Genomic DNA, 138,934 nt, shown 5'->3' on the forward strand with positions numbered 1-138,934 from the left:
TCTTCTTTACTGCTCTGCAACGAAATGCATGGGTTGTGCAGATATGCTGCATAGCCACGCCCATCACTAGGTCTTATTTTCAGGGTTGGACTTACATTGGGCAAATGCTTAGAAATCCTGCTAGAGCTTATTTTATGGGTAGGTCTTATTTTCGGGGAAACACGGTATGTTGTGTAGGCTGGCCTTAAACTCCTGGGCTCAAGCAATCCTGTGTAGCTGGAATTATAGGCATGCGTCATGGTGCCTGGCCATTTTGTTCTGAGTCATGAAAATGCACTTCACAGAGGAAATCCTAATGGCTAATAAACAAATAAAATGTTTCCAGAGTCAACTCTTTGCCCTCTGCTGAATTGTTTCTCAAGGAGGACCCACAGTGTCAGGTGTGCTCAGCACATTTTTGCTCACAGCATGTGATTATACTCTTGCAAACTGAGAACTGCGACCCCACCACTTGGGGCTATGCAGATGGTCCAGCCACAGTGACCAAAGTCCTTGTCTAAAGGTCTTAATTGGGGGTGGAAAGTGGGGAGATGCACAGGCCCGAGGAATAGGGACACTTTTCAAAGTTGCATGAATTTCTCCTGATTCCTCAATGGCTCCATTTATAAATGTCCACTGCCCTGGGTCAGTGTGGGCATCAAGGGAGGAGGCTAAGGGTGGTGCTGAGGATTGGGGGTGAAGAGGGCTTTGCCTGTTTCTAAGCTTCTGACAGGACCCTAAAGCACCAAGACAAACTTCTCTTTCACAATGATTATCTGAGGAGTGGTGCCAAGAAAGAAGTCCCCAAGGCTCAAGGGAGCTCTCATTCCACTTCTTTATTCTACCAACAATGCTCTCCTTGTCTTTCTTCTTCCCACCAGACAAGACCAGCCTCCTCCCACGGCCATATGTTGATGACATGTGCCAAGGCCTGGGCAACAGGGCACCCAGGGTGCACGGATCACTCAAGGGTAGGGAGTAGAGAGAAGTGTGGAAACCTAGCATCTATGTACCCCAAGAATGATGGCAGCAGGGATATTTCTTCTCCCTCCCTCCCTCTTTTCCACGGCTGGATTTATCTACCAGGTTTTGGGGAGAGTGAGAGACACAAGGAACAAAGGTTGAAGAGGACTTAGCAGAAGGAAAATGCCAGAACTAAAATGAAAACCTCTCCCCACGGAGTTGGATGAAATTGCACTGGGCCTGGAATACAATGTGACCTGGAGAAAAGGGGGCTAAACTAGTGCTGGGCCCATCAACAAACAGAAATCTCGAGGAAAACAGAACTATAAACTGATGATTTCTTAAGTCTGCAGAGGTTTCAAATAAGTACCATTTACAAATAGTCAGCAAATACATGTCTTTCTTATTAATACAGCAAAGATTCAAGCACAAACAACTGGTGATATGGAGGCAGCACCCTGGTTTTATTCCATACTGATCCCTTCTGGTTAATTGCCTGAATTTTCTAATAAATTCTCCTTCCTGCACTTTCTGCCATATAAAGACAAGTCCTTCTGCCCGTGTGAGCATGCAATGCCAGGAGACTGAGGAAAGAAAGGTTGGGCAGAAGGAGGGTGTAGGCATCTCTTGACCCCAAGAACCAGGTCCTCCTTCTTGACCCTGGCTGCCCCACAGGGGGACTCCACAGTTGACCTCATACCTCCAAGTCCTCTCTACTTCCACAGGTCCTTACTCTCTTTCTCTACATCAGACTGTCCAGACCCAGTGAACTCCTCTCTAGGTCTCAGGCCTCACCTCCCCAATGACCAGGCCTTCTTCCACCATGATTTTAATGACAGGAAGACAGATTCCCCAGGACCCTAGAGCCAGGTGGTGGGGATGGAGGAAGACCAGGGAGTAAATCTCAGTGGCAACCTTGAAAGACATCATGGACTATTCCAAGGACAGAGAAATCCAATGGACTGAGGGTTGCGGTTGGCAGGTGGGCTCATGCTATTTTCACAAACTCATGGGGCAGCCCCAAGAGGGTGTGAAAAGAGGGTTAGCAGGAAGAAGATATCAGCACCCCAAAGGAGAAACAAAGGGCACAAGTAGAAATGCACAGACATGTCCTCATCCCCAACCCTTCTTCTTTCCTCATCACTCCCCCCATCCTCACTGCAGTCCTCAGCTCACCCAGGGAGTGACGTCAGAGTCACTTCTCATCCAGGCACCTCTGACCTCTCTCCTCCACACCCCCATCCACCTGAGGGTCTCCCTCTTTAAAAGGTGTCGGACTTAGCTTCACGTGGTGGCTCTGCCAGTCACTAGCTATTTGACAGTGAGCAGGTGACTTAATTATATGGGCTGCATTGCACAAGTGAGTAGTTGTGCAAATTCAAGGTAACAAAAGCAGCCTGTAGGAGCTTCATGTGGGCAGGGAAGGTTTGTGTCTTTTTTTATTATTATTATTTTAGCATATTATGGGGGTACAAGTGTTAAGGTTACATATATAGCCCATGCCCCCCCCCAAGGTTTGTGTCTTGATCTACCCAATAACCCATTGCCCAGAACAATGCTCAGCATTTAGAACTTGCTCTGTAAATACAGTCCAGAGTTTGCAGTCCACACTGGGTGCTCATAAAACATTGTTTTCCTTTCCATAGACTGTGACATCTGCATGGAGCCCTAAGTAGTCAGTGTGCAACTGAGGAAAAAGACTAGGAATACAGAACACATGCAGGCCACACAGACTGCCAGATGTGGTGCAAGACTAAAGGCCAATTCCTCAGACCAGATAAACCATTGCTATAAGGCATGGAATAAGGAGTTATGGGTGGGGTTAGTGAACAAAATGTCCAAAGTGCAGACAGTCTGGCTCCAAGAGAAGAAATCAGACCAGCAGCCTGAACTATCTCCTAAGTAGGAGGGATGAAGGCACAGAGGACAGGGAAGGACACTGGCTGGAACAGAAAAGTCATGGACGGAGTCATGGGATGATCAGCACTAGGGATTTATAATAAATGGGATTTACCAAGTACAAGTTATCCCATTTAATTCTCACCCCCCCAAAAAAATCCTCTGTGATAAAGCTATGACTATATTATCCATTTTAATGATGAAGAAATTGAAGCACAGAGGAATTAAGTAACTTGCCCAACGTCACAAATTTAGCAGGTAGTTGTGGAGCTGGGATTCAAACCTGTTTATAAAAACTGGGTCATCAACCATAATGCTTACTCTATTGGGTAAGCACTAAGTAAAGGTTGCACTGAAGCCCCAGAAAGTGGGGCTTCAGGGAGGGGGAAAACAATGGAGAATTATTGAGACTCGGTGGAGGAGAAGGGAACATCAAGAATTTGGGATGGGAATGATATAAGCAGGGTAAACGATTAGAAGTAATCATTCTACAATCACTAGACAGTGCAGATGGATTCTTAGATCACAAGTCGCAAAAAAGTCTAAGTAAGGTTAAAAACAATTTTCATTTGGATTTGGAATACTTGTGAATGTTATCATGCCTGGTTCTTTTAGCATTTATCTCTTAGTAAAATATGCAAAGAAATAAACTCTGCTATCAGACTTCAAGAGGTTGTAAATCTGATTTTTCTCTCCCAGCCCGCTGATGGGCTCCCTCTTGTGGCAAAACGTGATATTACTCCTAAGACTCAGGAAACACCAACAAGCTTAAGAGTAAATGTCTGGTTCCGCCCTTACTAAGTGAAGACATTAAGAGTTTTGTTTTCAAAAACCTTTTTTCCTACTGGGTTGCAAATTTCATTGGGTACGAACAACTAGAGATGGGGAAGGTTGTGCTAGAAAAGAGGAGAGATTAGGAAGCGCTTCTGGCCCCCCACTTAGTTCAAAAGCCAGTTCCTTGGAGGTTAAAGGTTAAGCTTTAAAGAACCATTCCCCAGACAGAGCTGTTTCCCGGACCCAGGGAGGGGCGAGGTTCAGGGTTAAGGAGACACTGCTTCCCCCGCGTCCCTGCGAGCCGAGCGCTGCTCTCACGCCCTGGGCCCTGGCAGGGTTGGGACCCCCAGACGGCCACCGGAGGGACTCACTGTGGACACACAGGCTGTAACAAGAAGGATCTAGATCTTAAGAGGACCAACTCGGCGTGGGCACGTGGTGGGCACAGAGGGGAACTTTGGGCTTGAAGAGGTTCCACAATTTACCCAAGGTCACTCTGTGTGTAGCAAACAAAAGCCCTCTGCACTCACCCCTGCCCCACAGAGGCTCTGGGGGTCCCCCAGAGCGGGTCCCGCTGCTCTCCGACCTCCCCAGCAGAGAAAAGCTGTTGGAGAGAGCGGGGTCGAGGCCAAACGGCCAGCCAAACCTTGGTGAGCCCGCCCAGGCCTTGGACATCAAATCCGCCCCATCCCTGCCCCCCCACCCTCCCCCAGCAACCCCCACTCCACCCTACCATGGGTAATCGGGCACTGCCTAGCAATACTTTTTATGTCGTTTCTCCGGTGCTCCAGCCCAATCACCATGGGATTGAACTTGGCCCCAGTGTGCCCAGCAGACTAGCTACCGCTGGGTGGTCCCAGCCATTGGCCCTGCAATGGTGGACCCAGTTTGCCAAAATTATGTGCACTTACATACTGACACAGATACGAGAGGGGCAGTCTACGTTCAACCAACCCTGACCCTAACCCCCGTCACAGGTAGGTTGGTTGGCTCAGTGCACAAAGTCCCTTCCGCCAGCAGGAACGACGACACAGGCAGGGGAAGGTGTGGGACCGCCCCCTGAGGCAGGTGCTTGCCAGGTTCTGAAACTAAAACCTACTTGCAAGCCAATAAATTAGCCTTTTGCTGTTTCATGGATGCTGGCAGAAGAAAGAAGAGCTCTGGCTCCGGGATCTAAGCTGTAGGGGACTGACATATATTTTCCTAGTTTAAAAATTAAATTTAGTGATGTACGTGCTCTGCCCAGAGCATTTAAAAGTAATATGTTCCGGACAAGGTCCCTGTTGTCTTGAGGCATAACAAAAACAAGGTGTTGCCTAGAGGCATAACAAAGGACCTGAGTTAAAAGTAAGCAAGAGCTACCTCACCCCACAGCATTGGTGGTCTGGAGGCCACACGATTAAAACATTGTTCCTGTGATTGCTGCATACACCCCATAAGATGGCTGGTTAGTCAATGACGGGTAAGACCCCTCAAGGGAGGGGCGACCTAAGCCAGGCACAGCTGCCAGGGTTCAGCCAAAGATCTTAGGGGGTCACTCTAAGAGCAGCTGGGGATGAGAAATGCCCCCTGTGACTCGCCTTGCCCATCCTTGCTGATCTTGGTCTGTGATCTATGCCTGGCGCCTAGAGCAACCACCTAGAGATTTTGAGTCAGGGGACATCTGCTTCCCTAAGGCTATTCCGGAATTTATGGCCATTGCTGCAATGCCTGGGTGGTTACGTACAAGGGACTAACTTTAATTTTTTAGAGTCTAAAAATAAAACTGACCCGGTGTAATATTACTCGAGGCAACCGTTTGTACGTGTGTCTGCGTTTTTCTTTGTGTTCTGCGTTTGTGTTTTATGTTCTGTGTTCATCCTCCATCCTGCAAACAGGCCACGACACTAAGCACTATTGATCATGGCACAGACAGCAGCATAAGCATCCTGTTGTCGAGAGTTTCCCAGGGCTGCTAAGTCCCAGATGGGGACTCCGAGCGGCCCAGGTGGGTGGCTTGCCTCGCAGTCAAGGAACACTGAATTCAGGGAACTCATGTATTTATAGTGAGTTGTCCGCAAGCCTGCTCTCCTTCTGAAGGGGGTCAGGACCTCATCCCCTGAGGTTGCTCACTGCGAACACTACCCTGAGGAATGAATCTCAAGGCCCATGGTGGATTGCCCCTCCCAACAGCATCCTACCCTGTCCCTCCCACCACTTTGCGCAAGGTCAACCAGTTGTCCAAAAAGGTGGGGGTGGGGATTTGTAAGCTGATTATTCTCACTGGTTGGAAGAGGACCGTGTCAAAACTGCACTAATACATTGATCTTCAGTGACTCTTGTGGACATGGACACAGGATGACATAAGTTCAGGATTGCAGACTACCAATGGGCCACCACCCCACCACTCTGTGCATGCTTGGGGCTGGGGTTGGACCTGTGAGTGTTGCCTGGGATCAACAGCACTCTAGGGTGGTGGGATGGTCACTGCTGATGCCCACCCACCCTGGCCCCAGGCTCCATGGCTTATGTCAGGTGTGGCTAGAGGGGAAGCAGTGCACCTAAGTCCCCAGCTGGGCTTTCCAGACAAAAGCAACCACAGAAGGGGTCATCTCGGGGCTATGTCCTCACTGGCCAAGATCAGCCTGGTGACTTGGTTCCCTCCTGGTCCAGCATAAGTGTGAGCATCAAGGCATGGAGCGACTGCCTTTCTAGCTGGCCCTGGAAAGCTCCAGGTGGCCCATCAAGTGCCAGAGTTGAATGATGGGTTGTTCCCTCTGCCACAGCTGGGGGTGGGGGTAGGGAGTGGGCATGGGTGCTGTATTTCTGTTGGAGGACTGAGGGGACAGAAAGACATGTAAAAGCAAAAGCACATGGTCCTTGGCAGCTCATGTGATGAATCAAACTAGCAACGCCCTCCTGCAATAAACTGGCATATAGGCGCACCAGTGAATACTAACATATTTTCTAAAGGCAATGCTTGCAAGGGCGAAAACAGCAGCCAGGTAGCATCTGTCAGGGTGGCAGAGACAGCCCATCCAGTCCTTGGCTCCAGCCCAAGTATAGACGGGGGGCTCCTGAGGGATAACTGAGGCACACAAAGTCCAAGTCCTCCCTGCTGGTGATCTAGCATGCAGAAGTCAACAGCGATTTCCTCAAATGAAAAAAGAAAAAAGACTTCCCATCTTTTGATTCGTATGGAGCCCTTAGTTCCTGCTCCTTTGCTCCACTGGAGTGGAGAAGAAGTTACTGATGGGCTCTGGGCACAGCCCAAAGCCTCAGCCAGACACCTCCCCAGTGTGAGCCACCTTGCAGGCCCAAGCAGAGAAGTCTGTGTCTAGAAATGGTGCTAGTTACTTTTCCACAGCCCTTGATGAAATAGATTACTGGAGGGACTTTTTCTTGATGTGATTACACAAACAAATACAGTTTGTGTAATTCCATTTTCGAGTGGATCAACAAAAATCCCACACACAAGAGGAACTGAAACACGGTGCTGCTGTCATCAATAGTGACTGACGCTCCTCTCATTCTGCCTGCTAACTCCAGGCCACCAGGGTGGCAGCGGCCTCTCTCAGGCCTAGTAGATCATGAATACAGAGGTGTAGTATTTGTTCATATAAGGTCTGAACGGAAAAATTCAGGCCATTCCACAGTCTGCAAGACAAACTACCTTAAGCTAAGGAATATCTCAATTGATTGTTTTAATAAAATGTATTTCACCCAAAGAATTGAAATAATCTCAGGTGCTTGAGTCAGGTATCACAAACAACAAATGGAAATAAAATCTATTTATTATAATTAAAACATTTTGAATTTTTAAGTGGAAAATGCCTAGAGATTTCCAATAAAGATGGCACATTGAACACATGCCTCTGCTTTCAATCCATCCCACTGAAACAGAAGAAAGTGGGTTTTACTTTTAAAGACATAAACCCAAAATATCAGATGGGGCCTGAAGGATAACAGCAACATGAAAACATCTAGAAAGCAGATGGAAACGGCAACAGACTTAGCAGAACTGAGAGATCTAACTTCCATAGCATAAGCAGGGACGCTTAGCACCAAACTGATGTGTACCTTGTATACCTTAAAATCCCCCAAAAGCTCAGGAAATGACAGCACAAGGTAATTCTGGAAGTGCAGTAAAAGGAAGGGATAAATAAGGAAGACTGGTTGAAAGTCTAAAAGGCCATTAGCTGCCCCCATGGCAAACATGTAAACACCCCTGTTTCAAAACATTTCCTCCCTTAGCTCCCAGAAGGCTAAAAACCAGGCCATCTGGCAGACTCTCCTCCAGGCAGGAAGGTGGAAAAGGTTGCTCTGAAGAATATTATCAACCCTGAAGGAGAAGCCCTAAAGATAAAAACATTGAAAGTGCCCTAACCAAATGACCAGCCAGCTCAACCTAGAGTAACTCTTGCAACCAACAAGCTCCTGCACATGCTCAGAGCTTCAAAGCAGCTTCTCAGTCTCTCTAGTGAACACGATCAGACACCCAAGGATTAACAGACGTCAGAATTGAGCCTCTAACAAGGGAAGTATAGACCTAGGCAAACAAACAGTAAAAAAGCAACTCTCAGGAAACAGAGCTCAGTCAGGAACAAGGCAATTTTTTAAAAACTAACTAAAATTCATCTATTAATACCTGGAGACAGTAGGTATTTCAACCAGAAAACATGATGAGGATGCTTTTTCTAAAAAGGGGAATATTTGCAAAATGCTCTTAGAAATTAAATAATTTAAAGCAGAATTTTAAAAACTCAGTAGAAGGGTTGTAATATACTGTTGCAGAAATCTAACATGGGGACAAATTGCTCATGAATGGTTTGGTGCTGTTCTTGAGAGATGGCTGATTAGTTCTCTCAGTAATAGATTCATCCTTTGGAAAGAGCGGGTTGTTATTAATATGAAGCCAGGAAGCCCCTCAGGTTTTCCCCTCTCTTTGCACATGTCTGTTTCCCCTTTGACCTTCTATACCATGTTGCCACACAACAGGAAAGCCTTTGCCAGAGGCCAGGGCCATATCCTTGAACTTCCCAGCCTGTAGAACCATGGGCTAAATCCCCAGTCTCAGGTATTCTTTTTGAGCAACACAAAATAGACTAATACAGTAAGTAACATTCCGGAGGCACGCCTGTGACAGAAAGGACTTCATCAAATTGAACCCGCAAATCCCAGCCTGAGTCCCCTTGGACCCAGAAGCCTTGGGCCCCAAGCAAAAGTGGGAAGCAGAGAGCATCCACATGAAGCAGGCTAAGGCCTGCCCGGAGGAGGAGTGCCCCAAGATGCTGCCGAGGAATCGCCTGCCACCTGGACTAAGTGTTCGTGCTGCTTGTATTCTACTTACCAACATGGAGGAAGACAAGGACCAAGGAACCCCGAAGAGCAGGCACAAAGAGGGTAGATGACCCAATAGAAGGGAAGGAAAAGGGCTTAGAGGTTCAGAATGATGTTCCTCATAATCCTACTTAACCCACTAAAAAATACATCATCAATCCCTCTTAAAACCCAGGGAAGAGGACCCAAGTCGTGATTCCGTCCTAATTCCAAGCTCATCCAGGGAGAAATTGGCCTGGATAAGCCCCATGATCCTTAGCTCTCTCTCATATTAGTATTTTTCCTCACACAATACTGAGTGAGCAATATATCAAAATGCTGTCTTTGACAGGTTTATTCAATTTACTCAGGGAAGTAAAACCAAATAACTGAGAAGGAAAGAAACTGGCCAGTGAATATGTCAAAGCAACTTCTTATACTTTGAATAAATAAAGAGTAGCACATGACAGGATAAACATTTCAGATCAAAAAAAAAAAAAAAAAGTCAACATGAGAAGGCCAGGGCTGGGAAGATTAGAAAGTAAGATCCAGCCTGATCCATGACAGGAGAGATGGGGGAGGGTGCCCGAAGGGGAGGAAACCTCAAAGACCCAAGTCCTGGCCAGGTGTAGGGGAAGGGGGACAGGGAGCCAGCGCCACTCACACCTCTGCAACCTCTTTAATACAAATCCAAGCCTCTCCTGTGCCTCAGTTTCCCCAGAACTCCCTCACTCCTGGTGAGACACTGCCCTCCAGTCCAGCTGCTCAACATTCCCTACAGCATGTTGAGCTTGGCCCACACACAGTCAGTCCTTATTTGAGAACCTTCAGCCCTCCAGGGCACAACTCAAGGAAGAAGAAACTGGCAGTGAGGTTTTAGACTCCCTCCAAATCCCCTTTGGTGTGGTTGTTCAAGTGAGTCACCAACAGCCATACAAAGGTTTCAACCCCAAAAGACAGAGCAGAGCTCTCACACCTGACTTCTTTATTAAGTCTCACCTGCCTTTACCTGTGTTTTTCTCTCTTGAGGGGCAAGAACTTCCTGCACCTCCTATCCTCAGCCTCCCATCCTGGATTCCTCCAAAATCAGTCCTCCTAGCTCAGTTCCTGACAGAAACCATTCCCTGCCTTCAAAATTCTGAGTCAACTGTCTTATCTTTCCTGAAAGCCTAAATTTGAAGGCTATGCCTTTTTTTTTATGCTTTTGCTCCAATTTGAAAATCAAAGCTGAGAAATTATTTCTTTAATCTACATGAAATTCATATTTATCTCTTCTGGCACAAAATATCCTATCTGAATAGTAGAGGGTCCCAGGGAAGAAAAGACAATCAAGAGGGAAAAATATTGCAATTAATATTTCAACATATAATGACAGCTTCAACAAATAAAACATTTCAGGTCCATTAGGAAACCAAAGGTCCCCATGAGCAGACCAGGACTGAGGAAGACTGGAGTGTGAGATCTGACCTCACCTACAACAGGAGACATGGGTGAGGCTGGACAAGGGGCAGGAAACCTCAGAAGACTCAAGTCATGGGCAGGTATGGGAGGAGGACAGGGGCCCTGAGCCACTCAAATTCCCAGAGAAAACTTCCTGGAAGAAGTCAGATATCAGAGATGGGAAGGTATAAGAAAAATTGCCAAGAATAGGTCAAAAGATTCTGAAAGGGGAAGGTCAAAAGGGCCTTACAAGGGAGGTGACCTGGCAGGGGATGGGGCCTGAGTCTCCAGTGGACACACCAGGGACAATTAAGGGGTCCAGAGAGGCCCACGTGAGTTCTTCCAGGGTCAACTCCTGCTCACAAACACACTGTCCTACAGGCAGGGCCAACTCAAAGTGTAATTTGAGGACGCCCCAACCTGGAGAGGCTCTTTATCACAAATTATCTCCCTCTTTAATAATTCCTGAGTCCCTTTAGAATAGCATGTCACTCTGTGCTTGGGGAACCCTCTGAAAACAGCCCACCGCCCTCCAAAGGTTCATGGAAAGACCTCCTAGAAAACTGGCTACGTCTGTATCCTATAAGTTAGGCATTAAAAATTATCTTGAGAATAATTGGCAAAGGTGTGCTTGGCACAAAAAGGTTGAGAGCAACTGACCTGTAGGAATGGGGCAGCCTGAGACCAGTCATGAGGGAAGGGACACAACTGCGGACTGTTCCCCGTTCATCACATGACAATGGACATGGACACTGACCAGAGCTCTCCACAATCTGATGCCAACCTCCCTTCTGCATTCATCACCCCACAACCCCACCCCTCAATCATCTTCATCAACTCTGTTTCCACCCAGCTGGCCTCAACAACACTCACATGTGTCCGTTCTCTCTCTTTTTGTCCTAGCTCATTCATTTTTGTTAGTGCTTATCAGCTGTCTTCTTTCTGCCAAGCATGGGGGACAGAGAAAGGAACAGGACAGACCTCCTCCCTGTCCTTATGAAATTTTTCATAGAGACAAGGTCTCGCTCTGTTGCCCAGGTTGTTCTCAAAGTCCTGGCCTCAAGCAGTCCTCCCACCTGTGACTCCCAAGCACTGGGATTACAAGTGTGAGCCATTGCACTTGGCATAGATTTTAATCACTAGACATTATTGAGGGGGGGGTTGTCTGTTTCATCCTGGTAACTGAAAAATAAGAGATTCTTTCTATATCATTGTAGAAATTTTCAGATTGTGCTGTGAGTCAATAATTTCTGCATTTGAATTTATTCTCTTTCTCTTTAAGGTTTCTACCACTTTTGGACTCAAACTCCCGAGCCCTTGAACCTTGGTTTGCTTGTGTTTACTCTGCCCTATAGTAGCAGCCACTGGGGACTTAAATTTTTGCCTTCAGTGAAAATTTTATTCTAGTTGATCACAAGACAACACTCAGCCAGCTGTTTTACCCACCACTGCACACAGACCTGCAATAAATCCCCAAGACCTCTGTGTTCTCACTGCCGTCAGCCACACTCTGGCCCTGTAACAAATGTCAGGTTCCAACCACTCCACTTCCCTGAGCACCTGTTGCCCAAAAACAATCTTTGTACCAACATCTGTATCACTCAGGATCATTCATCACCAGAAACACAATATAAATCTGACGTTAAGCAGAAAAAATATTTTTCTATTGTTTAGCTCTCAAAGTCCATGCACAGAACACAGAGCCCAGACTCAGAATTAGGCAGGAAAAACGAAGTCAATGGCAGCCCACAACTAGCCCTGTAAACACACTGCAGTCGCCAGCAGGGGGCACCAGAAGCCACAGCAAGGACCAATGTGAAACCGCATGGACTGGACACTGGACAACCCCATGGCTACTGCTGCCCCCCGGCCCCCAGGAGCTGGCAGTTCTGGCCACTGCCAAGACCAACAGAAGAAACTGTCCACGGTGCCTTTTTCTGTATCTCTAACCCTGACTCAGTGTTAGAGCAAAAGTTCCTGCCTGCTGAACCCACGCCATGTGGATACCTGGTCCTTCTATGAAAAGGGAGGCTGCAAAAGGGTGAGTCTAGCTACTTCCTCTTCTATGATGGAAGATAGGGATTCCCCAAGCATAGAAATGCAAGGAGGGAGAAACGTGAATTTCCTTCACACAGCCAGGGCAGAGTAGGGTAGGAGACAGTGATGGTCACACCCCTGCTGGGATCTACTCATGTCCCGGTTTGGGACCTGTTGAGAGCGTTTCCAGAGAGGAAGGATAAAGTCTAGTATGACAACATCCAAATCCACCTACTCCCCCCATGGGAGTGTCATCATAGACATGGAGGGTGACACACATCCCAACCATCTGTCCCCTGCCATTCCAGCCCACTGACATCCTGTCATCTGACGATGCCCCAGTCCTGAGACCAGCCATCTCAGCTCTCAGTCTGCAGACCCTGTCTGTATACCCACTGACCACAACCTCTGCCCAGCCTGCTTCCTGTGTCCTCTTTCCTCACGGTCAGGGGAGAAAGCCCATCCTGGCACTCCCACTGGCCTGTAGGTTCTCCTCCCCTGAGCAGGGCCCCACAACCCAGAGAAAGATCTGTGTTTCCTGACCAGAACCTCAGAATCTTCCAGTCAGGAACAATGGTAACAATGGCGCCTGTCCTGCTGTCTCTGCTGCTCCTTCTGGGTCCTGCAGTCCCCCAGGAGGCCCAAGCTGGTGAGTGGGGAGCAAGGATAGGGACTGGAGAGGCCTGGAAGGAAGGTGAAGAACAGGACTGATGGGCTGGGAGGAGTCCCTGATGCAGCTGGGATTCCTAGTGTATGACAGTGATGGGTGTCACGGATATCATCCAACTCACCTCACACACAGCCAGGAGTATTCGGTATTTGAACCAAGAATCTGCCATATTAAATCCAAAATTTGTAACAGCCAGGTCAGTTATATCACAAATTAATTATGGAACTAATTATGGAAATATCTCCCTCTCCCAGCCCTTCTCTTATACCAAAATGCAAAGTACAGCTGTGGGAATTCTTGTTTTTTTTGTTTTGTTTTGTTTTGTTTTTGCATTTACAGAAACTCTGGCAATTCTAACATCAATCTTAGGCTTATCTCAGGCTGACCCATTCGGGGTTATTTCTTCATTTTTCTAGTAAATTCTCCTCTTGCACATTCTAACTATATGTCTTGGTCAGGTTTGCATAACACTGTTTATTTCTCACTCAGGGCCAGTTCAATGCAGATTGAGCAATTTCCTCTCCTCCACAGGGTGACTGAGGGATGCAGGCTTCCCATCTTATGACTGTTCTGTTTTGTCCTGTGGCCTCCAGGGCCACCATTAAAGGGAAGTGAGATAGAGGGGCCAAATCAGCTCCTAGAGCCTTGGACCAGGACAAAGACATCCCTTCCACTCACGTTCCCTTCAGCCAAATCTCAGTCACGGAGTCCCAACATGTATACACACAGGCAAAGAAATATCATCCTCTTATGTGCCACGCAGAGGAAACAACATAGTGAAGACACAGGATGGTCCCTGAAATGCCATCCCCAGAATGAAACAGCCTGTCTCTTGAGTGAGGCTCCAGTGGTGGGAGGCTGACTGAGGGCAGAGAAATGGGGAGAGGGAGGCCCAGTGGCCACCTGGCCCTCTGAAGCCCCAGACTGGGACTCCCCTGTAATGACACCACCCCTCAGAGTCTTCTCCTGTTTTCCAGATCATTACTCTCTGACCTATCTCTACACTAGGCTGTCCAAGCCCAGGGAAGGCTACCCCAAGTTTTGGGCCGTCGGCTTCCTCAATGACCAAGAATTCCTCCACTACGACAGTGAAAGCAGGAAGGCTGAGCCTGTGGGACCATGGAGGCACGTGGAAGGAATGGAGGATTGGGATAAGGAGAGCAACCTTCAGCAGGCCAGGGAGAACTTCTTCCTGGACAAGCTGCAAGACATCATGGACTATTACTATGACAGAAATGGTCAGTGCACAACACACGGCTGGGTGGAGGGTCTTAGCTCAGAGGCAGTGGCAAGGGATCAGAGGGATGGAAATGGTCCCTGTAAAATGAGGAACAGGAGGCACAAGGAGAGATGTATGAACACATGCCCATCCCCCACCGCACAGCACCTGCTTCCTCCCACCCTGGTGCTCCTCATGCTCACCCCAGGCCTCAGCGCACACCAGGAGAGATGCCAGAGTCATGCCTTCTCCTGGCACCTCTGACCTCTCTCCTCCACACCCAACCTGTCTCAGGCTGATCCCACAAGAGAAGGTCTAAGACTCATGCATCAAGGGTGTTGCGTCCACAGCAAGGCAAACTTGGCATCAGTCACACCTGGGTTCACAGGGTTGAGCCTCTACTTGCTGTTGACAGTACCCAGGATCTATATTTACCTGGTCTAAATCTGTAAAAATTGAAACACTGGGAACTACCTCCAAGAGATGCTGTAAAATTTGTCTGCTCCATGCAGGACAAAACAGTCTGTCTCAATCTCCCTTGTATTCCATCACCTCGAACAAGGTGCAGCCAACATTTGCTCAACTGAAATATTTTGAATGAATACAGAAAGAAAACCTACCACACACCATAGCCCACACTGGGAGCTCAGTAAGTGCTGGATTTTCAACCACAGACTGCTAAGAGTTACATGGAGCCATAATGATGTCCCTGTCCACATTCAACAGACCCGAAAAGGGTCATGCACATGCAGTGTGGAGACAAGGGGTAGAGCCAGCATAGAGACCTATCCCTGTGTCCCAGCCTGGTACTCTTTCTCCCAAACACACTGCCTGTCGCCCTAGGCAGCCAGTCTCAGGCCTGGTGGACTTTGAATTGTAAATTATTATAGGTTTGGGGTTAAAATGTGGGCTTCTGAGTACAAAATACCAAGAAGCAAAATGGAATGTAATGGTTTGCATCCGGACACGAAAGGTCTGCAGAAATAGGAAGGATGTGCAATAGGAAGTCTTGGTAAGGAAAGTGGCCGGGACCATGTGTCCAAAATAGGAGAGGGGAGGGCACAGGTGCCCAAGAAGGACACTGGGGGGCAGTTCATTGAAGGAAATACAGGGTCAAAGTGAATACTTATGAGAAAAGAGGAGGAAGAAATAAACATGGGGCATTAGAAATTAATAGGAGCTAACATATATTCAACACTTGCTATGTGCCAAGCTCAGGTACTCACATGATAAATCTCACAATAGCCCTGCACATTATTACTTTGCCACTGCCTTTTCACAGAGGAGCAAGAGAGGCACAGAGAGGCTACTGGCTCAAGGTCATCACACAACCCAGGTGGGCGTGGGGAGAGATCTGGGATTTCAGCCCAGGTGGCTTGACAGCTCTCAGCCTGTGCCAACAGCGCTGACCAGTATTAGATAAACACCTGCTCTTACAATCACAGTGAAGAAGTGGTGACACTCTGCCCGAAGGAGGTCAGTGTCTGAGAGTTGTTGCTAACAGGCAACAGGGGCTTTAGAGGGTTGGGGCTTTAGAGGTTCGGAATAAAGACATCAACCACTGGAAAGGAGGGAAAAGTGATCAAATTAGGTTTCATCAAGTGATGTTATGAATTCCACCTAGGGAAAAGGACAGAAGCCCATAATCTCTAAGAAACCATTAGTAATTTCTATAGAATTTTGAAATGCACTTTCAAGTGGTTGTGACAGGATCCTCAGCACTCACATAAATCTAACACAGACCTTCACTAGCAGTAAGCTCGAGAAGGGCTAGAAATCCGCCCATCTTCTGTATCTCTCTCAAGTTTCCTGCTTCGGAAGAACACGTCTCATCTCAGACTGCCTGAAATTCCAAACCGAGGTTTCCCCCTCTGCCTGCTGCTTGTCCAGGTAGTAAACTATTTGCCAGGATAAAGGGACTGCATGCTTAGATTTCAGAAAACATCCTCTTATTGAGTTGAAGGTGCATAGGAGGAAGAGTCATTCAGTTTGCTTGGCACCAGGCTGACTGGCTTCCTCTGGGTTTGGGGGAGGCTTCAGGGTCTCACACCTTTCAGGGAATGTTCAGTTGTGAACTCCAGAATAACAAAAGCAGTGGAGAATTCTGGAAGTCTGCCTATGATGGAGAGGACTTCATTGAATTGAACAAAGAAATCCCGACCTAGGTCCCCTTGGACCCCGCAGCCTGAAACACCAAGAAGTGGGAATCCTACGTGCAGAATGCCAAGGAGTATCTGGAGGAGGAGTGTCCTGGGATCCTGCAGAGGTACCTGAACTACAGCAAGCATATCCTGGACTGGCAAGGTACTCACCGCTTCCTGCTCCCCAGCACTGAGCTGAGACGGACCAGGTGGCCTCAGTGTAGGCACTCAGGAAACATCTCAGGCTGGTAACCTCCAAAGCTAGATGTCCCTCACACCTCCAGGAGGTGAAAGGATGTCCCACTCAGCTCCTGGCATTCATTCCTTCCCTGGAAGGGCATATGTGGGAGCCAACAAAAAAAAAAACCCTTCATCAAAATTTCAAAAATGATGGGTGAGAAAAAGACATCAGCTCAATGGCAGTTTCCGTAAATTTCCCCCTTTTGAGGGATGGGGCTAACCATGGGAAGCTGAGGTTACATTAACACTGTCCTTAAGCGGCAGATTTAGGGCACAAAGTCCATATTTCAGATTCCAAATCCCATTGGTGCTTCTCTCTACAAACATGCCGCCTGTATTGCTGTCGTGGGGTGGAGTGAAGGCACATGTGTAAAATGTCTGCCCTGGAAGGAGCAGAATGACCCAGTGTGACCACAGTTTATGGCCACAAGCTGAGACATTGATCTGAGAGGTGGTGAGAAGCAGGACTGTGCAATGGCACAGGGAGGAGATTGTGGAACGCAGGCAGCTCTAAGGAGACCTTAGACCGAGGGAGAGAGGAGCTGTGAGCCACTGAGATATGGGAGAACACGAGGAGGATCGTGGGCATCCCAGGTGGGTGCCTTCTCTTGTAAGTACATACTGGGACTGGGGGCAAGGAGGAAAGGAGCCAGGGACATTCCATGATCCAGCAGGGAAGGCCCCAATGAAGCCTCAGCCCTCCCCCACCTCTGTGAAGCTTTCCTGGAGGTGAGGTGTTTGGGACTGGTACAGACTTAGAGCTCTGCTGATCCCTGACATCCAGGGAAGGACAGTGGGAACAGACATGGGCCAGGAGAAGTGGTCGTCGTCCCTCAGTGTCCACCCTCTATCTGCCCACAGATCCTCCCTCTGTGGCAGTCACCATCCGCATCACCCCAGGAGAAAACATTATCCTCAAATGTCAGGTCTATGGCTTCTACCCACAAGGAATTGGTCTGCACTGGACTCGGGACGGTGAGATACAGGAGTCTGAGTCAGAGGGTGACGTCCTTCCCAGCAGAGTGGGCACTTACCTGTCTTCCGTGCTATTAGAAGTGCCCCCTCAGGACAGACACGCTTATTCCTGTCACGTGGAGCACAGTGCCCTGGCCCAGCCCTCTCAGTGCCCTGGGACGGTAGGCAGGACGCAGGTGCTGGGGACACTAGGGGGACTCAGTCCCAGTAGCCAACCTCTCTGCCTGTCATGAGAGCTGAACTTCACAAGTCACCGTGAGTGGCATCGCCAAGGCCCGGGAGCAGTGCACAGGTAGACAGGCTAGGGATTTGCAGAAGGGGTGGGAATGCCGGGCACTGAGCTGACTCTCATGGCCACGGGACCTCACCTGGCTAATCACAATCCCCATGTCCAATCTGTAGAACCTAATAAACAATAAATTTGCCCACACAACATAAACAGGTGTTTTTCTTTTGGGAATACTTTCAAAGTGAGAGCCAGCTTCACCATTCTTCCTACTCCTCAGCATTCAACTCTTCCCATATTCTTGGTCTTTAATCAAAGCCATGTTTCCTGGGTACGTTGACTTGGGACATCCCAAGTGTGACTTACACCACCTGGTCCCTTTGGTTGTCGAGGCTTCCACTGCTGACATCCACAGATGTGGCCATGGCCACTCTCCCTATGACGACCCTGAATTCTGCAAGCTCTGCATCCTCTGCAAAACAAAATAAAGACTCTTCTGTGCATCAGTTTCCCCAGAATTCCCTCCACAGCCCCTCCACACAATCTGCTCCACAGCTTGCATCAGTTTCCCCAGAATTCCCTCCACATCCCCCTCCACACCATCTGCTCCACAGCTTGTTAGCCTTGACCCACACACAGCAGAGCTTGGTTGAGAACCCTCACACCCCCAGGACACAACTCAAGGAAGCAGGAACTGGCCCTGAGATTCTTAGACTCCAGCCAAATCCCTGTGATTGTGTTTATTCAGCTAAGTCACCAACTACCACACACAGGTTTCAACCCCCAACATATAGCAGAGCTCTTACACCTTACCTTTTCATTAAATGTCACTTGCCTAGGACTGTGGTTTTCTTACTTAAGGGACAAGAACTTCCTGCCCCTCCCAGCCCAGATTATTCCTAAATCAGTCCTCGAGCTGAGATCTTGAAAGAAACCATTCCGAGCCATCAGAATTCTGACTCAACCATTTTATCTTTCCTGAAAGCCTAACTTTGAAGGCTATGACTTTTGTTTTGTTTTGTTTTGTTTTGTTTTGCTTTGCTTTACTGCTTCTGCTCCAAGTTGAAAAACAAATCTAAGAAATTACTCCTTTAGTCTGCATAAAATCCACATTCCCCTCTTCTGGCACAAAAAGTCCTATCTGGACAGTAGAGGAACCCCAGGAAAAAAAGACAAAAATTGTCAAGAGGAAAAAATATATTCTAACATATGACGACACCTTCTACAAATAAAAAGGAAAGGATAAACATTACAGATCAATGAGGAAATCAAAGTCCATGTGAACCATCCAGGGCTGAGGAAGACTGGAGTGAGATCTGGTCTCGCCTACAGCAGGGGAGATGGGTAGAGAAGAATGAGGGGAAAGAAACCTCGGAAGACCCAAGGATGGCCAGCTGTGGCGAGGAGGACAGGGGCCCAGTGCCACTCAAACATCAGAGAAAACTTCCTGGAGGGACTCAGACTTCAGAGGAGACAGGAAGGCCTAAGGTAGCTACCCAAGAAGAGGTCAGAAGTTTCCTCACGAGGTAGGTGTGAGGCAGCTGAGAGGGGAGGGTACAGGGGCCTGACAAGGGACGTCACTGGGAGTAGGGCTGGGACACAGGCATCCACTCAGCATCAACAGGGAAAATTAAGGGGTCCACAGAAGCCCATGTGGGCTTTTCCAGGGTCACCTCCTGCTCACAAACACATTGTCCCCCAGGCAGGGCCAACTCCAGGTGTAATTTGAGGACACCCCAACCTGGAGAGGCTCTTTATCATAAATTATCTCCCTCCTTAATTATACCTGAGCCACTTTAGAATAGCATGTCACTCTGTACTTGGGGAACACTCTGAAAACAGCCCACCGTCCCCCAAACCTGCATGGAAAGCCTGGCTTCCAGAAAACTGGCTGCGTCTATATCCTATGAGTTTTTGTGCATTAAAAATTATCTTGAGAATAATTGGCAAAGGAGCACTAGTCACAAAATCGTTGAGAACCGCAGACCTAGATTAATGGAGCAGCCAGAGACCAGTGGTGAAGGAAAGGACACAATTGCGGACTGTTCCCCGTTCATCACATGACAAGGGACATGGCCACTGACCAGAGCTCTCCCCAGTCTGATGCCAACCTTTGGTCTAAATTCAGCACCCCCACAACCCCACCTCAATCATCTTCATCAACTCTGTTTCCACCCAGTTTCCCTCAACAACCTTCACATGTGTCCAGTCTCTCTCTTTTTGTCCTTGCTCATTCATTTTCGTTAGTGCTTATCAACTGTCTTCTTTCTGCCAAGCATGGGGGACAGAGAAAGGAACAGCAGAGACACCCTCCACATCCCTGTGAAATTGGGCCCCATCTGCCAACAGCAATTCTGCTCACCCCCCTCCCATGATGCCTTTCCTGATGGCTTCCCAAACTGGAGATCTTTCTCCATGAAGCTCTTGTTGGTTAACATCTACCATCAGTACCAATCCTACAAGATGGACAACACTGTCTGCATCAGTGTGTTATTAGATGGATTAGGTTTTGGTAGTTTTTCCATGTTCATATTCTCTTTATTGATTTATTTCTTTTATTTCAAAGTAATTAAGGGTCACAAATGTTTTGGTTAAGGATCATTTTTGTAATGCTGGAGTCAGGGTAATAAGTATACCCATCACCCAGATAAGGTTCATTGTACCCCTTAGGTAGGTTTTTGCCAATCACCTACTCCCCACTGCATAACTCTAATTTTATATTACTGCGGTTTTTGGTTTGTTTGTTTGACTTTAACATATTTATAATTTTTTATATTTTTTGTAGACAAGGGTGTCACTAGTTATCCCAGGCTGGGCTTGAACTCAAGACTCTCCCACCTCAGCCTACTCAGTAGGTGGGACCACAGGTGTATCCTACAAGTACCTGACCCACCCCCAGCTATTTAGGTCTTCATAGTAGGGCTTTATTGGCGGCTTTTATCTCTTTCATCCCAGCAACTATGAAAGATAAAAGATTCTTTCTGCGCTACTACAGAAATTTCTCAATATTCAGACTGCACTGTAAGTGATTAATCTGTGCACTTGAGTTTATTCTCTTTTTCTTTACATTTTCTACCACTTCTGGACTCATTTTCCCAGCCTTTGGACCTTGGTTTCCTCATGTGCTTCACTGTTTCTTATAGTATCAGCCACTGTGGACCTACACCATTCCTTCTGAGAACATTTTACCCTAGTCCACCACTAGACAGTATTCAGCCAGCTGTGTCACCTGTCATTGGGCACCAGGCCTGCCAGAAATCCCCCAGGACATCAGCACAGTCAATGCGTTCAGCACAATACAGCCCTGTAACCAGTGTCAGGTTGCCGTCCCTCCATTTCCCTGAGCAACTACTGCCTGAAAACAGACCTTGTGCCCATTTCTTATCAGTCACGATCATTCATCATCACAAACATAATTGAAATCTGACTTTAAGCAGAAAACTGATTTTTCTATTGATTAGTTCTCAGAGTCCACAGACAGGACAAAGAGCCCAGACTCAGAATTAGGCAGAAGCACAAAGTCACACCCCACAACTAGTCCTGGAAACACACTGCAGCTGCCTGAAGGGAGCACCAGATGCCATGGCAAGGACCAATATGCCATCACCAAGGACTGGATACTGGACATCCCCATGGCTACTGTTGCCCTGCTGCCCCAGGAGCTGGCAGTTCTGGCCACTGCCAAGACCAACAGAAGGGATTGTCCATGGTACCTGCTTCTCTGTTTCTCTGACCGTGACTCAGTGTCCACGGCAAAAGCTCCTGCCTGATGAACCCAAGCCATGTGCACACTTGGTTCTTCTATGGCAAGGGAGGCTGCAAAAGAGGGAGTCTAGCTACTTCCTTTTCCATGGTGGAAGATAAGGATTCCCCAAGAATAGAAATACAAGCAGGGAGAAATGTGAATGTCCTCCACACAGAGCTAGGGCAGGGTGTGGTGGGAAACAGTGATGGTCACACCCCTGCTGGGATCTACTCATGTCCAGGTTTTGGACCTGTTGAGAGCTTTTCCAGAGAGGAAAGATGAAGTCTAGTCTGACAAAACCCTAATTCTCATACTCCTCCCATGAGGATGTCATCATACACTTGGAGGCTGACACACATCCCAGCCATCTGTCCCTTGCCACACACAGCTCCAGCCCACTGACATCCTTCCACCTGAGACAGACACCATGCCCCAGTCCCGAGACCAGCTGTCTCATCTCTCAATCTGCTGATTCTGTCTGTTGAACAACTGACCACAACCACTCCCCAGCCTTCTTCCTGTGTCCTCTTTCCTCACCTTTAGGGGAGGAGCCCATCGTGGCACTCCTATTGGCCTGTAGATTCTCCTCCCATGGGCAGGGCCCCACAACTCAGATAAAAACCTGGGTTTCTTGCCCAGAACTTCAGAATGTTACAGACAGGAACATTGGTAACAATGGTGCCTGTCCTGCTGTTTCTGCTGCTCCTACTGGGTCCTGCAGTCTCCCAGGACGCCCAAGATGGTGAGTGGGGAGCAAGGATAGGGACTGGAGAGGCCTGGAAAGAAGTGAAGAACAGGACTCATGGGTTTGGGAGGAGCCCCTGATACAGCTGGGATTCCTGAGTGTACAACAGTGATGGGTGTCCAGGGACATCACCCAACTCAGCTGACAGACAGCCAGGAGTATTCAGTACTTGAACTAAGAATCTGCCATATTAAATCCAAAATTTGTAACACCCAGGTCAGTTATATCACAAATTAATTATAGAACCTATTATGGATATATCTCCCTCTACAATCCTTGTCTTGTACCAAAATACAAGATACAGCTTGAGAATTCTTTTTTCTTTTTTCTTTTTCTTTTTTCATTTATAGAAACCCTGGGAATTCTAAGATCATTCTTAGTCTTAATGCAGGCTGATCCATTCTAGGTCATTTCTTCAGTTCTAGTACTCTCCTCCTAAGTCTTCTAACTATATGTATTTGTCAGACTTGAATAACACTGTTTATTTTTCACTCAGGGCAAGTTCAATTTAGATCGAGCCCTTTCCTCTCCTCCACGGAGTGACTAAGAGATGCAGGCTTTGGATCTTATGACTGTTCTGTTTTATTCTGGGGTCTTCACAGCCACCACTTAAAGGGAAGTGAGATAGAGTGGCCAAGTCAGCTCCTAGAGCCTTGGACCAGGAGAAAGACATTCCTTCCACTCACATACCCTTCAGTCAAAATTCAGTCACAGAGTCTGAATATGTATACACACAGGCAAAGAAATATCCATCCTCTTATGTGCCAAGTAGACGATACAACATAGTGAAGACACAGGATGGTCCCTCAAATGCCATCCCGGAAGGAAAAAGCCTGTTCCCTTAAGTAAGGCCCCAGTGGTGGGAGGCTGAGGGCAGAGAGATGGGGAGGGGAGGCCCAGTGGCCAGGTTTTCCCACCTGTCCCTCTGCAGCACCAGAGTGGGACTCCCTGGTGAGAACACCATCACTCAAAGTCTTCTCTTATGTTGCAGATCATTACTCTCTGACCTATTTCTACACTGGGCTGTCCAAGCCCAGTGAAGACTACCCCAAGTTTTGGGCCGTCGGCTTCCTCAATGACCAGGAATTCTTCCACTACGACAGTGAAAGCAGGAAGGCTGAGCCTGTGGGACCATGGAGGCACGTGGAAGGAATGGAGGATTGGGATAAGGAGAGCAAACTTCAGCAGGCCAGGGAGGACTTCTTCCTGGACACGCTGCAAGACATCATGGACTATTACGATGACAGCAATGGTCAGTGCACAACACACGGCTGGGTGGAGTCTTAGCTCAAAGGCAGTGGCAAGGGGTAAGAGGGATGGAAATGGTCCCTGTTCAAATGAGGAACAGGAGGCACAAGGAGAGATGCATGAACACATGCCCATCCCCCACCGCACAGCACCTGCTTCCTCCCGCCCTGGTGCTCCCCATCCTCACCCCAGGCCTCAGTGCACACCAGGAGAGACGCCAGAGTCACACCTTCCCCAGGCACCTCTGACCTCTCTCCTCCACATCCAACCTGTCTCAGGCTGACCCCACAGGAGAAGTTCTCGGACTCACCCCTGTCCATGGGTGTTGGGTCCACTGTAAGGCAACCTTGGGATAAGTCACACTGGGGTTCACATTGTCCAACCTCCACTAGCTGACAGTGCCCAAGTTCCTTAACTACCTGGTCTAAATCTGCAAAAACTGAAAAACTGGGACCTACCTCCACAAGATGCTGTAAAATTTGTTTGATCCTAGGAGGACAAAATAGTCTGTCTCACTATCCCTTGTATCCCATCACTTTGGACAAGGTGAAGCTAACATTTTCTCAATAGAAATATTTTGAAAGAATAGAGAAAGAAAATGTACCACACACAATAGCCCACACTGGGAGCTCAGTAAGTACTGGATTTACAACCACAGACTGCTAGAGTACATGGAGACATAAAGATGTCCCTGTCCATATGGAACAGATATAGAAAGGGTCATGCATGTGTGGTGTGCAGAGCTGGGGCAGAGCCAGCACAGAGACCTGTCCCTGTGTCCCAGCATTGTGCTCTTTCTCCCAAACACACTGCCTGCCTCCATAGGCAGCCAGTCTCAGGGGTAGTGGACTTTGAATTGTAAATTATTATAGGGTGGGGGTCAAAATGTGGGCTTCTGAGTACAAAATACCAACAAGGTAAATGGAATATAAAAGTTTGCAAAGGGACACGAAAGCTCTGCAGAAATAAGGAGGATGTGGAATGGGAAGTCTTGGTAAAGAAAGTGGCCTGGGCTGTGTGTCAGATATAGGAGAAGGGAGGCACAGGTGCCCAAGAAGGACACTCGGAGGTCATTCATTGACTGGAATACAAATGTCAAAGTGAATAGTTATTAGAAAAGAGGATGAAGAAATAAACCCGGGACATTAGAAATTAATCAGAGCTAACATTTATTCAACACTTGCTACGTGCCAGGCTCAGGTACTCACATGATAAATGCTCACAATAGCCCCGCACATTACTACTTTGCCACTGCCTTTTCACGAGGAGCAAAAAGAGGCACAGAGAGGCTACTGGCTCAAGACCATGAAACAAGCCAGGTGGGCGTGGGGAGAGATCTGGGATTTGAGCCCATGTAGCTTAACAGCTCTCAGCCTGTGCCAACTGCACTGACCAGTATTAGATAAACACCTGCTCTTACAATCACGGTGAAGAACCGATGTCACTCTGCCCGAAGGAGGCCAGTGTCTGAGAGCTGTTGTTAACAGGCAAAGGGGTTGGGGCTTTAGAGGTTCGGAATAAAGATATCAACCGCTGGAAAGGAGGGAAAAGTGATCAAATTAGGTTTCATCAAGTGATGTTATGAATTCCACCTAGGGAAAAGGAGAGATGCCCATAATCTCTAAGAAACCATTAGTAATTTCTATTGAATATTGAAATGCACTTTCGGGTGGTTGTGACAGGATCCTCGGCACTCACATAAATCTAACAAAGACCTTAACTAGAAGGTAAGCTGTAGAAGGGCAAGAAATCTGCCCATATTCTGTATCTCTCAAGTTCCCTGCTTGGGAAGAACACATCTCATCTCAGACTGCCTGAAATTCCAAACCGAGGTTTCCCCCTCTGCCAGCTGTATGTCCAGGTAGTAAACTATTTGCCAGGATAAAGGGACTGCATGCTTAGATTTCAGAAAACATTCCTCTTATTGAGTTGAAAGTGCATAAGAGGAAGAGTCATTCAGTGTGCTTGGCACCAAGCTGACTGGCTTCCTCTGGGTTTGGGGGAGGCTTCAGGGTCTCACACCTTTCAGGGAAAGTTCGGTTGTGAGCTGCAGAATAACAGAAGCAGTGGAGCATTCTGGAAGTATACCTACGATGGAAAGAACTTCATTGAATTCAACAAAGGAACCCCGACCTGGGTTCCCTTAGACCCAGCAGCCTGGAACACCAAGAAGAAGTGGGAACCCTATGTGCAGAATGCCAAGGAGTACCTGGAGGAGGAGTGTCCTAGGATCCTGCAGAGGTACCTGAACTACAGCAAGCCTATCCTGAACAGACAAGGTACTCACAACTTCCTGCTCCCCAGCACTGAGCTGAGACAGACCAGGGTGGCCTCAGACTAGGAGCTAAGGGAACATCTTAGGCTGGTAACCTCCAAAGCTGGATGTCTCTCACAACCCCAGGAGGTGAAAGGAACATCCTTCCCTGAAGGATATGACATGGGATCAAAAAAAATATCTTCATCCAAATTTCAGAAAGGATGGGTGAGAAAAAGACATCAGTTCAATGGCAGCTTCCCTTAATTTCCCCCAATTGATGGATGGTGCTAACCACAGGAAGCTGAGGTTACATTAACACTGTCCATAGGAGTCAGACCTGGGCACAAAGTCCATATTTCAGATTCCAAATCCCATTGGTGCTTCTCTCTACAAAGATGCCGCCTGTCTTGGGGTTGGAGACAAAGCAGGTGTGTCAAATGCCTGCCCTGGAAGGAGCAGAACCAGCCAGTGTGACCACAATTTGTGACCACCAGCTGAGACTTGATCTGAGAGGTAGTGAGAAGCAGGACTGTGCGATGGAGCAGGGAGGAGATTACTCAGGTAGCTCAAAGGAGCTGGGCTCACACTGAGGGAGGGGGTTAGCTTCGAGCCACTGAGATAGGGGAGAACACGGGGAGGAGCATGGGTATCGCAGGTGGGCGCCTTTGCAAGTCAGTGCACGCTGGGACTGGGGGCAGGGAGGAAAGGAGCCAGGGACATTCCATGATCTAGCAGGGAAGGCCTGAATGAGGCCTCACCCCTCTCCCACCTCTGTGAAGCTTTCAAGGGAGTGGGGGTTGGGGGCAGGTACAGACTTAGAGCTCTGCTGATCCCTGACATCCAGGGAGGGGCAGTGGGAACAGACAAGGGCCAGGAGAATTCGCCCTCGTTCGTCAGTGTCCACCCTCTATTCCTCCACAGATCCTCCCTCTGTGGCAGGAACCAGCCGCAAGACCAGAGAGGACGTTATCCACATATGCCAGTCCAATGACCTCGACCCACAAGGAATTGGTCTGCTATGGACTCTGGGGTGTGAGGTGCAGGATTCTGAGCCAGGGGGTGACCTCATTCCCAGCAGAGGGTGCATTTACCTGTCCTCCGTGCTCTTAGGGGTGATCGCTCAGGAAGGAGACCTTCATTACTGCGACACGGAGAATGGTGCCCTGACCCAGCCCTTCTTGGTGCCCTCGTATGGCAGGCAGGACACAGGGGCCGGGGGCAGTGGGGGAACTAAGTCCCAGTAGCCATCCTTTTTGCCAGTCGTGAGAGAGCCGAACTTCACGAGATATCCTCAGTGGCATCGGCAGGGCCAGGAGCAGTGCACAGGACAGAGAGGAGACGGATTCAAGAGAGGAGTAAAACGCCGGGAACTGAGCTGACTCTCATGGCCACGTCGCCTCACCTTGCTAATCACGGCCCCCGAGTCCAACCTGTAGAATGTAATAAACAATAAACTTGCCTAGCACAACACACACGAGTGTTTTTCATTTTGGAATACTTTTAAAGTGAGAGCGAACTTCACCATTCTTCCTACTCCTCAGCATTCAAATCTTCCCATATTCTTAGTCTTTACCCAAAGCCATGTTTCCTGGGTATCTTAACCTGGGCTATCCCAAGTGTGACTTAGACCACCTGGTCCGTTGGGTATGGTCCAGGCCTCCACTGCTGACATCCATAGATGTGGCCATGGCCCCTCTCCCTGTGATGACTCAGAATTACGCAACCTCTGCATCCTCTGCAAAACAAATCAAGACTCTTCTATGCCTCAGTTTCCACAGAATTCCCTGTAAGACATCTCCTTCCTCTCCTGCTGCTCCACAGCATGTTGGCCTTGACCCACACACAGCAGAGCTTGGTTGAGAACCCTCAGCCCCCCAGGGCACAACTCAAGGAAGCAGGAACCAGCCCTGAGATTCTTAGAGTCCCGCCAAATCCCTGCGATTCTGTTTGTTAAGCTAAGTCACCATGGCCATTCACAGGTTTCAACCACAAAGATAGAGCAGAGCTCTCACACCTTACCTCTTCTCTAAGTGTCACTTGCCTAGGACTGTGGTTTTCTTACTTGAGGGACAAGAACTTCCTGCCCCTCCCAGCCCAGATTACTCCAAATCAGTCCTCCTAGCTGAGATCCTGAAAGAAACCATTCCCACCAATCAGAATTCTGACTCAACCATCTTATGTTTCCTGAAAGCCTGACTTTGAAGGCTATGACTTTTTTTTTTTTTTTTTTTTACTGCTTCTGCTCCAAGTTGAAAAACAAATCTAAGAAATTATTCCATTAGTCTACCTAAAATCTACATTCCCCTCTTCTGGCACAAAAAGTCCTATCTGGACAGTAGAGGAACCCCAGGAAAAAAAGACAAAAATTGTTAAGAGGAAAAAATATATTCTAACATATGATGACACCTTCTACAAATAAAAAGGAAAGGATAAACATTTCAGATCAATGAGGAAATCAAAGTCCATGTGAACCACCCAGGGCTGAGGAAGACTGGAGTGAGATCTGATCTCGCCTACAGCAGGGGAGATGGGTAGAGAAGAATGAGGGGAAAGAAACCTCGGAAGACCCAAGGATGGCCAGCTGTGGCGAGGAGGACAGGGGCCCAGCACCACTCAGACATCAGAGAAAACTTCCTGGAGGGACTCAGACTTCAGAGGAGACAGGAAGGCCTAAGGTAGCTACCCAAGAAGAGGTCAGAAGTCTCCTCACGAGGTAGGTGTGAGGCAGCTGAGAGGGGAGGGTACAGGGGCCTGACAAGGGACGTCACTGGGAGTAGGGCTGGGACACAGGCATCCACTCAGCATCAACAATGAAAATTAAGGGGTCCACAGAAGCCCTTGGTTGCCTAACCCTAACCCTATGTTGCAGATCATTACTGTCTGACCTATCTCTACACCAGGCTGTCCAAGCCCAGTGAAGGTTACCCCAAGTTTTGGGCCGTCGGCTTCCTCAATGACCAGGAATCCTTCCACTACGACAGTGAAAGCAGGAAGGCTGAGCCTGTGGGACCATGGAGGCACGTGGAAGGAATGGAGGATTGGGATGAGGAGAGCAACCTTCAGCAGGCAAGGGAGGACATCTTCCTGGACACGCTGCAAGACATCATGGACTATTACTATGACAGAAATGGTCAGTGCACAACAAACAGCTAGGTGGAGGGTCTTAGCACAGAGGCAGTGGCAAGGGGTAAGAGGGATGGAAATGGTCCCTGTCCAGATGAGGAACAGGAGGCACAAGAAGAGATCATGAACACATGCCCATCCCCCACCACACAGCACCTGCTTCCTCCGGCTCTGGTGCTCCCCCTCCTCACCCCAGGCCTCAGTGCACACCAGGAGAGATGCCAGAGTCATGCCTTCTCCTGGCACCTCTGACCTCTCTCCTCCACACCCAACCTGTCTCAGGCTGACCCCTCTGGAGAAGGTCCCACACTCACCCCCTGTTAAGGGGTGTTGGATGCAAAGTGAAGCAATCTTGGCATCAGTCACACCTGGGTTCACAGGGTCGAAACTCCACTAGCTGTAGACAGTATTCAGGTTCCTTAAATACCTGATCTAAATCTGCAAAAACGGAAACACTGGGACCTACATCCCAGAGATGCTGTAAAATGTGTCTGTCTGTTCCACGAAGGACAAAATAGTCTGTCTCACTCTCCCTTGTATCCTATCTCCTAGGACTGGGTGCAGCCAACATTTGCGCATTATTAATATTTTGAATGAATAGAGAAAGGAAACCTACCACATGCCAAAACTCACACTGGGAGCTCAGTAAGTGCTGGATTTACAACCACAGAATGCTAGAGTTACATGGAGCCATAAAGATGTCCCTGTCCTTATAGAACAGATATAGGAAGGGTCTTGCAAGTGTGCTGTGTGGAGCTGGAGCAGAGACAGCACAGAGATTTGTCCATGTCTACTCAGCCTCATACTCTTTCTCCCAAACACACAGCCTGCCTCCCTAGGCAGGCAGTCTTACACCTGGTGGACTATGGATGTCAAATTACTATAGGGTGGGAGTTAAAATGTGGGATTCTGAGCACAAAATACCAAGAAGCTAGATATAATGTAATGGTTTGCAAAGGGACACAAAAAGTCTGCGAAATAAGGATGATATGGAATGGGAAGGCTTGGTAAGGAAAGTGGCCTGGGCCGTGAGTCAGAAATAGGACAGAGGAGGTACAGGTGCCTAGGAAGGACACAGGGGGTCGTTCGTTAACTGGAATACAAATGTCCAAGTGAATAGTTATTAGGAAAGAGGATGAAGAAATAAACACGGGGCATTAGAAACTAATAAAGGCTAACATTTATTCAACACTTGCTACGTGCCAGGCTCAGGTACTCACATGATAAATGCTCACAATCACCCCCACATTACTACTTTGCCACTGCCTCTTCACAAAGGAGCAAAGAGAGGCACAGAGAGGTACTGGCTCAACGTCATGAAACAAGCCAGGTGGGCAGAGAGAGAGATCTGGGATCAGCCCACAAGGCAAGACAGCTCTCAGCCTGTGCCAACACCACTGACCAGTATTAGATAAACACCTGCTCTTACAAACATGGTGAAGAAGTTGTGACACTCTGCCCAAAGGAGGTCAGTGTCTGAGAGTTGTTGCTAACAGGCAAAGAGGTTGGGGCTTTAGAGGTTTGGAATAAAGATACCAACCACTGGAAAGGAGGGAAAAGTGATCAAATTAGGTTTCATCAGGTGATGTTATGAATCCCGCCTAGGGAAAAGGACAGATGCCCATAATCTCTAAGAAACCATTAGTAATTTCTATTGAATTTTGAAATGCACTTTTTGGTGGTTGTGACATGATCATCTGCACTCACATAAATCAAAGACCTTCACTAGAAGGTAAGCTGGAGAGGGCTAGAAATCTGCCCATATTCTGTATCACTCTTAAGTTCCCTGCTTGGGAAGAACATGTCTCATCTCAGACTGTCTGAAATTCCAAACCAAGGTTTCCCCCTCTGCCCACTATGTCCAGGTAGTAAAACTATTCGCCATGGTAAAGGGACTTCATGCTTAGATTGCAGAAACCATTCATCTTATTGAGTTGAAAGTGAATAGGAGGAAGAGTCATTCAGTGTTTGGCACCAGGCTGACTGGCTCCCTCTGGGTTTGGGGGAGGCTTCAGGGTCTCACATCTTTCAGGGAAGGTTCGGTTGTGAGCTCAAAAATAACAGAAGCAGTGGAGCATTCTGGAAGTATGCCTATGACAGAAAGGACTTCATTGAATTCAACAAAAAAATCCCAACCTGGGTACCACTGAACCTGGCAACCTCGAACACCAAGAAGAAGTGGGAACCCTATTTGCAGAATGCCAAGGAGTACCTGGAGGAGGAGTGTCCTGGGATCCTGCAGAGGTACCTGAACTACAGCAGGCATATCGTGGACTGGCAAGGTACTCACTGATCCCTGCTCCCCAGTACTGAGCTGAGACAGACAAATGTGGCCTCAGGCTAGGAGCTCAGGGAACATCTTAGGCTGGTAACCTCCATCCCTGATGTCCCTCACACCTCCAGGAGGTGAAAGGAACACCCTTCCCTCAAAAGACATGACATGGGAGCCAAAAAAAACCTTCATCAAAATTTCAGAAAGGATGGGTGAGAAAAAGACATCAGTTCAATGGCAGCTTCCCTAAATTTCCCCCAATTGACGGATGGGGCTACCATAGGAAGCTGAGGTTACATTAACACTGTCCTTAAGAGGCTGCGGTTGGGCACAAAGTCGATATTTCAGATTCCAAATCCCATTGGTGCTTCTCTCTATAAAGTTGCCACCTGTCTGGGGTTGGAGAGAAGGCAGGTATGTCAAATGTCTGCCCTGGAAGGACCAGAATGAGCAACTGTGACTACAATATGTGGCCACAAGCTGAGAATTTGCTCTGAGAGGTAGTCAGAAGCAGGACTATGCGATGGAGCAGGGAGGAGATTGTGGGACTCAGGCAGCTCTAAGGAGCTGGGCTCAGACTGAGGGAGGGGGGAGCTGTGAGTCACTGAGATAGGGGAGAACACAGGGAGGAGTGTGGGCATCGCAGGTGGGTGCCTTTGCAAGTCAGTGTAAGCTGGCAGTGGGGGCGAGGAGGACAGGAGCCAGGGACATTCCATGATCAAGCAGGGAATACCGAAGGGAAACCTCCGCCCTCCCCCATCTCTGTGAAGCTTTCCTGGGGGTGGGGGTTTGGGGCAGGTGCAGACTTAGAGCTCTGCTGATCCCTAACATCCAGGCAGGGGCAGTGGAAAGAGAAAAGGGCCAGAGGAAGTTGCCCTCATCCCTCAGTGTCCAGCCTCCACCCCCCCCACAGATCCTCCCTCTGTGGTGGCACCAGCCACAAGATCCGAGAGGCCATCATCCACATATGCAACACATATGGCATCCACCCACAATGAACTGGTCTGCTATGGATCTGGAGTGTGAGGTGCAGGAGTCTAAGTCAAGGGGTGACATCATTCCCGGCGAAGGGTGCATTTACGTGTCCTCTCTGCAGGTAGGGGTGCCCCCAAGGAAGAATACTTTTATAACTGTGAAACGGAGCACAGTGCCCTGTCGCAGCCCACTCAGTGCCCTCCAAGGGCAGCCAGGACACAAGGGTTGAGGGCAGTAGGGGAACTCAGTCCCAGTAAACGCCCTTTCTGCCTGTGGTGAGAGAGCTGAACTTCACAAGTCACCCTCAGCGGCATTGGTAAGGCCCGAGAGCAGTGCGCCAGACAGACAGGTGGGGGATTCACAGAGAGGAGTGGGAACGCCGGGCACTGAGCTGACTCTCATGGGCACGTCGCCTCACCTTGCTAATCACCATAATTAGGTGAGGCTGATCACCTGATGTCCAACCTGTAAAACCTAATAAATAATAACCTTGTCCAACCTGTAGAACCTAATAAATAATAACCTTGCCCAGCACAACACACACGGGTGTTTTTCATTTGGGGATACTTTCAAAGTGAGAGCCAGTTTCACCATTACTCCTGCTCGTAAGTATTCAACTCTTCCCAAATTCTTGCTCTTTACTAAAAGCCATGTTTCCTGGGTACTTTGACCTCGGCCATCCCAAGTGTGACTTAGACCACCTGATCCCTTGGGTTTTGTCCAGGCTCCCACTGCTGACATCCACAGATGTAGCCACGGCCACTCTCCCTGTGGTGACCCACATTTCTGCAACCACTGCATCTTCTGCAAAACAAAATCAAGACTCTTCTGTGCCTCAGTTTCCCCAGAATACCCTGTAAGACATCCCCCTCCATTCCAGCTGCTCCACAGCATGTTGGCCTTGACCCAAACACAGCAGAGCTTAGTTGAGAACCCTCAGCCCCCCAGGGCACAACTCAAGAAAACTGGAACTGGCCCTGAGATTTTTAGACTCCCGCCGAATCCCTATGATTCTGTTTGTTAAGCTAAGTCACCAATTGCAATACACAGGTTTCAACCGCAAAGATAGAGCATAGCTCTCACACCGTACCTCTTCTCTAAGTGTCTAAAACTTTCCTAGGACTGTGTTTTTCTTTTTTCAGGGACAAGAACTTCCTGCACCTCCCACCCTGATCACTCCAAAATCAGTCCTCCTAGCTGAGATCCTGAAAGAAATCATTCCCAGCCATCAGAATTCTGACTCAACCATCTTATCTTTCCTGAAAGCCTAACTTTGAAGGCTATGACTTTTTTATTTTACTGCTTCTGCTCTCAAGTTGAAAATCAAAGCTAGGAAATTACTCCTTTAGTCAACATAAAATCCACATTCCCCTCTTCTGACACAAAAAGTCCTATCTGGACAGAAGAGGGGCCCCCAGGGAAAAAAAGACAAAAATAGTCAATGGGAAAAAATATCACAATTGATATTTTAACATATGATAACACCTTCTACAAATAAAATAGAAAGGATAAACATTTCAGATCAACAGGAAAATGAAACTCTACATGAACCATCCGGGGCTGAGGAAGGCTGGAGTGTGAGATCTGGTCTCGCCTACAGCAGGGGAGATGGGTGGAGGGGGATGAAGGGCAGTAAAGCAAGGTGTGGCCAGGTATGGGGAGGTAAAGCAAGGTGTGGCCAGGTATGCGTAGCCAGGGGGCCAGAGCCACTCAGGCATCAGAGAAAATTTCCTGGAGGGACTCAGACTTCAGAGGAGACAGAAAGGCTTAAGACAGCTGGCCAAGAAGAGATTAGAAGAAGTTTCCTCACCAGGTGGGTGTGAGGCAGCTGACAGGCGAGGGTCACAGGGGCCTGACAAGGGACATAACCTGGGAGTAGGGCTGGGACACAGGCAACCACTCAGCATCACCAACCACAATAAAGGGGTCCAGAAAAGCCCACATGGGTTCTTCCGGGGTCCCCACCTGCTCACAAACACACTGTCCCGCAGGCAGGGCCAACTCCAAGTGCAATTAGAGGACGCCCAACCTGGAGAGGCTCTTTCTCACAAATTATCTCCCTTTTTAATAATTCCTCAGTCACTTTAGAATAGCATGTCACTCTGTACTTGGGAGCAACCCTCTGAACACCGCCCACCATCCTCCAAAGATGCATGGAAAGACCTGGCTTCCAGAAACTGGCTATGTCTGTATCTATGAGTTTTTGTGCATTAAAAATTATCTTGAGAATAATTGGCAAAGGAGCACTAGTCACAAAAACGTTGAGAACTGCTATCCTAGAGGCACGGGGCAGCAAGAGACCAGTCGTGAAGGAAAGGACACAATTGCAGACTGTTACCTGTTCATCACATGACAATGGACACGGCAACAGACCAGAGCTCTCCACAATCTGATGCCAAACTCCCTTCTGCATTCAGCACCCCAACAATCCCACCCCTCAATCATCTTCATCAACTCTGTTTCCACCCAGCTGTCCTCAACAACCTTCACAGGTGTCTGGTCACTCTTTTTGTCCTTGCTCATTCATTTTCGTTAGTGCTTATCAACTGTCTTCTTTCTGCCAATCAAGGAGATAGAGAAAGGAACAGGACAGACACCCTCCCCATCCCTATGAAATTGGGCCCCATCTGCCAACAGCAATTCTGCTCACCCCCCTTCCCATGATGCCTTTCCTGATGGCTTCCCAGACTGGAGATCTTTCTCCATGATGCTCTTGTTAGTTAACATTGACCATCAGTACCAATCCTACAAGATGGACAAGAATGTCTGAATCACAGTATGTTATTAGATGGATTAGGTTTGGTAGTTTTTCCATGTTCATATTCTGCTTATGAATTTAGTTTTTTATTTCAAAGTAATACAGGGTCACAAATGTTTTGGTTACAAGGATCACTTTTGTAATGCTGGAGTCAGGGATATAAGTGTACCTATCACACACATTATCTTCACTGTACCCCTTAGGTAGATTTTAGCCAATCACCAGCTCCCCATTCCCCACTGCATAACTCTAATTTTATATTATTGACGTTTTTGGTTTCTTTGTTTTGCTTTAACATATACATAATTTTGTTTTTTATTATTTTTTTGTAGACAAGAGTATCACTAGTTATCCCAGGCTGGGCTTGAACTCAAGACCCTCCCACTTCAGCCTTCTCAGTAGGTGAGACCACAGGTGCATCCTACAAGTACCTGACCCACCCCCAGCTATTGAGGTCTTCATAATAGGGCTTAATTGGTGGCTTTTACATCTTTCATTCCAGCAACCATGAAAGATAAAAGATTCTTTCTGCACTACTACAGAAATTGATCAATATTCAGACTGCACTGTGAGTCACTGATGTGTACATTTGAGTTTATTCTCTTTTTCTTTACATTTTCTGCCACTTCTGGACTCAAACGTCCCAGCCCTTGGACCTTAGTTACCTCATATTCTTCACTCTGTTCTATAGTATCAGCCACTGCGGACTTACACCGTTGCTTTCTGAGAACATTTTACACTAGTTGCCACAACAGAACTGAGCCAGCTGTGTTACCCGTCACTGCCTACCAGGCCTGCCAGAAATCCCCCAGGACCTCTGCACAGTCAATGCGTTCAGCCCAAATCCGGCCCTCTAACCAATGTCAGGTTGCCCTCCCTGCATTTCCCTGAGCAACTACTGCCTGAAAACAGTACTTGTGCTAATTTCTTATCAGTCAGGAGTATTCATCATTGCAAACAATTGACTGCCCAACTGGCACTCCCACAGCCTATAGATTCTCCTCCCCTGGGCAGGGCCCCATGACCCAGGGAAAAACCTGTCTTTCCTGCCCAGAACCTGAGAATCTTCCAGCCAGGAACAGTGGTAACAGTGATGCCTGTCCTTCTGTCTCTGCTGCTCCTTCTGGGTCCTGCAGTCCCCCAGGAGGCCCAAGCTGGTGAGTGGTGAGCAAAGGTGGGGACTGGAGAGGCCTGCAAGGAAGGTGAAGAACAGGACTCATGAGGTGGGTGAAGCTCTGATGCAGCTGGGATTCCCGAGTGTACGACAGTGATGGCTGTCCAGGTATATCACCTAACTCAGCTCACACACAGCCAGGAATATTCAGTACTTGAACCAAGAATCTCCCATATTAAATCCAAAATTTGTGACATCCAGGTGAGTTAAATCACAAATGAATTATGGAACTAATTATGGAAATATTTCACTGTCCCAGCCCTTGTCTTGTACCAAAAAGCAAGGTACAGCCCTAGAAATTCTTTTCTCTTTTTCTTTTTCTTTTTTTTTTTTTTTTTTTTTTTGAGACAGAGTCTCATACTGTTTCCTGGCCTAGAGTGCCATGGGTCAGCCTAGCTCACAGCAACCTCAAACTCCTGGGCTTAAGCAATCCTGCTGCTTCAGCCTCCCGAATAGCTGGGACTACAGGCATGCGCCACCATGCCCAGCTAATTTTTTCTATAGTTTTAGTTGGCCAATTATTTTCTTTCTATTTTTAGTAGAGACAGGGGTCTCACTCTTGCTCAGGCTGGTTCAAACTCTTGGCCTTCAGCGGCCTCCCAGAGTGCTAGGATTACAGGCGTGAGCCACCACGCGCGGCCCCTTTTTTCCTTTTTCTTTTTTTTAGTTGCATTTATAGAAACTCTGGCAATTCTAAGATCAATCTTAGTATTACCCCAGGCTGATCCATTCTGGGCCATCTCTACAGTTTTATAGTAAATTCTCCTCCTATGCCTTCAGACAATATGTATTGTTCAGATTTGCATAACACCCTTTATTTCTCGCTCAGGGGATGTTCAATGCAGATCCAGCACTTTCCTCTCCTCTTCAGGGTGACTGAGGGATGCAGGCCTTCCATCGTATGACTGTTCTGTTTTATCCTGTGGCCTCCAGGGCCACCACTTAAAGGGAAGTGAGATAGAGGGGCCAAGTCGGCTCCTACAGCCTTGGACCAGGAGAAAGACATCCCTCCACTCACGTTCCCTTCAGCCAAATCTTAGTCACGGAGCCCCAACATGTATACACAAAGGCAAAGAAATATCATCCTCTTATGTGCCAAGCAGAGGACACAACATAGTGAAGACACAGGATGGTCCCTCAAATGCCATCCCCAGAATGAAACAGCCTGTTCTCTTGAGTGAGTCTCCAGTGGTGGGAGGCTGACTGAGGGCAGAGAGCTGGGGAGAGGGAGCCCAGTGGCCAGGTCGTCCCACCTGGCCCTCTGCAGCCCTAGAGTGGGACTCCCCTGTGAGGACCCCACCCCTCAGAGTCTTGTCTTATTTACTCTCTGACCTATCTCTACATTGGTGTGTCCAAGCCCGGGGAAGGCTACCCCAAGTTTTGGGCCGTCGGCTTCCTCAATGACCAGGAATTCCTCCACTACGACAGCGAAAGCAGGAATGCTGAGCCTGTGGGACCATGGAGGCACGTGGAAGGAATGGAGGATTGGGATAAGGAGAGCAACCTTCAGCAGGCCAGGGAGAACTTCTTCCTGGACACGCTGCAAGACATCACGAACTATTACAACGACAGCAATGGTCAGTGCACAGACGGCTGGGTGGAAGGTCTTAGCTCAGAGGCAGTGGAAAGGGATCGGAGGGATGGAAAAGGTCCCTCTCCAAATGAGAAACAAGAGGCATAGGGAGGGATGCATAAAATCTTGCCCATCCCCCACCCCACTGCACCTGTTTTCTCCCTCCCTGGAGCCCCCAGTCCTCACCCCAGGCCTCATCGCACACCAGGAGAGATGCCAGAGTCACGCTTTCTCCAGGCACCTCTGACCTCTCTCCTCCACATCTAACCTGTGACAGGCTGACCCCACAGGAGAAGGATTCAGACTCATCCCTGGCCAGGGCTGTTGGGTCCACAGTGAGGCACCCTTGGCATCAGTCACAACTGGATTAACAGGGTCAAACCTCGACTAGCTGTTGACAGTACACAGGATCCTTAATTAACTGGTCTAAATCTGCAAAAATTGAAACACTGGGTCCTACCTCCAAGAGATGCTGTAAAATGTGTCTGTTCCACGGAGGACAAAACCATCTGTCTCAATCTCCCTTGTATCCCATCACCTTGCACTGGGTGTAGCCACCATTTGCTCAATAGAAATATTTTGAATGAATAGAGAAAGAAAACCTACCACACACCATAGCCCACACTGGGAGCTCAGGAAGTGCTGGATTTACAAACACAGACTGCTAGAATTACATGGAGCCATAAAGATGTCCCTGTCCATATGGAACAGCTATAGGAAGGGTCTTGCATGTGTGGTGTGGGGAGCTGGGGCACAGCCAGCACAGAGACCTGTCCCTGTGTCCCAGCCTGGTGCTCTTTCTCCCAAACACACTGCCTGTTGCCCTAGGCAGTCAGCGGCAGGCCTAGTGGATATTGGATATTAAATTATTATAGGATGGGTATTAAATGTGGGCTTCTGAGTACAAAATACCAACATGCTAAATGGAATGGAATGGTTTGCAATTTCAAATGGACACGAATGGTCTGCAGAAATCAGAAGGATGTGGAATGGGAAGTCTTGGTAAGGAAAGTGGCCTGGGTTGTGTGGCAGAAATAGGAGAGGGGAGGCACAGGTGCCCAGGAAGGACACTGGGGAATTGTTCATTAACTGGAATACACATATCAGAGTGAATAGTTATTAGGAAAAAGGATGAAGAAATAAACACTGGGCATTAGAAATTAATAGGAGCTAACATTTATTGAACACTTGCTATGTGCCAGGCTCAGATACTCACACGATAAATACTCATAATAAGCCCCCAGGTTAGTACTTTGCCACTGCCTTTTCATAGAGGCGAAACTAGAGTCACACAGAGGCTACTGGCTCAAGGTCATTTTACAAGCAAGGTGGGCCTAGGGAGAGATCTGAGATTTGAGCCCATGTAGCTTAACAGCTCTCAGCCTGTGCCAACAGCACTGACCAGTATTAGATAAACACCTGCTCTTACAATCACAGTGAAGAAGTGGTGTCACTCTGCCCGAAGGAGGTCAGTGTCTGAGAGTTGTTGCTAACAGGCAAAGGAGTTGGGACTTTACAGGTTTGGAATAAAGATATCAACCGCTGGAAAGGAAGGAAAAGTGATCAAATTCAGTTTCATCAAGTGATGTTATGAACTCCACCTAGGGAAAAGGAGAGATGCCCATAATCTCTAAGAAACCATTAGTAATTTCTATTGAATTTTGAAATGCACTTTCGGGTGGTTGTGACAGGATCCTCGGCACTCACATAAATCTAACAAAGACCTTAACTAGAAGGTAAGCTGTAGAAGGGCTAGAAATCTGCCCATATTCTGTATCTCTCCCAAGTTCCCTGCTTGGGAAAAACACGTCTCATCTCGGAGTGCCTGAAATGGCAAACCAAGGTTTCCCCCTTTGCCAGCTATATGTCCAGGTAGTAAACTATTTGCCAGGATAAAGGGACTGCATGCTCAGATTTCAGAAACCGTTCCTCTTATTGAGTTGAAAGTGCATAAGAGGATGAGTCATTCACTGACTTGGCACCAGGCTGACTGGCTTCCTCTGGGTTTGGGGGAGGCTTCAGGGTCTCACACCTTTCAGGGAAGGTTTGGTTGTGAGCTGCAGAATAACAGAAGCAGTGGAGCATTATGGAAGTATACCTACATTGGAAAGGACTTCATTGAATTCAACAAAGAAATCCCGACCTGGGTTCCCTTGAACGCGGCAGCCTGGAACACCAAGAAGAAGTGGGAACCCTATGTGCAGAATGCCAAGGAGTACCTGGAGGAGGAGTGTCCTAGAATCCTGCAGAGGTACCTGAACTACAGCAGGCATATCCTGGACAGACAAGGTACTCACCGCTTCCTGCTCCCCAGCACTGAGCTGAGACAGACCAAGGTGGCCTCAGGCTAGGAGCTAAGAAACATCTGAGGCCAGTAACCTCCATCTCTGGATGTCCCTCACACCCCGAAGAGGTGAAAGGAATGTCCTTCCCTTGAAGGACGTGACGTGGGATCCAAAAAATATCTTCATCAAAATTTCAGAAAGGATGGGTGAGAAAAAGACATCAGTTCAATGGCAGCTTCCCTTAATTTCCCCCAATTGATGGATGGGGCTAACCACAGGAAGCTGAGGTTACATTAACACTGTCCTTAAGAGACAGTGATGGGGCACAAAGTCCAAATTTCAGATTCCAAATCCCACTTTTTCTTCTCTCTACCAAGATGCCACTTGCTTGGGGGTGGAGAGAGGCCAGGTGTGTCAAATGTCTACCCTGAAAGGACCACAATGAGCCATTCTGACCACAATTTGTGGCTGGAAGCTGAGATATTGATCTGAGAGGTAGTGAGTAGCAAGACTATGAGATGGAGCAGGGAGCAGATTGTGGGACTCAGGCAGCTCTAAGGAGCTGGGCTCAAACTAAGGGAGGGGGGAGCTCTGAGCCACTGAGATAGGGGAGAACTCAGGGAGGAATGTAGGTTTCCCAGGTGGGTGCCTTCACAAGTCAGTGCACGCTGGGAATGGGGGCGGGGAGGAAGAAGCCAGGGACATTCCATGATCCAGCAGGGAAGGCCTGAGGGAAACCTCTGCCCTCCTCCACCTCTGTGAAGCTTTCCTAGGGTGGGGTTTGGGGGTAGGTACAGATTTAGAGCTCTGCTGATCCTTGACATCCAGGGAGGGTCAGTTTGAGCAGACATGGGCCAGAGGAAGTAACCCTCATCCCTCAGCATTCACCCTCTATCCCCCCACAGATCCTCCATCTGAGGCAGGAACCAGCCACAAAACCCGAGAGGTCGTTATCTACATATGCAACACCTATGGCATCTACCCACAAGGAACTGGTCTGCTATGGACTCTGGACTGTGAGGTGCAAGAGTCTAAGCCAGGGGGTGACGTCATTCCCAGCGGCGGGTGCATTTACCTGTCCTCCCTGATAGTAGGGGTGCCCCAAAGGAAGGAGACCTTTATCACTTAGAAACGGAGAATGGTGCCCAGGCCCAGCGCCTCTCGGTGCCCTCTAATGGCAGACAGGACGCAGAGGCTGGGGGCAGTGGGGAATCTCAGTCCCAGTAGCCGCCCTTTCTGTCTGTCCTGAGAGAGCCGAACTTCACAAGTCACCCTCAGTGGCATTGGCAAGGCCCAGGAGCAGTGCACAGGACAGACAGGAAGGAGACTCCTAGAGAAGAGTGGGAACGCCGGGCACTGAGCTGACTCTCATGGCCATGTCGCCTCACCTTGCTAATCACGGCCCCCGTGTCCAATCTGTAGAACCTAATAAACAATAAACTTGCCCAGCACAAAACACATGGGTGTTTTTCATTTTGGAATACTGTCAAAGTGAGAGCCAGCGTCACCATGCCTCCTATTCCTAAGCATTCAACTCTTCCCAAATTCTTGGTCTTTACTCAAAGCCATGTGTCCTGGGTACTTTGACTTGTGCGATCCCAAGTGTGACTTAGACCACCTGGTCCCTTGGATATTGTCCTAGCTTCCACTGCTGACATCCACAGATGTGGCCATGGCCCCTCTCCCTGTGATGACCCAGAATTATGCAACCTCTGCATCCTCTGCAAAACAAATCAAGACTTTTTGTGCCTCAGTTTCCCCAGAATTCCCTATAAGACATCTCCCTCCACTCCAGCTACTCCACAGCATGTTGGCCTTGACCCACACACAGCAGAGCTTAGTTGAGAACCCTCAGCCCCCCAGGGCACAACTCAAGGAAGCAGGAACTGGCCCTGAGATTCTTAGACTCCTGCCAAATCCCTGTGATTCTGTTTGTTCAGCTAAGTCACCAACTGCCACACACAGGTTTCAACCCCAAAGACAGAGCAGAACTCTTATATACCTGATCTTTGCACTAAACGTCACCTGCCTAGGACTGTGTTTTTCTTTCTTCAGGGACAAGAACTTCCTGTACCTCCCACCCCAGATTACTCCAAAATTAGTCCTCATAGCTAAGATCCTGAAAGAAACTATTCCCAGGCATCGAGATTCTGACTCAACCATCTTATCTTTCCTGAAAGCCTAACTTTGAAGGCTATAACTTTTTTTTTTTTTTACCGCTTCTGCTCCAAGTTGAAAATCAAAGCTAGAAAATTACTCCTTTAGTCTACATAAAATCCACATTCCCTTCCTCTGGCACAAAAGTCCTATCTGGACAGCAGAGCGGTCCCAGGGAAAAAAAGATAAAAATTGCCAAGAGGAAAAAAATATCACAATTGATATTTTAACATATGATGACACCTCCTACAAATGAAAGAGTAAGATAAATATTTCAGATCAACAAGGAAATCGAAGTCCACGTGAACCCTCCAGGGCTGAGGAAGGCTGGAGTATGAGACTTGGTCTCGCCTACAACAGGAGAAATGAGTAGAGGAGAATGAGGGGAAGGAGACTTGGAAGACTCAAGGTGTCGCCAGGTGTGGGGAAAAGGACAGGGGCCCAGTGCTGTCAGACATCAGAGAAAACTTCCTGGAGGGACTCAGACTTCAGAGGAGACAGGAAGGCCTAAGACAGCTGGCCACGAAGAAGAGGTCAGAAGAAGTTTCCTCACCAGGTGGGTGTGAGGCAGCTGAGAGAAGAGAGTCACAAGAGCCTGAAAACGGAGGTGACCTGGGAGTAGGGCTGGGACACAGGCATCCACTCAGCATCACCAAGGACAATTAAGGACAGAAAAGCCCATGTTGTTTCTTCCATGGTCACCTCCTGCTCACAAACACATTGTCCCGCAGGCGGGGCCAACACCAAGGGCCATTTGAAGACGCCCCAACCTGGAGAGGCTCTTTATCACAAATTATCTCCGTCGTTAATAATTCTTCAGTGCCTTTAGAATACCATGTCACTCTGTACTTGGGGAAACCTCTGCAAATAGCCCACCATCCTCCAAAGGTTCATGGAAAGATCCAGCTTCCAGAAAACTGGCTGTGTCTGTATAGTATTAGATTGTGTGCATTAAAAATTATCTTGAGAATAACTGGCAAAGGAGCACTAGGCACAAAAATGTTGAGAACCGCTGATCTAGAGGAATGGGGCAGCCAGAGGCCAGTCATGAAAGAAAGGACACGTGTGGACTGTTCCCCGTTCATCACATGACAATGGACATAGCCAGTGACCAGAGCTCTCCACAATCTGATGCCAACCTCCGTTCTGCATTCATCATCCCACAACCCCACCTCAATCATCTTCATCAACTCTATTTCCACCCAGTTGCCCTCAACAACCATCACAGGTGTCCAGTCTCTCTTGTGCCCTTGCTCATTCATTTTCGTTAGTGCTTATCAACTGTCTTCTTTGTGCCAAGCATGGGGGACATAGAAAGAAACAGGACAGACACCCTCCCCATCCCTATGAAATTGGGCCCCATTGCCAACAGCAATTCTGCTCACCCCCCTACCCCCATGACACCCTTCCTGATGGCTTTCCAGACTGGAGATCTTTCTCCATGAAGCTCCTGTTCGTTAAGAGCGACCATCAGTACCAATTCTACAAGACTGGCATAATGTCTGAATCACAGTGTATTATCAGATGGATTAGGTTTTTGTAGTTTTTCCATGTTCATATTCTCTTTATTGATTTAGTTTTTTATTCCAAAGTAATACAGGGTTACAAATGTTTTGTTTACAAGGATCACTTTTGTAATGCTGGAGTCTGGGTAATAAGTATACCCATCACCAAGATAATGTTCATCGTACCCCTTGGGTAGGTTTTTGCCAATCACCTACTCCCCACTCCCTACTGCATAACTCTAATTTTATATTACTGAGGTTTTTGGTTTGTTTGTTTTGCTTTAACATATATATAATTTTCATTTTTTTTTTTTTTTGTAGACGAGGGTGTCACTAATTATCCCAGGCTGGGCTTGAACTCAAGACTCTCCCACCTCAGCCTCCTCAGTAGTTGGGACCACAGGTGCACCCTACAAGTACCTGACCCACCCCCAGCTACTCAGGTCTTCATAATAAGGCTTAATTGGTGGCTTTTATCTCTTTTATTCCAGCAACTATTAAAGATAAAAGATTCTGCACTACTACAGAAATTGCTCAATATTCAGACTGCACTGTGAGTCACTAATCTGTGCATTGGAGTTTATTTTCTTTTTCTTTACATTTTCTACCACTTCTGGAATAAAACATCCCAGCTCTTGGACCTTGGTTTCCTCATGTTCTTCACTCTTTCTTATAGTATCAGCCACTGTGGACTTACACCATTCCTTCTGAGAACATTTTACCCTAGTCCACCACACGACAGTTCTCAGCCAGCTGTGTTACCCGTCACTGCACACCAGGTCTGCCAGAAATCCCCCAGGACCTCTGCACAGTCAATGCGTTCAGCCCAATCCAGCCCTGTAACCAGTGTCCGGTTGTCGTCCCTGCATTTCCCTGAGCAACTACTGCCTGAAAACAGCTCTTGTGACAATTTCTTATTCTTATTGGCACAGTCACGATCATTCATCATCACAAACATAATTGAAATCTGACTTTAAGCACAAAATTGATTTTTCTATTGATTAGCTCTCAGAGTCCACACACAGGACAAAGAGCCCAGACTCAGAATTAGGCAGAAGCACAAAGTCACACCCCACAACTAGTCCTGGAGACACACTGCAGCTGCCAGCAGGGTGCACCAGATGCCATGGCAAGGACCAATATGCCATCACCAAGGACTGGACATTGGATGCTCTATGGCTACTGCTGCCCCGCTGTCCCCAGGAGCTGGCAGTTCTGGCCACTGCCAAGACCAACAGAAGGGATTGTCCACCGTGCCTGCTTCTCAGTTTCCCTGACCCTGACTCAATATCCAGGACAAAAGCTCCTGCCTGCTGAACTCATGCCATGTGCACACCGGGTCCTTCTATGGCAATGGAGGCTGCAAAATGGGGAGTCTAGCTACTTCCTTTTTGATGATGGAAGATCAGGATTCCCTGAGCATAGAAATTCAGCAGGGAGAAATGTGATTGTCCTCTACACACAGCTAGGGCAGGGTAGGGTGGGAGACAGTGATGGTCACACCTCTGCTGGGATCTACTCATGTCCAGGTTTTGGACGAGTTGACAGCTTTTCCAGAGAGGAAGGATGAAGTCTAGTCTGACAAAACCCTAATTCCCATACTCCCCCCATGAGGATGTCATCATACACTTGGAGGCTGACACACATCCTGCCCTCTGTCCCCTGCCACACACAGCCACTCCAGCCCACTGACATCCTTCCACCTGAGACATACACTGTGCCCCAGTCCTGCGACCAGCTGTCTCAGCTCTAAATCTGCAGACTCTGTCTGTGGACGCAGTGACCACAACCTCTGCCTATCCTGCTTCCTGTGGCCTGTTTCCTCACCATTACGGGAGGAGCTCTTCCTTGCACTCTCATTGGCCTGTAGATACTCCTCCCCTGGGCAGGTACCCAGGACCCAAGGAAAATCCCGTGTTTCCTTCCCAGAACCTCAGACCCTTCTAGCCGGGAACAATGATGACAATGGCACCTGTCCTGCTGTCTCTGCTGTTCCTTCTGGGTCCTGCATTCCCCCAGGAAGCACAAACTGGTGAGTGGGGAGCAAGGATAGGGACTGGAGAGGCCTGGAAGGAAGGTGAAGTACAGGACAGATGGGCTGGGAGGAGCCCCTGATGGAGCTGGGATTCCCAAGTGTACGACAGTGATGGGAGTCCAGGGTATCACCCAACTCAGTTCACATACAGCCAAGAGTATTCAGTATTTGAATCTGTATTCAAAGAGTATTCAAAGAGTATTCAGTATTTGAACCAAGAATCTGCCACATTAAATCCAAAATTTGTAACACCCAGGGAGTTAGATCACAAATTAATTATGGAACCAATTATAGAAATATCTCCTTCTCCCAGCCCTTGTCTTATTCCAAAATGAAAGGTACAGCCCTAGGAATTCTTTTTTGTTTATCGTTGTTTTTGAAACAGAGTCTCACTCTGTATTCCAGGCTAGAGTGCCTTGGTGTCAGTCTAGCTCACAGCAACCTTAGACTCCTGGGCTCAAGCAATCCTTCTGCCTCAGCCTCCCAAGTAGATGGGACTACAGGCATGGGCCACCATGACCAGCTAATTTTTTCTACATTTTTAGTTGGCCAATTATTTTCTTTCTATTTTTAGTAGAGACAGGGGTCTCACTCTTGCTTGGGCTACATTCGAACTCCTGACTTCAGCGATCCACCCGCCTCGGCCTCCCAGACTGCTAGGATTAAAGGCCTAAGCCACCAATCCCGGCTACTGTTTTTTTTCTTTTTTTTTTTAGCTGCATTTATAGAAAACTGGCAATTCTAAGATCAATCTTAGTATTACCCCAGGCTGATCCATTCTGGGTCATTTCTTCAGTTTTCTAGTAAATTCTCCTCCTATGCCTTCTAACTATATGTATTGGACAGATTTGCATAACACTGTTTATTTCTCTCGCAGGGCAAGTTCAATGCAGATCAAGCACTTTCCTCTCCTCCACAGGGTGACTGAGGGATGCAGGCTTTGCATCTTATGACTGTTCTTTTTGATCCTGTGGCCTCCAGGGCCACCATTAAAGGGAAGTGAGATAGAGGGGCCAAGTCGGCTCCTAGAGCCTTGGACCAGGACAAAGACATCCCTTCCACTCACGTTCCCTTCAGCCAAATCTCAGTCACGGGACCCTAATATGTATACACACAGGCAAAGAAATATCATCCTCTTATGTGCCAAGCAGAGGAAACAACATAGTGAAGACACAGGATGGTCCCTCAGATGCCATCCCAGAATGAAACAGTCTGTTCTCTTGAGTGAGGCTCCAGTGGTGGGAGGCTGACTGAGGGCAGAGAGCTTGGGAAAGGGAGGCCCAGTGGCCAGGTTTTCCCACCTGGCCCTCTGCAGCACCAGAGTGGAACTTCCCTGTGAGCACCTCACCCCTCAGAGTCTTCTCCTGTTTTGCAGATCATTACTCTCTGACCTATCTCTACACTGGGCTCTCCAATCCCAGTGAAGGCTACCCCAAGTTTTGGGCCGCCGGCTTCCTCAATGACCAGGAATTCCTCCACTACGACAGTGAAAGCAGGAAGGCTGAGCCTGTGGGACCGTGGAGGCACGTGGAAGGAATGGAGGATTGGGATAAGGAGAGCAAACTTCAGCAGGCCACGGAAGACATCTTCCTGGACACGCTGCAAGACATCATGGACTATTACGATGACAGCAATGGTCAGTGCACAACAGACGGCTGGGTGGAGGGTCTTAGCTCAGAGGCAGTGGCAAGGGGTCAGAGGGATGGAAAAGGTCCCTGTCCAAATGAGGAACAGGAGGCACAAGGAGAGATGCATGAACACATGCCCATCCCCACCGCACCAGCACCTGCTTCCTCCCACCCTGGTGCTCCCCATCCTCACCCCAGGCCTCAGTGCACACCAGGAGAGATGCCAGAGTCACGCCTTCCCCAGGCACCTCTGACCTCTCTCCTCCACATCCAACCTGTCTCAGGCTGACCACAGTAGAGAAGGTCTCAGACTCACTCCTGTCCAGGGGTTTTGGGTCCACAGTGAGGCAATCAAGGCATTAGTCACACCTGGGTTCACAGGGTCAAACCTACACTAGCTGTTGACAGTACCCAGCTTCCTTAATTACCTGGTCTAAATCTGCAAAAACTGAAACACTGGGACCTACCTCCAAGAGATTCTGTACAAATTGTCTGTTCAATGGAGAACAAAACAATCTGTCTGAATGTCCCTTGTATCCTACATCCTAGGACAAGGTGCATCCAACGTTTGCTCAATTGAAATATTTTCAATGAATAGAGAAAGAAAACCTACCACACACCATAACCCACACTGGGAGCTCAGTAAGGGCTGGATTTTCAACCACAGACTGCTAGAGTTACAAGAGCCATAAAGATGTTCCTGTCCACGTGGACAGATACAGGAAGGGTTATGCACGTGTGGTGTGCGGAGCTGGGGCAGAGTCAGCACAGAGACCTGTCCCAATGTCCTGGTACTCTTTCTCCCAAACACACTCTCTGCTGCCCTAGGCAGGCAGTCTCATGCCTGGCGGACTTTGGATGTTAAATTATTATAGAGTGGGTGTTAAAATGTGGGCTTCTGAGTACAAAATACCAAGGAGCTAAATGGAATGGAATGGTTTGCAAACAGACAGGAAAGTTCTGCAGAAATCGGTAGGATGTGGAATGTGAAGTCTTGGTAATGAAAGTGGCCTGGGCCATGTGTCCAAAATAGGAGAGGGGAGGCACAGGTGCCCAGGAAGGACGCTGGGGGGTTGTTCATTGACTGCAATACAAATGTCAAAGTGAATAGTTATTAGGAAAGAGGATGAAGAAATAAAGATGGGACATTAGAAATCAATAGGAGCTAACATTTATATATATAAATAACTTGATATGTGCCAGGCTCAGACTCACATGATAAATGCTCACAATCACCCCCATGTTAGTACTTTCCCACTGCGTTTTCACAAGGGGTAAAAGAGAGGCTACTGGTTCAAGGTCATCACACAAGCCAGGTGGGCACGGGGAAAGATCTGGGATTTGAGCCCACATGGTTTGACAGCTCTCAGCCTGTGGCAACAGCACTGACCAGTATTAGATAAACACCTGCTCTTACAATGACAGTGAAGAAGTTGTGTCACTCTGCCTAAAGGAGATCAGTGTCTGAGAGTTGTTGCTAACAGGCAAAAGGGTTGGGGCTTTAGAGGTTTGAAATAAAGATACCAACCACTGGAAAGGAGGGAAAAGTGATCAAATTAGTTTCATCAAGTGATGTTATGAATGCCACCTAGGGAAAAGGAGAGATGCCCATAATCTCTAAGAAACCATTAGTAATTTCTATTGAATTTTGAAATGCACTTTCGGGTGGTTGTGACAGGATCCTCGGTACTCACATAAATCTAACAAAGACCTTAACTAGAAGGTAAGCTGGAGAAGGGCTAGCAATCTGCCCATATTCTGTATCTCTCCCAAGTTCCCTGCTTGGGAAAAACACGTCTCATCTCGGAGTGCCTGAAATGGCAAACCAAGGTTTCCCCCTTTGCCAGCTATATGTCCAGGTAGTAAACTATTTGCCAGGATAAAGGGACTGCATGCTTAGATTTCAGAAACTGTTCCTCTTATTGAGTTGAAAGTGCATAGGAGGAAGAGTCATTCAGTGTGCTTGGCACCAGGCTGACTGGCTTCCTCTGGGTTTGGGGGAGGCTTCAGGGTCTCACACCTTTCAGGGAAAGTTCGGTTGTGAGCTGCAGAATAATGGAAGCAGTGGAGCATTCTGGAAGTATGCCTATGATGGAAAGGACTTCACTGAATTCAACAAAGAAACCTCAGCCTGGGTCCCCTTGGACCCGGCAGCCTGGAACACCAAGAAGAAGTGGGAACCTTATGTGGAGAATGTCAAGGAGTATCTGGAGGAGGAGTGTCCTGGGATCATGCAGAGGTACCTGAACTACAGCAGGCATATCCTGGACCGGCAAGGTGCTTACCGCTTCGTGCTCCCAAGCACTGATCTGAAACAGACCAGGGTGGCTTCAGGCTAGGAGCTAAGGGAACATCTCAGGCTGGTTACCTCTATCCCCGGATGTCTCTCACAACCCCTAGGGAGTGAAAGGAATATCTTTCCCTCCAAGGACATGACATGGGAGCCAAAAAAATTCTTCATCGAAATTTCAGAAAGGGTGGGTGAGAAAAAGACATCAGTTCAATGGCAGCTACCCTAAATTTCCCCCAATTGACAGATGAGGCTAATCATGGGAAGCTGAGGTTACATTAACACTGTCCTTAAGAGGCAGAGCTGGGCACAAAGTCCATATTTCAGATTCTAAATCCCAGTGGTGCTGCTCTCTACAAAGATGCCACCTGTCTTGGTGTTGGAGAGAAGGCAGGTGTGTCAAATGTCTGCCCAGGAAGGAGCAGAACCAGCCACTGTGACCACAATTTGTGACCACAATTTGTGACCACGAACTGAAACGTTGATTTGAGAGGTAGTGAGAAGCAGGACTGTGTGATGGAGCAGGGAGGAGATTGTGGTACTCAGCCATCTTCAAGCAGCTGGACTCCGACTTAGGGAGGGGGAGCTGGGAGCCACTGAGATAGGGGAGAACACAGGGAAGAGCGTGGGCATCGCAGGTGGGCGCCTTCACAAATCAGTGTAGGCTGGGAGTGGGGGCAGAGAGGAAAGGGGCCAGGTACATTCCATGATCCAGCAGGTAAGGCCTGAGAAAAGCCTCAGCCCTCCCCCATCTCTGTGAAGCTTTCCTGGCAGTGGGAAGTGGGGACAGGTGCAGACTTAGATCTCTGCTGATCCCTGACATCCAGGCAGGGGCAGTGGGAACAGACAGGGGCCAGGAGAAGTCGCCCTCGTCCCTCAGTGTCCACCCTCTATCCCCCCACAGATCCTCCCTCTGTGACAGGCACCAGCCGCCAGGCCGAAGAGGGCCTTATCCACATATGCAACACCTATAACGTCTACCCACAAGGAACTAGTGTGCTATGGACTCTGGAGTGTGAGGTGCAGGAGTCTAAGCCAGGGGGTGACATCATTCCTGGTGGAGGTTGCATTTACGTGTCCACCCTGCTGGTAGGGGTGCCCCCAAAGGAAGAAGAATTTTATTACTGCAAAACGGAGAACGGTACCCTGGCCCAGCCCCTCTCAGTGCCCTCAAACAGCAGGCAGGACACAGGGGCTGGGGACACTGGGAGACTCAGTCCCAGTAGCCACCCTTTCTACCTGTAGTGAGAGAGCCAAGTGAGTGGCTCTCTCACAAGTCACCCTGAGTGGCATCGGCAAGTCCCGGAAGCAGTGAACAGGACAGACAGGCGAGGGACTTCCAGAGAGGAGTGGGAACGCTGGGCACTGAGCTGACTCTCATGGCCACGTCATCTCACCTTGCTAATCACGGCCCCTGTTTCAAACCTGTAGAACCTAATAAACAATAACCTTGACGAGCACAACACACACAGGTGTTTTTCATTTTGGAATACTTTCAAAGTGAGAGTGAGCTTCACCATGCCTCCTACTCCTAAGCATTGATCTCTTCCCAAATTCCTGGTCTTTAATCAAAGCCATGTTTCCTGGTTACCTTGATCTGGGCCATCACAAGTGTGACTTAGACCATCTGGTCCATTGGGAATTGTCCAGGCTTTCACTTCTGACATCCAAAGATGTGACCATGGCCACTCTCTGGTCTCTGTGATGACCAAGCATTCTGCAACCTCTGTAACTTCTGCAAAACAAAATCAAGACTCTTCTGTGCCTCAGTTTCCACAGAATTCCCTGCAAGACATCTTCCTCCACTCCAGCTGCTCCATAGCATGTTGGCCTCTACCCACACACAGCAGAGCTTAGTTGAGAACCCTCAGCCCCCGAGGGCACAACTCAAGGAAGCAGGAACTGGCCCTGAGTTTCTTAGACTCCCGCCAAATCCCTGTGATTCTCTTTGTTCAGCTAAATCACCCACTGCCACACACAGGTTTCAACCAAAAAGATAGAGCAGAGCTCTCACACCTTACCTTTTCACTAAGCATAACTGGCCTAGGACTGTGGTTTTCTTTCTGGAGGAATAAGAACTCCCTTCCCCTCCCACCCCAGATCACTCCAAAATCAGTCCTCCTAGCTGAGATCCTGAAAGAAACCATTCCTGGCCATCAGAATTCTGACTCAATCATCTTATCTTTCCTGAAAGCCTAACTTTGAAGGCTATGACTGTTTTTTCTTTTACTGCTTCTGCTTCAAGTTGAAAATCAAAGCCAGGAAATTACTCCTTTAGTCTACATAAAATCCACATTCCCCTCTTCTGGCACAAAAAGTCCTATCTGGACAGTAGAGCTGCCTCAGGGGAAAAAAGACAAAAATTGTCAAGAGGAAAAAATATCACAGTTGATATTTTAACATATGATGACACCTTCTACAAACAAAAGAGAAAGGATAAACATTTCAAATCAATGAGGAAATCAAAGTCTATGTGAACCTTCCAGGGCTGAGGAAGGCCGGACTGTGAGATCTGGTCTCGCCTACAACAGGAGAGATGGGTAGAGGAGGATGATGGCAAGGAAAGCTCAGAAGACCCAAGGATGGCCAGGTTTGGGGAGGAGGACAGGAGCCCAGAGCCACTCAGACATCAGAGAAAACTTCCTGGAGAGACTCAGACTTCATATGAGACAGGAAGGCCTAAGAGAGCTGGCCAAGAAGAAGAGGTCAGAAGAAGTTTCCTCACCAGGTGGGTGTGAGGCAGCTGAGAGGGGAGGGTCACAGGGGCCTGACAAGCAAGGTGACCTGGGAGTAGGTCTCGAGTTCAGACAATGAACGCAGCATTCTGCGTCACTGAATGCAGCATGCTGCGATGCTGAATGCAGCATCACTAATGACAATTAAGGGGTCCAAAGAAGCCTATGTGGGTTCTTCCCGGGTCCCCTCCTGCTCACAAACACACTGTCCCGTCCCGCAGGCAGGGCCAACTCCAAGTGAAATTTGATGAAGCCTCAACCTGAAGAGGCTCTTTGTCACAAATTATCTCCCTTTTTGATAATTCCTCAGTCCATTTAGAATACCATGTACTTTGTGCTTGGGAAACCCTCTGAAAACAGCCCACCGTCCTCCAAAGTTTCATGGAAAGACCTAGCTTCCAGAAAACTGGCTGTGTCTGTATCCTATGAGTTTTATGTTATGCATTAAAAATTATCTCCAGAATAATTGCCAAAGGGAGCGCTAGGCACAAAAAGATTGAGAACCCCAGACCTAGAGGAATGGAGCAGCCAGGGACCAGTCATGAAGGAAAGGACACTATTACAGACTCAGAATTAGGCAGAAGCACAAAGTCACACCCCACAACTAGTCCTGGAAACACACTGCAGCTGGCAGCAGGGGGCACCAGATGCCATGGCAAGGACCAATATGCCATCATCATGAACAAGACACTGGACGTCCCCATGTCAACTGCTGCCCCGCTGCCCCCAGGAGCTGGCTGTTGGGGCCACCACCAAGAGCAACAGAAGGGATTGTCCACAGTGCCTGCTTCTCTGTTTCCCTGACCCTGACTCAGTGTGCAGGGCAAAAGCTCCTGCCTGCTGAACCCACGCCATGTGCACACCTGGTCCTTCTATAGCAAGGGAGGCTACAAAAGGGGGAGTCTAGCTACTTCCTCTCCCATGATGGAAGATCAGGATTCCCCAAGCATAGGATGGCAAGCAGGGAGAGATGTGAATGTCCTCCACACAGAGCCAGGTCAGGGTAGGGTGGGAGACAGTGATCGTCCCACCCCTGCTGGGATCTTCTGATGTCCAGGTTTTGGATGTGTTGAGAGCATTTCCAGAGAGGAAGGATGAAATCTAGACTGACAACACCCTAATTCCTATACTCACCCCATGAGGATGTCATCATAGACTTGGAGAGTGGCATACATCCCAGCCATCTGTCCCCTGCCACACACAGCTACAGCCCACTGACATCCTTCCACCTGAGACATACACCATGCCCCAGTCCCGAGACCAGCTGTCTCAGCTCTCAATCTGAACTCTGTCTGTGGACCCAGTGACCACAACCTATGCCCAGCCTGCTTCCTGTGTCCTCTGTCCTCAGCGTTAGGAGAGGAGCCCATCCTGGCATCCCACTGGCCTGTAGATTCTCCTCCCCTGAGCAGGGCCCCACGACTCAGGGAAAAACCTGTGGTTCCTGCCCAGAACCTCAAACCATTCCAGACAGGACAATGGTAACAATGGTACCTGTCCTGCTGTCTCTGCTGCTCCTTCTGGGTGCTGCAGTCCCCCAGAAGGCCCAAGCTGGTGAGTGGAGAGAAAGGATAGGGACTGGAGAGGTCTGGAAGGAAGGTAATGAACAGGACAGGTGGCATGGGAGAAGACGACCCTGATGCAGCAGGGAATCCCGAGTGTACGACAGTGATGGGTGTCCAGAAATATCACACAACTCAACTCACACACAGCCAGGAGTATTCAGTACTTGTTGAAGTAAGAATCTGCCATATTAAACCAAAATTAGTAACACCCAGGTCAGTTATAACACAAATTAATTATGGAACTAATTATGGAAATATCTTCTTCTCCCAGCCCTTCTCTTATACCAAAATGCAAGGTACAGCCCTGGGAATTCTTTTCTCCTTTTTTGTTCTTTTTTTTTTTTTTTTTTTTTTTTGCATTCATAAAAACCCTGGGAATTCTAAGATCAATCTTAGTATTCCACCAAGCTGATCAATTCTGGGTAATTTCTTCAGTTTTCTAGTAAATTCTACTGCTATAACTTCTAACTATATGTATAGGTCAGGTTTGCATAACACTATTTATTTCTCACTCAGGGCCAGTTCAATGCAGATCGAGCAATTTCCTCTCCTCCTCAGGGTGACTGAGGGATGCAGGCTTTGCATCTTATGACTGTTCTGTTTGATCCTGTGGCCTCCAGGGCCACCATTAAAGGGAAGTGAGATAGAGGGGCCAAGTCGGCTCCTAGAGCCTTGGACCAGGAGAAAGACATCCCTTCCACTCACGTTCCCTTCACACAAAACTCAGTCACGGGACCCTAATATGTATACACACAGGCAAAGAAATATCATCCCCTTATGTGCCAAGCAGAGGAAACAACATAGTGAAGACACAGGATGGTCCCTCAAATGCCATCCCCAGAATGAAACAGCCTGTTCTCTTGAGTGAGGCTCCAGTGGTGGGAGGCTGACTGAGGGCACAGAGCTGGGGAGGGGGAGCCCAGTGGCCTGGTTTTCCCACCTGACCCTCTGCAGCCTCCCCTGTGAGGACCCCACCCCTCATACTCTTCTCCTATTTTACAAATCATTACTCTCCGACCTTTCTCTACACTGGGCTGTCCAAGCCCAGGGAAGGCTACCCCAAGCTTTGGGCCGTCGGCTTCCTAAATGACAAGGAATTCCTCCACTACGACAGTGAAAGCAGGAAGGCTGAGCCTGTGGGGCCATGGAGGCACGTGGAAGGAATGGAGGATTGGAATAAGGAGAGCAACCTTCAGCAGCCCAGGGAGAGCCCTGGACAGGCTGCAAGACATCATGGAGTATTATGACGACAGCAATGGTCAGTGCACAACAGACGGCTGGGTGAAGGGTCTTAGCTCAGAGGCAGTGGCAAGGGGTCAGAGGGATGGAAATGGTCCCTGTCCAAATGAGGAACAGGAGGCACAAGGAAAGATGCATGAACACATCACCTTCCCTCATAACACTGCAGGTGCTCCTTTCCGCCCCAGTACTCCCCATCCTCACCCCAGGCCTCAGTGCACATCAGGAGAGATGTCAGAGTCACGCCTTATCCTGGAACCTCTAACCTCTCTACTCCACACCCAACCTGTCTCAGGCTGACGCCACTGGAGAAGGTCCCACACTCACCCCTGACCAGGGTGTTGGGTCCACAGTGAGGCACCCTTGGCATCAGTCACACCTGGATTAACAGGGTCAAACCTCGACTAGCTGTTGACAGTACACAGGTTCCTTAATTAACTGGTCTAAATCTGCAAAAATTGAAACACTGGGTCCTACCTCCAAGAGATGCTATAAAATGTGTCTGTTCCATGAAGGACAGACTGTCTCAATCTCCCTTGTATCCCATCACCTAGGACAGGGTGCAGCCTGCATTAACGCAATAGAAATATTTTGAATGAATAGAGAAAGAAAAACTACCACACACCATAGCCCACACTGGGAGCTCAGGAAGTGCTGGATTTACAACCACAGACTGCTAGAGTTACATGGAGCCATAAAGATGTCCCTGTCCATATGGAACAGACAGGAAGAGTCGAGCATGTGTGGTGTGGGGAGCTGGGGCACAGCCAGCACAGAGACCTGTCCCTGTGCCCCAGCCTGGTGCTCTTTCTCCCAAACACACTGCCTGCCTCCCTAAGCAGCCAGTCCCAGGCCTGGTCGACTTTGGATGTTAAATTATTATAGGGTGGTGTTAAATGTGGGCTTCTGAGTACAAAATACCAAGCAGCTAAATGGAATGTAATGGTTTGCAAACGGACACAAAAGTTGTGCAGAAATCGGGTGGTGGATGGGAAGTCTTGGTAAGGAAAGTGGCCTGGGCCACGTGTCAGAAATAGGAGAGGGAGGCACAGGTGCCCAGAAAAGAGACTGAGGGGTTGTTCATTGACTGGAATACAAATGTCAAAGTGAATAGCTATTAGGAAAGAGGATGAAGAAATAAACACAGGGCATAATAAATTAATAGGAGCTAACAATTATTCAACACTTGCTATGTGCCAGGCTCAGGTACTCACATGATAAATGCTCAAAATCACCTCCACGTTAGTACTTTGCCACTGCCTTTTCACAAGGAGCATAGAGAGGCACAGAGAGGCTACTGGCTCAAGGTCATTTTACAAGCCAGGTGGGCCTGGAGAGAGATCTGAGATTTGAGCCCATGTAGCTTAACAGCTCTCAGCCTGTGCCAACAGCACTGACCAGTGTTAGATAAACACCTGCTCTTACAATCACGGTGAAGAAGTGGTGTCACTCTGCCCGAAGGAGGTCAGTGTCTGAGAGTTGTTGCTAACAGGCAAAAGGGTTGGAGCTTTAGAAGTTTGGAATAAAGATATCAACCACTGGAAAGGAGGGAAAAGTGATCAAATTAGGTTTCATCAAGTGATGTTATGAATTCCACCTAGGGAAAAGGAGAGATGCCCATAATCTGTAAGAAACCATTAATAATTTCTATTGAATTTTGAAGTGCACTTTTGGGTGGTTGTGACAGGATCCTCGGCACTCACATAAATCTAGAAAAGTCTCTGACTAGAAGGTACACCGGAGAAGGGCTAGAAATCTGCCCATATTCTGTATCTCTCTCAAGTTCCCTGCTTGGGAAGAACACGTCTCACCTCAGACTGCCTGAAATTCCAAACCAAGGTTTCCCCCTCTGCCTGCTGTATGTCCAGGTAGTAAACTATTTGCCAGGATAAAGGGACTGCATGCTTAGATTTCAGAAACCGTGCCTCTTATTGAGTTGAAAATGCATAAGAGGAAGAGTCATTCAGTGACTTGGCACCAGGCTGACTGGCTTCCTCTGGTTTTCGGGAGGCTTCAGGGTCTCACACCTTTCAGGGAAAGTTCGGTTGTGAGCTGCAGAATAACAGAAGCAGTGGAGCATTCTGGAAGTATACCTACAATGGAGAGGACATCATTGAATTCAACAAAGAAATTCCAGCCTGGGTCCCCTTGAACGCGGCAGCCTGGAACACCAAGAAGAAGTGGGAACCCTATGTGCAGAATGCCAAGGCGTACCTGCAGGTGGAGTGTCCTAGCATCCTGCAGAGGTACCTGAACTACAGCAGGCATATCCTGGACCAGTAAGGTAATCACAGCTTCCTTCCTCCCAGAACTGAGCTGAGACAGACCAAGGTGGCCTCAGGCTAGGAGCTAAGAAACATCTCAGGCTGGTAACATCCATCCCTGCATGTCCTTCACACCCCCAAGAGGTGAAAGGAACTTCCTTCCCTCGAAAGACATGACATGGGATTCATAAAAAAATTTGCATCGAAATTTTAGAAAGGATGGGTGAGAAAAAGACATCAGTTCAATGGCAGCTTCCCTAAATATGCCACAATTGATAGATGTGGCTAACGACAGGAAGCTGAGGTTACATTAACACTGTCCTTAAGCGCAGAGCTGGACACAAAGTCCATATTTCAGATTCTAAATCCCAGTGGTGCTTCTCTCTACAAAGATGCCACCTGTCTTGGTGTTGGAGAGAAGGCAGGTGTGTCAAATGTCTGCCCTGGAAGGAGCAGAACCAGCCACTGTGACCACAATTTGTGACCACGTGCTGAGACTTGATCTGAGAGGTAGTGAGAAGCAGGACTGTGTGATGGAGCAGGGATGAGACCGTGGGACACAGGCTGCTCCAAGGAGCTAGGCTCAGGCTCAGGGAGGAGGGATCTGGGAGCCACTGAGATAGGGGAGAACACAGGGAGGAACATGGGCATATCAGGTGGGTGCCTTCACAAGTCAGTGCACACTAGGAGTGGGGACAGGGAGGAGAGGAGCCAGGGACATTCCATGATCCAGCAGGGAAGGCTCCAATGAAGCCTCAGCCCTCCCCTACCTCCCCTTTCCTAGGGGAGGGAGGTACAGACTTAGAGCTCTGCTGAACCCTGACATCCAGGGAGGGGCAGTGGGAACAGACATGGGCCAGGAGAAGTCACCCTCGTCCCTCAGTGTCCACCCTCCATCCCCCCACAGATCCTCCCTCCTTGGTAGTCACCAGCCACAAGACCAAAGAGGGCTTTATCTACATATGCAACACCTATGGCATATTCCCACAAGAAACTAGTGTGCTATGGACTCTGGAGTGTGAGGTGGAGGAGTCTAAGCCAGGGGGTGACATCATTCCCAGCAGAGGGTGCATTTACGTGTCCTCCCTGCTGGTAAGGGTGTCCCCAAAGGAAGAATTTTGATTACTTTGAAGCGGAGCACAGTGCCCTGGCCCAGCCCCACAGGGTGTCCTCCAATGGCAGGCAGGACACAGGGGCTTGGGGCAGTGGGGGGACTCAGTCCCAGTATCTGACCTTTCAGCCTGTCATGAGAGAGCCAAACTACACAAGACACCTTCAGTGGCATTGGCATGGCCCAGGAGCAGTGCACGGGACAGGCAGTCAGGGGACTCGCAGAGAGGAGTGGGAACGCCGGGCACAGAGCTGACTCTCACAGCCACATTGCCTCACCTTGCTAATCACGGCCCCTGTGTCCAATCTATAGAAACTAATAAACAATAAACTTGCCCAGCACAACACACACAGGTGTTTTTCATTTAGGAATACTTTCAAAGTGAGACCCAGCTTCACCATTCCTCCTACTCCTCAGCTTTCAACTCTTCCCAAATTCCAGGTCTTTACTCAAAGCCATGTGTCCTGGGCACCTTGACCTGGGCCATCCCAAGTGTGACTTAAACCAATGGTCCGTTGGGTATTGTCCAGGCTTCCACTGCTGACATCCACAGATGTGGCCATGGCCCCTCTCCCTGTGATGACCCAGAATTATGCAACCTCTGCATCTTTTGCAAAACAAAATCAAGGCTCTTCTGTGCCTCAGTTTCCCCAGAATTCCCTGCAAGACATCCCCCTACACTCCAGCTGCTCCACAGCATGTTGACGTTGAACCACACAGCAAAGCTTAGTTGAGAACCCAGAGCCCCCGGGGGCACAATTCAAGGAAGCAGGAACTGGCCCTGAACTTCTTAGACTCTCGCCAAATCCCTGTGATTCTGTTTGTTCAGCTAAGTCACCAACTGCCACACACAGGTTTCAACTGCAAAAATAGAGCAGAGCTCTCACACCTTACCTTTTCACTAAGTGTCATTTGCCTATTTGTGTTTTCTTTCTGAAGGACAAGAACTTCCTACACCTCCCACCCCAGATTACTCCGAAATCTGTCCTCCTAGCTGAGATCCTGAAAGAAACCATTCCCAGCCATCAAAATTCTGACTCAATCATCTTATCTTTCCGGAACGCCTAACTTTGAAGGCTATGACTGTTTTTTCTCTTACTCCTTTAGCTCCAATATCAGAATCAAAGCTAGAAAATTATTCCTTTAGTCTACCTAAAATCCACATTCCCCTCTTCTGGCACAAAAATTCCTTTCTGGACAGTAGAGGAGCCCCAGGGAAAAAAGACAAAATTGTCAAGTAGGAAAAAATATCACAGTTGATATTTTAACATATGAAGACACCTCCTACAAATAAAAGAGAAAGGATAAACATTTCAGATCAATGAGGAAATCAAAGTTGATGTGAACCGTACAGGGCTGAGGAAGGCTGGAGTGTGAGAGTGAAATCTGGCCTCACCTACAACAGGGGAGATGGGTAGAGAAGGATGAGGGGAAGGAAAGCTAGGAAGCCCCTAGGCATGACCAGGTATGGGGAGGAGGACAGGGGCCCAGAGCCACCCAGACATCAGAGAAAACTTCCTGTAGGGACTGAGACTTCAGAGGAGACAGGAAGGCCTAAGACAGCTGGCCACGAAGAAGAGGTCAGAAGAAGTTTCCTCACCAGGTGGGTGTGAGGCAGCTGAGAGGGGAGAGTCACAGGGCCCTGACAAGGGAGGTGACCTGAGAGTAGGGCTGGGACACAGGCATCCACTGAGCATCACCAAAACAATTAAGGTGTCCAGAGAAGCCCATGTGGGTTCTTCTGGGGTCCCCTCCATATTGTCCCACAGGCAGGGCCAACTCCAAGTGCAATTTGATGAAGCCCTAACCTAGAGAGGCTCTTTGTCACAAATTATCTCCCTCATTAATAATTCCTCAGTCCCTTTAGAATAGCATGTCACTCTGTGCTTGGGGAACCCCTCTGGGAACAGCCCACCATCCTCCAAAAGTTCATGGAAAGACCATGCTTGGAGAAAACTGGCTGGGTCTGTATCCTATGAGTTTTATGTTATGCATTAAAAATTATCTTGAGAATAATTGGCAAACGAGCACTAGTCACAAAAACATTGAGAACCGCTCACCTAGAGGAATGGGGCAGCCAGAGACCAGTCCTGAAGGAAAGGACACAATTACAGACTGCTCCCCGTTTATCACATGACAATGGACATGGCAACAGACCAGAGCTCTCCACAATCTGATGCCAACCTCCCTTCTGCATTCATCACCCCACAACCCCACCAATCAATCATCTTCATCAACTCTGTTTCTACCCAGTTGTCCTCAACAACCCTCACATGTGTCTGGTCTCTCTCTTTTTGTCCTTGCTCATTCATTTTCATTAGTGCTTATCAATGGTCTTCTTTCTGCCAAGCACAGGGGACAGAGAAAGGAACAGGACAGACACCCTCCACTTCCCTATGAAATTGGGCCCCATCTGCCAACACCAATTCTGTTCACCCCCCTCCCATGATGCCTTTCCTGATGGCTTCCCAGACTGGAGATCTTTCTCCATGAAGCTTTTGTTAGTTAACATCCGCCATCAGTACCAATCATATAAGATGGACAACACTGTGTGAATCACAGTGTGTTATTAGATGGATTAGGTTTTGGTAGTTTTTCCATGTTCTATTCTGATTATGGATTTTTTTTTTATTTCAAAGTAATACAGGGTTACAAATGTTTTGGTTACAAGGATCACTTCTGTAATGCTGGAGTCAGGGTTATAAGTGTACCCATCACCCACATAATGTTCATTGTACCCCTTAGGTAGGTTTTTGCCAATTACCTACTCCCCACTCCCCACTGCATAACTCTAATTTTATATTACTGACGGGAGTTTTTTGCTTTAACATATACATAATTTTTTTTTTTCATAGATGAGGGTGTCACTAGTGATCCCAGGCTGGGTGGGCTTGAACTCAAGACTCTCCCACCTCAGTCTCCTCAGTAGGTGAGACCACAGGTGCACCCTACAAGTACCTGACCCACACCCAGCTATTTAGGTCTTCATAATAGGGCTTTATTTGTGGCTTTTATCTCTTTCCTTCCAGCAACTATGAAAGATAAAAGATTTTTTCTGCGCTATTTCAGAAATTGATCAATATTCAGACTGCAATATGAGTCACTGATTTGTGCATTTGAGTTTATTTTCTTTTGCTTTACATTTTCTACCACTTCTGGAATCAAACTTCCCAGTCCTTGGACCTTAGTTACCTCATCTTCTTCACTCTGTCCTATAGGATCAGCCACTGGGGACCTAGACCATTCCCTCAGGGAACATTTTGCCTAGTCCACCACAAGACAGTTCTCAGCCAGCTGTGTTACCTGTCACTGCACACCATGCCCGCCAGAAATCCCCCAGGACCTCTGCACAGTCAATGTGTTCAGCCCAAATCTGGCCCTGTAACCAATGTCAGGTTGCCGTCCTTCCATTTCCCTGAGCAACTACTGCCTGAAAACAGTATTTGTGCTAATTTCTTATCATTAAGAATCGTTCATCATCGCAAACATAATTGACTGCCCATCCTGGCACTCCCACTGGCCTGTAGATTCTCCTCCCCTGGGCAGGGCCCCATGACCCAGGGAAAAACCTGTCTTTCCTGCCCAGAACCTGAGAACCTTTCAGCCAGGAACAGTGGTAACAATGGTGCCTGTCCTTCTGTCTCTGCTGCTCCTTCTGGGTCCTGCAGTCCCCCAGGAGGCACAAGCTGGTGAGTGAGGAGCAAGAGTGGGGACTGGAGAGACCTGGAAGGAAGGTGAAGAACAGGACTGATGGGCTGGGAGGAGTCCCTGATGCAGCTGGGATTCCCGAGTGTACGACAGTGATGGTTTTCCAGGGATATCACCTAACTCAGCTCACACACAGCCAGGAGTATTCAGTACTTGAACCAAGAATATTCCATATTGAATCCAAAATGTGTAACACCCTGGTCAGTTATATCACAAATTAATTATGGAACTAATTATGGAAATATCTCCCTCTCCCAGCCCTTGTCTTGTACCAAAATGAAAGGTACAGCCCTAGAAATTCTTCTTTCTTTTCTTTCTTTTTTTTGAAACAGAGTCTCACTATGTTTCCCAGGCTGGAATGCCATGGCATCAGACTAGCTCACAGCAACCTCAAACTTCTAGGCTCAAGCATTCCTTCTGCCTTAGCCTCCCAAGTAGCTGGGACTACAGGCATGCATCACCATGCCCAGCTAATTTTTTCTTCACTTTGGCCAATTATTTTCTTTCTATTTTTAGTAGAGACAGGGGTCTCACTCTTGCTTGGGCTACTTTCGAACTCCTGACTTCAGCGATCCACCCGCCTCGGCCTCCCAGACTGCTAGGATTAAAGGCCTGAGCCACCAATCCCGGCTACTGTTTTTTTTTCTTTTTTTTTTTAGCTGCATTTATAGAAAACCTGGCAATTCTAAGATCAATCTTAGTATTACCCCAGGCTGATCCATTCTGGGTCATTTCTTCAGTTTTCTAGTAAATTCTCCTCCTATGCCTTCTAACTATATGTATTGGACAGATTTGCATAACACTGTTTATTTCTCGCCCAGGGCAACTTCAATGCAGATCAAGCACTTTCCTCTCCTCCACAGGGTGACTGAGGGATGCAGGCTTTGCATCTTATGACTGTTCTGTTGTATCCTGTGGCCTCCACAGCCACCATTAAAGGGAAGTGAGATAGAGGGGCCAAGTCAGCTCCTAGAGCCTTGGACCAGGAGAAAGACATCCCTTCCACTCACGTTCCCTTCAGCCAAAACTCAGTCACGGAGTCTCAATATGTATACACACAGGCAAAGAAATATCATCCTCTTATGTGCCACACAGAGGACACAACATAGTGAAGACACAGGATGGTCCCTGCAATGCCATCCCCAGAATGAAACAGCCTGTTCTCTTGAGTGAGTCTCCAGTGGTGGGAGGCTGACTGAGGGCAGAGAGCTGGGGAGGGGGAGGCCCAGTGGCCAGGTCTTCCCACCTGGCCCTCTGCTGCCCCATACTTGGACTCCCCTGTGAGGACTCCATCCCTCAGAGTCTTGTCCTATTTAGCAGATCATTACTCTCTGACCTATCTCTACACTGGGCTCTCGAAGGCTACCCCAAGTTTTGGGCCATCGGCTTCCTCAATGACCAGGAATTCTTCCACTACGACAGTGAAAGCAGGAAGGCTGAGCCTGTGGGACCGTGGAGGCACCTGGGGGGAATGGAGGATTGGGATAAGGAGAGCAAACTTCAGCAGGCCAGGGAGGACATCTTCCTGGACACGCTACAAGACATCATGAACGATTAAGAAGTTTTAGGGAACAGAAAAATGGTGGAGTAAAGATAACCCCCCAACTCCTGCTCCCAGAAAAGGAGCCATAGATCCTGGTCTCCTACACGCGAGTAGATCTCCCCACTACAAGGACAGCATGGAGAATCCACAGAGGTTCAGCAAGGGACTCTCATAAAAGGAAAAACACGGTGGTCTGGAGATAAGATTGCGTTCTCTGGAGAGTTCAAAGCAAACAATAGGGCGCGTGGGAGGACGCCGGCTCACCGGGCCAGGGGGTGAAGTGGGATCAGACCCACAGGAGAACTCCTTGCTTCCCCATTGACCTCCACACCCACTGAGCCAGGGACCTGTCTGAATCGGTGCAAAATCTCGGCCGGAGAAGAGGGTGCTGGAAAGTACCGTCATCCGGGTAATGCACCTTGAACTCCCCTGAGCCTCGTGCTAGGATGGCTCCAAGAGGGAGGAAAGTGAACTGAGCTGATAGGGGAGGCAATTAGATGCCTGGCCTCTGGTAACCAGCAGGACTAAGTCAGGGGCTTTAAGCTGGAACTGCCCCAGGCGAATAAGACTGCACAGGGCGGGTCAGTAAGAGCAAGGGCTCTGGCTGAACAGGCGGTCGGGCAGGCGGCATAGAAGAGGCTACGGGACATCCTGTTGATCCAGGCTCTCAACCTGGCACCTGCCGCACCCTAAACAGTCACCCCCAGTACTGGTGCCCTGCAAGTGAGCAGTCACCATTGAGGGGGTCCACAGCCCAGTCGTCATACGATGTGGGGGGCAAGCCCCCCTCTGCCGCCCAGCCTAGAATCTCTCCTGGCAAATTCCGCCCCTACACAATCTGCAATCGGCTCGGCAGGCCTGGCTCCATCAACAAACTACTGAGAAGTCTAACAGCTGAGGGGAGTTACAGCCACTGGGGCACGGGGTGCAGAGCAGACTGGGGAGCTACCTCCTCCCCTCAGCCCGCATCTCTCTTGCCAAAAGTGGTAGGCTCCACCCCTGGAGGTGGGCGAGACAAGAAAACCCACTCTCCCCCAGATCTAGGGAGAATCCGCTAGGCCTGTGTAGTAACACAAAGCTGGGACTGGATCTCCTGCCCGGTCAGAGGCAGGCTACTACTCTCATCAGGGGAACCTTCCAAGTGTGGTGGAAGAGCTCCCCCAGTGGCTGATCAAGAAACTACAAAAGAGAGGAGGCCTGAGCTCCAGCAACTGATCCTGATGGGGAGGGCCCAGCATAACTCAAAAAATCAAACCAAAAATATTCCCCCTAGGAGATACACCAGCTCTCAAGAAACGGAGACTGAACAAATCCAAAACACTAAAATGACAGAAGAAGATTTCTAAAATTGGATTGTAAGAAAGCTCAAAGATATGCAAGAAAAAATGGATAACCAACACAAGGAAACTACAAAGCAGATACAGGATTTGGAACAAAGATTCACTAAGGAAATCGAGATCTTGTAGAGGAATCAATCCGATATCCTGGAAATGAAGAATTCATTCAGGTAAATTCAAAACACAGTGGAAAGCCTCAAAAATAGGGTGGACCAAACAGAAGAAAGAATCTCAGAGATTGAAGACAACTCCTTTCAATAAAATAACTTAATCACAGAGTTAGAGCAGAAAAATAAGAGACAAGAGCAAAGCTTACAAGAATTGTGGGATTACACGATGAAAAATAACCTGTGGGTCCACTGGATTCTGGAGAAGGAGGAAGAAAAAACCCAAGGGTTGGATAAGCTATTTGAAGAAATAATTGAGGAAAATTTCCCAGGTCTAACTAGTAACCTAGAATTAGAAATTCAAGAGGCCAAAAGGACTCCTGGGAGATACAATGCAAACAGGAAAACACCATGGCATGTAGTCATCAGACTGATCAAAATATCAACAAAAGAGACATTCCTACAAGCTGTAAGGCAAAAGAAACAAGTTACATACAAAGGAAAACCGATCTGAATAATGCCAGATTTCTCAACTGAAACAATTCAAGCAAAGAGAGACTGGGGCCCCATTCTCAGACTTTTGAAACACAACAACGCCCAGCCTAGAATCTTGTACCCTGCAAAACTAAGTTTTATATATGAAGGAGAAATTAAGACGTTCTCAGATAAGCAAAGTCTCAGGGAATTCACTAAGACAAGACCAGCCCTACAAGAAGTACTCAATACAGTGTTATGCACGGAGCGGCATAATAAAAACTCGCGAATATAAAAATAACCAAAACCCAAAGATTAAAGGCCAGATATTACAATGGCTCAAGAGAGAAATCAAAGCAACAATATCCAACCCAACAGAATGAACAGTAATCTACCTCACGTATCAGTTCTCTCAATAAATGTGAATGGCTTAAACTCACCACTCAAGAGACATAGGCTGGCTGAATGGATAAGAAAATACAGGCCAAGTATCTGCTGTCTTCAGGAAACACATCTAACTTGCAAGGATGCATATAGACTAAAAAGTAAAAAAAGTAAAAGAGATCAGTATTCCAGGCAAGTGGAAGCCAAAAGAAGGCTGACGTTCTAATTTCAGACGATTTAGTTTTTAAACCAACAAAATTAGTGAAAGACAAAGAGGGTCATTATATAATGGTGAAGGGCACAGTTCAACAAGAAGAGATAACAATTTTAAATATATATGCACCCAACTTAGGTGCACCCAGATTCATACAGCAGACCTTACTGGATCTAAGCAAATTGATTAATAGCAACTCCATAATCACCGGAGATTTCAACACCCCACTGATGGCACAAGACAGATCCTCCAAAAAGAAAATTAATAAAGAAATAATGGACTTAAACAAAACGCTAGAACAATTGGTTCTAAATGACATCTACAGGACATTATACCCAAAATCCACTGAATGTACATTCTTCTCATCAGCCCACGGGACATTCTCTAAGATTGACCATATCTTGGGACACAAAGTAAGCCTCAAGAAATTTAAAAAAATAGAAATCACACCATGTATCTTCTCAGATCACAGTGGAATAAAAGTAGAAATCAACCCTAACAGAAACTCACATTTCTACACAAACACGTGGAAATTAAATGACCTCCTACTAAATGATTACTTCATAAATGAAGAAATCAAGATGGAAATAAAAAATTCTTTGAACAAAATGACAATGGAGAGACAAGTTATCAAATCCTCTGGGACACAGCTAAAGTGGTATTGAAAGGAAAGTTTATCTCCATAAATGCCTATAACCAAAAGTCAAAAAGATAACAAATAGACAATCTAATGAAATGACTCAAAGAGCTGGAAAAAGAAGAACAGACCAACCCCAAACCCAGCAAAAGAAGTGAAATTATCAAGATCAAATCAGAACTAAATGAAATGGACAACACGGAAGCTATACAGGAGATTAATAAAACAAAAAGTTGGTTCTTTCAAAAAATATACAAAATTGACATGCCATTGGCTAGGCTAATGAAAAGTAGAAAAGAGAAATCTCTAATAAGCTCCATCAGGAACAAAAAAGGAAATATCACAACTGATCCTAAGGAGATACAAGATATAATTTACGAATACTACAAAAACCTTTATGCACACAAACTGGAAAATGTGGAGGAAATGGACAAATTTCTAGAAACACACAGCTTCCCTAGGCTCAACCAGGAAGAAACAGAATTCCTGAACAGACCAATATCAAGAGCCGAAATAGAAACAGCAATTAAAAGTTTCCCTAAAAAGAAAAGTCCTGATCCAGATGGTTTCACACCCGAATTTTACCACATTTACAAAGAAGAACCGGTGCCTATCTTGCAGAAAATATTTCACAACATAGAGAAGAATGGAAACCTCCCTGACACCTTTTATGAAGCGAATATTACTCTGAAACCAAAATCAGGAAAGGATGCAACAAAAAAAGAAAACTACAGACCAATATCCCTAATGAATATAGATGCATAAATGTTCAACAAAATCCTAGCTAACCGAATCCAGACACTTAACAAAAAAATAATCCATCACGACCAAGTGGGCTTCATCCCAGGGATGCAGGGATGGTTCAACATACGTAAATCTATAAGTGTAATTCACCACATAAACAGAAGCAAAAACAACAACCACATCATTCTTTCAATAGATGCAGAAAAAGATTTTGACAAAATTCAGCACCCTTTCATGATATGAACACTTAATAGGCATACAAGGGACATACCTAAAAATGATACAAGCCATATGTGACAGACCCATAGCCAACATCATACTGAATGGGGAAAAATTGAAAGAATTTCCACTTAGAACTGGAACCAGACAAGGCTGCCCACTATCTCCACTTCTATTCAACATAGTGCTGGAAGTCCTGGCTACAGCAATCAGACAGGAAAGTGGAACTAAAGGTATCAAAATTGGGACAGAAGAGATCAAACTTTCACTGTTTGCTGATGACATGATATTATATTTAGAAAACCCCAAAGATTCAACCAAAAACTCCTGGAACTGATAAATGAATTTAGTAAAGTCTCAGGATACAAAATCAATATACAGAAATAAGAGGAATTCATATACGCCAACAACACTCAACTTGAGAACCAAATCAAAGGCTCAATTCCCTTCACAATAGCAACAAAGAAAATAAAGTACCTAGGAACATACTTACCAAGGAGGTAAAAGACCTCTACAGGGAGAACTAGGAAACACTGAAGAAGGAAACAGCAAAGGATGTGAACAGGTGGAACCCATGTTCGTGGGTTGGCAGACTCAACATCATTAAAATGTCTATACTACCCAAACTGATCTACAGATACAATGCAATACCTATTAAAATCCCAACATCATTCTTCACAGATATAGGAAAAATAATTTTACGCTTCGTTTGGAACCAAAGAAGACCCCAAATATGAAAAGCAATTCTAGGCAACAAAAAACAAAATGGGAGGTATTAATATGCCAGATATCAAACTATACTACAAAGCTGTAATAATTAAATCAATCTGGTATTGGCACAAAAATAGGAATATTGACCTGTGGAACAGATCTGAAAATCCTGATATAAAACCATCCTCATATAGCCATCTAATCTTTGACAAAGCAGACAAAAACATACGCTGGGGAAAAGAATCCCTTTTCAATAAATGGTGCTGGGAAAGCTGGATGGCCACTTGTAGAACGCTGAAGCAGGACCCACACCTTTCACCTCTCACAAAAATCAACTCACGCTGGATAACAGACTTAAACCTAAGGAATGAAACTATTAGAATTCTAGAGGAAAATGTTGGAAACACTCTCCTAGACATCGGCCTAGGCAAAGAGTTTATGAAGAAGTCCCCAAAGGCAATCACAGCAGCAACAAAAATAAATAAATGGGACATGATCAAACTGAAAAGCTTCTGCACAGCCAAAGAAATAGTCATGAAAGTAAACAGACAACCTACAGAATGGGAGAAAATTTTCGCATCCTACACATCTGATGAGGAGCTGATAACTAGAATATACTTAGAACTCACAAATACAATAAGAAAAAAACAAACAACCCTATCAAAAGTGGGCAAAAGACTTGAACAGAAACTTTTCTAAAGAACACAGAATAATGGCCAACAAACATATGAAAAAATGCTCAACATCTCTAATCATCAGGGAAATGCAAATCAAAACCACAATGAGATATCACTTAACTCCAGTGAGAATGGCTTTTATCAAAAAGTCCCCAAACAATAAATGCTGGCATGGATGCAGAGAGAGAGGAACACTCCTACACTGCTGGTGGGACTGCAAACTAGTTCAACATCTGTGGAAAGCAATATGGAGATACCTTAAAGCGATACAAGTGGATCTACCATTTGATCCAGCAATCCCACTACTGGGCGGTCGTGGCCCGATTACAGAACGGGGGGTGACATACACAGAACATATACTTAAGATGCATACAGACAGAATTGGCTGGAGCCCCAGGAAAAAAAAGGACACAGAGACAAGAGACGGTTTCAGACTGCAGCACTGAAAAAGTGCTGGTCAATTTATTATATACAGTTTAATTGGGCAAGTGTCCCACAGCTATTTTCTCATGCCAGCTACTTTCTCAGCTACTTTTTGGCACGTGACTTCCCACGGCCAACAACACCTGCTTTTCCAGTCAAAGCAAAAAGCATGGCCTTCTACAAGAGATCTCTTTGATGTTTTGCACCACTTTCGGATAACAAACAATCTTGGTTCCAGTGCGAGACCTTGAATTCTCGACCATCTTGCAAGTGCCTAGCACTGCGTGCTGGTTACCAGGCAACCTTGGCTTGCATGCAAGGCCATAGGTTCTTGGCCATTTGCCTGGAGAAACAGTTCCTTCAGCTGGTCAACAAGCCACTTCCTGCTAATCCTGGGAACAAACAATGGGCTCCCGTTCTGCTAACTTGGGGTCTCAGCCAATCTGACCCTGGGACAGCTCGATTCAGCTTCCTTCACTGGGCATCTACCCAAAAGATCCAATGACACTCTACAAAAGACACCTACACTCGAATGTTTATAGCAGCACAATTCATAATCGCAAAGCTGTGGAAATAACCTAAGTGCCCATCAATTCAAGAGTGGATTAATAAAATGTGGTATATGTATACCATGGAGTACTATTCAGCTATAAGAAACAATGGTGATATAGCACATCTTATATTTTCCTGGTTAGAGCTGGAACCCACACTACTAAGTGAAGTATCCCAAGAATGGAAAAACAAGCACCACATATACTCACCAGCAAATTGGTATTAACTGAGCAGCACCTAAGTGGACACATAGGAACTACAGTAATTTGGTACAGGGCAGGTGGGAGGGGGAGGGGGCCGGTTATATACATACATAATGAGTGAGTGCACCGTCTGGGGCATGGTCATCCTGGAGACTCAGACTTGTGGGGGGAGGGGGGAAAGGGCATTTATTAAAACCTTGAAATCTGTACCCCCATAATATGCCGAAATAAAAAAAGAGAGAGAGAGAGAAGTGAGATAGAGGGGCCAAGTAAGCTCCTAGAGCCTTGAATCAGGACAAAGACATCCCTTCCACTCACATTCCCTTCACACAAAACTCAGTCACGGGACCCTAATATGTATAAACACAGGGAAAGAAATATCATCCTCTTATGTGCCAAGCAGAGGAAACAACATAGTGAAGACACAGGATGGTCCCTGCAATGCCATCCCCAGAATGAAACAGCCTGTTCTCTTGAGTGAGGCTCCAGTGGTGTGAGGCTGACTGAGGGCAGAGAGCTGGGGAGGGGAGGCCCAGTGGCCTGGTCTTTCCACCAGGCCCTCTGCAGCCCCAGAGTGGGACTCCCCTGTGAGGACCCCACACCTCAGAGTCTTCTCCTATTTTCCAGATCATTACTCTCTGACCTATCTCTACACTGCGCTGCCCAAGCACAGTGGAGGCTACCCCAGGTCTGGGGCCATCTCCTTCCTCAATGACAAGAAATTCTTCCACTTTGACAGTAAAAGCAGGAAGGCTGAGCCTGTGGGACCATGGAGGCACATGGAAGGATTAGAGGATTGGGATAAGGAGAGCAACCTTCAGCATTCCAGGGAGGACATCTTCCTGGACACGTTGCAAGACATCATGGACTATTACGAATACAGCAATGGTCAGTGCACAACAGACGGCTGGGTGGAGGGTCTTAGCTCAGCGACAGTGGCAAGGGGTCAAGGGATGGAAATGATCCCTGTACAAATGAGGAACAGGAGGCACAAAAAGAGGTGCAAACACACATGTGCACCCCCAATCCCACAGCACCTGCTTCCTCCCGCCCTGGTGCTCCCCATCCTCACCCCAGGCCTCAGTGCACACCAGGAGAGATGCCAGAGTCACGCCTTCTCCAGGCACCTCTGACCTCTCTCCTCCACACCCAACCTGTCTTAGGCTGACCCCATAGGAGAAGGATTCAGACTCATCCCTGACCAAGGGTGTTGGGTCCACAGTGAGGCATCCTTGGCATCAGTAATACCTGGGTTCAAAGTGTCAAACCTCGACTAGCTGTTGACAGTACCCAGGTTCCTTAATTAACTGGTCTAAATCTGTAAAAATTTAAACAGTGGGACCTACCTCTAAGAGATGCTGGACAATTTGTCTTTCTGTTCCATGAAAGACAAAGCAGTCTGTCTCAATCCTCCTTGTATCCCATCACCTCGGACAGGATGCAGCCAAGATTTGCTGAATACAAATATTTTGAATGAATAGAGAAATAAAACCTACCACACACCATAGACCACACTGGGAGCTCAATAAGTGCTGGATTTACAACCACAGACTGCTAGAGTTACATGGAGCCATAAATATGTTCCTGTCCATATGGAACAGATATAGGAAGGGTCATGCATGTGTGGTGTGCAGAGCTGGTGGAGAGCCAGCACAGAGACCTGTCCCTGCGTCCCACCCAGATATTCTTTGTCCCAAACACACTGCCTGCCTCCCTATGCAGGCAGTTTCAGAATTAGTAGACTTTGGATGTTAAATTATTATAGGGTGGGTGTTGAAAAGTGGGCTTCTGAGTAAAAAATATCAAGAAGTTAAATGGAATGTAATGTTTTTCAAAAGGACTCGAAATGTTTACAGAAATACGAGGATGTGGAATGGGAAGTCTTGGTAAGGAAAGTGGCCTGGGCCATGTGTCAGAAATAGGAGAGGGAGGCACAGGTGCCCAGGAAGGACACTGAAGGGTTGTTCATTGACTGGAATACAAATGTTAAAGCGAATAGTTATGAGGAAAGAGGATGAAGAAATAAACACGGGGCATTAGAAATTAATCAGAGCTAACATTTATTCAACACTTGCTATGTGCCAGGCTCAGGTACTCACATGATAAATGCTCACAATAGCGCGCACATTACTACTTTGCCACTGCCTTTTCACGGAGGAGCAAAGAGAGGCACAGAGAGGCTACTGGCTCAAGGTCATAAAACAAACCCCGTGCTCATGGGGAGAGATCTGGGATTTGCGCCCATGTGACTTGACAGCTCTCAGCCTGTGGCAACAGCACTGACCAGTATTAGATAAACACCTGCTCTTACAATCACGGTGAAGAAGTTGTGTCACTCTGCCCGAAGGAGGCCAGTGTCTGAGAGTTGTTGTTAACAGGCAAAGGAGTTGGGGCTTTAGAGGTTCGGAATAAAGATATCAACCGCTGGAAAGGAGGGAAAAGTGATCAAATTCAGTTTCATCAAGTGATGTTATGAATTCCACCTAGGGAAAAGGAGAGATGCCCATAATCTCTAAGAAACCATTAGTAATTTCCATTGAATTTTGAAATGCACTTTCGACTGGTTGTGACAGGATCCTCGGCACTCACATAAATCTAACAAAGACCTTAACTAGAAGGTAAGCAGTAGAAGGGCTAGAAATGTGCCCATATTCTGTATCTCTCTCAAGTTCCCTGCTTGGGAAGAACAAGTCTCATCTCAGACTGCCTGAAATTCCAAACCAAAGTTTCCCCCTCTGCCTGCTGCATGTCCAGGTAGTAAACTATTTGCCAGGATAAAGGGACTGCATGCTTAGATTTCAGAAACCGTTCCTCTTATTGAGTTGAAAGTGCATAAGAGGAAGAGTCATTCAGTGACTTGGCACCAGGCTGACTGGCTTCCTCTGGGTTTGCGGGAGGCTTCAGGGTCTCACACCTTTCAGGGAAGGTTCGGTTGTGAGCTGCAGAATAACAGAAGCAGTGGAGCATTCTGGAAGTATACTTACAATGGAAAAGACTTCATTGAATTCAACAAAGAAATCCTGGCCTGGGTCCCTTTGGACCCAGCAGCCTGGAACACCAAGAAGAAGTGGGAACCCTATGTGCAGAATGCCAAGGAGTACCTGGAGGAGGAGTGTCCTAGGATCCTGTAGAGGTACCTGATCTACAATAGGCATATCCTGGACCAGCAAGGTACTCACAACTTCCTGCTCTCCAGCACTGAGCTGAGACAGACCAAGGTGGCCTCAGGCTAGGAGCTAAGAAACATCTCAGGCCAGTAACCTCCATCTCTGGATGTCCCTCACACCCCCAAGAGGTGAAAGGAATGTCCTTCCCTTGAAGGACGTGACATGGGATCCAAAAAATATCTTCATCAAAATTTCAGAAAGGATGGGTGAGAAAAAGACATCAGTTCAATGGCAGCTTCCCTAAATTTCCCCCAATTGATGGATGGGGCTAACCACAGGAAGCTGAGGTTACATTAACACTGTCCTTAAGAGGCAGAGCTGGGGCACAAAGTCCAAATTTCAGATTCCAAATCCCACTTGTTCTTCTCTCTACCAAGATGCCACTTGCTTGGGGGTGGAGAGAGGCCAGGTGTGTCAAATGTCTATCCTGAAAGGACCAGAATGATCCATTCTGAACACAATTTGTGGCTGGAAGCTGAGATATTGATCCGAGAGGTAGTGAGTAGCAAGACTATGAGATGGAGCAGAGAGCAGATTGTGGGACTCAGGCAGCTCTAAGGAGCTGGGCTCAAACTAAGGGAGGGGGGAGCTCTGAGCCACTGAGATAGGGGACAACTTAGGGAGGAGTATGGGCATCTCAGGTGGGTGCCTTCACAAGTCAGTGCACGCTGGGAATGGGGGCGGGGAGGAAGAAGACAGGGACATTCCATGATCCAGCAGGGAAGGCCTGAGGGAAACCTCTGCCCTCCCCCACCTCTGTGAAGCTTTCCTGGGGTGGGGTTTGGGGGTAGGTACAGATTTAGAGCTCTGCTGATCCTTGACATCCAGGGAGGGTCAGTTTGAGCAGACATGGGCCAGAGGAAGTAGCCCTCATCCCTCAGCATTCACCCTCTATCCCCCCACAGATCCTCCATCTGGGGCAGGAACCAGCCACAAGACCCGAGAGGTCGTTATCTACATATGCAACACCTATGGCATCTACCCACAAGGAACTGGTCTGCTATGGACTCTGGACTGTGAGATGCAAGAGTCTAAGCCAGGGGGTGACGTCATTCCCAGCGGCGGGTGCATTTACCTGTCCTCCCTGGTAGCAGGGGTGCCCCAAAGGAAGGAGACCTTTATCACTTAGAAACGGAGAATGGTGCCCAGGCCCAGCGCCTCTCGGTGCCCTCTAATGGCAGACAGGACGCAGAGGCTGGGGGCAGTGGGGAATCTCAGTCCCAGTAGCCGCCCTTTCTGCCTGTCCTGAGAGAGCCGAACTTCACAAGTCACCCTCAGTGGCATTGGCAAGGCCCAGGAGCAGTGCACAGGACAGACAGGAAGGAGACTCCTAGAGAAGAGTGGGAACGCCGGGCACTGAGCTGACTCTCATGGCCATGTCGCCTCACCTTGCTAATCACGGCCCCCGTGTCCAATCTGTAGAACCTAATAAACAATAAACTTGCCCAGCACAAAACACATGGGTGTTTTTCATTTTGGAATACTGTCAAAGTGAGAGCCAGCGTCACCATGCCTCCTATTCCTAAGCATTCAACTCTTCCCAAATTCTTGGTCTTTACTCAAAGCCATGTGTCCTGGGTACTTTGACTTGTGCGATCCCAAGTGTGACTTAGACCACCTGGTCCCTTGGATATTGTCCTAGCTTCCACTGCTGACATCCACAGATGTGGCCATGGCCCCTCTCCCTGTGATGACCCAGAATTATGCAACCTCTGCATCCTCTGCAAAACAAATCAAGACTTTTTATGCCTCAGTTTCCCCAGAATTCCCTATAAGACATCTCCCTCCACTCCAGCTACTCCACAGCATGTTGGCCTTGACCCACACACAGCAGAATTTAGTTGAGAACCCTCAGCCCCCCAGGGCACAACTCAAGGAAGCAGGAACTGGCCCTGAGATTCTTAGACTCCCGCCAAATCCCTGTGATTCTGTTTGTTCAGCTAAGTCACCAACTGCCACACACAGGTTTCAACCCCAAAGACAGAGCAGAACTCTTATATACCTGATCTTTGCACTAAACATCCCCTGCCTAGGACTGTGTTTTTCTTTCTTCAGGGACAAGAACTTCCTGTACCTCCCACCCCAGATTACTCCAAAATTAGTCCTCATAGCTAAGATCCTGAAAGAAACTATTCCCAGCCATCGAGATTCTGACTCAACCATCTTATCTTTCCTGAAAGCCTAACTTTGAAGGCTATAACTTTTTTTTTTTTTTACCGCTTCTGCTCCAAATTGAAAATCAAAGCTAGAAAATTACTCCTTTAGTCTACATAAAATCCACATTCCCTTCCTCTGGCACAAAAGTCCTATCTGGACAGCAGAGCGGTCCCAGGGAAAAAAAGATAAAAATTGCCAAGAGGAAAAAAATATCACAATTGATATTTTTTTTTCTTTTTTTTTTTTCTTTTTTTTTTTTTTTAAAGACTAGTCAAGTGCAGTAGTGAGGAGGGGGGAAAGTAGTAGAACAAGGAGTTCAATCTGTAACTGACTGTGAACAATCACGTGAGATAACTCACTACCTTCGGACCAGCCACAATTGATATTTTAACATATGATGACACCTCCTACAAATGAAAGAGTAAGATAAATATTTCAGATCAACAAGGAAATCGAAGTCCACGTGAACCCTCCAGGGCTGAGGAAGGCTGGAGTATGAGACTTGGTCTCGCCTACAACAGGAGAAATGAGTAGAGGAGAATGAGGGGAAGGAGATTTGGAAGACTCAAGGTGTCGCCAGGTGTGGGGAAAAGGACAGGGGCCCAGTGCTGTTAGACATCAGAGAAAACTTCCTGGAGGGACTCAGACTTCAGAGGAGACAGGAAGGCCTAAGACAGCTGGCCACGAAGAAGAGGTCAGAAGAAGTTTCCTCACCAGGTGGGTGTGAGGCAGCTGAGAGGGGAGAGTCACAAGAGCCAGAAAAGGGAGGTGACCTGGGAGTAGGGCTGGGACACAGGCATTCACTCAGCATCAACAAGGACAATTAAGGGGTCCAGAAAAGCCCATGTTGTTTCTTCCATGGTCACCTCCTGCTCACAAACACATTGTCCCGCAGGCAGGGCCAACACCAAGGGCCATTTGAAGACGCCCCAACCTGGAGAGGCTCTTTATCACAAATTATCTCCGTCGTTAATAATTCTTCAGTGCCTTTAGAATACCATGTCACTCTGTACTTGGGGAAACCTCTGCAAATAGCCCACCATCCTCCAAAGGTTCATGGAAAGACCCGGCTTCCAGAAAACTGGCTGTGTCTGTATAGTATTAGATTTTGTGCATTAAAAATTATCTTGAGCATGCCTGTAGTCCCAGCTTTTCGGGAGGCTGAGGCAGGAGGATTGCTTGAGCCCAGGAGTTTGAGGTTGCTGTGAGCTAGGCTGATGCCACGGCACTCACTCTAGCCTGGGCAATAAGCGAGACTCTGTCTCAAAAAAAAAAAAAAAATTATCTTGAGAATAACTGGCAAAGGAGCACTAGGCACAAAAATGTTGAGAACCGCTGATCTAGAGGAATGGGGCAGCCAGAGGCCAGTCATGAAAGAAAGGACACGTGTGGAATGTTCCCCGTTCATCACATGACAATGGACATAGCCACTGACCAGAGCTCTCCACAATCTGATGCCAACCTCCGTTCTGCATTCATCATCCCACAACCCCACCTCAATCATCTTCATCAACTCTATTTCCACCCAGTTGCCCTCAACAACCATCACAGGTGTCCAGTCTCTCTTGTGCCCTTGCTCATTCATTTTCGTTAGTGCTTATCAACTGTCTTCTTTGTGCCAAGCATGGGGGACATAGAAAGAAACAGGACAGACACCCTCCCCATCCCTATGAAATTGGGCCCCATTGCCAACAGCAATTCTGCTCACCCCCCTACCCCCATGACATCCTTCCTGATGGCTTTCCAGACTGGAGATCTTTCTCCATGAAGCTCTTGTTCGTTAACAGTGACCATCAGTACCAATTCTACAAGACTGGCATAATGTCTGAATCACAGTGTATTATCAGATGGATTAGGTTTTTGTAGTTTTTCCATGTTCATATTCTCTTTATTGATTTATTTTTTTATTCCAAAGTAATACAGGGTTACAAATGTTTTGTTTACAAGGATCACTTTTGTAATGCTGGAGTCTGGGTAATAAGTATACCCATCACCAAGATAATGTTCATCGTACCCCTTAGGTAGGTTTTTGCCAATCACCTACTCCCCACTCCCTACTGCATAACTCTAATTTTATATTACTGAGGTTTTTGGTTTGTTTGTTTTGCTTTAACATATATATAATTTTCATTTTTTTTTGGTAGACGAGGGTGTCACTAATTATCCCAGGCTGGGCTTGAACTGAAGATTCTCCCACTCAGCCTCCTCAGTAGTTGGGACCACAGGTGCACCCTACAAGTACCTGACCCACCCCCAGCTATTCAGGTCTTCATAATAAGGCTTTATTGGTGGCTTTTATCTCTTTTATTCCAGCAACTATTAAATATAAAAGATTCTGCACTACTACAGAAATTGCTCAATATTCAGACTGCACTGTGAGTCACTAATCTGTGCATTGGAGTTTATTTTCTTTTCCTTTACATTTTCTACCACTTCTGGAATAAAACATCCCAGCTCTTGGACCTGGGTTTCCCCATGTTCTTCACTCTTTCTTATAGTATCAGCCACTGTGGACTTACACCATTCCTTCTGAGAACATTTTACCCTAGTCCACCACACGACAGTTCTCAGCCAGCTGTGTTACCCGTCACTGCACACCAGGTCTGCCAGAAATCTCCCAGGACCTCTGCACAGTCAATGCGTTCAGCCCAATCCAGCCCTGTAACCAGTGTCCGGTTGTCGTCCCTGCATTTCCCTGAGCAACTACTGCCTGAAAACAGCTCTTGTGCTCATTTCTTATCAGTCAGGATCATTCATCATCACAAACATAATTGAAATCTGACTTTAAGCAGACAATTGATTTTTCTATTGATTAGCTCTCAGAGTCCACACACAGGACAAAGAGCCCAGACTCAGAATTAGGCAGAAGCACAAAGTCACACCCCACAACTAGTCCTGGAGACACACTGCAGCTGCCAGCAGGGAGCACCAGATGCCATGGCAAGGACCAATATGCCATCACCAAGGACTGGACATTGGACGCTCTATGGCTACTGCTGCCCCGCTGTCCCCAGGAGCTGGCAGTTCTGGCCACTGCCAAGACCAACAGAAGGGATTGTCCACCGTGCCTGCTTCTCTGTTTCCCTGACCCTGACTCAACAACCAGGACAAAAGCTCCTGCCTGCTGAACTCATGCCATGTGCACACCGGGTCCTTCTATGGCAATGGAGGCTGCAAAATGGGGAGTCTAGCTACTTCCTTTTTGATGATGGAAGATCAGGATTCCCTGAGCATAGAAATTCAGCAGGGAGAAATGTGATTGTCCTCTACACACAGCTAGGGCAGGGTAGGGTGGGAGACAGTGATGGTCACACCCCTGCTGGGATCTACTCATGTCCAGGTTTTGGACGAGTTGACAGCTTTTCCAGAGAGGAAGGATGAAGTCTAGTCTGACAAAACCCTAATTCCCATACTCCTCCCATGAGGATGTCATGATACACTTGGAGGCTGACACACATCCTGCCCTCTGTCCCCTGCCACACACAGCCACTCCAGCCCACTGACATCCTTCCACCTGAGACAGACACCGTGCCCCAGTCCTGCGACCAGCTGTCTCAGCTCTCAATCTGCAGACTCTGTCTGTGGCGCAGTGACCACAACCTCTGCCTATCCTGCTTCCTGTGGCCTGTTTCCTCACCATTACGGGAGGAGCTCTTCCTTGCACTCTCATTGGCCTGTAGATTCTCCTCCCCTGGGCAGGTACCCAGGACCCAAGGAAAACCCCGTGTTTCCTTCCCAGAACCTCAGACCCTTCTAGCCGGGAACAATGATGACAATGGCGCCTGTCCTGTTGTCTCTGCTGTTCCTTCTGGGTCCTGCATTCCTCCAGGAAGCACAAACTGGTGAGTGGGGAGCAAGGATAGGGACTGGAGAGGCCTGGAAGGAAGGTGAAGTACAGGACAGATGGGCTGGGAGGAGCACCTGATGCAGCTGGGATTCCCGAGTGTACGACAGTGATGGGAGTCCAGGGTATCACCCAACTCAGCTCACATACAGCCAAGAGTATTCAGTATTTGAATCTGTATTCAAAGAGTATTCAAAGAGTATTCAGTATTTGAACCAAGAATCTGCCACATTAAATCCAAAATTTGTAACACCCAGGGAGTTAGATCACAAATTAATTATGGAACCAATTATAGAAATATTTCCTTCTCCCAGCCCTTGTCTTATTCCAAAATGAAAGGTACAGCCCTAGGAATTCTTTTTTGTTTATCGTTGTTTTTGAAACAGAGTCTCACTCTGTATTCCAGGCTAGAGTGCCTTGGTGTCAGTCTAGCTCACAGCAACCTCAGACTCCTGGGCTCAAGCAATCCTTCTGCCTCAGCCTCCCAAGTAGATGGGACTACAGGCATGGGCCACCATGACCAGCTAATTTTTTCTACATTTTTAGTTGGCCAATTATTTTCTTTCTGTTTTTAGTAGAGACAGGGGTCTCACTCTTGCTCGGGCTACTTTCGAACTCCTGACTTCAGCAATCCACCCGCCTCGGCCTCCCAGACTGCTAGGATTAAAGGCCTGAGCCACCAATCCCGGCTCCTGTTTTTTTTCTTTTTTTTTTAGCTGCATTTATAGAAAACCTGGCAATTCTAAGATCAATCTTAGTATTACTCCAGGCTGATCCATTCTGGGTCATCTCTTCAGTTTTCTAGTAAATTCTCCTCCTATGCCTTCTAACTATATGTATTGGACAGATTTGCATAACACTGTTTATTTCTCTCACAGGGCAACTTCAATGCAGATCAAGCACTTTCCTCTCCTCCACAGGGTGACTGAGGGATGCAGGCTTTGCATCTTATGACTGTTCTTTTTGATCCTGTGGCCTCCAGGGCCACCATTAAAGGGAAGTGAGATAGAGGGGCCAAGTCGGCTCCTAGAGCCTTGGACCAGGAGAAAGACATCGCTTCCACTCACGTTCCCTTCAGCCAAATCTCAGTCACGGGACCCTAATATGTATACACACAGGGAAAGAAATATCATCCTCTTATGTGCCAAGCAGAGGAAACAACATAGTGAAGACACAGGATGGTCCCTCAAATGCCATCCCAGAATGAAACAGCCTGTTCTCTTGAGTGAGGCTCCAGTGGTGGGAGGCTGACTGAAAGCAGGGAGCTTGGGAAAGGGAGGCCTAGTGGCCAGGTTTTCCCACCTGGCCCTCTGCAGCACCAGAGTGGAACTTCCCTGTGAGCACCTCACCCCTCAGAGTCTTCTCCTATTTTGCAGATCATTACTCTCTGACCTATCTCTACACTGGGCTCTCCAATCCCAGTGAAGGCTACCCCAAGTTTTGGGCCGTCGGCTTCCTCAATGACCAGGAATTCTTCCACTACGACAGTGAAAGCAGGAAGGCTGAGCCTGTGGGACCATGGAGGCACGTGGAAGGAATGGAGGATTGGGATGAGGAGAGCAAACTTCAGCAGGCCACGGAAGACATCTTCCTGGACACGCTGCAAGACATCATGGACTATTACGATGACAGCAATGGTCAGTGCACAACAGACGGCTGGGTGGAGGGTCTTAGCTCAGAGGCAGTGGCAAGGGGTCAGAGGGATGGAAATGGTCCCTGTCCAAATGAGGAACAGGAGGCACAAGGAGAGATGCATGAACACATGCCCATCCCCACTGCACCAGCACCTGCTTCCTCCCACCCTGGTGCTCCCCATCCTCACCCCAGGCCTCAGTGCACACCAGGAGAGATGCCAGAGTCACGCCTTCCCCAGGCACCTCTGACCTCTCTCCTCCACACCCAACCTGTCTCAGGCTGACCACAGTAGAGAAGGTCTCAGACTCACTCCTGTCCAGGGGTTTTGGATCCACAGTGAGGCAATCAAGGCATTAGTCACACCTGGGTTCACAGGGTCAAACCTACACTAGCTGTTGACAGTACCCAGCTTCCTTAATTACCTGGTCTAAATCTGCAAAAACTGAAACACTGGGACCTACCTCCAAGAGATTCTGTACAAATTGTCTGTTCAATGGAGAACAAAACAATCTGTCTGAATGTCCCTTGTATCCTACATCCTAGGACAAGGTGCATCCAACGTTTGCTCAATTGAAATATTTTCAATGAATAGAGAAAGAAAACCTACCACACACCATAACCCACACTGGGAGCTCAGTAAGGGCTGGATTTTCAACCACAGACTGCTAGAGTTACAAGAGCCATAAAGATGTTCCTGTCCACGTGGACAGATACAGGAAGGGTTATGCACGTGTGGTGTGCGGAGCTGGGGCAGAGTCAGCACAGAGACCTGTCCCAATGTCCTGGTACTCTTTCTCCCAAACACACTCTCTGCTGCCCTAGGCAGGCAGTCTCATGCCTGGCGGACTTTGGATGTTAAATTATTATAGAGTGGGTGTTAAAATGTGGGCTTCTGAGTACAAAATACCAAGGAGCTAAATGGAATGGAATGGTTTGCAAACAGACAGGAAAGTTCTGCAGAAATCGGTAGGATGTGGAATGTGAAGTCTTGGTAATGAAAGTGGCCTGGGCCATGTGTCCAAAATAGGAGAGGGGAGGCACAGGTGCCCAGGAAGGACGCTGGGGGGTTGTTCATTGACTGCAATACAAATGTCAAAGTGAATAGTTATTAAGAAAGAGGATGAAGAAATAAAGATGGGACATTAGAAATCAATAGGAGCTAACATTTATATATATAAATAACTTGATATGTGCCAGGCTCAGACTCACATGATAAATGCTCACAATCACCCCCATGTTAGTACTTTCCCACTGCGTTTTCACAAGGGGTAAAAGAGAGGCTACTGGTTCAAGGTCATCACACAAGCCAGGTGGGCATGGGGAAAGATCTGGGATTTGAGCCCACATGGTTTGACAGCTCTCAGCCTGTGGCAACAGCACTGACCAGTGTTAGATAAACACCTGCTCTTACAATGACAGTGAAGAAGTTGTGTCACTCTGCCCGAAGGAGGTCAGTGTCTGAGAGTTGTTGCTAACAGGCAAAAGGGTTGGGGCTTTAGAGGTTTGAAATAAAGATACCAACCACTGGAAAGGAGGGAAAAGTGATCAAATTAGTTTCATCAAGTGATGTTATGAATGCCACCTAGGGAAAAGGAGAGATGCCCATAATCTCTAAGAAACCATTAGTAATTTCTATTGAATTTTGAAATGCACTTTCGGGTGGTTGTGACAGGATCCTCGGTACTCACATAAATCTAACAAAGACCTTAACTAGAAGGTAAGCTGGAGAAGGGCTAGCAATCTGCCCATATTCTGTATCTCTCCCAAGTTCCCTGCTTGGGAAAAACACGTCTCATCTCGGAGTGCCTGAAATGGCAAACCAAGGTTTCCCCCTTTGCCAGCTATATGTCCAGGTAGTAAACTATTTGCCAGGATAAAGGGACTGCATGCTTAGATTTCAGAAACTGTTCCTCTTATTGAGTTGAAAGTGCATAGGAGGAAGAGTCATTCAGTGTGCTTGGCACCAGGCTGACTGGCTTCCTCTGGGTTTGGGGGAGGCTTCAGGGTCTCACACCTTTCAGGGAAAGTTCGGTTGTGAGCTGCAGAATAATGGAAGCAGTGGAGCATTCTGGAAGTCTGCCTATGATGGAAAGGACTTCATTGAATTCAACAAAGAAACCCCAGCCTGGGTCCCCTTGGACCCGGCAGCCTGGAACACCAAGAAGAAGTGGGAACCTTATGTGGAGAATGTCAAGGAGTACCTGGAGGAGGAGTGTCCTGATATCATGCAGAGGTACCTGAACTACAGCAGGCATATCCTGGACCGGCAAGGTACTTACCGCTTCGTGCTCCCAAGCACTGATCTGAAGCAGACCAGGGTGGCTTCAGGCTAGGAGCTAAGGGAACATCTCAGGCTGGTTACCTCTATCCCCGGATGTCTCTCACAACCCCTAGGGGGTGAAAGGAATATCTTTCCCTCCAAGGACATGACATGGGAGCCAAAAAATTCTTCATCGAAATTTCAGAAAGGGTGGGTGAGAAAAAGACATCAGTTCAATGGCAGCTACCCTAAATTTCCCCCAATTGACAGATGAGGCTAATCATGGGAAGCTGAGGTTACATTAACACTGTCCCTAAGAGGCAGAGCTGGGGCACAAAGTCCATATTTCAGATTCCAAATCCCAGTGGTGCTGCTCTCTACAAAGATGCCACCTGTCTTGGGGTGGAGAGAAGGCAGGTGTGTCAAATGTCTGCCCTGAAAGGACCAGAACGAGCCATTGTGACCACAATTTGTGGCCACAGGCTGATACATTGATCTGAGAGGTAGTGAGAAGCAGGACTGTTCAATGGAGCAGGGAGGAGTTGTGGGACCCAGGCCGCTCCAAGGAGCTGGGCTCAGACTTAGGGAGGGGGATCTGGGAGCCACTGGGATAGGGGAGAACACAGAGAGGAGCGTGGGCATGCAGGTGGGCGCCTTCGCAAGTCAGTGCACACTGGGACTGGGGGCAGGGAGGAAAGGAGCCAGGGACATTCCATGATCTAGCAGAGAAGGCCCCAATGAAGCCTCAGCCCTCCCCTACCTCTGTGAACCTTCTCGGGGGTGGGGGTTGGGGGTATGTGCAAACTTAGAGCTCTGCTGATCCCTGACATCTAGGGAGGGACAGTGGGAACAGACATGGGCCAGAGGAAGTCGCCCTAGTCCCTCAGTGTCCACCCTCTATCCCCCCGCAGATCCTCCCTCTGTGGCAGGCACCAGCCACAGCAATATCCGAGATGACGTTATCATCCTATGCCAGAGTATTCACATCTACCCAGAAGGAAGTGGTCTGAAATGGACTCTGGACTGTTAAATGCAGGAGTCTGAGCGAGCAGTGAGTCCAAACTGTAGAACCTAATAAACAATAAACTTCCCCAGCACAACACACACGGGTGTTTTTTGTTTGTGAATACAATCAAAGTGAGAGCAAGCTTCACCATTCACCTACTCCTTAGTATTCAACTCTTCCCAAATTATTGATCGTTACTCAAAGCCATGTGTCCTGGGTATCTTGAGCTGGGACATCCCTAGTGTGACTTAGACCACCTGTCCCTTGGGTATTGTCCTGGCTTCCACTGCTGACATCCACAGATGTGGCCATGGCCCCTCTCCCAGTGATGACCCAGAATTATGCAAACTCTGCATCCTCTGCAAAACAAATCAAGACTCTTCTGTGCCTCAGTTTCCACAGAATTCCCTGTAAGATATCCCCCTCCATTCCAGCTGCTCCACAGCATGTTGGCCTTGACCCACACACAGCAGAATTTAGTTGAGAACCCTCAGCCCCACAAGGAACAACTCAAGAAAGCAGAAACTGGCCCTGAGATTCTTAGACTCCCACCAATTCCCTGTGATTCTGTTTGTTCAGCTAAGTCACCAACTGCCACACACAGGTTTCAACCACAAAAATAGAGCAGAGCTCTCACACCTGATCTTTGCACTAAACATCACCTGCCTAGAACTCTGTTTTTCTTTCTGGAGGAATAAGAACTTCCTGCCCCTCCCACCCCAGATTACTCCAAAATCAGTCCTCCTAGCTGAGATCCTGAAAGAAACCATTCCTAGCTATCAGACTGGGACTCTGACTCAATCATCTTATCTTTCCTGAAAGCCTAAGTTTGAAGGCTATAACTTTTTTTTTTTTACCGCTTCTGCTCCAAGTTGAAAATCAAAGCTACGAAATTACTCCTTTAGTCTACATAAAATCCACATTCCCCTCTTGTGGCATTAAAAGTCCTATCTGGACAGTAGAGGGGCCCCAGGGAAAAAAAGACAAAAATTGTCAAGAGGAAAAAAATATCACACTTGATATTTTAACATATGATGACACCTTCTACAAATAAAAGAGAAAGGATAAACATTTCAGATCAATGAGAAAATCAAAGTCCACGTGAACCCTCCAGGGCTGAGGAAGGCTGGAGTGTGAGATCTGGTCTCACCTACAACAGGAGAGATGGGTGGAGGAGGATGAGGAGAAGGAATCTTGGAAGACCCAAGGATGACCAGGTATGGGGAGGAAGACAGGGGCCCAGCGCCACTCAGACATCAGAGAAAACTTCCTGGAGGGACTCAGACTTCAGAGGAGACAGGAAGGCCTAAGACAGCTGGCCACGAAGAAGAGGTCAGAAGAAGTTTCCTCACCAGGTGGGTGTGAGGCAGCTGAGAGGGGAGAGTCACAGGGGCCTGACAAGGGAGGTGACCTAGGAGTAGGGCTGGGACACAGGCATCCACTCAGCATCAACAAGGACAATTAAGGGGCCCAGAGAAGCCCATGTTGTTTCTTCCGGGGTCACCTCCTGCTCACAAACACATTGTCCCGGAGGTAGGGCCAACGCCAAGTGCCATTTGAAGACGCCCCAACCTGGAAAGTCTCTTTCTCACAAATCATCTCCCTCTTTAATAATTCCTCAGTCCCTTTAGAATACCATGTCACTCTGTACTTGGGCGAACCCTCTGCAAATAGCCCACCATTCTCCATACCTGCATGGAAAGACCTGGCTTCCAGAAAACTGGCTGCATCTGTATGCTATCAGTTTTATGTTATGCATTAAAAATTATCTTGAGAATAACTGGCAAAGGAGCGCTAGGCACATAAAGGTTGAGAACCGTTGACCTAGAGGAATGGGGCAGCCAGAGACCAGTCGTGAGGGAAAGAACACAATTGCGGACTTTCCCCGTTCATCACATGACAATGGACATGGCAACAGACCAGAGCTCTCCACAATCTGATGCCAACCTCCCTTCTGCAGTCATCACCCTCACAACCCCACCCCTCAATCATCTTGATCAACTCTGTTTCCACCCAGTTGCCCTCAACAACCCTCACATGTGTCCAGTCTCTCTCTATTTGTCCTTGCTCATCCATTTTCGTTAGTGCTTATCAACTGTCTTCTTTGTGCCAAGCATGGGGGACAGAGAAAAGAACAGGACAGACACCCTCCACATCCCTGTGAGATTGGGCCCCATCTGCCAACAGCAATTCTGCTCACCCCTCTCCCATGATGCCTTTCCTGATGGCTTCCCAAACTGGAGATCTTTCTCCATGAAGCTCTTGTTCGTTAACAGCGACCATCAGTACCAATCCTACAAGATGGACAAGAATGTCTGAATCACAGTGTGTTATTAGATGGATTAGGTTTTGGCAGGTTTTTCATGTTCATATTCTCTTTATTGATTTATTTTTTTATTCCAAAGTAATACAGAGTCACAAATGTTTTGGTTGCAAGCATCACCTTTGTAATGCTGGAGTCAGGGTTATCAGTGTACCCATCACCCAGATAATGTTCACTGTACCCCTTAGGTAGGTTTTTGCCAATCACCTACTCCCCACTCCCCTCTGCATAACTCTAATTTTATATTACTGAGGTTTTTGGTTTGTTTGTATTGCTTTAACATGTACATAATTTTTTTTTTTTTTTGAGACAAGGGTGTCACTAGTGATCCCAGGCTGGGCTTGAACTCAAGATTCTCCCACTTCAGCCTCCTCAGTAGGTGGTACCACAGGTGCACCCTTGTAGGGTACCTGACATACCCCCAGCTACTTAGGTCTTCATAATAGGGCTTTATTGGTGACTTTTATCTCTTTCCTTCCAGCAACTATTAAATAAAAGATTCTTTCTGCACTACTACAGAAATTGCTCAATATTCAGACTGCACTGTGAGTCACTGATTTGTGCATTTGAGTTTATTCTCCTTTTCTTTACATTTTCTACCACTTCTGGACTCAAACTTCCCAGTTCTTGGACCTTGGTTTCCTCATGTGCTTCACTCTGTCCTATAGTATCAGCCACTGGGGACCTACCCTGTTGCCTTCTGAGAACATTTTACCCTAGTCCACCACACGACAGTACTCAGCCAGCTGTGTTACCCGTCACTGCACACCAGGTCTGCCAGAAATCCCCCAGGACCTCTGCACAGTCAGTACATTCAGCCCAATCCAGCCCTGTAACCAGTGTCCGGTTGTCGTCCCTGCATTTCCCTGAGCAACTACTGCCTAAAAACAGCCCTTGTGCCAATTTCTTATCAGTCAGGATCATTCATCATCCCAAATATAATTGAAACCTGACTTTAAGCAGACAATTGATTTTTCTTTTGAGTAGTTCTCAGAGTCCATACACAGGACAAAGAGCCCAGACTCAGAATTAGGCAGAAGCACAAAGTCACACTCCACAACTAGTCCTGGAGACACACTGCAGCTGCCAGCAGGGGGCACCAGATGTCATGGCAAGGACCAATGTGCCATCACCATGGACTGGACACTGGACGCTCTATGGCTACTGCTGACCCACTGCCCCCAGGAGCTGACAGTCTGGCCACTGCCAAGACCAACAGAAGGGATTGTCCACCGTGCCTGCTTCTCTGTTTCTCTGACCCTGACTCAATGTCCAGGACAAAAGCTCCTGCCTGCTGAACCCTCGCCATGTGTACACCTGGTCCTTCTATAGCAAGGGAGGCTGCAAAAAGGGAAGTCTGCCTGTTTCCTCTTCCATGATTGAAAATTGGGATACCCCAAGCATAGAAATACAAGCAGGGAGAGATGTGAATGTCTTCCACACACAGAGTTGGGGCAGGGTAGGGTGGGAGACCGTGATGGTCACACCTCTGCTGGGATGTCTTCATGTCCAGGTTTTCGACATGTTGAAAGCTTTTCCAGAGAAGAAGGATGAAGTCTAGTCTGACAACACCCTAATTCCCCTACTCCCCCCATGGGGATGTCATCAAAGACTTGGAGGGTGACACACATCCCAGCCATCTGTCTCCTGCCACACAGCTCCAGCCCACTTACATCCTTCCACCTGAGACATACACCATGCCCCAATCCCACGACCAGCTGTCTCAGCTCTCAACCTGCAGACTCTGTCTGTGAACCCAGTGACTGCAACCTATGCCCAGCCTGCTTCTGTGTCCTGTTTCCCCACTGTCAGGGGAGGAGCCCATCCTGGCCCTCCCATTGGCCTGTAGATTCTCTTCTCCTGGGCAGGGCCCCATGACCCAGAGAAAAACCTGTTTCTTGCCCTAAACCTCAGAACTTTCCAGCCAGGAACAAGGGTAACAATGGTGCCTATCCTGCTGTCTCTGCCGCTCCTTCTTGGTCCTGCAGTCCCCCATGAGGCCCAAGCTGGTGAGTGGGGAGCAAGGGTGGGGACTGGAGAGGCCTGGAAGGGAGATGAAGAAGAAGACAGGTGGGCTTGGAGGAGGTCTTGATGCACCTGGGATTCCTGAGTGTACTACAGTGATGGGTGTCCAGGGATATCACCTAACTCAACTAACACACAGGTAGGAATATTTGGGAAACCTCTGTTATCACACGAAGTAAAAAGTTAAAGAATCTGAATCTAAAACCCTTAGTTCAGGCCAGGCGCTGTGGCTCACGCCTGTAATCCTAGCTCTTGGGAGGCCGAGGCGGGCGGATTGCTCAAGGTCAGGAGTTCAAAACCAGCCTGAGCAAGAGCGAGACCCCGTCTCTACTACAAATAGAAAGAAATTAATTGGCCAACTGATATATATAAAAAATTAGCCGGGCATGGTGGCGCATGCCTGTAGTCCCAGCTACCTGGGAGGCTGAGGCAGAAGGATCACTCGAGCCCAGGAGTTTGAGGTTGCTGTGAGCTAGGCTGACGCCACGGCACTCACTCTAGCCTGGGCAACAAAGCGAGACTCTGTCTCAAAAAATAAAAAAAATAAAAAAAAATAAAACCCTTAGTTCATAGATGAAAAAAATAAAAAACTAAGTAACAGAGGGAAAATGACCTGCCTGGGGTCTGACAGCCAGGAAGAAGAAGGAACTGTATATGTAAAGCTTCTTCTGCTCTTGTTCCTGCCCTCCTTCCAATGGCTGGATACACCTATCCAACTCTGAGGGCAAGAGAGGGCACCCCAGGGGAAAAAGGGGAAGGCAGGGTAACTGGAGGGATTGGAGGGGTGGCTCTAGAAGGTAACCCTCGCCCTCACCCCACAGACAGACGCTGCTGCAGTGGGTCTGCAAGGGAGGGGCTGGGAAAGAAGACAGCAGGAACACTTGGAGATCCAGAGTCAACTCCAGGGCAGGGGAATGAGGCTGTTTATGACATGGAAATGTTCAGGATAGACACATGTAAGCTCATGATTTCTCAACTGGGCAAGCTTAAAATTCCTTCCATTAACAAATTGTGAGAACACTTATTTCATGTTAGTTTTATAGCAATCACAGTTAGAAAAATAATCACATTCTGCCTCAAAATCTGAATGAGTCACATTCTCCAGAGAAATGGTTCTAATCTGAACAACATGTATATATGTTTTCTATGTATGTGCATATATATAGAAAGAGATATTTGTATGTATGTCTATAAAAGAGAGATTTATTTCAAGGTATTGGCTCACACAATTGTGAGACCTAGCAAGTCCTAAACCCACAGGACAGGCCAGCGGGCTGCAGACCCAGGGAACAGTTGATGGTTCAGTCTTGAGCCCAAACACAATCTGGAAGCAGAATTCTTTCTTCTATGGGGGGGTGTCAGCCTTTTCTCTTGAGGCCTTCAACTCATTGCATGACAGCCACCAGGTTATGGAGAGTGACCTGCTTTACTCAAGTTCTACTGATTTAAATGTTAACCACATTTAGAAACGAAGGAGCAAGAATAATTTCACCACTTAAACTAGGAATCTGCCATATAACCTCCAATATCAGTAACATCCATGTGAGTGATATCATCAATGAATTAGGGAACTAACAATGGAAAGAGTCCTGGTCATTTCTTGAGTTTTCTAGAGAATTCTCCTCTCTACACTTTCTAACTGTAAGTATTTCTCAGGTTTGAGTAGAAATGTTTATTTCTTGCTCATGCCAAGTTCTGTGCAGATTAGGCCACCTTCCTCTCTTCCACGGAATCATTCGGGAATCTAGGTTGTTTGCATCATCAGAGTGTTCAGATTCCTCCTGTGACCTCCACATTCAACACCTAAAGGAAAGAGAGACAGAGGGGCTGAGCCAGCTCCTAGGGCCTTGGACCAGAAGAAAAACATCCTTTCCACCCATATTTCCTTCAGCCAAAACTCAGTCACATGGTTCCAAAATAACTATAAGGAGGCTGAGAAATATCTTCTTATTCTGTGCCAAGCAGAGAAAACATCATAGTGAGGGTACAGGATGGTCCCTGAAATGCCATCTCCAGGATGAAACAGCCTGTTCTCTTGAGTGAGGCTCCAATGATGTGAGGTTGACTGAGGGCAGAGAGCTGGGGAAAGGGAAGCCCAGGGGCCAGATCTTCCCACCTGGCCCTCTGAAGCCCCAGAGTGGGACTCCCCGGCGAGGACCCTTCAGAGTCTTCTCCTATTTTGCAGGTCGTTACTCTCTGACCTATCTCTACACTGGGCTGTCCAGGCCCGGGGAAGGCTACCCTTGGTTGCAGGGCACTGTCTTCCTCAATGACCAGGCCTTCTTCCACTACGACAGTGAAAGTGGGAAGGCTGAGCCCCTGGGACCATGGAGACACATACAAGGCATGAATGACTGGGAGAAGGAGAGCCAGCTTCAGAAGTTCAGGGAGAGCATCTACCTGGAGACCCTGCAAGACATCATGGCCTATTACAACGACAGCAACGGTCAGTGTACAACTGATGGCTGGGTGGAGGGTCTTAGCTGAAGAGGCAGCCCCCCAGGTTAAAGTGATAAGGGGTCAGAGGGATGATCATCGTCCCTGTCCAAACAAGGAACAGGAGGCACAAGGAGAGATACATGAACACATGTCCATCCCCCACCACACAGCACCTGCTTCCTCCCACCCTGGTGCTCCCCATCCTCACCCCAGGCCTCAGCGCACACCAGGAGAGATGCCAGAGTCATGCCTTCTCCTAGCACCTCTCACCTCTCTCCTCCACACCCAACCTGTCTCAGGCTGACTCCACTGGAGAAGGTCTCAGACTCACCCCTGTCCAGGGGTGTTGGGTCCACAGTGAGGCAATCTTGGCATCAGTCACACCTGAGTTCACAGGATCAAACCTCCAGTCACTACCTGTTGACAGGTTCAACAGCTAGTGTTAAGGAACACTTAACCTGTACACACATTCCTTAATTACCTGGTCTAAATCTGCAAAAACTGAGGCAGTGGGACTAATCTCCCAGAGATGCTATAAAATTTGTCTGTTCCACGGAGGACAAAACCATCTGTCTCAATCTCTCTTGTATCCCATCACCTAGGACAGGGTGCAGCCAACATTTGCTCAATTGAAATATTTTGAATGAATAGAGAAAGAAAATCTACCACACACCATAGCCCATACCAGAAGCTCAGTAAGTGCTAGATTTAAAACAACAAACTGTTAGAGTTACATGGAGACATAAAGATGTTCCTGTCCATATGGAACAGATACAGAAAGGGTCATGCATGTGTGGTGTGGGGAGCTGGGGCACAGCCAGCACAGAGACCTGTCCCTGTGTCCCAGCCTGGTACTCTTTCTCCTAAACCACACTCCCGACCTCCCTAGGAAGCCAGTTTCAGGCCTGGTGGACTTTGGATGTTAAATTATTAAAGGGTGGGTATTGAAATGTGGGCTTCTGAGTACAAAAATGCCAAGAAACTACATGGAATATAAAGGTTTGCAAAAGGACACGAAAGGTCTGCAGAAATCGGGAGGATGTGGAATGGGAAGTCTTGGTAAGGAAAGAGGCCTGGATTGTGTGTCAGAAATAGGAGAGGGAGGCACAGGTGCCCAGGAAGGACACGGGGGGAGTCATTCATTAACTGGAATACAAATGTCAAACTGAATAGTTATGAGGAAAGCGGATGAAGAAATAAACATGGGGCATTAGAAATCAATAGGAGCTAACATTTATATATATAAATAACTTGCTATGTGCCAGGCTCAGATACTCACATGATAAATGCTCACAATCACCCCCACGTTAGTACTTTGCCACTGCCTTTTCACAGAGGAGCAAAGAGAGGCACAGAGAGGCTACTGGCTCAAGGTCATGAAACAAGCCAGGTGGGCATGGGGAGAGATCTGGGATTTGAGCCCAGGCGGCTTGACAGCTCTCAGCCTGTGCCAACAGCGCTGACCAGTATTAGATAAACACCTGCTCTTACAATCACAGTGAAGAACTGATGTCACTCTGCCCGAAGGAGGTCAGTGTCTGAGAGTTGTTGCTAACAGGCAAAGGAGTTGGGGCTTTATAGAGGTTTGGAATAAAGATACCAACCACTGGAAAGGGGGGAAAAGTGCTCCCATTTGGTATACTCAAGTGATAACATGAACACCTAGAACTCACAGTGAAGAAGAGAGTCCCATAGTCTATAAGAAACAATTAGAAACCTATTAAATTTAGCAATGCACTTTGGGATGGTGGTGACAGCTTCCTCTGCACTCGCCATAAATTCAAATGAAGAGCTTCATTAGATGAGATGCTCAAAGGGACAGAAATCTGGTCCTATTCTATAAGTCTCTGAAGTTTTCTGGCTGGAAAGAGTGTATTTCACTTCACACTGGCCTGAAACACCAAATTGGAATTTGTGCCTCTCTGCCTGCTATATGTCCAGATAGTAAGTTATTTGTCAGGATAAAGGGACTGCATGCTTAGATTTCACGTCCCTTTCTTCCTATTGGGTTGAAAGTGTGCAGGAGGAAGAGTCATTCAGGTGTGCTTGGCACCAGGCTGACTGGCTTCCTCTGGGTTTGGGGGAGGCTTCAGGGTCTCACATCTTACAGGAACGGTTGGGTTGTGAGCTCCAGAATAACGGAAGCAGTGGAGCATTCTGGAAGTCTGCCTATGATGGAAAGGACTTCATTGAATTCAACAAAGAAATCTCAACCTGGGTCCCCTTGGACCCGGCAGCCTGGAACACCAAGAAGAAGTGGGAACCCTATGTGCAGAATGCCAAGGCGTACCTGGAGAAGGAGTGCCCTGGGATCCTGCAGAGGTACCTGAACTACAGCAGGCATATCCTGGACCGGCAAGGTACTCACTGCTTCCTGCTCCCCAGCACTGAGCTGAGACAGACCAAGGTGGCCTCAGGCTAGGAGCTCAGGGAACAACTAATGCCAGTCCCCTCCATCCCTGGATTCCCTCACAGTCCCAGGTTTCACCTGCTGGCATTCCTTCCTTCCCTGGGAGGACATGATATAGGGTCTAAAAAAAATCTTCATCAAAATTTCAGAAAGGATGAGTGAGAAAAAGACATCGTTCAATGACAGCTTCCCTAAATAATCCACAATTGATGGATGAGGAATTTCAAGGTAACTGAGGGAAACTGAGGTTAGGTTAACACTGTCTAAAGAGGCAGAGCTGGGGCACAAAGTCCATATTTCAGATTCCAAATCCCATAGGTGCTTCTCTCCACAAAGATGTTGCCTGTCTTGGGGGTGGAGAGAAGGCAGGTGTGTCAAATGTCTGCCCTGGAAGGAGCAGAACAAGCCAGTGTGACCACAATTTGTGGCCACAAGCTGACGTTGATCTGAGCTGCAGGCAGCTCTAAGGAACTGGCTCAGACTGAGGGAGTGGGGAGCTGGGAGCCACTGGGATAGGGGAGAACACAGGGAGGAGTGTGGGCATGCAGGTGGGCGCCTTCGCAAGTCAGTGCACACAGGGACTGGGGGCAGGGAGGAAAGAAGCCAGGGACATTCCATGATCCAGCAGGGAAGGCCTGAGGGAAGCCTCAGCCCTCCCCCACCTCTGTGAAGCTTTCCTGGGGGTGGGGGGTGGGGGCAGGTGCAGACTTAGAGCTCTGCTGATCCCTGACATCCAGGGAGGGACAGTGGGAACAGACATGGGCCAGGAGATGTCATCCTTGTCCCTCAGTGTCCACCATCTATCCCCCCACAGATCCTCCCTCTGTGGCAGTCACCAGCCGCACCACCCCAGGAGAGAAGAGCATCCTCAGATGCCAGGTCTATGGCTTCTACCCACAAGGAATTGGTCTGCACTGGACTCGGGACAGTGAGGTGCAGGAGTCTAAGTCAGGGGGTGATGTCCTTCCCAGCGGAGGGGGCACTTACCTGTCTTCCGTGCTATTAGAAGTGCCCCCTCAGGACAGACACCATTATTCCTGCCACGTGGAGCACAGTGCCCTGGCCCAGCCCCTCTCGGTGCCCTGGGACAGCAGGCAGGACGCAGGGGCTGGGGACACTGGGGGGACTCAATCCCAGTAGCTGCCCTTTCTGCCTGCCATGACAGCTGAACTTCACAAGTCACCCTCAGTGGCATTGGCAAGGCCGGGAGCAGTGCAGGGGACAGGCAGTTGGGGGACTTGCAGAGAGGAGTTGGAACACAGGGCACTGAGCTGACTCTCACAGCCATGTCGCCTCATCTTGCTAATCACAGTCCCCAAGTCCAATCTGTAGAACATAATAAACAATAAACTTGCCCGGCACAGTACACACGGGTGTTTTTCATTTGGGAATACTTTCAAAGTGAGCCAGCTACACCATTCCTCCTACTACTCAGCATTCAACTCTTCCCAAATTCTGAGTGTTTACTGAAAGGCATGTCTCTTGGGTACCTTGACCTGGGCCATCCCAAGTGTGGCTTAGACCACCTGGTCCCTGGTATTGTCCAGGCTTCCACTGCTGACATCCACAAGTGTAGCCATGGCCCCTTTGCCTTTGATGACACAGAACTCTGTAACCACTGTAAAACAAAATCAAGACTCTTCTGTGCCTCAGTTTCCCAAGCACTCCCTCACTCCCTCTAAAACATCATCCTACATCCAGCTGCCCAACATTGTCTGGGTGGCTTTTTTGCCCATTCCTTTTGTCTGCAACAACCCTTCTGGTTGTTCTTGTACATTCCAGCCCCCTATCTGATATTGCAGAGAATTGCCCACCCTGCTATGGGTTACCTCTGGCCCAAATTGAGTTTGCTGCTGGGAGAGACCATTCCAAACCTTGAGTTATAATGTACTGGGGGTGGTATTGAAGAGTTACTTCAAGTGGGACCCTCCTCAGCCCCTCCCATGGTGGCAAGATGGTGGCAGCAGCAGGTGTTCCTTTCCCCTTGCTGCAAGCCACTTGGTGGGGGTCACCTGCACCGGCCTTCCCTCCTGCCAGCTCCAACCCCACTTTGTGGCCCCACCCAGCACCCCACCCTGGCTGGCTGTAGGGATTCCAGTAGGGGCAAGAGAACTTTATTTATCAAAGATCATACAAACACAATTCATTTTGTATACCATGAACAATGAGTTTATCTCAAGCAGAGAGCTTGAGACTCAACATTTTAACTCTATAGTGGCAGGTCATCCATTTGAGCTCTGAATTTTGAAAAAGCCAATAGCTCACAATAAACCATGGACCATCAACCACCACTTTTCCTCACACTCCAGACAAGTGGGTATCACAATAATCTTTAGATATAGATAAAAAAAAAAAAACTCGCCAGACAAAAATTCACACACAAATGCACACAACACAGGGATTACCCAACACAAAATGCCACAGCCAACCAAATAGGAACCACAAAATGAGAACTGAATTCTCAACTGAGAATTAGCATCTCCTAATACAAAAGGGGACAAACCAAGAACCAAATACTCTCAGATGAAAAAACCAATGTCACTCAATCTCCTTCCCAGCCCCATTCCCTGGGAACTGCAAATGAGCTCAATCCAAACCTGGTTTCCCAGTTCCACTCAACCTCTTGAATCCCATCTCAAAGTGGCCCCTCAAAACAAACTCAACAGGGAGGTTTCAAAAAACCCCAACTCATGGGTGGAAACACAGTCTCAGCATCCCAGGGAACTTTACTTAAAAATAAATGGCTGTGGCTGTCAAATCTGTTTCCTTCTTCTCAACTAAGGTCAGATTCTGGGGAGCTGCATCTACTTGGGGGAGACAGAGACAGGAACTCCCTAGAGCTAAAACAGGCACCCACAGCTGCTGGGGCAGTCTCTCACCTCAAAAAGAAGCACTCCTACCCGTGAACACCCACAGCTTTGACCCAAAGCTGCTCCCTGCCTGTTCCAGCAGTTGTGTTGTGCCATTCCAACAGCGTGCTGACAGGCCCACCAAAGGACACCAAATTCTGTTACCAAAACTTCGGCACTTATCCCCGAGGCCACATCAGAAGAATGAGGACAAGAAGTTGGAGGAGAAGGAAAGAAATTTTATCAGTTTCCAGCAAATGAGATTAGAAGACTCTGGTCTCAAAGGACCAATATACTCTGTTTCTTTTTTCTTTTTCTTTTTTTTTTTAAGATGAGAAAAGAAAACCAAGGAAGGGTAGAAGAATTCGTGCCAGGTGACAGAACATGCTGCTCAGTGATAGAAAAACCACTTTCCCATTTTCCCCTTCCCAACATTTTGGTGACTGAACTACACCTGTTAGCTGATTCTCTCAGGAACTCCAACTATAAGGAGTTTAGGAGCTAATGTGGACACAGCTGCAGAGTGACCAGAAAGTTGGTCTCAGAGCAGCTGGAAGGAATCCCAGAATCTTCCCTCAGTCTTCCTGCTCAAATACCTGACTTCTAAAACACAAATACTAGAACCCCACTTGCCTTTATCAACAAAGAACATGAGGCAATCCTCCTGCAAATGTCCTAGAAATGATAAATGATTATTTCAAACCAAGATTTAAAACCATAAATGGGCACTGGTGTTAAGACAACATTTCAGAACACTTGAGAGAGAGGCAAGGAATAGCTGAGCACAGCTAACCAAACTTTGGAATCCACCAAGAATATCATGGGGTGGGGTGGTGGGAGACTATAAAAATTCAGACTAGAATTTGCCCTTAAGAATGAGCTTCAAACATAAGACCTTCAAGGTCAAGATCAAGAGCCTCTTCTCCTTGTCCTCATCATGGTGTACTCTGCTGTGATTGAGTACCGACTCTCTTGTTCTTATGGGTTTCATAGGTTTATGGGTCCCAGAAGGGGAAGTTCTCTTCAAGATACAGAGATGATTACTCACTAGGGCAAATGAAGAGCTCGGAATGGGAAGACCATGGCAAGGTGTGGAGAAGGCTGTGGGCAGGCTCTTGGGCTAAGCCCCACTTGCAGATCTGCTCATGACATCAGCACCAACACCTCTGGGGAAGGTGTTGGCCCCCAGAAAACAGGAGGTTTAGAGGCTGCCTCAGAACATCCCACTCAGCCAACGACTCAAGGTCTGGCCAGAGCCCTGCCATGGTAGGCACAGACCACATTGCACCTGCCTCAAAACATCTTTCCTGTATATCTCCTCCCATAGATATTGTACTTTCTTGAGGCTCTCCATAGCACCGTCAACTCAGACAGCTGCAAACCTGAAGGTACATGAGTCAAAGAGTTCAATTAGGCCCTCCCAAAGTCCCCTTGAATTAGAATCTATGAGGACGGGTCCAGGCACCTGCATTTTAATGTTCCTCCATGTGACTGCTGTGCTGAGAGGCTGATATTTGCCAAGCACTTGTGTTTCATTGCAATGATATTTCTGCACTATAACTATAGCCATTGTTGGAGAAAAATGCATCAATAGGAGGAAAAGAGAAGTGGAGAGGGGATAGTTTTGCTTATCCCTAAACATATGAAAACATAACTAGGCTGTTGAGTCCATTTTCAGATAATGCGTCAACTTATAATATTTTAAGATGGGCACTGCCCGATTGTAGAATGTCCACACAAGGACTGTGGCAAACTAAGGGGGTGAAGAGTGGTTAAAATAATCAGAACATTTCATGGCACAGAACAGACGTTGTAGTGGGGACAGACTATTGACCTTAGAATGTATAAAAGCCCATTAATGAGAAGAGAAGAGAGAAGGCAATTCTGTTTTGCTGTAGAAGGACCCAATCCATTCTGATGGAGTGCAATGCTTGCAAGATGAATCATGAATGCAAGATGCTTCAAGGTAAGCAGAACTTCCTTCCTAACAACTGCACTTCCACACCCATGGGACCTACTTCCAGAAGCAGCCGTGCATTTCCCAGCAGCAAGACAATCCTAGGAGAGCCTAGGCCTCTTAGGAAGCTGTGCAGGGACTCACAGGGTGTTTGGATGGTCTCTGACACCTCACCCGATTCTGAAGGTTGAGGACTGCAGACAAAGTAGACACTCAGTACCTGCACCTTGGATTAACTCATTTGACTGGTTTCATGCTTGCTATGGCTTGATTAGAAATATGTAAGGCATAAAAATACAGAACAAAATTTTAGACACAGCCTCAACAACAGATGTGCTTTGGAGCCAAGATGTAGAAACAACACAAACATCAATATAGATGGATGAGTGGATGAACAAAATGTTCAGTGTATATCCATATAGACACACACAATGGGCTATCATTCCGAATTTAAAATAAAAGGAAATTTTGACACATCCTATAACACGGGAGAACCTTGAGGACATTATATCAGGTGAAATAAGCTAGACACAAAAGGGAAAATACTGTATGATCCCACAGTATGTGAGGTATATGAGATCCCTAGAGTAGTCAAAGTCATAGAGACAGAAAGCAGAATGGCAGTTGCCAGGCACTGAGGGGAAAGGAGCATGGGAAGTTGGCATTTAATAGGAGCAGAGATTCTGTTGGGGCTGAGAAAAAAGTTCTGGAGATGGACAGTGGTGGTGGTTGCACAACATTGTGAATGTGCTCAATGCCACTCAACTGTACACTGAAGTGGGACAGCACAGTGGGAGAAAAGCCCAATATGCTTCTTTTGAGTTTAGAGTGGAGATAAGATGGCATCTGCTTGGGAGAAGGAAAGAGGGATGCAGAAACCCTGAAGACAGTTGTGGACAATAATCAGAGGTCGGTAACAGGAGGTACCATTGACCCCAGATTTCCAGACCAGTGTGCACGTCAGTCTGGCAGTTACTTGTGTTTTCCTTCAAACTTGTTGCCAGGTTGGAAGGACTGATGACATCAGAGGCTTCCAACCTTCCTGATTGGAAGGACCCGACTCCGTGGGTGCCTGGCAGGCCAGTGGACAACAGCATCTTCTCAGGGCTGGTCTCCATGCTTGACTTCTCCCCCGCTTAGAGAAGAGATAACAGGCTTGATGTCAAACAAAAGTTAGAAGAAGGCTTTGGCAGAACAGAACCAAAAGGATCTAGGTTCTGCAGAAGGGAAGAAAGAGTTTGGGAGAAACCACGGCCACTTATCAACCAGACTCTTGGTCTAAGGACCACGGCACGTCAGGATACTACACCCTAGAAGTGGTGAGGGATGATGAACGCCCAGGTCTCATCTTGAGCCCACACAGTGACTCCACAACCCAGATGTCCTTAGGCTCAGGAACCACCAACTCCTCCTCCAAATCCCCATCCTCGGATTCGGATGACCACTCCCTCTTCCAAGCCCGGCATGTCAGGCTACTACACCCTAGAAGTGGTGAGGGATGATGAACGCCCAGGCCCATCAGGTGAGGGGCCTGGAGGGAAAAGAGATTTGGGAAGATTGGCTAGTCAGGAGGAAGGGCACTGAAGTCAAGAAGATGTGTGGGAAAGAAAGGAAGGCCTCAGAAAGCCAGGATTAGAGAAAGACAGCACAGGGTGTGGGACAAGGACATCCACACGGAAGGAAAAGCTGGGGAACAAGGCAGTGGGGCTGGGAGGTGAGTCCGAGACAAGGGAAGAGGGACTCAGGGGAAGCCTTCCTTTTCTTCCCCAATGGAAGTAATTGTCTACAATGAGGAAGAGTCTGAGGACAGAGAGATGCAATAGTGGCCAGGCAGAGGTGGGGTGCATGGATATCAACACAGGAGAGGGACGAAGAAACGGCTTGGAGAAGGCCTCAGTCTGTGGGGCTAGAGAGGGTGGAAAAGAGGTTTGATGTGGTGGCGGTTAGGTAATCAGTGGCTGAATTCCAAAGACAGAGCTTGACACTGTACCCTGGTTTCTTTACTCAGCCCCTTGGGTAGATCCCAGCCCCCTGCCTCATTCTCCTGGCCAGAAAAGGAAGAGGGAGTGGTCATCCGAATCCAAGGATGGGGAGTTGGAGGAGGAGTTGGTGGTTCCTGAGCTTAAGGACATCTGGGTCGTGGAGTCACTGTGTGGGCTCAAGACGAGACTGAAGAAGCAGCGAGTGTCCTCAGTGCTTCCCGAGCACCACGAGGTCTTCACCACGCTGCTTGGTAGGAGGAGACTCCAGATAGCACGCTCCGATCCTATCCCTTTGAAAAAAGAAGAAACTTCTAATCACTACACTTTTCTAGTGAAAAAGAATGCCCTGCTAGTGGGCAAGCTGTCCATCCCTGGGGACGTGGTATGTGTCACTCAGCAGAGACACTTAGAAGGTGGTAGAGGATTAGGCTACACTTAAAAAGGCTCTGCCCTTGGGATAAGAAAGCTGCACCCCCTGAAACTTACTAGCTCTTGCTGATTTGGGGGAATCTAAGTGTTGGCATCTGTAGAGGGGGAGAACAAGGCTGTGTTTGTGCCCTGATGTGACTATCCGCAGAAAATGGCCCGAGTCACTGTGACTTCTGGAGTGGTACACTCGTGTGTGGTGAGGGTGAGGGTGTATGGTGAGGATCTTCCTCGTGCACATATGCCGCTGACGCCCAACCCCTCCCTCCGTCACTTCTCAGGGGAATCTCAGGGCAGGAGCCTCTGTCCCTTGCCCAGTGAATGTTCTCTCTCCTCTCACCTAACCCTTGGCCACAATTCAGAACTTTCTCCCAGGGAGGCACAGTTTTCCTCTTTGCTCAGAGTTGCTCCCACCACAGCAACTCTGCCCCGCTTCTCAACCTAACACATGCTCTCTTTTCACAGAGGATCCTGTCATTAGAAACTTCCTGGCCTGGGACAAAAGTCTGACAGTACCTGACAAAGTAAGGTGGTTTTGCTCCAGTACCGAGCCTGGGGGAGGGCGGGGCTTCCTAACCCACAGTTCCACTTCTCTCTGCCTCTGCGTCTCTCCCCCGGATGCTGCCACAGCCCTGAGCCTGTAGGACTTGCCAGCATCTCCCTCTGGGACCTGGAGGTCTCCTGCAGCGGAACACCCGGCCCTGCTCAGGTGGGGTCCTTTGGCATCTGAGGCCTCGGCACAGTGTTGTCCTGCACGTTGCCTCATTGGTCATCGCCAGTCTGAGCTCCTGGCCGCTCTCCTCTCAGCTCTCTGGGACTATCCTTCGCCGCAGCTCACCAAAGGCCTCCTGACACCAGCCATGCGGAACACCTTCCCTCCAGAGTTCCCGGCAGAGCTCGCCGTCCTGGGAGCACCGTGGACCTTGCTTCCTCTGACCTCTGTGATTTGTAACCAACCTTCAGATACATCCCCCCCACCTAAATGAGCAGCCACCAAACACGGGGGTCTGTTCTCTGAGCCGCAACCCCTGCCCTGCCTCCCATTCCCTAGTCCCCATGTTCTTCCTCTTCCACAAAGGACTCCTCTCTTACCGCTTTTACTCTCTCCCCATCAGCACCTCCTCTCTATGGTCATAGCCTACTTTGGCCGGGCTGGCCCCTTCTCCTGGCAGTACCGACACATTCATTTCTTCATAGCGCTGTGAGTACTTTGCGTCGTCCCATCAATCAATATTCAGCACCCTGGGAGGGGGAGAGGCAGGACTCTAACCTCTCGTCTACTTTTAACCTTTCTGTACTGTTTATTATGTGTATAAAAATGATGGGATTATACTGAGTGCTCTTCCACTGTTCTTTGTGAAAACAAAACACCCAAATGTCACTTTTAAAAAACTAAACAAAATGAAAGCAAACATAAAACTCCTCCTACGAGGAGAGAAAAACAAAACTGACACAACCTTGCCCCCCCAAGCAAACATCTGTTTCTGCTTCCTCTGTCCCTGTCCTTCCAGTGTCAACACCAAATGTGAGCGTCCATCTTCCTCCTCTGGATTCCCGTGACAGATGCCACAGCTCAGGCCCCCTTCACGACACAAAGACATTGCAAAATGCTCCCTGCTGGTGTTGGTTACAAGCTTCTCTCCCTGAGCCAATGGGCTTTATACGTGTTGCCTGCACATCCTTCAAAACACACGCCTAACCCCCCACTGCCTGACTTAACCCATCGGCTAACGACTGTCGCCATCAAGGCCAAGGTTCTCAGTTTGAATTCAACCCTTTCCACAATCTCTCCACAACCAAACCTGCTCACCACCTCGGTATTTCATTCTTGTGTTTCCTGCTCCTTCCAAATGCCCTTCCCTCTATTTTCTCATGGTGTTCTCTGTCTGAGTGTCTTCCGCACGTACAGATCTGAAGAAAACTACCCAGCCTTAAAGTCAGTTCAAACACCTAACTCTAGTGATGCCTTCCCCATCTTCCAACTGCTGCATACCAGTAGCACTTTAGTTAAATCCTATCACAATATGACATTGTGGATTACAGTTTCTGATCTCCCCGCCACTTTCCCCAATCCCACTAACCTAGACATTTGCCAGAGGCAGGGTCTTCTCAAAATATCAAGCATTCTCAAAACAACACAATTCTTTTCATTTTGCAAGTGTTCATGTTATATTGAGTCTACGAGGTCACCAGTCTGGTAATCGGCTATAAGAGGCTGTAAAATCAAGCTTTCACTTATTCATTCATCCACTCATTATTCAACAAACCCTGATGACGTACGCCCTATGTACCAGGGAATGTGAGGTGACAGGAAGAGGGATCCAGGGAATGCTTGTTTAGTTAAATGCACCAACAGGAACCAAGTCCTGACTTAGCCATTTCCTAGGAGAGGGATGAATACAGAGACAAACCAGTCAGTTCCTGTCCCCTCAGGATGGGTGTGTGCTCGCATAACAAGTTGATTGGAAGGGGGACAGAGTAGGAACTGGGGAAATTGCAATGCCAACTGTCTTGTGTCAGGATGGCAGGAGACAGCCTCAGGCCTTGCAGGGGGTGGGGTCAGCCTGTGAGAGGCCCCTTCACAAGGTCTCTGTCCAACAGCGGCCTCCTGATGAAGGGGTGGTGCTCTGTGACACTGGGTGGGACTAACACGGCTCTTGTGCTGAACTTGGGCAGCCTGTCCTCCTCTCTGCAAAGCTGACCTCAGGCAGAGTCCCTTCTCTGCCTTCCTGCTGGTGTCCCTGACAAGCCACCTGATTTCTCTCTCCAGCTACCTGGCCAATGACATGGAGGAAGACAACCAGGCTCCTAAACAAGCCATTTTTCCATTCCTGTATGGGGAGAGCCGCTTCCAGCATCCTCTGTTCCACAAGCTGCCCTACCAGTTCATCCGATCCACAGCTGGAAGACCAGAGTTTCCCAGGAAGAGTGTGAAGAGGTGGGTGGGCTGTGGGGATTTGGGGGCAGGGGTGGGAAAGGATCGGGCTGGACTGGAGGCTGACGCAGGGAGGAAGGGGCCTCCCCTGGGAGTAGCCATCTTTCAGGAGGCTGTTTATCTCTCCAGATTCCGGCTTGAGATCCCGACCTCTGGGTGTGGGAGCAAGATTGCACCCTCATTCACCACAGCTCTGGGGACCATGGAGGACCAAGGTCATCGACCTGAAGATATGTACATCTACATCTGCATTCTCTGGGCCAAATGCACAATGATCTGTTGTCTTTGAGGGTATCTGAGGCACTCAATTCCTTGGCCCACTCTAGAACCCACACCCACACCCCCTCATACACATTGGGAAACAACCCAGTCACCCAACACAGCCAGACCCTCCAGTCAGCTTCACCACCACACACTGACAGCCACACACAGGCACAGCCTTGGGGGAGATGTGCTGGAAGCCAGTGAGGCCACCCAGCCACACCTCAGGAAAACCAGTTTGTCACAGAGGTATAGATTTGGTAGAATCCTTTAACCCAAAGCAACTGGGACCAAAGGACAGCTTTGATGAAATGACAATTTTCATCAAAAGTGAATATACTTTTGTGGTAAATTCACATTTTCCCCATATACTGTATTGTGTTTTCACTTTCTTTTTTTCATTCATTTGGGACTTTTAGTCCCGTAGACATACCGACTATATAGATTTACTTACACCGCGGTAAGGGTTTAACAATAGGATATGAGATGGAAGGGGTCTGCATGTTCAGTGACCAAACATAAATTATAACTACCAATATTTTCATCCAAATTTGCTTCCAGACAAAGTTGTTCACTACCAGACCAGTCCCAAATTCTTGCTTTCCCCCAACTGACCACTTCTGGACCAATTTCTCCCCATACAATCACAAATTTTCTCCCAGAATTCATGGTCAAGGAAGTCTGTCAGAACGATGGAAGGTTAAGACATACTAGCTTCAGCTCGGCTTATTATGACTGACATCTTCCAGTTATTAGTTTGGGAAGAGAATTAAATAAAGATTTGGCTTAACTCTTATGCAGCTAGCCAAGGTTAGGACCAAGCATTCTATGAAAGACTTAGTGGCCAGGTGCGGTGGCTCATACCTATAATCCTTACATGCAGGAGGCTGAGGCAGTGGGAGGATCCCTTGAGGACCAGCCCTAGCAAGGGCGAGACTCTGTCTCTACTAAAACTAGAAAAATATTAGCCGGGCATGGTGGTGCACACTTGTAGTCCCAGCTACTCGAGAGACTGAGGCAGGAGGATCGCTTGAGCCCAGGAGTCGGAGCTTGCAGTGAGCTATGATGATGCCACTATAGTCTAGCCAAGAGAGACTCTGTCACAAACAAATGAACAGCAAACAACATGAAGGATTAAGATGAGGGACCAGGCATCTGGTCTCATGATGCTGACGTGTTAATAATGCTTGATAGCCATAAGTTTAGATTTTAAGTAACAGAAAAGGTCCAAGCTGTGATGAACTCCAAAGCTATATTCTCCCAGCGCACTCTACTCGCTGAGAAAATCCCTCACCTAACATCCACCCTATCAAGCAGATTGCTGGGCCTGACCTTGGTTGAATTAAGTGGTTTGGGGAGTCAGGGTCACCAAGTCTGAGAATCAAAATTAAACATGATGGTTCAGGATCGGGGTTTAGAAGGAAGGGGTTAGAGATAAAACTGGATGGATGAGTTAGTCTAAACTCGAGTTTGGATTGACTCTGAATGTGAATATCTTCCTGTCTCCAAAATGTTCTCCTTCCAGTCTGACATCGTCTCTCTCTTACTTCCAGCTGGCTGGGCACAGGGGAGAAGCAGAACCCACTTTTCAGCTGTTTCTAACATGTTACAAAACCCAAACTTTGTGTTTTTGTTTTAACTAATATATTTTTTGCATTTCTCTAATTTTTGTTTCATTCTTTTTCTTTCTACATTGACCTTTTAAAAAAATATATCCTATTCCCTGCAGATATTTTTAAGCCTTTCTTTATACATAGTAAATATAGCCAGGTCCAATCATTCTGAGACCTGAAGTCCTCTCAGATCTGTTTCCACTGTCTGCCATTCCCTCCAACAGTGCCCCAGAGCCTTCATTTCCCACCATCTCATCCAGCTTTAATCTCTACCAAACAGAGGCGAAATAAATGTTATCTCATTTTTTATTTGTATGTTCTTCATTATAGTGATGTTGGTCATTATTGCTACCTCTATTAATGACTTCTCCTTTTCTGTGAACTGGCTTTTCCTTGTGTTTCTTTTCAGCTGTTTCTCTTTTTCTTATTGATATATGAGTTTTCGGGTCATTCAATAAACTGGCATTCCTCAAACATGCCATGGTGCCTGTGTGTTTATTTTTAACCCATGTGTGTTTATTTTTAACTCTAAGCTGCTCATTGGAGAATTGTGTGTGGAGCTCCTCTGAGTTCCAGGATCAAGCAAACTTCTCTAGAGAGAGATGAGGCTGAGGCTGCAGAGAGGGGACAGAGCTCCGGCCACTCCCAGGACACCGAGGAGAGGACCGGTGACAGGGGAGGAGGAGCGCCTGCACCCGCCCCAAGGCAGCGGACAGGTGACCACAGGACAGCAGCCGGGAGCCACAGGGACTCACGCAAGGGGCCACGCCCAGGCCGAGTCCTGCAGGCACAGTGGGGGACGAGGAGCAGCTGGCTCTGCTGGGGAGCACGGACAGCAGGAGTGGAGCGGGAAGCAGGGCTTGGATGTCCTGACAACTCGTGAGAGTGGATCCCACGAGAAACCTGAAACAAGGCACAGGACCGGGCACGAGAATGTTGCCCGAAGACAGAAAATGATGCCACAGGACTGCGGAAGACAAGAGGGCCGCCCGGATGGCAGTGGTGGGAACAGATGGACCACAGCACAGGTATCCCAGGACTTCAGAGTGGGGACAAGTACTGGGGAGCAGCTTTGGGAAGATGAAATAAAAAACATAAATAATTTAGAAAAATTGCTTTAAAATTTTAACAAAAATAAAAAATAACAATGATAAATCATGTAAGACATAGCTGTTTTTATTAAACCAAAAATATTAAAGTCGTCTCATTTGCTGAAGATCTAAATAAATTATGTTGTTTTAGTCAGTTTGGGCTGCTATAACAAGTTACCATAAACTGGGTGGCTTAACAAACAAATGTTTATGCCTCACACTTCAGGAGGCTGGAAGTCAAAGTTCAGGGTGCCAGAATGGTCCGGTTCTGGTGAGGGTCCTTTTCCAGGTTGCAGACTGCCAACCACTTCTTGTACCTTCACATGGTAGAAAGCAAGCTAGCTACTTCTCTGCTCTCTTATAAAGGCACTAATCCCCACCCATGAGGGCTCCACTCTCATGACCTAATTACCTCTCAGAAGCCCCACTTCCAAGTGCTATTTCATTGGCAGGTGAGAATTCTACCACTGAACTACCCATGACATTTCATTGGGATTAGGGTTTCAACATACAAATTTGGGGGTGACACAAATATTCAGTCTATGTGAACTTAAATTCTTAACATAGTTGAGTTGGTTTCTGTAGGAATACTTTGCTAGCACACTGAAAGTATTAGAAGTCCAATTTCCTTTTTATTTTTATTTTTTGAGAATTTAGGCATATCCAGTTTATATAAGCATGTTTTTATTTCTATAAGCCAATCAGAACAGTCCAAGATGCTCTGCTGGTGGGACTGCTAACTAGTTCAACTTCTGTGGAAAGAATTACGGAGATACCTCAAAGTGATACAAGTGGATCTACCATTTGATCCAGCAATCCCACTACTGAGCATCTACCCAAAAGATCAAAAGTCACTTTATGAAAAAGACACCTGCACTCGAATGTTTATAGCAGCACAATTCACAATTGCAAAGCTGTGGAAACAACCCAAGTGCCCATCAATTCATGAGTGGATTAATAAAATGTGGTATATGTATACCATGGAGTACTACTCAGCTTTAAAAAACAACGGTGATATAGCACTTCTTGTATATTCCTGGATAGAGCTGGAACCCATTCTACTAAGTGAAGTATCTCAAAAATGGAAAAACAAGCACCATATGTACTCACCAGCAAATTGGTATTAACAGATCAACACCTAAGTGGACATATAGGAGTAACATTTATTGGGTGTTAGGCAGGTGGGAGGGAGGAGGAGGGAATGGGTATATACAAACACTACGAGTAAGATGTGAAAAGTTTGGGAGATGGACACGCTTGAAGCTCTGACTCGAGGGGGGAGGGGGAGCATGGGCAATATACGTAACCTTAACACTGTACCCCCATAATACGCTAAAATAAAAATAATTAATTAAAATAAAGATGCTCTATAATCTACTTTAGTAGTATTCAGAGGTAGGAAAACATTATACATAGAATCAGAGGTAAAGACCTTTCTGAATTACAGACACATTGACATACAAAGAAAGCGAGTTTATAGCTTCAATTCTAAAATTTCAGACATGAGTCAAGAGTAAACACAGAAACGCAAAAACTCACCAGTCCAGATATCAAAGAGCTGTTTTCCCGCTGGGCATGAACAAAAAGACAAACAGAAAAGACTAATAAGCCAGCCTTTCTGTTGTGTCTCATTTAATAGAAATTAGACTTCTGGAAACATTAACCCTCGAAGAGATCGCCAAGTGGTCAGACCATAAGGCCAAATTCGCAATCATTGATGGTAGCAGTGGTAAAAATGAATAAATAAAAATAAAAACAAATTTTAAAAAAATAAAATAAATAAAAACCCTCAGCTGTAAAGGAACCAGAACCAAAGCAAAACACAAAATTGGTAGAAGGGGAAATCACTAAAAAACACGACCTAGTCCGCAAAGCCTTTTGGCCCTGTTGGACTCACTCCTGGGAGCCAAGAAAATCTGCGCCTGGGCTTCAGCCCCTCGCCTGCGCATGTGCGCCACTCTGCAGACGGTTGCGGCTCAGTTTCGTGATGGGGGAGGGTGTCTCAGTGAAGACCTCAAAACCGTTAAAACAGAAGAGCAAGATTATGACTGTCACGCAGATAGAAAAATGAGCATATGCTAAAGATTTCATTTTAATTCAACAGGCCCCGGCAGGTATTATAACCAGTTCAAAAGGGAATCTGAGGAACAGGCATATTTACAGATCAGGAATATTGAAATTATTAAGTAAATGGAGAAATGGAATCAAAACTGGATTTTCTCTGGTGTAGGGGGGGAGTCGACCAACTTCCGCCAGGCAGGACATAGTTTGCATCCGTTAACCACAATTTTCAAAGAGTTGTAAAATAGCGCAAAGACTATGAACAGGGCTGAAATCAAATAATAAGGTCTTCCAGACAATGCTTAATTTTCCATTGAAACACAAAATTCTTTTTCTACACACTTTACCCTCTTCAGGATGTAAAGTTATGCGTAATTTTCTTGTTTCAATTCTGTATGCCGTTTCTGATATAAGGTTGTTACGAATTAAAAGTGGTTTGGAAACGCTAAATTTCTTTTCTCCTTGTTGGGGGGAGGAAGGTATCCTCTTCCAGGCTAATATTCTAATTTATCGCTGGGCTCTATGTCCTAATATTTTAGTTAAATGTCTCACTTGTCATCATAAGCAAACGTGACATGACGCACCCCTTTCCTCTATTTATCATGATTGTGCGCGGGCACTGATTCTCTTATTATTTAATTTTGATTGACTGACTGAGACAGGGTCTCGCTCTGTCGCCCGGGCTGGAGTGCGGCCGCCAGCACACCTCACTGCAGCCCCGAGCGTGGCCTCGCGGGATCCTCCCACCTCACCCTGGCACGGTGCCAGGTTACCTCCTTAATCACTGCGCCGGGCCTAGACGGTCCCTTAAAGACGTATAGCCTTAGAATAAGGAGCAACGTGAGTTCGGGTCTGGGGGCTGCCAGTGCCCAGAGCACAGAGCCTCTGAGAACCAGACGAGGCAGAGACCTTTAGGACGTTCCCTAAACCTGGTGGCGCGTAGACTTGTAGGAAGTAGAGTCCTGGTACCCGTCCTGGGACAGGTGGCTGGCGGTCCCGGAGGTGGACTCTGGTGCTCTCCTGCGCATGTGCGACTTGGCCTAGTTGCCAAGCTTCGTTCGAGCTTCGGGACTGGGACTCGAGCACGCCCACAGCCTGTGCAGCCCCGGGTTCCCGCGGTCTGCGAAGGCCCCAGCGGGGGGCCGTGGAGCGCACTTACCACTTTGGAGATTCTTTACTGGATAAATATATAAGCCCCAGCTTGGGTACTGGCCTGCCCCTTGCCATTCTTTGGTTGTTATTCTTGCAGTTTGGACCCAATCCTCCTAGCTCTCACCTGCTTGTGTTTGTTTGGCTTTGAACTTCAACTCCCAGTACCTACCTCAGGCAAAAGCTCACAGTGAACTAGTGACAAAAGGATGTCTCCTTAACAAAATGTATCACGTATCAATGCCTCTCACGTGCGAGGAATAGCATACTTGACAAAAGATGGCTTAAATAGTAAGAAGGCTTTTTTCTCAGGTGGTTGTTAACCAGCTCTGGGCCAGCTTCTCTAGGATTTTGGCGTCCCTGACTGATCATGAAAATGGCTGCAGCAAGTGTAAGGACCAGGGTCCTCCCAATTGTGCTAAAGATAATGGCCCCATGGTCTTCCTCCCACAATTCCTGCCTTTTATTATGGAGGAAAACCTTCACAGGACTACGCTCCAGGCTGACTTCTGTTTACATCTCACTGGCCAAAGCTACGTTCCAAGTATATATCAAGGCTGAACCCCTCTTACTATTTCTGTCAGTTCCTTGTCAAAATCCTTTGCATCTGGCTTTTTTCCCCCGCAACACAATGTTTTCAATATCATCCATGCCATGGCATGTATCAATACTTCATTCCTTTTTATGTCTACATAATATTCCGTTATATGATTAGATATAATATAATAAACATAATATACCACATTATGCCACACCTGACTTATCCATTCTTCAGTTGATGGACATTTGAGTTTGTTTCCACTTTTTGCCTATTGCAAATAAGAAAGCTACGACATTTATGATTTCCAAAAATCTTTGCTAGTTCTCAGATTATACCTTCTATATGGTTTCTCTTTAAGGCCATGGAGTCATTCATCTTATCATTATGTGGATATGGACTCAAAGTTATCTTCAACTCCCAGTGTTTTTCTCTGTTCCCTGTGAGTCCCTTTTTTTACAATTCTCTTGATCTGTCTCTTTTATTGGAAGATTGTGTCAAAAAGTCTGTGCTTCTAGGCTGTCCAATCCTATTTGATGTTGAGAAATTATAAAGTCGAATCAGATGAGCTTGTCAATGGCCAGGCTTCACGGTAGCATTTTCACTGGTGACATTTTGTCTTGGTCCACTCAGGCTGCCCTACCAGAATCCCATAGATAGGATGGCTTATAAACAACAGAAATTTATTTCTCACAATCCTGGAGACTGAGAAGTCCAAGGCCGAGGTGCTGGCAGATTCCATGTCTGGTGAGGGCCTACTTCCTAGTTCACAGACAGCCACCTTCCTGCTGTGTCCTCTGGTGGTGGTAGGGGTAGACAGCTCTCCGGGGTCTTTTATAAACGCACTAATCCCATTCATGAGGCCTCCACCCTAATGACCTTCCAAAGTCCCCACCTCCTAATACTATCACTTTGGAGGTTAGGATTCCAACATACAAATTTGAGGGGGACACATTCACTTGGTACATATTTGTCACTATCTAAAGATTCCTTTGCAGGGGCTGGGAGTAAGAAGACTTCATTTTTCCAGAGAAGGACTATGACATTGTGAAATATATATACATATATATATTTCCCCCTGTCTCCTGGCATACAACTCCTAAAAAAATCCTCAGAATCTCCAAAGTGACGATTGCTTTTTTGTATGCTAAAGTATGTTGTATGTTGACTGGTGGCAGGCAGCACCCCGAGTAGCTTCAGGATGGGGGCTGGTCACCCAAAAGACAAGGCAGGATTAGAGGGCTGGAACTTTCACGCCACCCCCAACCTCCAGAGAGAGGAGAGGGGCTGAAGTTTGAGTTGATCACCAATGGCTGGCGATTTAATCAATTGTGCCTATGTAATGAGGCTTCTATAAAAACCCAAATAGGCTATGTTCAGAGAGTTTGTGGATAGCCAAATACTTGGGGGCTTTCAAGAAGGTGAAGAAGAACACATCTATGTGCCAGGAGAGTGGCACACCCCATATCCACTGGTGCAGAAGAACAGGATCCTTCTAGACCTTGCCCTATGTATCTCTTCATCTGGTTGTTTATTTACATCCTTTAAAATATCCTTTGTAATAAAATAGTAAACTTAAATGTTTCCCTTGAGTTTTGTGAATCACTCTAGCAAATTCATCAAACTCAAAGAGGGGGCTGTGGGAACCCCAATTTATAGCCAATTGGTCAGAGCACCTGGGGCTTGTGGCTGGCATCTGAAGCGGGGAGCAGTCTTGTGAACTGAGTCCTCAACCTGAGTAATCTGATACTATCTCCAAGGAGATGGTGTTGAAATTGAATTCAATTGAGTTGGAGGACACCTAGCGGATGTTCACTACAGAATGGATGGTTAGTGGTTGATTTGTTGGTGGAGAGAAATCCCCACACATTTGGTGTCAGAAGGACCTTGCAGTTTCTTGATTGATGAACACAAACCTGGATGTTGGTGTTCTGGAGCCAAAGAGAGGACAGCTCCCTGTTCAGCAGGGAGACTTCGATTTTCCTCCCCATTTTCCATCTCACACCTCATCCTCATCCTCATCCCCAGGAGGCTTCTACATCCATGCCTCCTGTCCCTGAATTTGGAGCAGGGATCCTGTATAGATCTTTCCAGAAAATATACCTTTATTCTCTTGGGCAGGGGGTCCAACTGCTCCTCATGCAGACTGTCAAATAACTCCTCTCCTGCTGTTACAGCCACTTGCCTAATCCTCACCCTGTACCACCTGGTGTCGCCAACTCCAGACCCTTTCCTGCTCTGGGTGCCCAATTGGGTAGTCCCTCCACAGAGGGCTGTCCTTCCTCTGGTCTGCTGGCCACTCACCATTCTTCCATATCCTTTCCCTATTTATATATTGTGTCTCAGGTTTAATTTTCAAAATGGAGCTCCTGTTTCTGTCTCTTTATTGTCTTACTGTTGTTTGAGTGGTTTTTGAAGGATGAAAGCAGCCTTATTCCACTATCTTAAAACCAGAAGTCTCTACTGACTTTCAAATTAGAAAGCAGACATTGTCGTCATCAATGATGTCGTTTTGGGTTGTTTTAAGGTATTTGTACTCCTACTCTATTTTTAGAGGACCTTCTCAATGTTGTCTTTCATTCCATTGATTTAACTAACTTTTTTCAGTGTTCTTTCAGCTCTTTCCTCTCTTTAAGGTGGATTTAAATTCTGTCCTTGCATTCTGCCTATCTTTGCTTTATTATAATTGTATCCAGACTCCCTCCATGTTCATATCTGCCTGCCCCTGAGCCTGAATTTCTTTTATAGTACCTATACATATTAGATAGAGGCGATAGCTATTGTGCTTTCAAAGCACTAAGAAGATTTTCAAACTTTTCCTCTTTTTTTCTTTTTGTACAAAAAAAATTGTTTTCAGAGATATGCTTTCCCTAAGACTCCACGCCAGTGAACACTCTCTTTAATGATGCCGTGGCATCTTCAAAGGACCATACTTCTGTCTCTTGACTCATCCTTGTATGGGGTCAGATCTGTCAAGGCCCAGAGATCGCCAACCAGCAAGGTGGGCTGCCTCCCACTACCTGTCCTGGGAGGTAGCCCTAAAAGGGAGGTGACTTGCATGGCGCTAGACTAACGTGAGATGCTTCACAGACATTGACCTCCTGGAGAACTTTTGGTTCCTTGCACAAGCTACAGAGTCAAATCAACTTTGCATTTCTTCCTTGGCCACTGTAAGGCACAAAAGACTACACCCCCACGGTACACAACTGGGACAAATAGAGCTGCTAATAGGATTCAAGCAAAATAATCCCCAGTAGCCCAGGGATCTGCCTAAAGTTAAAAATCAATCACTCCTAACACCTTTTTTTCAATGCTCCATAGCAGGATGTGTGGGCGGGTTCCTGCGGCAGCTGCTGGCGGAGGAGGCGGGCACTCCACCCCCGTGGGACGCCTCCTGCTCCCCGTGCTCCTGGGATTCCGCCTCGCGCTGCTGGCTGCCGGCGGGCCTGGCGTCTACGGCGATGAGCAGAGTGAATTTGTGTGTCACACCCAGCAGCCCGGCTGCAAGGCCGCCTGCTTTGACGCCTTCCACCCTCTCTCCCCACTGCGCTTCTGGACCTTCCAGGTCGTGTTGGTGGCTGTTCCCAGCGCCCTCTACGTGGCTTTCACCCTGTATCATGTGATCTGGCGCTGGGAAGAATCAGGAAAGGTGAAGAAGGAGGAGGAGACCCTGCTCCACGCAGGGCAGAGCGGCAGAGGTGCCCCAGGGGCTGGAAGCCCCCGGCTGCTCTGGGCCTACGTGGCACAGCTGGGGGCTCGACTGGCCCTTGAGGGGGCAGCCCTGGGGTTGCAATACCGTCTGTATGGGTTCCAGGTGCCCAGCTACTTTAAATTTGAAACAGAGTCTTGCTACTCTGCTGTAAGCTGTAATGTGTCCCGCTCCTCTAAGAAGACCATCTTTCTAAAAACCATGTTTGGGGTCAGTGGGTTCTGTCTCTTGTTTACACTTTTGGAGATTGTACTTCTGGGTCTAAGAAGATGGTGTGAGCCCCTGGGGAACTTCCTAGGTAGGTCCTCTTCTTCCCGCCATGGACAGCATAAGGGCCCTCAAGCAGAGACTATGACCAATCTGCCTGGCTCCTTCCCAGAGACTATGTGCCTTGTGCCCCCAAAGCCCTAGTGAATAAGGGCAACATTTCCTGACCTCCCCTGCCAGTGGATATGGCCAAGTGGATAGGCCACTTAACCAAATGAGCCAAACTAGTTCTCTCCCTTGGGATTCTAGATGCCAACAATGTGAGCCATCTCTGCCAGGGGCATGAACACAGAAGAGAAGAAATCTGAGTGTGCTGGGTGAACATCTGCCCTATGGATGAGTGAAGGAAATGCCTGGTATGCCTAGACGAAGAAAAATGAAATCAGTGATGAGAAATTAGAGATATGAGATCACACAGGCTCAGAAAGAGACAGGCACAGAGAAAGAGGTAGGGATGGTCGGGGGGGGGGGGGAGGGTGTCTCTCTTGGTTGCTGATGATTTTCCAATTTCTGGTTCCACTGTCCCTAAAGATACCCTTCCTTTCTTGAGTAGTGTAAGATCCAGTAAATAAACTTCCCTGTTTGCTTTCAGCACATCAACTGGGTTCTGTTTCTTAATCCCAATTAACCCCTGACTAGGAATACTGCTGATATCAAGATGTGGGCTTGTGAGAAAAAAAAGAAAATGTGGAACCAGGTTTGGCATCCATATGTGTAGTGAGCCGTGGGAACTCACACAGCCCAGCACAGGAAGAGGACCACTTCCTGGGTTGGGAAGTAAATATCTGCTATCCTCCATAGTCTCATGGGGCCCAGACAATATGCCCATGAGATTAAGGCTGTTGTCTACTAAATATAAAGATACTATTCGACTCTGCTTACTTTCTGGAGATTTAACTAAATCTCAGTAAGAGAAAGACATCCTCCCATCTACAGCCACTTTGCCTTGCCTAAACACAGGCATTTCTCCCCTGCTTGGAAAACACCAATAATTGGGATGGGGATAGAGAGGTTGCAGAAAACTTTGGGGAAAGCTAAGCCTCTCTTTGCCCCTCCAGAGCACCTTCCTTTCTGACCCGCCTAGAAAAGGGTGTGGAATATCTCTGTATGAAATGAATTCTTTTCACAGATTGGAATTGAGCCTGGGGAACCAGGCTGACAGCGTCCCTGCCCCAGCCACTGTCTTACTAACCAGGCCCTGTGCATGTGTGGGTTAGAACCATGGGGATTGCAGAACTCAGGCCTACGCATGGCTAAACACCAGCAGCTTTGCAGCATAAGGATCCAGGGAGAATCGGTATATGGCCCCAGGGCATTACCCTGCAGCCCATCTCTGGGCAGACTTCTAAGGCTGAGTGGGAGATGTAGGGCAATTCAGCTCCAGTAAGCAAGGATTATGAATGAATCACATCAATGGAGCAGAAAATTACAGTATATGCAGGTGCTACCAGACTAGGGACAAGCAATACTCTGAATACACATCTCCATATTATTTACACATTGATTCATACCACCTCACCTCTCCATAAATTGTTTTGTCAAAGTCTTGAGAAACAATATTCTAAAGCAAAAACAAAATGGGAAAAATGAAGTAAAGGCCAAATTGTTCTGGATTAAACATTTGAATATGAAAAGCAATACTTTAAATTTATTACTGAAAAATATTTGTATAACTTTAGGGGCAGAAAGGATTTAAGCAATACTCAAAAAACATAAGCCACTACATTAAAACTTGTGTATAACAAGAGACACAAAGTGAAAAGCAAACCCACATACTCGGAAAATATATTTTGCAACTCATAAAATCAATAAAAGATTTGGTAACCAAATGTATTTCAAAATGCCCACAAATTAATGAGAAAGGCAAGTGGAGAACACAGAAATATTATGAGGCTGGGCGCAGTGGCTCACACCTGTAATCCTAGCATTCTGGGAGGCTGAGGCGGGCAGATTGCTTGAGGTCAGGAGTTTGAAACCAGCCTGAGCAAGAACAAGACCCTGTCTCTACTATAAATAGAAATTAATTGGCCAACTAATATATTCAGAAAAAATTAGCCGGGCATGGTGGTGCATGCCTGTAGTCCCAGCTACTCGTGAGGCTGAGGCAGCAGGATTGCTTGAGCCCAGGAGATTGAGGTTGCTGTGAGCTAGGCTGACGCCATGGCACTCATTCTAGCCTGGGCAACAAAGTGAGACTCTGTCTCAAAAAAAAAAGAAAAAAGAAAAATATTATGAACCAGCAACTCATAGAAGAAAAAATAGGTATGAATAATAGATACTTAACTTCATCAGTAAATAGGAAAATGCAAATTAAAACACTGAGATATATCAAAACCACAATGAGATGCCACTTCACACCCACTAGAATGGTTAGACTCAAAAAGACAGACAAGTATTGATGAGGATATGAAAAGTTGGAATCCTCATACACTGCTAGTGGGAATATAAAATGGCACAGCCACTGTGGAAAACAGTTTGGCAGTTCATCAAAAGGTTAGACATAGAATTTCCATATGACCCAGCAATTCCACTCCTAGGTACATGCCTAAGAGAAAAACATATGTCCACATAAAAACTTGTAGAGGAATGTTTATAACAGCATTATTCATAATAGCCAAAAGATAGAGAAAACCAAATGCCCATGATTGGATAAATAAAATGTGATATATCCATACCATGGAATATTACTCAGCTATAAAAAGGAATGAAGGGCCAGGTCTTGGGTCAAAGTTGATGCAGGGGGATGCACTTACCGATTTACACTGCCACCAGCAATGCATAAGTTCCCACATTCCCACACCTTTGCTCATACAGCATGTCGACAGACTTTTTGGCCATTGAGGTACACATATTGAGGAAATGAAAGGTGAGAGATTAGGGTGACCCCCAAATACTTTCAATATACACACTGTTCCCACTCACTATGCCCCATTAACCCTACTGCTTACAATCTCTAAGCTGAACCCAGACTCTCACACCTTTCTAGCCTTACCCTCTAAATGTGCCCAGAGAGGTCAATGTCACTGACTTTGGACTTCTCATTCCAAGGATGCACTTGCTACTCTCGCCTGCCCCTGAGCTACATGGTAACCTTGAGCTCTGCTGGAGAGAAACCACACAAATGTTAAGTCAGAGCTCTGGAAGGCTCAGGTACCAACTTAGGCGGTGGATTCTGAAGTTGGATGACATGGGTTTAAATCACAGCCCAACCACTTCCAGTTCTGACCTTGAACAAGTTAGTTAAGCTCTTCATGCCTGTTTCCTTGTCTGTAATACTCACTACTTTATAGGATTGTTGTGAGATTAAATGAGTTAGTATATGTTAGGTGCTTAGAGCAGTGCGTGGTATATAGTAAGTGCCCAATAAATGTTTGCTATTACTTCCGCTGCTTTGTCACACTGGTACCGCACACACTCAGCCCTGGCTCAGCTTCTCCCGCCACTGCCTCTCAGCATGTAAATGTGCTTGTTGCTCCCATCTTAAGAAAACAAACTCTCTTGCCTCTGTGAACTGCTCACCTTCCTTTCACAGCCACACCCTTTGAAAGCAAGGTTCTCACTCATTCATTCACTCTCTTTTCTCTCCTTCCATTCATTTCTCAACTCTCCAAGTTAGTAATAGCTCTCTCTCCAGCCCACCACTCAAACTGCCCTCACCAATGGGCACATCTCAACCTTTATCTTACTTGTTCTCCCCTGGCATTTGATACTCCTGACCACTCCATCCCTGAAGCCCCCTCTCTTGGGTTTCAGGCCACCTGTTGCTCTTCCCTGGAGACTGCTCCTTAGTCTCCAGTATTGCTTTATTTCCCCCCATGCACTCCTTAAGGGCTGCACCACAGGACCATGTCGCCTGCCTTCTCTGTCCCCATCACACACCCTCTTTCTGGGCCATCTCCCCATGTCCATAGCTTCATCCACCAACGTCCTCATGAATGCAGATCTCCAGTCTGGGCTGCCTCTTGAGCTCAGGGTTAAAAATCCATCCGTTCACAAGCCATTTCTACCAGGCTGCCCATCAGGACCCTCCGAGGCTCACAGCACCTGGGGGGAGCAGTAGCCTTCTCTGAATCCTTGAACATCCAATCTTTATGTGCAGGATCGTAAAACACATTGTGTGCGGCAGTCAGATTTCCTTCTTAGGCGAATGAGATGGAAGTGCAGTTTTCAGGATCCAGGAAAGGTATTTCTGCCTTTGGGTGTAGGCTCAGTTGCAGTTGCATGTTGTTGCCACGAGAGGACACTATGTATTCTGCTAACAGATTCTGAGCTGTTAAAGCTGCTTTAATAACCTGGGCAGAGAATGTTTTAAGATCTAGTCTCTTGGTAATTTTCAAGTATACGATACTTGTATATTATTAACTAGAGTCACCATGCTGTAAAATAAATTTACTCATCCTGTCTAACTGAAACTGTACCTTTTGACCAACATCTTCCCATGCTAAAGAACTAGTGATGAATGAATGTAACTTGGGAGAGGTCATGCTATTCGGATTGTTTGTCCACTATATGGGGGTTAAGACCAAAATTTTTGTGCATGCCTGTGGCCACCGATTCAGGTTAGTGATGCAGTCTGTGAGGGATCATCATCTCTTCTTCCTGAATAATGTACAGTGTCTGACTATTGCCAGACAGGGAATCTGTCCATTTGCCTTTATAAATAAAATATCTTTGAAAGCTATTCCAATATTTGTTAAACCCTAAATAGGAACCCCTTTTGTGCCCTCCTACCCTGCCTCAGGGATCGATAGCTCAAGTGCTTTCTGGGGGCATCTTTCTCAATTCTGTTCTTTGGAATGGCTAAAGGAATAGGAGTAGAATGTTCTGCCCATTTATACTAGTTTTCTAAGGATGCCATAACAAAGTACTAAAGTGCCAAACAACAGAAATTTACTGTCTCACAATTCTGGAGGCTAGAAGTTCAAGATCAAGGTGTCATCAGGGTTGGTTTTTTCTAAAACTCCTGTCCTTGGCTTGCAGGTGGCCGTCTTCTCTCTGTCTTCACATGGTCATTCCTCTGTATGTGTCTGTGTCCTAATCCCCTCCGCTTTTAAGGACAACAGTCATGTTGGATTAGGGCCCACCCCAATGACCTCATTTTGCCTCCGGAAAGGCCTTACCTCCAAATACAGTCACATCCTGGAGTACAGGGGTGTTTAGGACTTCAACTTACGAATTTGTGGGGGGAGGAACACAATCAGCCCATAACACCATTTTGTCTAATTCTCTAATGCAAAATATACTGGTGACATATTCACGTAACTTTTTCTTCTGGTTGGTTTTTAGGGGTAGATTAGAAACTCTAAACAATTTTCCCACATCTACCACCCCCTTCAGTAGAGTATTTAACTGCAAATGTTGAGCCAAGAGAGTTGAAAGCTCAGGTAGAAGAAGAATAAGATGAAAGATCAAAAAAGTAAAAGGCAAAGCAGAATGGATGAAAACCTCGAGTCCAACTCAACCCGATCAAGATATGGTCTCCTCATCGAGTTTGTGAGGAAGGCAGGGAGTAGAGAGAGAAAGTCTGGAGATTATAACAATGGGGGGGGGGGAGTTAAAGGTGTACCATGATGTTGTATTAAAATGAATTGAAAAAAGAAAGCATGTATGGCAGCCATGGGGGTGGGTTGCTCAGCTCTTCCTTCAAGAAGGGGTCCATGATAAGGACCCAAATGAAGGACAGGTCAGCAACTGCACCTGGGGGTCCCACACCCTGAGCATGCAGGAACCAGAGCCCGGCCCTTCCTCCCTCCCTCCACAAGACCCTACAATGGGTAGTCCTGGTCAGGGGTCCCCAGTGACCCCATGTGACTCTGCACTGTGAGGCTCTGCTGGCTCCTTTCACACAGGGAGATCGTGTGGCATCTGACCCCTCTGCCTGACCCGCTCCCTTCACAGACACTTCCCCCAATCCGGGACATCTCCTGTTTCATCTTGACATTTTCTCTCAAAGGACCCAAACTAACAGTGTCCAGGCTTTGGTAAAATGTTAATATCCAAATCTATGTGACAGTAGAGCTCAGATTAATCCAGAACTGGCCAGTAGAGCCAGATGCCTTTATAAATAGACCCCTGTCTGGTCGGGCACAGTGGCTCATGCCTATAATCCTAGCACTCTGGGAGGCCGAGGCGGGAGGATCACTCAAGGTCAGGAGTCTGAGACCAGCCTGAGCAAGAGCAAGACCCCATCTCTACTAAACACAGAAAGAAATTAATTGGTCAACGAAAAATATATAGAGAAAATTAGCCGGCCATGGTGGCACATGCCTGTAGTCCCAGCTACTCGGGAGGCTGAGGCAGGAGGATCACTTGAGCCCAGGAGATTGAGGTTGCTGTGAGCTAGGCTGGTGCCACGGCACTCTAGCCTGGGCAACAGAGTCAGACTCTGTCTCAAAAAAAAAAAAAAAAAAAATTAAATAAATAAATAGACCCCTGGCCTTTGAGACAAAAGTCCTAACAGGTGGGAAATGGTAGGACAAAGAGATCAACTTCTAAGATACACTGATTTAAAATAAACCTTTGGATTAGCTATTTCCTTAGTCTCTCCTGTCCATTTTTAACTAAGTGAAGTTTCTGGTTTGAATTTCATTTTCTAAGTAGACCTCTCCACAGAAGAAAGGAAAGTTCTCAACCTCCAGTCCTTAGCTAGGCCTATCTTTGCCCCAAAAGTAATAAAACTGGGAATTTACTTTCCAAACAAGGTTTTGTGGCTTTGGTTACTGAAAACCTGTCAGAGGCAGCTCAATGTAGTGGCTCAGAGCACGAACCAGTCTATAATTAGTCAGCCCCAGGGCTGTACGTGGTTCTTCCAGTTTCCGTGTGACCCTGGGATAGTTATTTATGCTCCTGTGCCTCAGTTTCCTTATCCATAAAACTGGGTAGTTCTATTACTGATTACCTCCTGAGGTTGATGTATGAGTTAAAAAAAGACAACGCACATAAAGTGTCTGACATCAATCAGCACACAGGTTTTTTTCACTGTTATCAATAATCTGACTAGCCCATGACAAGGACCAAAGGAACTAAGATGATGTTGTTGAATGGAAATATTAATACAATGCAAATGCACATGAAATTTTATATTTCCTAATAGTTACATTTTTAAAAGTGGAAATAAACAGGTGAAATTAACTTGAATAATGTGTTTTATTTAATCTGATATATTCAAGATATTATTTCAACATGTAATCAATATTTTAAAATTATTAATTTATATATTTTAAGTTCTTATATTTAATACTAAGTCTTTGAAATCCAGTGCACATTTTACATTAATGCACATCTTGGTTCAGATTAGACACATTTCCAGTACTCAATAGCCACATGTGGCTAAGGGCAGCCTATCAAAGAGAGCAAGCAGGGCTGGAGTCTCAAACCAAAGAAGATACTTAGGGCATAGCATTGCCAAATCCAAACCTTGGTCCCTAGAATGACACTCATATATCATGAATACTACACAAATGTCCACTATCATTATTTTGTGTTAAATGATTAAGGCTCTGTTGACCAGATCAGGGAGTCAAATCCAGATCCTTCATCTCAGAAAGGTCCACAGCCTTGACCGTGAATATCTGTTTCCTCTCCCACAATGTCTTCCTTCTTGCTTCCTCTTTTACATCTCTTTTATAAGAACAACTTTTTTTCTTTCTTTTCTTCTTTTTTTTGGCATATTTTTAGTGAGATAAAATTTAGCACTATAAATTGCATAATTCAGTGACAAAGTATTTTCACAAGGTTGTACACCATCACCACTATCTTAAATGCAGAATATTTTTATCACCCCAAAAAGAAAACCCCATACCCATTAGCAGTCACTCCCTATTCCCCAATCCAGGTTCTGGCAACTACTAATCTACTTTTTATCTGTATGGTTTTGCCTATTCTGTTAATTCCATCTAAGTGGAATCATATGATATATGGCCTTTTGTCCAAGGACAATCTTTTCTATATTTAGTCCTACCAGATGGTAGGTGTTCAGCCAATATTCATTGATCAGCTGGGGCCTCTCCAACTCAGGAGCCTCTCTTTCCTTCAAAAGTATCTCAGCTTTGTTATTGAGCTTTGAGTTAAATGGCTTTGTTCAAGCCAGATTTTAGGTTTTTCCTAGACACATTCGTCAAACCTTGATGGACCAAGGAGAAAAACAGATTAATCTTTAAATGTCACCTTTCCTCACAAAATAAGCACTATAGACTCTTGTTATTCACTTCTGGACCAACTGGTCTTCTATTCTCTTTGAGTCATTGGGAAAGGAAAAGCATTGATCTTCCAGCAGTAAAACAGCTGCAGAGAATCACCCTCTCCATATTAATGATACTTTCTGATTGGAAACAACCTACTCCATCCATGGACTCTCAGATTTTTTTCCTCTTTGTTCACAAAATTCTATAGCAATTTCTCCCTCATCACACATCTTTTGCCTGTGCTTTCTTTCTCATTTGCCAGTTATCTTTCTCCAAAGAGATTTCCCTACAAAGAAGCTTTGAACATGGAGGCAATTTGAGGGCTGCAACCAGGACCAAGTCCCACAACCTAGAAGTGGTTCACAAAACTTTCTGCCTCTGTTCTCTGAAAGTTTATAAACTCTTGGGATGATTCAATTTCTCTCTTTAGCTTTATATTTTTTAAAGCTAGAATATTTAAACAATTCAATCTAGGAAAAGGTTCTTTGTTTCAGCAGTTTTTTCATCTGTGCGTGTGGATGCACCCACTTTCCACTGGCTTATAAACATTACTTTTTGTAGCCTGTGAAGTTTTTAAAATTGCAAGATAGGCCGGGCGTGGTGGCTCACGCCTGTAATCCTAGCACTCTGGGAGGGCGAGGCGGGTGGATTGCTCCAGGTCAGGAGTTCGAAAACAGCCTGAGCAAGAGCGAGACCCCGTCTCTACTATAAATAGAAAGAAATTAATTGTCAAACTAATATATATAGAAAAAATTACCAGGCATGGTGGTGCATGCCTGTAGTCCCAGCTACTCGGCAGGCTGAGGCAGTAGGATTGCTTGAGCCTAGGAATTTGAGGTTGCTGTGAGCTAGGCTGATGTCTCGGCACTCACTCTAGCCTGGGCAACAAATTGAGACTCTGTCTCAAAAAAAAAAATTTGCAAGACAGTCTATAGTCATGGTTGGGGGAACTATCAATCCCCTAAAAGGGACTTAAATAAAATGTTTAAATAAAGTTTTAAAATCACCTTTAAAACAGAAAAACTGAAATGGAACTTCCCTCCTATTTTACAGATGAGGAAGCTAAAGCCCAGAGAAGTAGAACTGCCAACGGAAGGTCACTATTGGTGGTAAGGCAGACTAGATCCCAGGTCTCCTGGCTTTCAATCTACTGAGCTTTACATTTTGTTTTGAGGCTTGCCAACTATAGACAATCTTCCTAGGGAGAAAGAATTAATTTAATTAATTTCAAAATTAATTAATTTTGGAAAATAAGGAACTTTATAGCTGCAGTCTCCAACCCCCAGGCCAGGGACCAGAGCCTGTCACAGGGCCACACAGCAGGAGGTGAGTGGCTTGGAAGCAAGAAAGCCTTCATCTGCATTTATAGCCATTCCCCATCGCTTGCATCATCACCTGAGTTCCACCTCCTGTCAGATGACTGGCATCATAAGATTCTTATTGGAGCACGAACCCTACTGTAAACTGCATGTGAAGGATCTAGGTTGCACACTCCTTATGAGAATCTAATGCCTGATCATCTGAGGTGGATCTGAGGTGGTGATGCTAGTGCTGAGGAGCAGCTGCAAATACAGATTATCACTAGCAGAGAGATTTGACTGCACAATAAATGTAATGCTCTTGAACCATCCTGAAACCATGGCAAAATTGTCTTCCATGAAACTGGTCCCTGGTGCCAAAAAGGTTGGGGACCACTGCATTAGAGGACCTTCAAATATTCCTACCTTGTGCTCCAAAGCTGGGCAGTTACAGCACAGAGCTTAGGGCATCTGAGGAACAGTGATGCAGGAGGAGACCAGTGAACAGAAAGGAGAGCGTGAGTGGGAAGCCCTGCTTTCTCCTGGGGTCATCCCTTGCTCTAAGAAGAGGTGTTTGAGCTTACAAACCCACAGCCCAAGCCCTGGACTGGCTGTGACCTCAGGACAGGGTCTCCTGTGGCTACTTCCTAAATGTTGGTGCTGCCTTACTCCACACATCCTCTCGCTATTTCACATGTCTGATATTGGCTTTTTCCAATTCCCAAAGTTATGTGAAATGGGGGACACTGGGAATGATATGTAAGGTGAAAATATCCAATCATTTTCCTTCTGAGAGCAGCAGAACTTTTCTAATGCTCTTCCTAGTGCTAGTTTTCCATAAATACTAATTTGCTCAAAGCTATTCTAGTAAAGTTTTTTGGAAAGGCTGCCAGAACCTTTCTGGTACCTGGTATAGAGTTTCAGGAGTTTTTGTTCTAGTCCCTTGAAAAACCTGATATTAGGGTCATACTGCCCTACTCATCCCTGAAATATCAGTTAACATCATTATCTGCAAATATTTATTTACATTCTGCTGCCAATCCTGTTTCCTATTTCAGAAATCCCACCTTATTTTTGTAGCATAAGTCTGAGACTTTTACATAGGATTATGTCTTATCCAAGTTCTTTTGTTTTTTTTAATGGTAGAATACACATAATATAAAGTTTACCATCTTAATAATTTTCAAGCCAGATTTTAGGTTGACCCTATAGGTTGACCCTTCCTTTAATAATTAAGGGTATAGTACAGTGGCATTAAGTACATTCATATTGTTGTGCAACCATCACCACCATCCATTTCCAGAACTCTTTTCTTCTTACAAAACTAAAACTTTGTTTAGACAATAACTCCCCATTCTCCACTTCCCCCAGTCCCTCATAACCATCATTCTACTTTTTGTCACTGAATGCAACTACTCTAGGTACATATATAAGTGAAATTATAGCTTTTGTCCTTTCGTGACTGGTTTATTTCAGTTAGCATAATGACTAGGTTCATCCATATTGTAGCATGTGTCAGAATTTCCTTTCTTTTTAAGGCTGAATATGTACACCACATTTTGCTTACCCAAATACGGTACTTGGGTTGCTTCCATCTTTTGGCTATTGTGAATACCGCTGCTATGAACCATGGTGTACAAATATCTCTTCAAAGTCCCTGCTTTCAATTCCCTGGGATATATACCTAGAAGTGGAATTGCTGAATCACATGGTAATGCTATTTTCAATTTTTTGAGGAAGCACCACATTGTTTTCCACAGGGGCTAGACCATTTTATGCTCTCACCAACAATGCATAAGAGTTCTAACTTCACCAACACCTATCCTTTTGTTTTTTTTAATAGTACAGGTTGAGTATCTCTAATCCAAAAATCTGAAATCCAAAATGTTACAAAACCAAAACTTTTCAAGCACCAATTTGGTGCTCAAAGGAAATGTTCATTGGAGCATTTCAGATTTCGGGTTTTCAAATAAGGATGCCAACCAGTAAACAAATACGTCAAAATCCAGAAAAATCTGAAATCCAAAACACGTCTAATCTCAAGCATTTCACATAAGGAATACTTAGGCTGTAGCCATCCTAATGGGCGTGGGGTGGTCACATTCCATTTGTCTGCTTTGAACTGTCACCATTCCTGCCATTTGGAAAGCACAGCTGTAATGTTATTAGTGTTCATTTCCTTTGAGAGGCAGCCCAGGCAGTGAAAAGGGCACAGATTGTGGTCCCACAAGTCCTGGGTTCTGGGGTCTCACTGTGAGACCCTGAACAAAGAAGAACTTTGTCCAGGCCTCAGTGTCCTGTCCTCTGGGGGGAACCAGCTTGATACTCAGCCATGCTCCAACCCCTTAGCTGAAACTTAGACCCCGACACATTTTAAGTAGAGTTCCCCTCCTACACGGGAGTCACTATATTCGATATTTTTGTTGGTTTTTGTTTGTTTGTTTGGTTGGTTGGTTGGTTTTTTGGTCTCATTTTGCTGTCCCTGGAATTGGGTTCACGCCCTGAGAATAGGTGGGGGGGGGGGGTCTTCGAGTCTAGGGAACCACAGAGATGAGGAGCCTCCCGAGGCCTAGAGAGGGCGCCTCGGCAGCGGTCGCGGGCTGCACTTCCGGCCTTTGTGTGCCAGCCACAACGCGGCCTGCGGTGGCTCTGTGCTGGGCGGTCCGGCTCTTGGCCGAGTGCCCTGTGTGGCGTTGCTCAGGGCTTCCAGCGCTGAGGCGTCTTCCCCAAGCCCAGCGCCAGTCTCGGCCAGTTCGGCCCGGGGCGCCACGTCTCGCTCTTCCTTTGTGCCCACAGCCGACCGGGAAGACCAAACAGGCGGGGTGAGAGGGCGGGGGTGGACACCACGGCTCGACCTCCCACTTCAGGCTTCCTCCGAGCAGCCCAGCTGCAAGCCGACCTCGCTCCCTCCCGAGTCCATTTTGAAAACGACCTTGTTTGAACTGGAAAACGCACTCTGCATCTCTCGATTTCCATTATTCTTAAACGTGCACTTAATAGCCCCAGCGCTGGGTTAGGTGTAGAGGAAATGAAGATTCAGACAAGATTCTTGCCTTTTCCAGGATGGGACACTAGCTAGGGTACTGGTCCTGGCGTAGTTTTTAAAGAGAGAAATGCAGGTGAAGCGCTTCTGGGCAGGGATCAGGGAAGACTTCTGCAAAGCAGGGGGTATTGGAAGGAGAGGTAAGAATTGGATCTGTGAAAATGCTCTACTATCTAAGAAGAATGTTCCAGATAGAGCTCGAGCAAAAGCACAAAGGTGAAAAAGAACTGCAGAGGTAGTGCTAAATATTTCAGTACCATGCTGATAAATGTTTATTCTCTGCTGGGTAGTGGAGATTAAAGGATATGTGACTGCACATTCCTTCAGCTAAAAATAGCCAAGCCCCTTAAAAAATAAAATTTAAAACTTCTGGGTTTGTTTTCTAGAGAGAGTATAGCAGAATGAGAACTGACTGCCATGTAATGGCCAAATTAACCTTTCTGACCCTCATCAAAATGAAAACAAGCATCATGATATATACTTTTAAAAAATAAATATACTTTTGTAATCCTTTTTGCAAAATCACTTTTTAATGACATATTTCCATGTGATTTGGAATTTAACCTGCCATAGACCCTTTCAAAAGTCTCATGGACTCAAGGCATACCAAAAAAATAAAAAATAAAAAGACATACCTCCAGAAAACATGCTGATAATCACTGAGAGAACCAAAATTGTCTCCATTTATAGAATCTCTGCCTTATTTTCCCTTTCTTGGGAATTAAAGGAGATTGTTTTCCTTTGTTTTTTGTCTCTGGGGGGAGAGAACCAGACAGGTCTTTTTTCCTATGAGCAATTATTAAACTCATTTTCCTTATGTATTTCTGTTTGGAAGCCCCTGCCCCAGCACTCAAAATAAGATCAAAGCTAATAGGGTTGGGGCAGACTCCTCAAAACTGTGTATATTTGTAACCAGAACTTCAAGAAATACAGTAATAATCTTAATTAAAGATGGACAGTTAAAAAGACATCGAATTCCTAATAAATAAAAGAATATTACAGTTGCCTTAAAAAAGTAAAAGAGGGCCAGTGCGGTGGCTCACACCTGTAATACTAGCTCTCTGGGAGGCCGAGGCGGGCGGATCGTTTGAGTTCAGGAGTTCGAAACCAACCTGAGCAAGAGCGAGACTCCATCTCTACTATATATAGAAAGAAATTAATTGGCCAACTAATATATATAGAAAAAACTTAGCCAGGTATGGTGGTGAATGCTTGTAGTCCCAGCTACTCAGGAGGCTGAGGCAGCAGGATCTCTTGAGCCCAGGAGTTTGAGGTTGCTGTGAGCTAGGCTGACACACGGCACTCACTCTAGCCTGGGCAACAAAGTGAGACTCTGTCTCAAAAAAAAAAAAAAAAAAAAAAGTAAAAGAGAAGGTAGCTTGGTGGAAGGGCTATGTGGAAAGGTTGAGGCTATTGAGTTAGAGAGACATGGGAAAGTACAGAAAGGTTCAGGCAACTGTACAATAAGCCTTTCCGAAATAAAGCCTGTGACCATCTGAGCAAACAGGAGGGAAGGTGGATGTGTACAGTACTGAATTTCCCTGCAGCCTGCTGAATTCAGCTTTGTTGGAGAGCTTTGCTTTCAGGTACTGTTGCTTAGTGGCACAAAACATTAACATACTAAGAAAACTTCTATATGAAACAAGAAGATTTAACATTATACTAGTATCATTCCCTGTTTGCCAAGTGCATATGAGCTAATTCACACTCCACAAACACAAAGTCTAGCTAAACTGTATCTGGTCATTGTTTTATTTGGATCCTTTTATAACCCCCTCAAACTACATTTTTCTTAATTTCTCAGGAGAAGACACCATGGATAATTTTTGCTTCTGTAGCAGAGATGCGCAGTTATCAAAACTGAGAAGACAAGTGGGGAGGAAATGGAATAGGATGTGTGAGATTGAAATATATGCAGTGTGGACAGTCCTCAAGTTACAAGAGCATAATTTACAGCCGTTCTGTTAAGTGTGTTGGCCAGTTGCTACCTACCCTCTTTCCCTTCCCCCAACACACACACACACAGAGACACACACACAATCCACCACTCCTGAAGGCTGTGATCAGCAACCAAGAGTTAAGGCTCGGGCTGGGTGGGCACAGTGGCTCACACCTGTAATCCTACACTCTGGGAGGCCAAAACAAGAGGATTGCTTGAGCTCACCAGTTGGAGACCAGCCTGAGCAAGAGCAAGAAACCGTCTCTACTAAAAATAGAAAAATTAACCCAGGCATCATGGCACGAGTTTGTAGTCTTAGCTACTTGAGAGGCTGAGGCAGGAGGATCACTTGAGCCCAGGAGTTGGAGGTTGTAGTGAGCTATGATAACACCACTGTACTCTACCCGGGGTGACAGAGGGAGACTCTGTCTCGAAAAAAAAAAAAAAAAAAAAGAAAGAGTTAAGGCTCAAGGATATATCTGATCCGGCATCTATTCATTACCAGCTGCTTCCATGTCCCTCAAGAAAAACGTGTCCCCTCTTTCTTCACTTATTCCTTAGGAAACTGTCCTTTTTCCTCTCCCCCTACTTCATTCCATTTGTGAATTTTTAAAAGGCAATAATCATGCCTGATTTGATCAATAATAATCCAGAGAAATAACCGTACCAAGAAAAGACAAGAGCATCTAAGTATTGAAGTGAAATTACAGGGCTGCTATCAGCATCTTAATCGTTTGAAAGGCCAGATACCTCATTCAGAAACTCCACAGATGTAATCTCTTTCTTCAGTAATCCTCCACTCTTCAAATACTAGCATCCAAAATGAATAAAAGTGTTCCTAAGCCAATTTTATTGTTTTTCTTTTCTACTTAGATGCTAGATTTGCAATAATGTTCTCTACTATTGTTCACTGCTCATAAAGAGCGTTTCGTCTATGTTTTAGCTATGTTTTTGTGAGAGCATAATTAATGTCTAGAACATTGTTTCATTGAGAAAAAGAGCTCCAAATTCCCGATAGCCCATCTATAAATGAACTATTGGAGTATAATACCATAATGTTGCATGTTAGAGATAACCATTTATATGTTAGGATTTTAGTTTTCTAATATTTTACTGTTGTACAATCATTTTTCTTCAACCCACACTTATTGGCTTCTTGCTAATGTTTTGAGACATGACACTTTTAATCATTCTGCATGGAAATATTTCTACAATGTATGATGCCTTCCTGTGTGTAATGATTTAACTCATTTTTACTGACTCTGTCAACAGTATGAACATCCTTCACACAAAGAAGTCCTCAGAGCTCTTCGGCCTTACACTGAACAGTCTGACCTACATAACTTTCTTCATTTCGCTGTACATTTCTTTTTAAAGGAAAAGTAAACAATCCTCATAAACTCAGATAATTTGCCCAATTGAACATGAATCTTGCTTTCATGTCAGTTATTATAAGTCTCTGAAGGTTTTAAATTAAAGTTATTTCTGAGTGACTCAGGAATTCTGAATTTGTGTAACATGCCATCCTTGACACAACCCCTTCCACAAACCATTTTTTAAAACATGGTTTGAAACAAATGTTTACTTTGTAATGTTTGAAGAGGAACTCGAAGCCTGTTTAAAAAATAAAAACAAACTTTATCCTTTGCTTAGGCCTTAGCTCTTATTTCTTCAAACCTAATTGCAGACTGCCTTGATGCTTCTTACCCTGTTTATGTAGTAAATGTATTTACAAGAATGAAGTGATTCATACACACTTTTTTCCAATTTCCTTTTGGGCAGCAATTATAAAACATGCAGTTCATGGATCTACTCTCTCTGCTGCCATCCCTTGTCTCTCCTGGTCTCACTTGGAACAGAAAAGGGCCCACTTTCTGGCAGCAGGTCTGTAATTCCAGTCTGTTCTCACCCCATGGTTCTGCTGCTGGAAAGGTGGTTCTGGAACACACATCAAGGATGGTTGGTCTTTCAGGGAAGTTGGCTTCCCAAGGGCTCCATATGTGATAGAACATTACCCAGTAATCAGAAATGTTATGACCTAAAGGATCCTTCCCATGCCATAAGCCTGTTGGTGAGCCTTGATTTTTAAACAGGGACATGAAATTTGTCCTCCCACCTCATTAGAAACTCAGTGAGAAAGGACATATGAATGCACTGTGTAAACTATAAAACACGAACCTGGGTAAGAATAGCCACGACATATGACGCACTGACTAGGAACCAGGAAGGGTACTGGATGCTGGATGCTTGAGAGCCATGAATGCTATCACTTTTAAAATTCAGAACAACCCTGCAAGGTTGGGAATATCATGCCTCCCTGAGAAAACTGATGTTCAGGGAGCTGCCAAAGTCCAGCAGCTACAAAGTCGCAGGGTAGAGTCAGTTTGGCCACAGCCCAAGCTCCCTTCACTAAAATCCTGCTCCAGATGTAGGCTCTTATTTTCCTCTCTATCAAGGATGAAGGCAAGGGTAGTGTTTAAAGTCCATAAAGAACAGCGGGTGGGGTGACAGATAGATAGTGAGCTGCTTCTGCATGGCTGGCTAAGAAGCACCCCAACCCTCCACAACCCCACACTGCAGAACAGGCCCCAGGCCATCAGGAGGACCCATAGGCTCTATACATTTTGGGTAGGTTTGCTGCATTATGTGAAAAAAGAAAATGAAGATGTTTAAGGGAAGAGAGTGGTATGATATTGCATTCAGGAGACAGCCAGAGATGGTGGAATATTCTTTACAGGAAGTTCTACCTTCCTCATATTATCAAGTAGATATACAAATGACAAATCATGTGGAAATCCAGAAAAGCTTGGTTACTTTTTTGAAAACAGCTAAGCAATAACAAAACAAGATAAAATTATAAGAAATGCAGAAAAGTCCTTTTCCACAGGTGCCAAATGGTCTTCTTCAGGTTTGGGGGAACAGTTTGACTTATACGCTGGACACAACCATATATTTTATGTATTTATTTATTTATTTTGAGACATAGTCTCACTCTGTTGCCTGAGCTACAGTGCCATGGCATCAGCCTAGCTCACAGCAACCTCAAACTCCTGGGCTCAAGAGATCCTTCTGCCTCAGCCTCTCAAGTAGCTGGGACTACAGGCACGCACCACCACGCCCGGCTAATTTTTCTATTTTTAGTAGAGATGGGGTCTCACTCTTGCTCAGGCTGGTCTCGAACTCCTGACATCAAGTAATCCTCCCTCCTCGGCCTCCCAGAGTGCTAGGATTATAGGCGTGAGCCACCACGCCTGGCCCACAAACATATATTTTATTCATTAGAAAAATCCTGGACCTCTTTCCTTCTGCTCCAAAATGGCCCGGCTGCCTTCAGAATCCATCTCCCTTCAGCAGCACCCTGCCCCCCCACCCCCAACATCCTTTCCCTGTCAGATCTCCTGCTTCTGGATCCCTCTCAACCCCTTTCTTGAGTACCACTCGTTTTGATGAAGCCCACTCATCAATAAACTTCCTGAAACAGAGTGCCTGTGGGGTAAATATTTTGTTACCATGCATATGTGAAAATGTCTTTTTTTGCTCCCCTCATAATTATTTTTTAGTTTAGGTATATCATTTCTAGTTTGGAAATTATTTTCCCTTGGAACTGTTGCCATTAAGAAGTCCAACAGCATTCTGATTCTCACCCTGTATCTGAGACCTCTTTTTTATTTCTGGAAATCTTTGAGTCCTAAAACTTCACATCAATGAGTCCATTTGTTTCTTTCCTATTCATTTTGCTGAGCATTCAGGGTGGGCTGTACATCTTCATTTCTGAGAAATTTTCTTAAATTATTTTATTGATAATTTCTCCCACTTCATTTCTTTTCTGTTCTCTCTTTCCAAGATTCCCAAAATTCAGATGTCAACCCACTGGGATGATTCTCTGATTTTTGTATGTTTTTCACTCATATTGTTCATCTCTTTGTCTTTTCCTTCTGTTTGCTGATATATTTATTTAACCCTCTCCTCTACTGAATTTTTCATTTTTGCTCTCTCTCTCTTTTTTTTTTTTTTTTTTTTTTTTTTTTTTTTTTTTTTTTTTTTTTTTTTGAAGCAGGTTCTGGCTGCGTTACACAGGCTGGAGCACAGCGGCATCAGCCTAGCTCACTATAACCTCAAACTCCTGGGCTCAAGCGATCCTCCTGCCTCAGCCTCCTGAGTAGCTTCAGCTACAGGTGCACACCACTGCACCCAGCTAATTTTTCTATTTTTTGTAAAGACAGGGTCTCAGTCTTGCTCAGGCTGGTCTCGAACTCCTGGTCTCAAGCAATACTTCCCACCTCAGCCACCCAGGGTGCTAGTGTTACAGGCGTGAACCACTACACTTAGCCTGCTCTCATATTTTCCATTTCCAAGATGTTCCTTTTGTTTTCTGAATGTTCCTTTCATACTGTGTTTCCCCGAAAATAAGACCTACCCATAAAACAAGCCCTAGCAGAATTTCTAAGCATTTGCACAATATAAGCCCTACCCCAAAAATAAGACCTAGTGATGGACGTGGCTACGCAGCGTATCTGCACAACCCAGGCATTTCGTCGCAGAGCGGTAAAGAAGACGAGCAGCCCTTCTCATCTGCCCCATCGTGACAGCTACTATCCCAGAGGTGACCAGAAAGGTGCGGGCAGCCCCACCAACAAGGTCGGCTACCCCTGTCAGGTCCCAACCATCCTGTGTGTGCTGCAAGCTGAGGCTTTGAGGGGAAAATAACACATCCCCTGAAAATAAGCCCTAGGGTGTGTTCTTGAGGAAAAATCAATATAAGACTCTGTCTTATTTTTTGGGGAAACACGGTAGTGCATCCTGCAATTTCTTCTCATACCTCAGAAGACATTAACTGCGTGCTTTTTGTGACGTGTTTTCTTTTGCTCTTTGCATCCTCATGGTTTCCTGGTTTTCCTCTTGTTGTGGCCTGCTGTTATATAAATAGCCCAAAGATAGACCCTGCGTTGTTTTCTTCAGAGCCATCTGGGGCCCTTAGCTCAAAGCACGCCAGCCAACACTAAGCTCGAATTCTCACACAACCAATTGCTTTAAAGATAACACAAATAAGTATATTTTTAGCTATTTCAAGCCTGCCAGCTTTGCACACCCTGCAAATACATGCAACATCTTCTAGCCACAGATAAGACAAACCGTGGGGCTATCAAAGCCCCCAAACCACTGCTGTGCTCCTATGTTCCCTGACCCAGACACTCCCCACCTTGCTGCTGGACACATAAGCCTCCTCTCCAATTCTCCTCTCCCCAGAGGACAGTCCCTTGCTCTGCTCCCCTTCTGGGGGCTGGCAGGTGCCACAGCTCTCTCTGTGAGGTCTCCTGCTGAGAGGGACTTTCGCCTTTCCTGTCAAGACTCCTGTCAAGACTCAGCCCAGTAAAGCTTGCTGTGCAATACTACCCTATGTGGTGCAGTCTCTTCCTTGCTCAGCCCCCAAATCCCAGAACTCCCCACACCTACACGAAAGCTAGGGGTGTTCCTCAAGCAGCTTGGCTGTCAGTTCACACTTCTGTGTGGGGCTCTGGGTGTGGGCAGGCTTTGTCCACCATCAGCTTCTCTTAGATGATCTGGTGGGAAATAGACTGTCAGCTGTCATTATCTGTCTGTAGATCTTGTCTCTTGATCAGTTTCTCCAGAGAAAAACCCTCCAGTCTCCTTCCTGAGGAGTCCGAGCCCAGTTGCCACTCTGGGTGCTGACAGAGGAAATGACTTGACCCTCAAAGGTGGGAGGAGGAAGACCAGGGCTGCCCGGCCATGGCGGGTCTGAGATCCCACACCCTTCAGGCCACCAACCAGACCCAGCGGGACTGGGGAACACCAGGCACAGTTGAGGGGGTGGGTGCTGTGTAGAAAACAAGGGATTTAAGTAAATACTTAACCTCTGGAATGGAGAGACCCTCCCCCATCCCTGCCCAGGTGGTAGCTGTTATCTATTAATAGAACAGGAGATGGCAAAGTTTTTCTGTAAAGGACCATATAGTGGCTTCTTGAGGCCTTGAGGGCCAAGTGGTCGATGTCGCAACTACTCAACTCTGCCATTGCAACGCAAAAGCAACCAGAGATAACGTGTGAATGAAGGAGCAGGGCTATGTTCCAAAATACTTTGTTTGTGGATGCTGACATTTTAATATCACATACTTTTCACATGTTGTGAGCAATTATTCTTCTATTTTTTTCAACTATTTAAAGAAATTCTTAGATCACTGGTTGTTCCGAAACAGGTGATGAGCTGCATTTGGCCCAGAGGCAGAAGTTTGCGGACTGTCTTAGAATATCTTTGTGGAAGGTTTATTGTCAAAAGCCTCTGAACTTTCTTGCCCTTCCCAGCGATGCCTCCCAGCACTAATTTTTGTCTGTAGCTATAAGGGCTCCTGGTTCTTTCTCCCTCCTGCAGCCTCCTAGCTGTGCCATGGAAATTTAGACATTTATGAATTACCTTGGAATGGAAAAGGTAGGAACAGCAATTCCGGGAGTCCGTGCCAAGCTCTACCCTGGATGGAACAAGTTGTTCATTGTTTCTTTTGCCTGGATTTTAACCAAGGTGTTAAACGAGAACAGTGGGAGGAGACAGCTGGGAAAGGTGGTGGCTGGGACTGCAGGCCTTGAGCATAACAAAATCAGAACCTTTGTCCCCCAAGCAATAAACACTGCTCTAAATAGTCTGGTCCCTGTCTGGTCTCAGCTTTCAAATTGTAAGGAAAGAACTCCCACCTGTCTTAGTTGCAAGGGCAGAATGGGGGCTTGAAATAGAAAAGAGCTGCTTCTGCCACTTACGAATGTGCGTTTTGGGGCAAGTCAGTTCTCCCAGCTAAGCCTTAACATCTTTGTCTCTAAAATGGGCATAGTCATCCCTACCTCATTGGGTACTTGTGTGGATAAATAAAATGATGTATTAAAAAGTCCCTGGCACATCAAGAGTGCTCAAAAAATGGCAGATATCATTCTAATGTATCTAGACAAGGAGACTCAGAGAAGTTAAGGCACCATCCACAGGCACACAGCTCATTAGGGATGCGAGCAGGAATACAATTTTTTTTCTTAAGTCTCTAGCTAATATTAGTCTCTAGCTAATATTCTTTCTTCTACCCTGAACTGCATGAAGAGGAGACCTTAGTTGTTTGTTTGTTTGTTTGTTTTTTTGTTGTTGTTTTTTTTTTTTTTTTTTTGAGACAGAGTCTCACTTTGTTGCCCAGGCTAGAGTGAGTGCCATGGCGTCAGCCTAGCTCACAGCAACCTCAAACTCCTGGCTCAAGCAATCCTGCTGCCTCAGCCTCCCAAGTAGCTGGGACTACAGGCATGCGCCACCATGCCCGGCTAATTTTTTGTATATATATTAGTTGGCCAATTAATTTCTTTCTATTTATAGTAGAGACGAGGTCTCACTCTTGCTCAGGCTGGTTTCGAACTCCTGACCTTGAGCAATCCGCCCGCCTCAGCCTCCCAGAGAGCTAGGATTACAGGCGTGAGCCACCGCACCCCGGCTTTTAGTTGTTTTTTTAATTGTGTTTGAAATGCTAAGGTAGGGAAGATGTCAGGGCTATGGGATATTAGGAAATAAAGATTCTCCCCTTTTCTTATTTTTTCTAATTTTTATTTGTTTATTTTCTATTTTCACAGACAGGGTCTCGCTCTGTCACCCAGGCTAAAGTGCAGTAGCATCATTATAGCTCACCGCAGGCTGGAACCTCTGGGCACAAGCAATCCTCCTGCCCCAGCCTCCCAAGTAGCTGGGACTACAGGTGTGCACCACTGTGCCCAACTTATTTTTCTATATTTTGGAGAGACGGAGTCTCACTACGTTGCTCAATCTAGTCTCGAATTCCTAGCCTCAAGTGATCCTCCCACCGTGGCCTCCCAAAGTGCTGGGATTACAGGCATGAGCCACCGCACCCAGACTCTCCCCTTTTCTAATACCACCCCCACCTCAGTTTCTGGTGCAGTTGACAAACCCTCTACTCTCATGGTCAGACACTGGGAAGACCTGACATCTCTGCACTGTGTGGTATAGGAGGTAAGCACCACCCCTGTCCCCTTCTCCCATCCACCCTGTCCCCACTTTGGCCCCTCCGGATGCAGGCTTCTCTTCCCCATGGACAGTTACAAAGATTCTTTGTAATGTGTTTACACGAGGAGGGGGTGGGAGCAGGGCTTAGATGTACCCAAACTACAGGGTCCCACCAGCCCTGTTTACATAAGAAGAGAAGGAGCCAAGACAGATGACCCTGTCACTCCTGGCCCTGATTAAAAACATAACCAAAGTCCAGAGCCCTGTGTCTCAACCCCTCTTCTGGGCTACACCACACAGAAGCAGCACGTAGCAGCCTCTTGACCCAGGGAGGCCTGTTGACTCTGCTGGGTAAGAGATATTTGCACAGGGAGGTACTTAGCAGCGGCCATCTGGCTGTTCCCGGGCTGCGTGGCAGGGCATTTGCAGGTCAGGCGCCCAGGGGCCTCAGGGCCCCTGGGAAGACAGCCCCAGCCAGCACTTTTTCTTCTTTGAGAATGGATATTGATGGTTTGGAGAAATTTCTTAGAACATTGTTATTTTTACATTTTTCCCCATTAAATTCACACTAAAACCAATAAATTGTGAAGTTTCATTTTATGAGAAATGCAGTTTTCTGCGTTTAAAGAATGGTGATGGTTGGCACTTATAAGGTACCCGGCAGTTTACAAAGCTCTGCCATCTCCACGGTGTCATATAATCTGCATGACAGCTGGGTGGGTAGCTATTGCCAAAACCATCCCTATTTTACAAATGACAAGTTGAGAGTTAAGAGAGGTCAAGTCACTTGCACAAAACCAATGCCTAACAAGAGGCAAAGGCCAGGGAGTGACTCTGGAGTCTATGCCCTTTCCGCTCTGTCACTCTTCCTCCCCTTTTGGCTCAAAAACAAAGCAAGCAGAGAGCTTGCTCCAATATGTAACCACCTTGCAGGTGGCTCCCAGGAAAGAGCCTCACACATCAGGGACATGATAGATGCAAAAGCGGTGAGCTGCAAGGGTGCCATCCAGGGCCCTGGGGGCTGTCCGTGGACACCACCAACGGGGCATTTCCTGCAAGCTCGTGGAAGCCTTGTGTGGACAGACTGAGGCCCAACCGTGTGAAAGCGCACGAAACATGCAGAGTGTCCCACCCCCGGCTGAAGTCACAGAGCCAAGAGGGGGAGCGTGTTATAGAATCACAGAAACTTGTCTCCAAGTTCCTTTGCTCCTGTCTCCTCTGGGTTTTTTTTTTTTCCCTGCATTCAAACTTGCATAGTCTACCTGAAGCCATCACCTGAGTTCCAATTGCTGTCCTATCTACTTCCTCCCAGTTCTTTTTCCTCCTTTTATAACCCCAAACACCAAACCCTCCCAAAACACATGGTTCCATCTTCCTCCCTTTTCTCTCTCCACTTCTGTCCCGTAAGTACAGTTCTACTGCTCAATCCAAATTGCTTCAACCGGTGTGACCAATTAGACCTTCTCTGCCATTCACAGATCTCAGCTCTGCTCCCACCAGCCTCCATCCATGCCCTGCCCCTAGCTCAGCCACCAGATCCTCCTGGTCTCTTCCTTCGTGTCACTGTCAAATCCTGTTTCTCCTCTCTTCTCACCAATTCATTCTTTAGTGACCACCTTCTGTAACAGCTAGTGTGTTGCAGCTTTCAAAATACTTTTACATATGTGCACGTAGATGTGCACTCATACAGTGTCTCATTTAGAAGTTGACTCCTCCCCCCAGTGATTCTCTGTTCATCTCCTGCCTAAACTGCTAAACCTGGTTGGTTGGTTGGTTGGTTGGTTGGTTTCTGTGTTTGCCTTCAATGTGCCTGAATTCTGCCTGCCATCACCATTTTAACCAACCTACATTCAGATCTTTCATGATCTTCCTGGTGAAATGCTATTTATA

General features: G+C 46.9%; 7 protein-coding genes across 10 annotated transcripts; all 7 read left to right on the top strand.

The window, feature by feature from the left end:
- The first annotated feature begins 22,230 nt into the window (after positions 1–22,230).
- On the top strand, positions 22,231–27,326 carry LOC105868418 (zinc-alpha-2-glycoprotein-like). 2 transcript variants are annotated; one of them, XM_075995320.1, is made up of 4 exons: positions 22,231–22,348; positions 23,343–23,603; positions 25,612–25,878; positions 26,252–26,365. In XM_075995320.1, the coding sequence occupies exons 1-4, from the start codon at positions 22,255–22,257 to the stop codon at positions 26,341–26,343; spliced, it is 714 nt and encodes a 237-aa protein (XP_075851435.1). In that variant the 5' UTR covers positions 22,231–22,254; the 3' UTR covers positions 26,344–26,365. The 2 variants fall into 2 exon arrangements, with proteins under 2 accessions (XP_075851435.1, XP_075851434.1); XM_075995319.1 differs by lacking the exon at positions 26,252–26,365 and adding an exon at positions 26,778–27,326 and having other exon boundaries at positions 22,232–22,348.
- Positions 27,327–28,383: 1,057 nt separating this feature from the next.
- LOC142862374 (zinc-alpha-2-glycoprotein-like) lies at positions 28,384–31,272 on the top strand. Its single transcript, XM_075994848.1, has 3 exons — positions 28,384–28,387; positions 28,726–28,986; positions 30,995–31,272. Exons 1-3 carry the CDS (start codon positions 28,384–28,386, stop codon positions 31,270–31,272), a joined length of 543 nt encoding a protein of 180 aa, XP_075850963.1.
- A 973-nt stretch (positions 31,273–32,245) lies between these two features.
- Positions 32,246–40,127, top strand: LOC105868422 (zinc-alpha-2-glycoprotein-like). Its single transcript, XM_075994849.1, has 4 exons — positions 32,246–32,347; positions 36,039–36,141; positions 37,466–37,735; positions 39,754–40,127. Exons 1-4 carry the CDS (start codon positions 32,246–32,248, stop codon positions 40,080–40,082), a joined length of 804 nt encoding a protein of 267 aa, XP_075850964.1. The 3' UTR covers positions 40,083–40,127.
- A 5,491-nt stretch (positions 40,128–45,618) lies between these two features.
- On the top strand, positions 45,619–63,811 carry LOC105868217 (zinc-alpha-2-glycoprotein-like). Its single transcript, XM_075994851.1, has 4 exons — positions 45,619–45,710; positions 47,089–47,349; positions 57,188–57,449; positions 63,574–63,811. The coding sequence occupies exons 1-4, from the start codon at positions 45,635–45,637 to the stop codon at positions 63,809–63,811; spliced, it is 837 nt and encodes a 278-aa protein (XP_075850966.1). The 5' UTR covers positions 45,619–45,634.
- Positions 63,812–79,512: 15,701 nt separating this feature from the next.
- On the top strand, positions 79,513–95,110 carry LOC105868417 (zinc-alpha-2-glycoprotein-like). Of its 3 annotated transcripts, none has more exons than XM_012759298.3 (4): positions 79,513–79,644; positions 81,023–81,283; positions 83,286–83,552; positions 84,453–84,643. In XM_012759298.3, the coding sequence occupies exons 1-4, from the start codon at positions 79,569–79,571 to the stop codon at positions 84,569–84,571; spliced, it is 723 nt and encodes a 240-aa protein (XP_012614752.2). In that variant the 5' UTR covers positions 79,513–79,568; the 3' UTR covers positions 84,572–84,643. The 3 variants fall into 3 exon arrangements, with proteins under 3 accessions (XP_012614752.2, XP_075851436.1, XP_012614733.2); XM_075995321.1 differs by lacking the exon at positions 84,453–84,643 and adding an exon at positions 94,559–95,110 and having other exon boundaries at positions 79,514–79,644; XM_012759279.2 differs by lacking the exons at positions 79,513–79,644; positions 81,023–81,283; positions 83,286–83,552; positions 84,453–84,643 and adding exons at positions 88,751–88,879; positions 91,081–91,341; positions 93,428–93,694; positions 94,559–95,110.
- Positions 95,111–99,987: 4,877 nt separating this feature from the next.
- On the top strand, positions 99,988–106,055 carry SPDYE3 (speedy/RINGO cell cycle regulator family member E3). Its single transcript, XM_012759302.3, has 6 exons — positions 99,988–100,072; positions 100,559–100,783; positions 101,424–101,482; positions 102,074–102,159; positions 103,729–103,896; positions 104,023–106,055. The coding sequence occupies exons 1-6, from the start codon at positions 99,988–99,990 to the stop codon at positions 104,180–104,182; spliced, it is 783 nt and encodes a 260-aa protein (XP_012614756.2). The 3' UTR covers positions 104,183–106,055.
- A 7,876-nt stretch (positions 106,056–113,931) lies between these two features.
- LOC105868216 (gap junction gamma-3 protein) lies at positions 113,932–114,726 on the top strand. The gene has a single exon (XM_012758811.2). It carries the CDS (start codon positions 113,932–113,934, stop codon positions 114,724–114,726), a length of 795 nt encoding a protein of 264 aa, XP_012614265.2.
- Positions 114,727–138,934: the final 24,208 nt, after the last annotated feature.

Source organism: Microcebus murinus, chromosome 19, assembly GCF_040939455.1.
Source record: "Microcebus murinus isolate Inina chromosome 19, M.murinus_Inina_mat1.0, whole genome shotgun sequence".
In the NCBI taxonomy this organism is placed as follows: domain Eukaryota; kingdom Metazoa; phylum Chordata; class Mammalia; order Primates; family Cheirogaleidae; genus Microcebus; species Microcebus murinus.

Bases quoted from the DNA above. Each gene is read 5' to 3' on its own strand.
- LOC105868216 (XM_012758811.2), top strand. From the start codon at position 113,932: ATGTGTGGGCGGGTTCCTGCGGCAGCTGCTGGCGGAGGAGGCGGGCAC.
- LOC105868418 (XM_075995319.1), top strand. From the start codon at position 22,255: ATGTTACAGACAGGAACATTGGTAACAATGGTGCCTGTCCTGCTGTTT. The intron at 23,604-25,611 runs GTCAGTGCACAA...GGGAGGCTTCAG, and splicing joins CTATTACGATGACAGCAATG to GGTCTCACACCTTTCAGGGA. The intron at 25,879-26,777 runs GTACTCACAACT...ATTCCTCCACAG, and splicing joins GCCTATCCTGAACAGACAAG to ATCCTCCCTCTGTGGCAGGA.
- LOC105868217 (XM_075994851.1), top strand. From the start codon at position 45,635: ATGATGACAATGGCACCTGTCCTGCTGTCTCTGCTGTTCCTTCTGGGT. The intron at 47,350-57,187 runs GTCAGTGCACAA...GGGAGGCTTCAG, and splicing joins CTATTACGATGACAGCAATG to GGTCTCACACCTTTCAGGGA. The intron at 57,450-63,573 runs GTAAGGTAATCA...CCTATTTAGCAG, and splicing joins AGCAGGCATATCCTGGACCA to ATCATTACTCTCTGACCTAT.
- LOC105868417 (XM_075995321.1), top strand. From the start codon at position 79,569: ATGATGACAATGGCGCCTGTCCTGTTGTCTCTGCTGTTCCTTCTGGGT. The intron at 79,645-81,022 runs GTGAGTGGGGAG...CCTATTTTGCAG, and splicing joins CCTCCAGGAAGCACAAACTG to ATCATTACTCTCTGACCTAT. The intron at 83,553-94,558 runs GTACTTACCGCT...ATCCCCCCACAG, and splicing joins GCATATCCTGGACCGGCAAG to ATCCTCCCTCTGTGGCAGTC.
- LOC105868422 (XM_075994849.1), top strand. From the start codon at position 32,246: ATGAACTGGTCTGCTATGGATCTGGAGTGTGAGGTGCAGGAGTCTAAG. The intron at 32,348-36,038 runs GTAGGGGTGCCC...TTTCCTGCCCAG, and splicing joins TTTACGTGTCCTCTCTGCAG to AACCTGAGAATCTTCCAGCC. The intron at 36,142-37,465 runs GTGAGTGGTGAG...CCCACCCCTCAG, and splicing joins CCCCCAGGAGGCCCAAGCTG to AGTCTTGTCTTATTTACTCT.
- SPDYE3 (XM_012759302.3), top strand. From the start codon at position 99,988: ATGACCACTCCCTCTTCCAAGCCCGGCATGTCAGGCTACTACACCCTA. The intron at 100,073-100,558 runs GTGAGGGGCCTG...TTCTTTACTCAG, and splicing joins TGAACGCCCAGGCCCATCAG to CCCCTTGGGTAGATCCCAGC. The intron at 101,483-102,073 runs GTAAGGTGGTTT...TCTCCCCATCAG, and splicing joins GTCTGACAGTACCTGACAAA to CACCTCCTCTCTATGGTCAT.
- LOC142862374 (XM_075994848.1), top strand. The intron at 28,987-30,994 runs GTCAGTGCACAA...GGGAGGCTTCAG, and splicing joins CTATTACTATGACAGAAATG to GGTCTCACATCTTTCAGGGA.